The sequence below is a fragment of the Melitaea cinxia genome, chromosome 4 (genome assembly GCF_905220565.1).
Source record: "Melitaea cinxia chromosome 4, ilMelCinx1.1, whole genome shotgun sequence".
Lineage (NCBI taxonomy): Eukaryota > Metazoa > Arthropoda > Insecta > Lepidoptera > Nymphalidae > Melitaea > Melitaea cinxia.
The window spans coordinates 10,108,894-10,253,072 of NC_059397.1; the positions used below are offsets into that span (position 1 = coordinate 10,108,894).

At 35.6% G+C, this 144,179-nt stretch overlaps 8 protein-coding genes and 1 pseudogene across 9 annotated transcripts in view; 4 read left to right on the forward strand and 5 right to left on the reverse strand.

The window, feature by feature from the left end:
• Nucleotides 1–15,292: 15,292 nt before the first annotated feature.
• Nucleotides 15,293–24,657, reverse strand: LOC123670155. The gene is made up of 5 exons (XM_045603664.1): nt 24,619–24,657; nt 19,101–23,061; nt 18,870–18,981; nt 17,017–17,127; nt 15,293–15,969 (listed from the first exon to the last, which is right to left on the reverse strand). Exons 2-5 carry the CDS (start codon nt 23,048–23,050, stop codon nt 15,778–15,780), a joined length of 4,365 nt encoding a protein of 1,454 aa, XP_045459620.1. The 5' UTR covers nt 23,051–23,061; nt 24,619–24,657; the 3' UTR covers nt 15,293–15,777.
• Nucleotides 16,719–16,837, reverse strand: LOC123653354 (annotated as a pseudogene).
• A 9,017-nt stretch (nt 24,658–33,674) lies between the features above and the next one.
• LOC123670371 (THO complex subunit 2) lies at nt 33,675–64,572 on the reverse strand. Its single transcript, XM_045603868.1, has 32 exons — nt 64,396–64,572; nt 63,920–64,085; nt 63,608–63,849; nt 63,396–63,529; nt 62,859–63,115; nt 62,376–62,525; nt 62,123–62,292; nt 61,693–61,858; nt 61,436–61,605; nt 60,737–60,935; nt 60,037–60,284; nt 57,772–57,889; nt 55,851–55,983; nt 55,014–55,177; nt 52,569–52,825; nt 52,255–52,414; nt 51,784–52,032; nt 51,126–51,346; nt 50,336–50,504; nt 49,196–49,420; nt 45,006–45,287; nt 44,650–44,814; nt 42,161–42,242; nt 40,990–41,074; nt 40,317–40,386; nt 39,189–39,258; nt 38,421–38,461; nt 36,822–36,920; nt 36,408–36,465; nt 36,206–36,276; nt 35,320–35,369; nt 33,675–33,832 (listed from the first exon to the last, which is right to left on the reverse strand). Exons 1-32 carry the CDS (start codon nt 64,461–64,463, stop codon nt 33,799–33,801), a joined length of 4,773 nt encoding a protein of 1,590 aa, XP_045459824.1. The 5' UTR covers nt 64,464–64,572; the 3' UTR covers nt 33,675–33,798.
• A 3,788-nt stretch (nt 64,573–68,360) lies between these two features.
• Nucleotides 68,361–69,019, forward strand: LOC123670156 (probable 28S ribosomal protein S6, mitochondrial). Its single transcript, XM_045603665.1, has one exon. It carries the CDS (start codon nt 68,513–68,515, stop codon nt 68,966–68,968), a length of 456 nt encoding a protein of 151 aa, XP_045459621.1. The 5' UTR covers nt 68,361–68,512; the 3' UTR covers nt 68,969–69,019.
• Nucleotides 69,020–72,202: 3,183 nt separating this feature from the next.
• On the reverse strand, nt 72,203–87,952 carry LOC123669870 (Bardet-Biedl syndrome 7 protein homolog). Its single transcript, XM_045603395.1, has 15 exons — nt 87,817–87,952; nt 85,650–85,773; nt 85,406–85,520; nt 82,373–82,502; nt 82,070–82,263; nt 81,616–81,796; nt 81,363–81,535; nt 81,161–81,278; nt 80,959–81,099; nt 80,229–80,461; nt 76,052–76,210; nt 73,663–73,772; nt 73,459–73,561; nt 73,264–73,388; nt 72,203–72,558 (listed from the first exon to the last, which is right to left on the reverse strand). The coding sequence occupies exons 1-15, from the start codon at nt 87,916–87,918 to the stop codon at nt 72,392–72,394; spliced, it is 2,175 nt and encodes a 724-aa protein (XP_045459351.1). The 5' UTR covers nt 87,919–87,952; the 3' UTR covers nt 72,203–72,391.
• A 9,496-nt stretch (nt 87,953–97,448) lies between these two features.
• On the forward strand, nt 97,449–106,345 carry LOC123670158 (translation initiation factor eIF-2B subunit epsilon). Its single transcript, XM_045603668.1, has 10 exons — nt 97,449–97,642; nt 97,714–97,838; nt 97,935–98,126; nt 99,111–99,294; nt 100,846–101,090; nt 101,171–101,290; nt 101,372–101,676; nt 101,935–102,117; nt 105,666–105,946; nt 106,030–106,345. The coding sequence occupies exons 1-10, from the start codon at nt 97,550–97,552 to the stop codon at nt 106,237–106,239; spliced, it is 1,938 nt and encodes a 645-aa protein (XP_045459624.1). The 5' UTR covers nt 97,449–97,549; the 3' UTR covers nt 106,240–106,345.
• LOC123670157 (anaphase-promoting complex subunit 10) lies at nt 106,334–107,638 on the reverse strand. 2 transcript variants are annotated; one of them, XM_045603667.1, is made up of 4 exons: nt 107,605–107,638; nt 107,263–107,456; nt 106,939–107,175; nt 106,334–106,743 (listed from the first exon to the last, which is right to left on the reverse strand). In XM_045603667.1, exons 2-4 carry the CDS (start codon nt 107,357–107,359, stop codon nt 106,532–106,534), a joined length of 546 nt encoding a protein of 181 aa, XP_045459623.1. In that variant the 5' UTR covers nt 107,360–107,456; nt 107,605–107,638; the 3' UTR covers nt 106,334–106,531. The 2 variants fall into 2 exon arrangements, with proteins under 2 accessions (XP_045459623.1, XP_045459622.1); XM_045603666.1 differs by having other exon boundaries at nt 107,263–107,632.
• Nucleotides 107,639–124,293: 16,655 nt separating this feature from the next.
• LOC123670373 lies at nt 124,294–131,130 on the forward strand. The gene is made up of 2 exons (XM_045603869.1): nt 124,294–125,683; nt 130,838–131,130. Exons 1-2 carry the CDS (start codon nt 124,294–124,296, stop codon nt 131,128–131,130), a joined length of 1,683 nt encoding a protein of 560 aa, XP_045459825.1.
• A 2,933-nt stretch (nt 131,131–134,063) lies between these two features.
• LOC123669871 (G1/S-specific cyclin-D2-like) overlaps nt 134,064–144,179 on the forward strand; it is a 13,860-nt gene continuing 3,744 nt past the window's right edge. The window contains exons 1-3 of the mRNA XM_045603396.1: nt 134,064–134,472; nt 136,870–137,085; nt 140,608–140,764. Of these exons, the coding sequence (XP_045459352.1) occupies nt 134,236–134,472; nt 136,870–137,085; nt 140,608–140,764 (610 nt within the window). The 5' untranslated portion in view covers nt 134,064–134,235. The remainder of the gene's footprint in view (nt 134,473–136,869; nt 137,086–140,607; nt 140,765–144,179) is intronic.

Consider the following 144,179-nt stretch of genomic DNA (forward strand, 5'->3'; position numbering starts at 1 on the left):
GTAAATGTAAATTGATCTTGCTGTGGGTCCCAACTAAGTCCTAACGTTTTTGATGACTCGGTGTTTTTAAAGTCATAATTTATTTGTTCTGTATTACTATAGTTATTTGGGAGTATATCTTGATTATTGGCCTTCCATTTTCGTAAATTAAACCCTCCTGACTTTAAAATCGAAACAATGTCGTTTATTAAACGCTTTGCTGATTCGATAGAATGACATCCATAGACTAAATCGTCCATGTAAAATGATGATTCAATAACTTTCGGCGCGGAACTCTCCTGGTAATTCTGTCTCTCATCTTGAGCTAAACGTCGAAGTGTCATCATCGCCAGAAACGGCGCGGCCTTGGTGCCGTATGTCACTGTCTTTAATTGATAAATATTCATTTTATCTAACGGCGATTCTCTCCAAATAATCTTTTGATATTTTTGGTCATCTGGATGTAACCAAACCATTCTAAACATTTTTTCAATATCCGCAGTAAACCCATATCTAAACTGTCTCCACTTGATAAGAAGACTCTGTAGATCTTGTTGTAAATTAGGACCTCTTTCCATCAAGTCATTTAAGCTCAAACCGGAAGTGGAAGGCGCGGAAGCATTAAAAACCACCCGTAACTTAGTTGTGGTTGATTCATCTCGAATAACACAATGGTGCGGTAGGTAAAAACCGGATGAATCGGAATTATTTGAGTGTATCATATGACCTAAGTGCTTGTATTCTTTTATAAATAATTTATACTCTCGTGCTATATTTATATTTTTAACAAACTTTCGTTCTAACTGTTTAAACTGTGCAATGGCCTTTGATTTTGACTGGCCTAATTTATTTTCTATTTCATTTTTAAAGGGGAGGCGCACTTGATACTTGCCATCCGACTGACGTATTGTACTTTTATTATAAAAATCAATGACCTGCTGGTCGGCAAGTGATATAGTAGATGGTTCCGAGATATTTTCTGATTGCCAAAATTGACAGATATCGTCGATGTTATGTACAATTATGTTACATTTAAAACTCTTTTTTACGCAGCCACTCAAAATCCAACCTAAACGCGTTTTTTGAGCCATCGGGAGAGTGGGCCCCGCCTTATAAATTCCGTCTAATAGTAAGTTACTAAAAACATCTACTCCAAGTAAAAGGTCTACCGGTCTTCTCATATTGAAGTAAGGATCCGCTAAAGGCAAATTTTCTAATGCGAGCCACTCTGGTTTAGGAAAGCTGTAGGAGGGCAGATTCTTTATTAAAGTTCTCATGATATACGCATCTGTTTCGAAAGAAAAGTCTTCTTGATTAGACCTACATTTGATTTTAATAATCCCCTTACAATTGCTCTCCTTTTCACCTATTCCAGTTATAGTTCCCTTGCAATGTTTGCGTGGTAAACCTAAAATGTGAGCTATTCTCTCTGATATGAGAGTAGTCTCAGACCCCTGATCTAGTAGGGCTCGAATGTTATGGTATGTACCGTCCCGAGCTTGTACCTGTACCATGGCTGTTGCCAACAGGATTTCAGGGTCTTTGCAATTTACCGAAACATGTGTATTACCCACGTCCGATTTCGAAATCTTCGACTCTGTATTTTTCGACGTATATACTTTATTGCAAAATACGTCATGCAAAATTGTATTATGATTACCATCGCATTCTCGACAACGCGATTCAGAATAACAATTTTTGCCTTCGTGATCATAAAGACAATTTTTGCATAAATTTTTGTCTATAATAAATTTTCGTTTCATATGATTAGGCAACTCTAGAAACTTTGTGCAATAATATAAGCCATGTTCGCGATTTGAACAAAAGTGACACGGTAATTTTGCCGTATGTGCAGGTTTTTGAACTCTGTTACTTGAAACCTTTGATTGTGTAAAGTATGTGGGTTTCTTGTAATTCAAGCGATTTTCAGTTGATGAATTATTATAATATGTATTTCTAAAACTAGACTTCGCTGTCGGGTTTTCTTGCTTTTTCCGTGAAGTCTCAAGAGCCGTAAATTTAGTTTCTAGGTAATTTAGAAAATCTTTTAAAATAGGTAATTCCTTTGGTTGTTTTAACGATGATATGTATTCGTTGTAAGTATCGGAATCTAGTTTTTGGCTTAAAATATGTACTAATAAAGGGTCCCATGAACTTATGTCTACACCCAGGTTTTTTATAGCATTTAGCAACTCCAGTGACGTATCGTGGATTTTCTTGATATGTCCGAACGACGGTTGTTGCGACACTGAAATATTCATTAAAGAATTGATGTGTGACGTAAAAATAAGCTTTTTATTGTTATATCTATTATTGAGTATCTCCCAGCAGGTAACGTAATTATCTGAACTTATTTGTAAATGTTGAACTAAACGCTCGGCTTCTCCTCGGAGCTTACCCTTTAAAAACTGCATCTTTTGCGCGTATGATAGAGATGCGTTTGTGTGGATAGTTTCAGTGAAAAGATCCTTGAACGATGTCCACTGCTGGAAGCTTCCGCTAAAAATAGGCAATTCCATCTGCGGAGTTGATTTCTCCCTATGACACATAGACCTCATTTTCCTATTAATAGCCCTTTTCATGTCTTCGTACAATCTTTCATAATGATAGAAAGCCGCATCGTATTCCTGATTTTTCCCCTCTAGTTCACTATCTATTTCAAGATGTAAAGTATCTATAGCCGACCACCGGGATTGTAACGTTTTTAATAAATCGTCAAACTCCCATTTATCTAACTCCGTATCTAAGTTAATACTAGCTACCTTTCTCTGAAGCGCCCTGAAGTTGCTCGCTTGCTTTCTTAGCAACTCATCTGTCCTGCTATTGACGCCCTGTGCCCTGAAAGTTACCTGATGTGCTTCAGACTCGTGCGCGCTGTCCGTCCTTGCTGCTGTCGACGAGGCGCGCGTGGGCTGCGGCGGCCCAGCGCCAGCCAGTGCAGTCGCTGGCCGCAGCAGCGGAGTGCCCGGTTTGGCGTCACGTGGTTGATAATTCACGATGACGGACCTGACATGCTCGTAGCGCTCCCTAGTTGTGTCCAATTGCTCGGTCACAAAATAATCATGCGACGTCACTATAGCCACATAATTTAAGGTGGTTGTTTTGAAATTCCTCCCAATACTTATCTAGCGTGTCAAGTCTCCTCCTGATGTAATCACCGGTCTTGCGTTCCGGCCCGTCTTTCTTGAAATTGCTGTAGAGCTGTTCAATAGCTCCAATCAACTGCTGCTGTGTTGATAGAAGATCTTCCATGTTTACTTAAATTGATATGCTAAAAATTCTTCGATAAAAAATAGTCCGTAATCTAATGTCCACAGTTCACTTCACGAAATGTCAGTTTTTTTTTTCGAAGGACCATAAAAGGACCATAAAAGCTCGAAGGACCTTAAAAGCTCGAAGGACCATAAAAGGATGTAGCGTCCTTGATTGACTCTACACACTTTTTCTTGTTAATATGAAATAAACCCGAATCACAATTAATTAAATAAATTAATTTATTGATCCTTGATAATGATCAAATGACCCGGAGTGCGAGCACGCGCGATCGCCTTGATAGATCGAAACGTACTGAATAATTATTATATTAATAACCAATTTATTTAATAAATTTGCTGATTCGCAAATGTACGACTTGGTTCGTACACCAAATGTATAATAATAAGTTAATTAAAATTAGAGCACTTTGTCAGTTAATTTTCGTTAAATGCATAATGCATATCTATTAAGTGTTTGGTTAGCCATCCAAAAAATATAATGGCATTTTAGGTTAAATAATTTTTAAAGAATCGCAATATTAAACGATTAATTTTCCATTTTTTTAATGTCTCTAAAATTAGGTGTTTAGGCTACGGGCCTGTTTCACCGGTTGTGGATAAAGTTTATTTTGCAAATAAGTTACGAATAAGCTTTAACAACAGGGGGTAGAAGAAGTCATTAGACTGTTTAGTTTTTTTTGATTTAAAGTAGATCGTTCATAGTTTTTTTCACGATTTCAGCAAAAAATCTTCTCCCTCCCGAACAATTGGTCGCTAATATGCATAGAGCCATATGAAGTGCTATGTCTTAATTGGATTAAATGGTCTTTAAATTTTGTCGCGTCAGCGGGGGTGCTAAACAGGGGTGCCAAATGGTCTGAAAAAAAAATTCTGGATAATTTTTATTTTTATTATAATTTCAGTGAGTTAGTTCAGCCTATTGCAGTTCACTGCTGGACATAGGCCTCCCCAAGTTCGCGTCAGTCATCCCAGTTTTCTGCAATCCTCATCCAGCCTACACCTGCAATCTTACGTAGATCGTTGGTCCGCTGGGCTGGAGGACGTCCCACACTGCGTTCGCCAAGACGCGGTCTCCACTCCAAGACACGTCTGCTCCAACGGCCATCGGTTCTGCGACACAGATGACCAGCCCACTGCCACTACAACTTGTCGCTATGGGCTATGTCGTGTAATTTCGTTCTCTCGCGGATAGTCACATTTCTATCTAATCTTTGAGAGAAACCCCAAGCACAGGCCGTTCCATTGCACGTTGAGCAACTTTAAACTTGTGGACCAGTCTCTTCGTCAGTGTCCACGTCTCGGCTCCATATGTTAACACAGGCAGGACGCATTGCTCAGAGAATTTTGTCTGCAAGCATTGCAGAATCTCGAAGTGACGACTCGACGAAGCCTGCCAAACGATGCCCAGCCGGACCAAATCCGCCTATCAGCCTCCTTTTCGAAGTTGTTGCGGCCTAGTTGGATGATATGGCCTAATCTGAAACAACTTCGAGAAGGATATCACCGACCGATACCTATCTCGGTATGATTTGGTTGTTAAACATAACTTTCGTTTTATTTAAGTTCATACCAAGACCGAGTCATCGAGATGACTCGATTAGGCCAGTCAGCATTTGGCCTAGCTCATCCAACGTCTCCGCAAAAATGACGATATCGTCTGTGAAACGAAGGTGAGAGATGTATTCGCCGTTGACTTTGATGCCTCATTTCCCCCAATCCAAGGTCTTCAAGACATACTCCACCGCAGTGGTAAACAAGTTCGGTACTATTACATCTCCTTGTCTTACCCCACGTCAGAGGAAAATGGGTCTTGTTCTCTGGTCTTGGATGGCGGGTAACTCGCGCCTCCGCCGCATCAGATGTAAGGCTTCGGGAGAAAGTTTGGACTCCGCTTCGAGGAAGTTGATGAGCATCTGCCCCCTACGTTTCCTGTACCCCAATTCATGTGGTCCGATTCTTGATTCGTCGCAGTCTTGTACTCTCACTTTAGCATTCAAGTATCCCATAACAACGTTGTAGAAAGCCGAAGTAGTGCCATGTGTGACCATTGTATATTATAACCCATCACTCACTGTCGATTATTTTGCTTCATTTGAAAACCTTTTGGAAATGTATACACTTCTTTATAGCCATACGGTGGTGATGGGGGATCTTAATACCTGCCTCCTTAAACGCGACGGGAGATCTTCACGTCTTTACTCCCTTGTTAATTCCGTCAATATGCATATCCTACCCTTGCAAGCTACCCACTACCTTCCTAATTGTGCTCCATCCCTTCTAGACCTTATTCTTGTTTCTTCACCTGACCATGTTGAAAAGCATGGTCAATAATGCTCAGCCAACGCATTCTCCTAACATGATCTCATATATCTTTCATATAAATTAAGACCCCCTAGAGTAAAGTCAAGGATCCTTCTGCAGCGTAATTTTGGTGGCATGGATTTGGACAGACTTCGTGAGGATGCTGCCGGGATTGATTGGTCGACGGTATTTAACGCGTCTGGGGTTGATGAAAAAATATCAAATTTCAATTCCCTTCTCATCCAATTATTTGATATTCACGCCCCTATACGCCCTGTTCGTATCAAGCATCTTCCTGCTCCTTGGCTGACCGACGAGATCAAAGCTTTGCAGGACCAGAGAAACAGGGCTAAAGCGAGGTACAAGTCTGATCCGAACTCACATGGAGAGGTCCGTTGTAGAGACGCACAACGACGGCATATCCATAAATCTGTCCTCGAGGAAGTAGACTCTGCCAAGGTATGGAAATTCCTCAAGTCACTCGGAATTGGCAAATTCAAGCAAACCATTCCTACAAATTCTATTGACATTATTGGCCTTAACAGTTACTTTACTAACTTATGTACTATCGATAGTACCACTATATCTAATACTATTACCAAACTTTCAGCCTTACGTACTCCTTTTGAGTTTTCATCTTTTAACTTTAGTCAATTATCTGAGTGTGGTGTTAAAGAGCATGTACTTGCTGTCAGCTCCAATGCCGTGGGCTGTGACTCCATTAGCCGAAAAATGATCATTCCTATCATTGACTATATCGTTCCTGCCTTAACTCATATCTTCAACTATTCCTTCGCATCTAGTACTTTTCCCTCCTGTTGGAAAAACGCCCATATTATTCCTTTACCTAAGAAATCCAATCCATCTGACTATTTCCGCCCAATATCTATCCTACCTTTCTTGTCCAAGGTTCTAGAGCGTCTTGTTCACCAACAGTTAACATCATTTCTTTCCTTAAACAATCTTCTAAATCCATTTCAATCCGGCTTCCGGAGGGGTCATAGCACGGTAACAGCACTTGTCAAAATCTCTGACGACATCAGACACGCAATGGACGATCGAAAACTTACGGTTCTGGCTTTACTTGATTTTAATACTGTGGACTTCGATATATTGTTGTCTGTGTTAGGTTCCTTTAACATATCTCCACCAGTAATTGACTGGTTTCAAAGTTACTTGTACGGGCGTCGGCAGCGTTTGCAAGTTCAAGATACTTTCTCTGACTGGGCTAACGTATTTTCTGGCGTACCGCAAGGTGGCGTGTTGTCTCCTCTTATTTTTTCTTTATTTATAAATTCAGTAACTACCAACTTATCTTCTCTCTATCACCTGTATGCAGACGATCTTCAAATATACACTCACTCTATGCTGGCTGATATACCCACGAGTATTCACCAACTAAATAATGACTTGGACCTTATTTTTAAATGGAGTAACGCGTACGGGTTAAAAGTTAATCCTGCTTAGTCTCAAGTGATTATCGTGAGTAGTCCTAAACTAGTCAGTAGCATTGATTGGTTACTTTTACCACCTGTACTCTTCAACAAAGTTGTTTTGAACGTCAACGATAAAGTGAAAAATCTAGGAATAACTTTCGATCGTCATCTCTCTTAGTCACCTCAATTAACTGAGCTAAGCCGGAAATTATTTGCAGCCGTCGGTTCACTCCGTCGACTCCAGTACTTTCTTCCCTTGCCTACTAAAATTGCGCTGACACAATCACTACTTTTACCAATCCTTGACTATGCAGATACGTGTTTTCTGGATCTCAAAGAGGAGCAACTAAATAAGCTTGAGCGCCTTCAAAATCTCTGTATAAGGTTCATATTTGGTCTTCGCAAATATGACCACGTCTCCGATTTTTGCAGTAAACTCAAGTGGCTCCCAATTCGCCTTCGCAGGAATACCCATGTACTTACTCTACTCTAGTGTGTTCTTTTTAATCCTAATGCCACTCATTACCTTAAAGAACGGTTCACGTTTCTTTGCGATTCCCATGAGCGCTCCCTTAGATCTGAATCCAATTTGCTTCTGAAAATTCCTCCCCATTCTACCTCCTTCTACTCCAATTCATTTACTGTTAATGCTGTCCGTCTGTGGAACTCTCTTCCGCTTTCAATAAAACAAGCTCCAACACAAGCTTGCTTCAAGCAACGCCTTAAAAAGCATTATATGTCGCTCATTAAGTCATAACTGTCGCGATTTGTAGTTTACTTTATGTGTACATATATGTATATGGATTCTGCTTCAAAGTGTCAAGCGGGATAGCTGTTTTTTTCTTTTGGCAAATTTTCAACATTTTATTTTGTTGTTTGTTATAATATTAGTATTTATCTATTTTGTGTTGTGTTTTGTTCGTGTATTGGTAAGTTTTTATTTAATATTATAGTTATTTAAATCATGGATAGAAATAAACCTCCCGATCCGCCGGATATTCATCTACCCCCAAACATTCAATTAACGTCAACGCCTCCATCGGGTTTTTCTTACACACCAATATTAACAGCTTCTTTAAGTGATTTTAATGCAATTGAAAATTTATCACGGAAGCGACCAACTTCAAATGAAGGATCTACAAAAGAAATTCCGAGCAAACAAAAAAGGCAAAACGAATATAGAATAAAATATAATGAATCTGATATTCGCCCTTTTTAGTTCATGTTTCCCGTTTGGAAAGAGATCCCTCATCTGGTACCACATTACACCCTATTAAATTCGGCCAATTTCTAGAACGCATGCGATTCTCAGGCATTCTTCGAGATGGAGTAAAACGAGTAGGTCGCAATAAAGTGTCTATAGAATTTAGCAGCGCAGAAAATGCAAATAATTTTGTTACCTACTAGTCCCTCAGTTACTGAACATGGATATGCTGCTTCTATCCCCACATACAACATTACACGTATGGGTGTCGTGCGAGACATTCCAACGGACTGGTCTCTCGAGGAAATTATTGAAAACCTAAAAGTCCCTTCTGGAATAGGTAAAATTATTAAGGCTCGCAGAATAAACAAAAAAAATATGGTCAACGGGTCCCCTGAATGGCAACCGACTCAATCGGTAATCCCAACATTTGACGGTCAAGTTCTTCCTACTCGAATTTACTGTTGCTACACGGCATTAAATGTAGAATTATATAAATATCGTACCGTGCAATGTTTTAATTGCTGTCGTTTTGGTCATACTAAAATGCAGTGTCGATCCCAACAGCGCTGCTTTAAGTGTGGTCAAAACCACTCGGGCGATAGTTGCTCCGTGTCGGAAGGTGATTCATTTTGTATTTTTTGCTCCGGTAACCATTTCTCAACAAATAAAAAATGCCCTAAATTTATAAGACAAACCGCGATAAAATGCGTCATGGTGGAGAAGAACGTATCTTATGTAGAAGCCGCTAAGAGTTTCCCCACATCTTACAAATCGTACGCAGATGTATCAAAAGCTTCCCCTTCCCCTTCTTTACCATATTTAATTCCCACAAAGCCGGTCACTCATCCAGCTACTACATCCTACAAAAAAACCGTATTCTCCAACCCTAAGTCAAGACCCATTACAACTCCAGGATATGACAAACACGCTCATCGGGCCATCTTAAAAGAATTTAGTATCCCTCAATCCGAAAATGGATACGCTTTACAGACAGACTCGACTAACTCATATGACGATTCTGCTACAATTACGGAACTCCTAATAAACCTACTCGTTAATTTAATAAATAAGAATAATTATTTTATACCTGACCACGTTGCATCTACTTTAATATCAATTTTAAACAACAAAAATGGATCCACTCAAGTTTCTACAATGGAACGCTCGGAGCATCCTCAGTAAGAAACATGAACTAATATATCTCTCTAATAAATTACTCCCTTCCCTTATATCAATCGCAGAAACTTGGCTTAGGCCTCAACAACATTTTAACCTTCAGGGATTCTCTTCGTTTCGAGATGACCGTCTAGACGGCCATGGCGGAGCAATGATTTTAGTCAACAATAAATTATCCTGCTCGCCGCTCTCCATCCCATCTCACAACAGTAACGATATTAATGTTGTTGGTGTTAAGATTAAGAATATTAATGTCCTATCTATTTATGTCCCTCACCCTAATTCCTCTCTTCTCGCATATATACGCAATCTATTTCTTCTTTTTCCTCCTCCCCTTCTAATTTTAGGTGACTTTAATAGTCACAATACAATGTGGGGCTCAGATACAAACGATTCCTTTGGTAATAGGCTCGGTGAGTTGTTAGAGGACTTATATATCTGTGTTTTAAATAATGGATCATCAACTCGTATTACTCCACCTGGTCAGAGAAAAAGCTGTGTTGACCTTTCACTTTGCTCAAATGACCTGTCTACCGTCCTCCAATGGCAACTACTAGACAGCATATATGGAAGTGATCATTTCCCCATAGAAATTGTACATACATCTAGATACACACCTCATTATGATTTACCTCCTTTGCTAAAATACCGAGTCTCTAGTGCCAAATGGGACTTATATAAAGATATTTTAGAAGAAATTACCAAATCTTTACCCGAAATTAACATGACTAATCTAGACACATGTTATAAACAACTCACAAAATCCATATTTGACGCCGCTAATTGTAGTATACCACTGAAAAATTCTGCTAAACATAAACTATCCTCTCCTCCCTGGTGGGATAGCGAATGTACTACAATGATAAAGGCTAGAAAATTAGCTGAAAGAGCTTTTGTCGCCTCTATGACAATTGAAAACCTGGTAGAGTACCGAAAAGCGGTAGCCAAGTCAAAACGATTATTCCGTAAAAAGAAATTTCATAGTTGGCGACAATTTTGTTCATCCTTATCCCCCAACACCAATGCTAGTGTAGTGTGGAGACAGATTAATCGGTTTCGTTGTGGTACTAACCCCTCTCGTACCCGCCTCCCTATACCTCACAACGTGGCCTCGGACTTCTTCGATAAAATCGCTCCTCCTTTCGTTCCCTCTGAGTTAGAAATCCCACACCCTACTTCTCCATCCCCTTCCTCTTCCCATATTACAAACCCCCTTTCAATGTCAGAACTCAAAGCCGTCCTTTCCCACGTAAAAGATTCTGCGCCGGGAGTCGATGGTTTTCCATATTCCTTCCTGGTAAAGGCGGGTCCTGCCTTTTTACAATATTTCTTGAATCTGATTAATAAATTTTTTGACATAGGTTATGTTCCCAATGAATGGAAAACTCAGATTATTATTCCAGTGCTGAAGCCTAGAAAAGCCCCCGACAACGCCAACAATTATCGCCCCATTGCCCTCTCATCTACCTTCTGTAAAGTTTTCGAACACCTTCTAAAAAATCGATTAGAGTGGTTTGTAGAGAGCAATGCTCTTCTACCTTATTGCCAGTTTGGATTTCGTAAGGGCTTCAGTTCTGCAGATAGTCTCAGCCTTTTTATCTCAGATCTCCGTATAGTTTTTTCTAGAGAACAGTCTGTGGTGGCATCATTCCTGGATATCTCCTCAGCGTATGACAATGTCCTTCTTGCGGTGCTCAGGTACACGTTACAACAGCTGAACATTCCCGACAAGATAGTGCAGATCATAGGCAACCTCTTAATGTGTAGGGAGGTAGAACTTCGCACACCTGGAATGCCCCTTGGATCCCGACTAGTATGGAAAGGCCTCCCTCAAGGCTCTGTCCTTAGCCCTTTATTATACAACTTATATACATCATCCCTTCACCAGTCCCTTAACTTAAATTGCCAAATATTACAATATGCTGATGACCTAGTCCTGTATATCCAGGGTCCCTCTATTCCAGAAGCTGCTCAGTCCTTACAAATTTCCTTAGACTCCTTATCTGATTGGCTTAAACAAAGAGGTCTCCACTTGTCTGCTCCAAAAAGCAGTGTGGTGGTATTTTCCAGAAAAAAAATCTCTCCCCAAATTAATGTTGTAATTGATGGCGTCGCTATACCAAAAAATGACAGTGTGAGGTTTTTAGGTACCATTTTAGATGATAAATTATCTGGTAGACAGCACATAGATTATATAATTAAAAAAAGTGAACGAAACTTAAACACAATTAAAGCTCTCTCAGGCGTGTCTTGGGGTACACATCCTTTTACACAAAAATTTTTATACAATGCTATTATCAGAAGCCTTTTTGACTACGGTATCTTTCTCATTGAACCGATTAACAAATCAAATATGAAATATCTTGATTCACTACAGGCAAAAGCTTTGCGCCACATTATGGGGTGCATGAGGTCTTCTCCCATTAACGCTCTCCAGGTAGAATGTGGCGAACCACCTTTATCAATTAGACTTCAATTCCTCGCAGACAGATTTCTAATGAGAGTCAACTCCTTCATTAATCATCCGCTTATCAATAAACTTAGAATATTAGACCACCTGATTAACACTTCTAGTTATTGGCGCACGAAACCCATCCCTTATTTTATCATTAGCTACAGGAAATTAATAAACATTAAACAAGAAGCTCCTATTAATCAATTTCATAAGCTTCCAATTTATGAATATCCTTACGATGTTTTAACTTTCTCTCCTAACGTCTTGCTTAGTATTGGAATTGTAAAAGAATGTCCCAATGCTAATTCTATCTTTGTAGCTGAAGTTGCTAAAAGATGGAATAAAAATCAATATTTTTTTACAGACGCATCTAAACGGACTGCATGTGGGCCCACTGGCGTTGGTGTATACTATCAAAACTCTAAAATAGGGTTGCTATATCAGTGTCCACAACAGTCCTCCGTCTTCACAGGGGAATGTATTGGCATTCTAGAAGCATGTCTCTTTATTGAGAGTCACAATATTAAAGATTCGGTCATTTTCTCGGACTCAAGGAGTGCCTTAGAATCTCTTTCACACAGTTCTCTTTATAACAAACTCTATAGCTCCATAATTTTAGATATCAAATCCTCCCTTCTTAGATGCTTCAATAAAAATTTAAATATAACACTTGCATGGATTCCCGAGCACTCGGGTATTAAAGGCAATGAATGTGCAGATTCACTAGCTAATCATTGCTGTGACAAAAAATACTTTAAAAATCAAATATATGACCTACTATCATCATCATTACAGCCTATACAGTCCACTGCTGGACATAGGCCTCCACAAGTTTACGCCAAAAATAACGTGAACTTATGTGTTTTGCCCATAGTCACCACGCTGGGCAGGCGGGTTGGTGACCGCAGTACTGGCTTTGTCGCACCGAAGACGCTGCTGCCCGTCTTCAGCCTGTGTATTTCAAAGCCAGCAGTTGGATGGTTATCCCGCCATCGGTCGGCTTCTTAAGTTCCAAGGTGGTTGTGGAACCTTGTTATCCTTTAGTCGCCTCTTACGACACCCACGGGATGAGAGGGGGTGGCTAAATTCTTTAGTGCCGTAGCCACACAGCCTACTAAATTATCCCAAAAAAGATATCTATCGAACCTGGCAAAAAAAGTGGGAATTATCTAGCAGAACAAAAGGTAGGTTTTATGCTTCAATTCAACCAGAAATACCTAGGAAGCCATGGTTCTGTAAATTCAAAAAATTATCTAAAACTACTGTATCGATTTTATGTAGAGTTCGTATAGGTCACTGCTGTTCCTCTGTTTTTCTTCATAAACTTAGAATAAAAGATTCCTCTCTCTGTGAATGTGGATTAGATGATGGAACTCTCGATCATATCTTTTTCTCTTGTCCAATTAATAATTCTTTTTGCCTCCTTGATAATTTATCCCAACTTAATATCCCACTTCCTATTAATTTTACTTCGCTTTTACACTTCTTTAAAGATCCAAAGGTGGTCCTTACCCTTGCAAAATTTATTAACGCTAACAACATTAAAATTTTATGTATCTATATTCTATAACTATTGTCTTCGTGAATTAGAAGTCTATGTATATTATTATACTCCTTAGTTGTTCTAACACCACAAATATGTGCATTTTTTATATGTTTTTACGCCTTATGTATTTTCCGGATAACAAAATAATTCAAAATTAAAATTTCAAGTGCGTTTTTTAGTTTTATAATAATTTATACTTGACACTGGCAGAATGTCGCTAATAGCGATCGTATGCCAAAAATAAAAGAAGAAGAAGAAGAAGAATATATGTATATATTTATGTTTGTGTGTGTATATATGTATATATTTTTATATGTGTATGTATGTATGTATGTATGTTTATGTGTGTGTATATGTATATTATATAGTATACACTAAAATATTTACTTATTTATATGTTTTTTTTAAATAATTATGTAAGTCTATAATATCGTAGTTTTTATCTATTTATTATTGATTTTTCATCCTTAATGTGTGCACACTTCTAACCGGCGCTACTGTATCGTGTCCAGTACCCAAAGGTTATCTGGAAGAAATCGCTATTTAGCGATAAAATCGCCTTTGTACACCTGTATTGTATCTTTCTTTATATGTGTCTGTATTTTGGTGTACATTAAGAATAAATTAATAAATAAATAGTAGATATATATTGACTTATAACACCGACCGACTAAAACTTTAAACCTTTAATTAAGGATGTGTGTATTGTATACAATGAAACAATTTAAAAATTAGACAGTTATGTATTTCTATAAGAATTGTATTTTAACACTGCTTGAACAATTTTGATACATAAATTAACCAATGCTTAACCTTTCTTTCACTTAATCACTACTGATTATTACTTAGAAAAACAATATTTGTCTAAAGCAATAACTATAATGGAAGTTAAAAACTAATAGTCTTAAGTCATATCACAGATTTATTTCCTGCTACAAAAACGAAATTTCAAAAAGTAATTAACCATTGTTATTATTTATCAGATGTCATAAACATAATTTTAAAGCAGGTATTTATTTGGCCATAAAGTAATATATTCCAGTTGATATTTTCCTATACGTTAATTTCGATATACCTACTCTCTATCCAAAACTATTTATATCAAATATCTAACCACTTACCTAACATGTATTATTATGTAATTTAAAAATTATCAAATGTATGTGAAACGAATTCTGTTGTAAGAGATAACAATATGAAAGTATCAGAAAGGTTATATGGCCACAATCTAAAGATATTATATATTGTTGATATATATCGCAAACCTAAAACGCGGTTAGCGAAGTAGGTAGGTCGCCGTTATCGACAAGGATATTGAGCGCTGACCTTCAGTATACGAAGAAATATATTTTGGGTCTTTTTGTGTTTAAAGTAACATAAGGCACAAGGGGGGTTAGTCGCACTTCGCGCCAAAACTGCTCTTTTTACTTTTGTAATTATTTTTACTTTGGTTAAGAATAAACTGTTTTATTAACTTTACGACTTATCCTACTACGAGATCGCAATCAGAACTAATATGATTCGTAATTTTGTTCATATGAATATTTCAGGAGTATTAAATAGTTACATTTTACTTTTGTTTCATCTGAATTAAACTCTATTCTGTATGAGATCTCAGCACGATGCGCAAAGCAATCCCCACTCTGTTGCCGAGCACTTAATACCGTGCCGATACCAATACTTATACTTATTAAAATTAAAAATGTAGCAGTTACACTAAATAATAGTTATATAACAATAGTAGATGTCACATATATAATATATTCTTTAAATTTATGTGATAACAACATCGTTTGGGATACTTAAATCAACCTTGTAAACCATTGTACAAAAATGAAAATCAAGTAATTTGACATCACTTTGATAAAAAAAATAAAAACTTTCTGTTTACTAGATACCAAAAAAAAATGAAATCAATTTTTAATTTTCAAAAGTGGTGATCTCCAAATTTAAATTTATTGAATAACATTTTTTTAGACGGTTCTACTGAGGATTGGAAACAATTTTATTCCTTCTCAGCCAAGTTTAATATAACGAAAATTTCTTAAAAATAATTCGTAGTTTATTCCTATTTAAAAATAGCCTTTAATACACGAGTGTTGTTTAATTATAGTCGTAGGTAAAATTGTTATAGTATTGAGTAGTATTGAAAATTACATCCAAAGAAATAATATCCAAAATTAAAAACAATTATGGACTGTAAATTATAGAAACTCTAATAAAATTAAAGAACATTATAGTTCCACAAAACAAACAGTTAATGGAAAACTCCTGAAAGTTATAAGTTTATTAATTGGCGATAACAGACAAAAATAGACGTAGTCTATGGTCTGAGTTTTGCTGATATTGAAAAACTACATAAAATGTCATATGGATATGTATATATGTTACACGTGATTTTGTTAGTCGGATTCTTCTGTACTATTTTGCATGATATTTAGCTGCTCAGACAATTCTTTACGTAGATCTTCAGACGCTTTAGAAAGTGACGTTAAAATTTCATCTTTTTTCGACCGTGTCATCTTCCAAAGGAATACTCCCTCTTCCTCTAAAGTTTCACTAGTTTCTTCTAAATCACGAAACAAAGCATATTTCTGAAATTGTAAAACAATTATTTATTTATTGTTATGAACATACAACAAGACAATAAACAAACAGAGCATTGGTAATCTAAAAGTAAACTTGACTTGTAAATTAAACAACACTTGACAATTAACAACACTTGTAAATTATCATAGTACCATTGGTAGGTATCATTTTTAACAACTTGTTTGTTCTTTCTCTTTTTAAATTAAATCATGAACGTACGATGAGTTCAGTATACAGTCAGTTTTCACCCACAAGTATTTCTCAATTATCTTCCTTAATTGGATTAGGACAATTATTTAGAATTAGAACAATTTATTTGCAGGTATAGTAATAGGTAAACGTGACATGAACTAATAAGTCTTCTTAATATAGGCCTGTACGAGATTTGTGATAGCAATGTATCAGTGTTTACACTTGCAATTTAAGTTATTTATGTCATAATTGAATACTTATAGCTCCAAAACAGATCAAACATTATATAGAAAATGTATATTTGTCTAAATGTTAGACGAAATGTTTTAGCAATCATTAAAATTTTCTCTATTTTGGTCTTGTAAGACATCACTATTAGTGATAAGGCACCACCATTGCACTTTTTTAAGTTATAATATTGTTATTTTCCTTATGTAATTTCAAATGTGCTAAAAGCCTTACAAGCGTGTACAAAGTACATATGTCACAAGTGAAACTTCTTTGGCAAACTAATTGTAAAAGTAGGCAGTATCATAATTAAAAAAAAAACGAATTGGAAAAAAAACAACGGCACGCGGTGTTCCCAGGCGGTCGCCCATCCAAGTACTAACCGCGCCCGACGTTGTCTAAATTCGGTGATCGGACGAGAACCGGTGTATTCAACGTGGTATGGACGTTTAAAATTCGTGATGTCCTGACGCGTTTGATCCGTAAAAAATTACCCCTCATGCGCCTAAAGTTTCAGTTCAATAATAAATAAATACATCAGTTAGTCCACAGAGTCAGTACAAGTAAAATCATGTCATATTATAAAACAAAATTTAGGATAAAAAAATCTTCTTTTCAGTCGCGATAATTACCTTATCTGTTGGGTCAGAATTACAGGCTCCTGTAGCATTATTCGAATTGGTAACTGATTTTAACTTCTTTAATAACTCGGACTTATGTTGTAAACCTTTTTTAGTTAACACCTGTTAAATTTAATACATATTAAGTAAAATTATAACAAGTAAAACATAACAATATAACTTATGATTGTTAAATAAATACTAAATATTATAAGTACACTAATACATTTTTGGAGTTTACTCGTTAAAAAACGATATAAGGCACGTGGTGTGAAAAAAATATGGGGAGTGAAATTGTTTAAAACATTGCAAAGAGTGATATTGATATATGCAAGATATACTCTGGTTCATACCTGTTATTTATTTAAAGAAATTTAATATATATCTATCTCCTTCTCAATTTGGGTTTAGACAAAGGAAATCAACAGAAGATGCAATAACAGCCCTCACTGCGATGGTCACAATGAACTAGACCAAAGAAATTTGTACAATACCAAAAGATTTTTGGATGTCTAAAAAGCTTTTGGTATTGTCTTTTTCCCATTCTTATACATAAGCTGGAACAAGCTGGAATAAGGGCAAAAGAGATCTCCTTGTTTCAGGATTCTTTCAGAGAGAAAAAAATAGGCGAATTTATAAGAGAAAATGCCAATGTAACCTATGGCGTTCCTCGAGAAAGTATTTTGGGTCCTACATTATTTCTTTTTTATATACATTATCTGTGATATTTGCTGATACACCATACAAAGGTATTCTCTTATGCAGACGACACTGCAATCGATCTCACTGGCAATTCTTTGACAAATGTTAAAGAAAGTACTGAGCAGGGTATGGTAAGCAGGGTATGGTAAGGATATAATGGCTCTAGTAACCAAATGGATAAAAACAATCTTTTGACACTAAATATAGCTGTCAAAATTACGTCCGTTTTTCAATAAATAATAAAACACAGCCAGATCAGCGAGCAGAGCTGAGAGTTATATATGAGATACAGGCATGCGGATTCATGCAAAATAAAAACTATAATAATTCAATATCAAGCAATATTCTTACGGAAATATACATCGCTTAGCTCATTCAGTTCTAATCTACTTTATTCCTATTTGGAGAGGAGCTCAACGCTATCACAACGAACTCAAGTTATGTATTTTCAATAATAATGTTTTCCACTAACTATTACATAAACTGAGTCGTTTACTAACTGTTAGAAAGCTTTATCTAATGCACATTATTTTGAGATTCTAGAACTAAATGGGTAGAGATTTGTATTTTTGAAAAAATACAAATCTCTACCCATTTACTTCTAGAAAATAAATGAAGAAAATATATAACAGCACAAGAAATAGAACTTTGCATGCATGCATTCAGCCTGTATCATCCCACTGTTGGGTATTGGCTTCTTTCTCCTCGTAGGAGAAGAATTGGAGCTTTATCCACCACGCTACTCTACTGCGGGTTGGCGGATATGTTACCTACTATGACTAACGATCGCTATCAGGTATTTATGATAACAACCGGGACCGAAACGTGCTCTCCATTTTCGGCGCCAACTTAGGGAAGCCTATGTCCTGCAGTGGACTGCGATAAGCTGAAGTGATGTTTTTATTTTAGTGGGATATAAAGAAAGAAAAAAGAAAAAGAAAGCTGAAGAAAAAAAACAACACAAAAATATAAATAATAAATTATAGTGACTTGAAATTGTGTCATAAAAACAAATACCGAACACGCGTAATACACGAATATGGACAGGAAGTATAACGTATATGTTCTTTCATATTATAACCAATCATTTATTCTATAATAAGCATTTTTATTAGTTTTACTTATTGAGTAGGTACTACTGGATGGGGAAAATCAAAACTTACGTAGTCATTGGACAATTCTTTTACTTCCAGTTTCTTTTTTTCAGGCAATGTATCAAGTGCATGCCACTCCAAAGTAATATGTCTCGGAATGTAAATTTTTCTCGATAAAACTCTAAAAATTTTTAGTAACTATATTATACTTTTAATATTTCGATAGTTTTATTACAAATAAAGTTAATGAATTATTTAATGTAGATATACTAAAAGAATGTAATCGATTTTTGTACTTACTGATTAATTTTATTAAACGCTTCAATTTCATTGTAGAATTCGCTGTATTTAAAACCAGGAAATTCGAAACTTAAGTTATCTACAGAATTTCGTCTCCCAGGAATCCAACCTAAGTTTTCAATATTCTTACAAACAATCCAAACATCTTTTAAAATATCATCTTTTGCGGTTTGATTGCTTACATTGTCGTCATCATCATCCGAAATAACATAGCATTCATGTTGTGGGGGTGAACAAATTACTGACGACTCAAGAAAGTTTTCGATGTCCATATTGGCAAATGAATTATCTTCAGCAGGCTCTTGAGTTTGTTGTTGTTGTTGAGATAATAATTGTTTTTCAAACGATCTTTTATTTATCTCTTCTGGTTTAAGCACAAACATACTTCCTTCTATTTTTTTTCCCCGTATATTATTAGAAACACTACCACTATTGGAAACTTTTTTCTGCGGTGCAATTTCTGCTACAGGTTTTTGACATCGAAATAATATTTTCTGATTTGTTTGTACGGCATGCTTGCCTATATTCGGACAGACTACTAACTTTGAATTTAATTTTACAGGTGTGCCGGAGCCGCTAATATTTTTATTAATTAATATGGAGTTCTTTTTTACAAACATGGGATATTTCATGTAAAAAGAATTAGTCCTTGGAATTTTTATTGGTTTAACAATTTTACCAGTGACTCCCTTCGTAGGTAACTGTTGACCAACACCTGTATTTAAACAGCTATCGTCTTTACTGCTGTAATCATTTTCTAAAGCAACTATTTGTTGATTATTAGAGTCTCTTAGTGGTATATACATTAAAGGGTTATCAATAACTTTTAAATTATCAACTTTATTTATTGTAATCCATGATCCTCTTGTTCTACTGTCTTTTTTTATGTCATGTATAGTTTTTATAGTCTCTATGCCTAAAGCTTCATCTTTGTCATAAGGACCTATGAATACATAATGATTTATATCACTTGGTATAGCATATATACCAAAAGTCGGAAAAGTTTGAACAGATTTGCAGTTTTGTGATGAAAGTTTAACAGTTTTTCCTGACAACTTTGCAACATTGATTGCGTTCATGATGCTTTCATACTTTACAAAAAATCCTTTTTTGTAAAACCTAATTTCAGCGAAATCTTCTTCAACGGTCATTATGAACCATTTAGATTGTTCAGTATTTTTTTTGGAGGCTTCTTTATTGTCAAGTATTAAGACGTCGGAACTATTTAAATCTTCCGAGTTTGGTGATAAAACTGGTGAAAATTCTAAATCAGACCAGCATTCATTTTGCGGTTCAACTCCTTGTTCAATAGATTTATCCAGTTCACCTTCCTGTGTTGGATTTCTTGTAACGTTGCTTACTTTTGAAACTGATCCTACTAACTCCCAACACTGTAATAATCCGGATAATATACAGAAATTATCTTTTAGATCAGTCGCATTTGTAAGTAAATTTTTTACTGTTACTGGATATTTATGAAGATCAGACAAGGCAATATCATTTATATTAATACAATTATCAAACAAGCTGTTCTTGATATCCACTGCCATGAAAATACGAAATGGTTGTTGTTTAGAAATAAGAAAAAGATTTTTTCTTTCTCGATATCTACTTAATATGAAGTCCCATGGATATAACGCAATCGAACCCAGTCTCGGTGGTTGCAAATAATGTTTTTTCAAACTTTGACTAGATTTTTCTTTATACTGTTTGTAATTAGATTCAAGCCACGTTACAAGCTTTTTATTAGATAGCTTTTTTACATTTTTATAGTCAACTGGAATTTCCTCAACAGCATTGTTTATTAAGTCATTCAAATTTGGAGGTGAATCAGTAACTTGGGGAACATCTATGTTATAAAAAAGATTATTATCATGAGTATCATCCTTATTAATTATACTTAATAATCTTTTACGTAAGGTTTTATCGTTTTGCTCCATCTCCAAGATCTTTTTATTTGTACTAATGTAATATTCATCATCGTATTTTCTCTTATACGATAAGGTTCTTGAACATCTATTATTTTCACGAACTACAGAATTTATCGATGACTCAATACTATCGTTAACGCAACGTTTTCTAGCGCTATAGCTGTCTAGATATAATTTATTATCGGGATTATTAATGTTACCTACACCAGTATTGTCCTCTATAGTTAAGTCGATATCATCAACAGGTTTTTTGTATTTTTCCGACGCTTTATTATTAAGTAATTCATCAACTTCCGCAGAACGTGAACAACTTACTGTAAATTTACCTTTACAAAAACACTTGTAAAGATTGTGAACAAGGCACCAGGGCTCGACATTTTTCAAATTCAGTTTGGTACAAACTATTTTTATCGTTTTCTTTGGGACTGAATCTGCTTTTAAGAGCATATTACTATAAAAATCTGCATATCTTTTTGATGCTTTCCAATTTCTTTTCCGTGACTTAACCAATATACTTTTTTCATCTGTTACAATTACAGTTTGATGAAATTTTTGTTCCTCTTTAGACAACGTTTGTCCTAATTTATTGTCTAGATTTACTAATCCGGGAATTATTTCAGGACAATTGGTATCAAGCGAATCCGATAGTTTATATTTCGAAAAATCACATTTACATTGGAACATACATTCAATTCGACCACAATGTGCTTTGAAGCCGTAAGAATATTTTAAAGAATCACAAACACACCCTAGATTACAATAAGCATTATGACAAATGTCTTTTTTGTTTAATTCAGGAACTTCGGAAATTCTAATAACAGTAACATCGAGTCTATCAAGTTCACCGTACTTCCGTTTGCCTTTATCTTTTACGATATTATTTGAATTTAAGTTGTCTTCAGATGTTACTTCTCTAACTTCATCTTCTCCAAAAAACATTTCATTTTGTTGTAAACTTATTTCAACCGAATCAATTATTTTTTTTAAAATATTATTAACTTCTGTTTCAATTATTGATTCGTCTTCTTTTATATGTAACGACATATCATTTACCTTTTCAAGACTAATTTTTTCACTATCTTTACGCATAAGTATTCTACGTTGATAACATTTATAGTCCATGTCAAAAGTTACATTACAATTCTCTTTTAATTGAGTTGGAATCCCATTTTTATTAGTCCCTAAAACAGAAACTGCAAAATCTGCCCACTTTTGTGATATAGCTCCATCAGAATTGAGCAAAAAGGCATTTTGAATAAACGTATTAATGGCAGGTGACAAAGGTTTACCGTAAGACGGTGTTATGTCTAGACCAGGCTTTGGTAAAGTAACTAATTCCGTATCTCCGAATTGATATTTTTGGTATGAAGTGTCAAGATTTTTTTTCTTTGTCAGCGGCCCAGGTTTGAATTTTACATTTAAAGAATTTTGTAGTAATCCTTTCTTTCTTCTTAAATTATTTCTACGAACTGTTGAAATATTTAATTGTGTTTCTTTGATTTTACCTATATCATATTTATGCAAAAATTTACAATTCCCCCCCTTACTTCCATTTACTTGAATATAATGTCCATTCCAAAGAACATACTGGCGAGAAAACTTATGTCCTTCTGGGTTAATATTCATTAACATTTGCCACGCCGATTTTGAAATAGGTGTATGTGACTTTAACATATTTTTAGCTGTTTCTTTTGTTTTTTCATTGCTTGAAGATCCAAGTCTAATTTTACGCAATAACCAATTGTTTTGTTTTTCTAATTCAACTGTCAAGTAACTATATACATCTAATTCAAAAAGCTGTCTAATATCTCGAACAGTTTTTACTTTCAAACCATTTTTTTTCTTTGGTATATAATATTTGTCACATTTGGGAACGAAGTTACATTCAGGGGTCGTGTCTGGTTTATAGGATGCAGGTGAAATAGGCGCTTTATTTAATATGTCGAGCAAATTGTTCTTTAAATTACTTTGTGTTCTTATTATATTTGAAGTAAATACTTTCCTTTCACATACCTCCATTGCGAGTCACACTGAAAAGGTCATTTATATACAATTTACTTTTGATTTAAAGCCATTTCCAAAAGTAGCTTAAAAGCCTAGAAGCCGTGTGTGTACATAAATTCTTCGATTTATTTTTTTACATAAGTTGCAATTTTAATTATTACACAAAAACCCAACCTAACCTAACCAAAAATGTCACTAATAGCTTTAACGTTTAGAATACGATACGTTGAGAATGTAATGTTTTAAATTTTATTCAAACTTTCATCTAGTAACTTTTAAATGACGTTAATTTTTAAATTAAAGACTTATTCAACTATTTAACTGAGGTAGGGCACAGGAGATTTCCTGCTCAAAATTTGGAGCAGCCTGACTGGGGGAGTACCTCAACCAAACAAAAAATCACAACTAAATACTGATTTCAAGCAGTGTTGTGTTTCTGTTGGTAAGCTGATCACAGCTCCTAGGCTCCAGCTAATTGGGGACGGGTACGCGCAACGCGCTTGCGATGCTTTTGGTGTTGCAGACGTCTTTATAGCGGGCTACGATTATCGTTCACCATCAGGTGAGTCATATGCTTATTTGCAGACTTCGTTATATACATTTAAAAAAAAATAAGGAATTGTGCATTAATATTAAGATAATTAAATAAAAACTGATTGTTTATGTAATAATGAAGATAATTTATCTGAAACAACATTTAAAAAAGTAGGCGACTTAAATTTTTAGGGTGGTATCGAAATAATCCAATTTTTCATAATCGTTTTAAACTCAATTAATGTTTATTATATGCCTAATACTTTTAAAAATTACTTCCGTTTATTGAAACGATTGTTACTTTCTAGACTTTATATGTTTAGATTCTGATATGTCACGACTGCTTTAACGAACAAACATATAAATCAATATTATTTATGACGAAAGGGAAACAGGCGTCGTATTTATATTTTCGTCTAGTCGCAAATTACAACTTATATTTTAATACATTATATTCTGTTATAAGTCATAAGACAGGGTTAAAATTCAATAATCAAATATTGATTAATATATTATGTGGATCTCAAATATAACCTAAAATATATCGTCGTTATTTGGTTACACTTAACAAAATTGCCAGCCTGCAATACAAGGTAGACTTTAAACACAAATTTATTAAACTACTATGAAAATTACAAATCTGCTACAGTTTTCTTCATTAAACTACTGCTCTACTATTTCTCCTTATATAAAACAATAACTTCGTTGGAGAAATATAAATAAAATGAGTGAAGATACGTTTATGGTTTATCTATATTCACAACGTAGTAAAAGCATTGCAATAATTTTAAATAAACATAAGAATTCTGAATGTACAACTAATAAATAATTGATGTGGGGTTAATATTTTAAAAACTTTTTGAATACTATTTAATAAGCACTCGAACAAACTATCTTCCATTTACGTTCAATTTCTGTTAACAGGACAAAAAATCACGTGATCATACGCTAAACCTAAAATGGCCGCTTGATATTTGAGTCATCCTAAGTAACAATCGGTTTCAATCTCTTTGACTAATAGTAAAAACACAAATCTCAATAAACCTTACCTGTTTAAAACTTTAATATTAATTGATAATCCTAATATTTCTAGTATATTTTAAATTTTTTGCATTACTAATTATTTTCAGTTTTGTCGTACCACACACACACAGATTAGATAGTAAATTTGATCATAGACTTTTACTAACTTTTCACAGACAAAAAATACATGTTTGATTAATGAGCTTGTAAAAAAATCTATCGTTAAAAATAAATTAAAGCCATCAACAATTTGTATTTGGTTCAAAATTCTTACTGACTATATTAATTTAGTTTTGATTTTATTTGTTCACATGAAAATAAATGTATGATACCGACAACGCTTCTTTATAACCATGACAAAGATGTCATTACCATAGATGCCTTATCCCATTGAGGTAAGAAACCTTATTCTTATACATTTTTTTATTAGGTAAAATCCTTTCTTTTTTTTTGATATAGAGTGAGCATTGATATAAACTCTATACATAGAGATTTAGGAACTATACCAACTACAGTGTAGTTAGAAAATAAAATCCCAATTAATCTCCTTCGTTTCTTTTCTATTCTACGTAACATTGTCAAAATTAGTCGTGCAGTCATTATTTGAAAGCATTAATTTAAAAAAAAAATAATGAATAGGTAACGAAGTTTTATTGGCTTCGGTGCTTATGTTTACATTTTACCTTGCTACGTAGTAACTGCATGAGCAGCGACAACATGAAAACCTATGTTTGTCAAAATTATCAAAATTATAAGTTGTTTAATGCTCAGACGACTTGCATAATATTATTCACGAATCAAAATTAGTAATAGCAGTAGTAATACTACTTCACGAAAACAAACAGGCTGTGAAATTTCAATGTATAAATAGTATTAAGTACTAGATATTGTAAAATAGTATAGGATACTGTACTAGATATTGTACTTATTGTTGATTTATTGTGAGTACTAGATATTGTAAAATAGTATGGATAGTGTAAAATAGTATTTAAGTACTAGATATTACCCCTTTTCCGGCCGTCACCCTAATATTTCGTGTTTTTATGTTAATATTTGTGGCAATAATCCCGTAATTATATTAAAATCTATTTTCTCAATGGCCAATTCTTGAATACATGAATAAAATATGAAGAAATTTGATATTATAACTAATACTTCAGGATGTGTAGCAGAGATAAGCTAATCATTCTGATTCATATAAATTAAATCTAAATGAATTCTGCATTCAAATGACGTGCTTTTATAACTATGACTCACAGTGCCGAACCCTTTATTTTACGTGAGTTAGTGATGCGCTAGTATAAATAATAGGAAAAAAGTGGTTTTGAATTACTAAATATATTGTGAATACATTCTTAGACTATAAATTTAATCTTTAATGTTTTTTAAACTGCTCACTGAATAATGAACAACAATTATTGAAAATATCGAAAGAAAATTATGAAATCACTAATACCGTTTAAAACATATTCGTATGATGTCACAGAAAAGAGCTAGCATATAATATCGATAACAATTTGAAATTATTCAGATTTCCCAACACTGTTTGAAATTATACCTAAAGCTCTCTGGCGCTGTTGGCACGATCACTGTGATACAATCCGGCCGAGAAAGGATTAAAACGCCTATTCCCTTATAATTATTTATATTTTTTATCTACAGGAAATTGCTTATTTACGAATGACCCAAGTTAAACCATAATAGAGGGTTGCACTATTTCCGGCAAAACATCTTAATTCTTTGGTTACGTAAGCAAAACCTGTATAAAAAATCTATGATGATTTCATTTAACAATATATGTCAACGACACTTTTCTATTCTGTGCTAAAAATTACTATTAGGAAATTTAACTATGATTTATTGTATATGTGCCGCTTCCTAGCAATTATTGTTGGCAAAAATAATAAAAAAATAATCGAATAGGAATAACAATAAGTAGAGAAACTTCGGGTAATATGGCACATCATAAGCTTTTTTGGAAATAAATGACGAGATTTATGAGATCAAACAGTCTTTATTGCTTAAATCAGTTCTTTGTACTTAATAGTAATCAACAATTATAAATTTAAAATAATTAACATCGAAACATATGTTTAATTAAGGTTTTTTTTTTTAAATCTTAAATAATCATTAAAATTTAAACATGGTAGGTCAATATGGCCTAGGGCCATATTGGCCACAATTGAAGAGAGCCATATAGGCCACCATAATAAATGAAATCAAAACTAAAGAAATATACTTTGCTTTACTTTGCAGAACAAAATTCGCAGAAAAAAACGTCTGTTTCCACTCCTGAGCATTCTTCGTGAGCCCATAATTTACAACATAGGCATTGAATCCATGATTCGCCTCTGTTATCCATAGAATAAAGACCCTCACAATACAAACATTTTGCATCAGAAACATTGCTCCTATCTGGACTTTCGTCAGAACTGTCGTTGTACAGAGGTTCATTTTCTTCCTCCGAGCTAGACATTTGTACGTCCTTATATTTTGACTTTGTCTTTTTACCTTTACCCTTTCCTTGTTTGGCTTTATTCATGTGTTTTTCGATTTGGTCTTGTTTCTTTTTTAACGACTCCAGTAATTCATTTTTGTACGGGGATGATGTAAGCAATGTCGACTTCGTAGCCCTTCTGCCTCGGTTAGTAGCTTTCCTAGGTGTTATTTCTGGTATCGGAGATAATTGGAATGGCGTTATAAAGTTATCATCTCTTGAAGTTGATGGCTGTGGCGAAGTCGCAACGGGAACTAAAACTTGTTCGAAACACGCAGGTGGAGTATTGTTCTGGTGTCTTAACACTGAGGTTGCATCGTTAGCCGTCGCATTACTTAAATCAGATTCGTTTATGGAAGGTGTCATGTCAAAAGATTTATTTTCGATTACGGGAGTAGAGTACGAAGCAGCTGGTTCTGGTGTGATATTTTCTTGACTGGTGATTCTATTTTCTTGGTCATCCATATCAATAAACTCGTGATCTTTAAAAACATTTCTGTCTACTGGATATAGCCCTGTTGTACGAAAAGCACTGACAGCTATCTCACCGGTTTAGTGCGTAGGTACGCTCGTCCAAATACTGTCATCATATCATATTGGATAAGGGGGCGTGAACTGTTCCTGATCCATGATCTTATTTCATCAGAAATATAATTTTTTTTGCGGTCCCATGATTGACCTATCTATAGGTTGTATTTTGTGGCTGGAATGTGGAGGAATTGATAGTAAGTGGGCATGATTTTTTCTGGCGAGATCAATCAATTCAAGGTTTCTGGTGTGACTGGTATGGCCATCTAAAATAAGCAATACCGGAGATTCTTCAGTGGGTTTCACGTGCTGAATAAAATGTTGAAACCATTTTGTAAATAGGTTGGTTTGAATCCAACCAGAAGGATGACATTCGTGTATGGCACCAGGAGGTGCACCTTTCATTAAAAGCGGGTGACTTCTCTTTCTGGGGAATATAATCATGGGTGGAACAAAAGAGCCTCCAGCGCTCATACTTATCACGCAAGATATAAAAGAACCCCTTTCAGCAGATGTCAAAGCACCAACTTGCCGTTTTCCCTTTTGACTTAGACTTGGGGCAGTTGGGATGGAACAACACTAATGCCAGTCTCGTCCACATTGAAAATTTTTCCGGAGGGGAACTTGTATTCATCCATCAATTTCTCGTAAATATCAAAGAAATGGTTCACTCTTTATTGAATCCCTTTGCTCTGGCAAATGATGTTCCTGTTGGACGGCGAAAAGAAAGTTCTGGATATCTTTCTAAAAAAGATTTCATTCAATCTTACCAGCACTTTCATTTTTTGCCGAGAAGGTATGAGTGATATTATTTTTTATAGCCAACTGATAGGCTAAGCTCATGACGTCCTTGCGTACTAAGCCGAACAACTTAGCTTCCATTGCTAACACATACTTAACTAATTGTTTCTCTAGTTCTTGTGGTAATGTTGGTCTTCTTCCTAGTTTCGCACAAGCCGCTTCCTCTGCTGGTACGTCTACTTTAGCAGCCAAACGTCTTAAGAGTTGTTCGGGGTACTTTGTACAGTTTGGAAGCTTTTTAAGAGCCCATTTTCTTACTTCGAACATCTTCGATAGCTTATTTCATTGACTCTTTGCACCAAGTTTGCCGTTGTCTTTGCGAAATTGGTTTTCGTGGAGCCATTGTCCTAAAAGAAATAAATAAAAAAAACGTAGAAAATAACTTTACGGTAGGCCAATATGGCCTGGTAGTCCATATTAGCCAACTGCCTAGTGAGCCATAATGGCCGCAGGGATGTTTTTGATTAATAAAACATTTAACCTAAAAAGTGCTAATAAGGTGCTTCAAAAATTTCACCACATTATAGACTAAAAGTATACCTTCAAAACTATGCACTACTTATATAAAAACGACGATTATTTGACGAAATATAATGAGTAAAACTTACCAAAAAATAACATCAAATTCGATAATTTTTGATCGTCGCACGCACAGAACCCACGCGCACTCGCCGCAACGCAGCGATCAACTGAGGGGGTCGAGGGAAGAACCACGACTATTCAACAGATACATACGTCGCTAGTGTTGTTTAGTTTTAGAAAAAGCAAGGCAGGCCATATTGGCCGGCTAGGCCATAATACCCAAAACTACTCTACTTATTTTGCTAACATTCTGTCGTTGAGGTAGCGCGCTACGGATAATATATTTCTCAAAATCTGGATCAGCCCCACCACATGAAGTAGTATTGTGTTCCTAATATAAATAAGGAAGCCTGAGCCTCTAGTGGTTACGCCGTTTTGACAGCGAGAATAGAATCTGCAACGTGCTTGCGTTCTTGTGTAATGTTGCATGGCTATATAGCTAGTTACTAGTAGTAGTAGTAAAAAAATGCAATTTTGGACACAGCTAATACGAAGAGTGTGAAATAAAAACGACAATGTGGTTCCAAGAGAGCATATGATACCATTGATCAAGATTCGCCCCGAAAGAAGTAGAACACTTTACAAAGCAATAATAATTGTTGTGTGTGTTCTTTTTTGTTACTTAACAGCATGTCTAAAGAGAGTTTAAATAAACACAACTGAATAACAGTGATGTCAAAAGCGAGAAAATATTAAATATTTACTGGCCTATGTCCATGTCCTATAGAAGTCCACTGCTGAAATGATGTGTTTTTCCTATAGTCACCACGCTAGGCAGGCGGATTGGTGACTACAGGGCTGGCTTCATCGCACCGAAGACGTTGCTGCCCGTCTTCGGCCTGTGTATTTCAAAGCCAGCAGTTGGATGGTTATCCCGCCATCGGTCGGCTTTATAAATTCCAAGGGTGTAGTAGAACTGTATTATTCCTTAGTCGCCTCTTACGATACCCACTGGAAGAGAGGGGGTGGCTATATTCTTTACTGCCGTAATCACACAACAATCTTTACTAACTAGCGACCCGCTCCGGCTTCGCACGGGTGCAACGCTGATACTGAATATAAAAAATAAATATTTGCAATGTAAGCGCAAAAAATGTGTTAATTTTCGACATCACATTAGAAACCTCTAAAACTTGATAGTTTGATGATCAACGCTGATGTGTTCCTATACTATATTATGAATGTATTAAACATAGTAAATACAGCGATTCCAGAGGAAAGTTTATAAGGAAAAGCATCAAAATCCGCCCATTGTACTTCACAGTCTGTAATTTTTTTTAAATGTGTTTATTGTTTAAAATGTAGTTGTGGTGTACAATAAAGTATAAATAAATAAATAATGGGCGAAACTTATTTATCTAGTTCATAATAATTATGAGAAAAAAATCAAATTATTTGACTTCATTCGTAATTAGTTCTCTATACCAAGGTAAGTTTCACGTGTCATACATGCTAGCCTCAAAAACATTACTTCTCTCAAGTAAATGTGAGCTCCTGTATTGAGTAAGGCGATCAGAGCTCCTGGGAAGGGTTAGAGGAGTGCATCAACGTGCATCTGGTGTTACAGGTGTCTATAGGTTACGGTAGTTATTTACCATCAGAAGGGCCGTATGCTTGTTTGACGTATAAAAAAAAAAACTTACAATATTTTAATGCAAAAAGATTGTTGTTGTTTGAGAATAATTAGGATAAAGCTTAAAATACCGTTAGAAATTCGGTAACGTTAATTTGTATCGCCACACAAACAATTATTTATGAAATAATGATCGCGTAGCTTAACGCGATGCGGAGATTACCACGCGTCCAGTTAAACAATTTTTTAAATTTAAATCTGAACCTTACCAATTTGAACTACTAATAGTACGGCTGCCCAATTTTAAAAAACAGTAACATTTTTTTTAATGTATATGTTCAACACGATCCATTGGACCGAAAAATGCTAAATAATCGCTTTCGAAAAATTGAAATGGGGCAGCCGAGTAATACTGATAGGTATTTATAGATAATCCAACCCATATTGCGTTTTAAACACAAAAGCTCCACAAAAGTCTAACAAATTTAGCATTAAAAGGCATACCCTTTCAGTAAACAATACCATTCAAGTAGACGCTACATTTATAGCGGATCTCTATGACATTTAGACCGTTAACATCTTGTAAGCATCTTCTAATTGGCATTGTCGAAAACAAAACTAAGTTTGCCCCATCTATAGACCTAAAAATGCACAGATTGGCTTCTGTCATGTTTGCTATTTAAATTAAAATTTTTGTTCTGTATATAGTTCGTCACATCTAAATTTAGATTCACGCTTCAAACACTCGCTTTCATTGGCGTCCGATATATACGAACAGCTATGTCTTAGTCACTATATTCCACGAGGTTAATATGTTCTTTTCATAAAATATATTATATGCTTTATCACTGACATACGCTATTTTGAAAAAAAAAAAAAGTTTTTGTAAAACAATGCATGATGGGAAAGTTTTTTCGTATTTTATATAGAAATTGAAGGTAACATTTTACAAAAAAAATTACATTATATTTAACTAAAGTAGGGCAAAGCAGGGAATTTCCTGCTCAAACAGAAAATCACAGCTAGATGATACACTGTTCTCAAGCAATGTTATGTTCCTCTGGGCGAGTAAGGTGACCAGACCTCCTTGGGGAAATTGGGGATAGGGCGGCAACGCGCTTAGGTTGCTTCTGGTGTTGCAGATACCTATAGCTACGGTAATCGCTTATCATCAGGTGTGCCGTACGCTTTTTTGTCGACCTAGTTATATAAAAAAAAATATGTTTTATTTTGTTCGATAACTTGCCGCCGTCTCGTAGGTAGTGACAGGATTCCGTTGCTGTAGAAACTTTTAAACTTCTCATTAAAAAACCGCAACAAGTAGTCCTGGATTAGCCAATAAGCTATTTAAGCAATTGCTTAGGCCCATCTAGGGAGCACCAGAGACGACCGAGAAAAAAAAAACGAGCACACGAAAGTTAAAGCAATTTCAATTAATTCTTTATACTTCACATAAGGATAAGGGGACGATTGTTTAGGACATCAAGTTATCTTAATTCGGCACTGGCAACAAGTAGTATTAATATTGACAGTCCTCTCTTGATGTTAATTTTACACTACCTATAGAATTCTGGAGATAGAAACGTGAAAATCTGAGGGTGCAAGATCGGGGCTATATGGTGAAGGCGTTAAGACTCCCCACCATTCAAACTGTCTAAATTTTTGTTGAGTGGCTACCAAAGACGTATTTGGTCGGGTGTTGTCATGATGAAAGACCACTTCTTTTCTGTTGATCAATTCTGACTGCTTATTCTCAGTTTCTTGCTTAGCTGTCATCAGCTGTTGACAGTAGAGATCCGAATCGATGGTTTTGCCCGGCGGTAAAAGCTCATAATGAATGATACCCTTCCAATCCCACCATGTACTCAATATCACCTTGTCGCATGACAAACCGGATTTCGCGATAGTCTGTGCAGCTTGACCGACCTTTGACTACGATCTCTTTCATACATTCTTATCGCAGGTGATCCATTTTTGGACACCATTGATCAATCTCTTCAAAAATGGTTCGATATCATTACCCCTTAAGAGAAAATCGCCAAATCACTCAGTTCATGTGGCATCAAGTCTTTTGTATAACCAGCCTTTTTTAAATGGGTGAAAATTATTTAAATAATCGCATCAGATCTTAAGCTATATCGCAATTACTCAAATGTCGATCTAGCTCCACTTTTTCAAAAATGTCGTCACTTTTATCCGTAACTGGGCGACCAGAGCAAAATACATCTTTATCATCAAAATTTCCTGACTGACAATGCTTAAACCAATTTTCTACTGCTCTTATTGATACTGCATTAGGTCCATAAACGTCACAATTTTTTTTCGCGGTTTAAGTAGTATTTTTCCTTTAAAAGTAAAACTTAAAATGTATCGCATGTCTTCGTTGGATTAACTCGCATTTTGGCGGGCAGAAAACAAATAATGAAAATGGCGGGAAATTATTTTTAACTCTGATTTTTAAAAGTCACACCTTTTCACGGTATCAAAACCAGCCAGTTACAAACAATACAAAAAAAAAAAGATTTTATTGCACCTTTTTACTAGAATATACCAAGAGACTTTTCCCCGACCCATTATTAACTATTATGACAATAGAATGATTTAAGTGAATACTTTCTTGTTAGAAATATACAGCACTCATACACATTCGCCTCTTCATGTGGGAACAAGGTCCGCATTGTTAACTGCGTTTCTGTGGGTAATGAAGTAAATCTTTAAATGAAGTAGCGCTTTCCCAGAAAGTACATTCTCCCTAGAATTAGACTTTGTATGTTCTCCCTTTGGTCTCGCCAACCTTTCATGTTTCGTGTCTCAATAATTATATCGCCCCTTTCATCTTGTGTCGCTGTCAAGTGTAGTCGATTACACAATGAGTTTCGTAGACGGAGAAAATAGTAAAGATAACAAGAGTGTAACCTGAAGAGAACAAACGAAACTCTATTGGTTGAAAAATGTAATAGGGGAGAAACTTTGAGATGTTATGTCCTCAATAATAAAAATGTTTTTTTTAGTGGAGATATTTATAAGATGTTGCAGTTACAAGGCATCATCTTCTCCAATAGCTTTGGTAACTCAAGTAATAGAAAAATGAGACGACACAGTCCAAGTACGACTTTATTACAGTACTATAAACACATACTGTTTGTCAATCTCGGTTGAGATTTATAATGTTATCATTAGACAAAATTTATTTTCTTCGCTTTATTAGTCTTCTTAAAAACCTTCTTATCTTCTAATTTTCGACTCGTTTGACCGTCTAGTATTGTACTGTTAAGAAAATCATATAAACGATTACATACATATAGCAGTATATTAATACAGTCTTAAGAGCCATTTCACAATTTTACGCTCTGCAAGTTTAGGTAAATTTGGTCGCATCGCGCGAGTCGTACGAGCCGCACCATCTTTGTGCTAGTAAATATAGTGTGACAACCAAAAGACCATCATGATCATTTTCTAATGTATAATAAAAATTAATAACTATGGTATAAAATGTTTTTTACATAATTAATTTGTTAAAAATTTCAAGTATGTTATATAACAACAGTTAATAAATTTAAAATAAAAATAAAAAATCAATTTTATGAAACAATTTTTTTTTAATTGATTTAGTTTTTTCAGTTTACGAATGAATCTAATATTTACGATATGAATAAAATAGCATTTTATGACATCGACACCGACAAACATATTAATTAACAAATAACAAGACAAACAGATTGAAATGCCTATTTGTATTGATAGTGTGAGAAAAGAAAATTAAATTATACATTTGTTTACAGAAATTATCATTATATTAATTTACAGTCATTTTCGTAATATGTTTATTTTATTTATATTTTATTATGAAAGTATCAAATGCGTTTTATCCGCTATAACAACAGGCGCTTGGCGCGTGTGAGCGAAAGAGACGGCTGCGCAGAATTTGGCGTGGACCTTACCTCTAAGAGCGCTAGCGCTCGACTGATTTACCGGGCTTGATGCGTGGTAATATATCTTTTTATTATTTAATATAAAATGTATTAAAAATAATTACATCTTTTAATTATTTTTTTTTGTTGTATTCCTTAATGATGTAAGTTTACTTTGATGAAGATAGTTCGTTAAAGTTTCTTAGCTTTCTAAGAGAAATATCGCTTTTAAAATTGTACTTATTAGGAAAATATTCGTAACTTTAAAATTTTTTTATCGTTTAATAGAGATACAAATGGAATAAAAATCTATGATAGTGAGCAACAAAATTATATTCCACATATTATGATATTTTTTTAAAATGGTTTCAACGTAGAGGTTATTGAAAAGTAGGACTTCAAAGTATACATTGCGACCGTTTACCTAGGGAGGAGGCTGATGAAAAGGTTAATAATTTTATACACATAATATAAATCAAAATTCTGATCCGACTATGGACTAAAACAAAGGTTGCTTTATTATATTTCAAGAATATAAATTACATTATTGCATCCAACACTGAGATTAACGACGTCTTAATATTACAATTTCGCGGATTGTTACCGATTTTTGTGAAATGGCTCTTAAAATAAACATAACTAACACAAACAAAATGAAATTTTTGTCCATCTTACTAGGGATAACAAATATGCCTAATGAATATTAAACAAAAAATAACAACCATATTTAAAATATTAAATCATATGGAATTAGATCATCGCAATAGTAGAATGTCTACATCTTATTAAAAAGAAACTTTAACCAATTTAATAGTATTTTAATAGAAAAGGATATTGTTTGTCTCTTGGTTCTTCATGTGAACGATCTCTGAAGGGTGATTTCTCCTGTTATAAAATTATGTAAACATGAATTTCATGAAATGTTAATATCAAATAATTAGGTATAGTTCGCGTCATGTAAAAAGAACGCTGGCCTTGAAGCTGCGCAGAAGCGATTTATCGGTCTATTTGGTGGTACGGGGTAGGGGACGGGAGTATCACGTGTCGCATGCTTGCCGGTGTGCTATTGGTTGGACAGTTCGACGTCGACTCAAAATATTATCGCGCACAAAAGTTTTAAATTACAAAATTCTCCATTAACTATTTATTTCACTAAAAAACAAATATCAATTTATCATTTTAAACACATAAAAACTATTAAGATACGAATATCGAGAGTACAGAAAATTAATATTTTTGATAATTATTATACTTATTTAGTCCGAATTTTTCGCACTTGTATTTCTAGTGTTTTTTAATGTACCTACCAATAACCATTATACGAAGCCGCGAGTGAAACCCTAATTAAAAAATAAAACCGTAGTACTTGTGCGCGAGTATACCCATGCGCAAACGCACCCCCTCCAGTTTCTTTCAGCGTTCTTTTTACATGACGCGAACTATATTAAATCTATATAAATAAAAATGAATGTTATTAAGCGCATAACTCGAGAATAGCTCGACCAATTCGGCTAATTTATTTTTTTGTATGTTCAAGGCTCAAGGTTTTAATAGTAAATAAAAATAAAAATAAAATTAGAAAAACAATTATGTAAATAAAAATCTATTAACTTTTGACAAAACAAAGTCTGTCCGGGCAGTAAGTAATAAGAATTAACATTAAAAAACACCGTCAGTTCATAAATGACTAAAAAGAATAAAATAAATACATCAATAATTACCCTTTTATGGTATTTCTCATAGTGATGATCTTCCTGGGAACCGTTTTGATGACTGCTCATCTTGGCTACAGCTAAAAAATTATTAAGATTAAATTAGAAAGAGATTTATTATCTTTTAAGAGGAACGTTTCTATAAAACTTCAAGTACACTTAAGTACAGGCATAATATTAGTATTAAAAACTGAAAATAATTAAGTCATACCTTTTTGTTCGTCACGACGTCTTTTTTGTTCTAAAACAGCGGAATCTTCGGCTCGATCCTTTAAAAAAAACAAAAAAAAAAAAGTGTTATAATCTAAGTTTTAAGTTAAATTCATTCAGCAGATAAAAACGACTAAAATATTATTTTGTTCCATAAGCATTAAAAGTATTTACAATTGTCAATTAAGTTTTGGTTTGACTGTTATTTTACAAACAAATTAACAATTTTATTTTGTTTTTTTTTTTGTATAAAGAACGTCTACATAACCATTTTTATATGATTTATTAGTCATCGTTTTCACCCAGTAAAGTAGTCTGATATTCCAAAAAAAAAAAAAATCAAATATAGGATGTCCACAAAAAATATAATAACAATGTTCTATTTATAAAATAGTGTATAAATTAATGAACTCACCCGCTTGCGACTCATCTTACGTTCTTTCCTGTCATCGCTTCTCAGTTTAGCCTTTCTCTTTTCCTTCTCCGGTGACCGCTCCTCTATTTCTTTGCTACCCTGCTCATGCAGAAATTAAATTAATTTTGAATTATAACCAAACAAGCAATATCAAAAGAAACTATATACTTTCTTTTAACTACTTATTTAAAAAAGACAAAGCAAAAGGTACATTTAATTAAGACAATAATGTATACGACGGCCACGATGCTCTTCATCATTTTCACTTCATAACAGCCATCTTGAATTTTATTTTTCAATTTTCTTAGATGATTTGTTTTACGTGAAGACATTTACAATTCACCAACTAGAGTTTGAAGAAATCTTCATCTTCGAATTATTCGTATACTTTATAACGCTAGGTGAGCATGTTGACATTTATAATAGTTTCCTGTTTTTTCTGAAGTACAAAACAGTAATAAGTTGGTATTTTTATAATTTTAACGCTGGTGTTTCTATTTGTTGTTGTCTTATTTTGTCGGCTTAATTTTCGGACATTCTTCTTTTGTTGTTTGATGTACCTTTGCCTCCAAATCTTCAAATGAAATTGAAACAATAATTATAAATTTTTAACTGTTGATGATAATATAAATTTGTTTCCTTTTGTTGTAAATCTTGTTACACATCTTCCTATGTTTTGCTTGCTATAAGCGTGGAGTCTTGTGATTGTATTAATTACATTTTCTTTGTGATCAATTAAACTCTCTTACTGGTTGGTGTCTGGTCACAGAACTATATGTTGCTGCTGCCCTGTTGCTGCTTGACTTTCCTGGTTCCATCGCATTTTTTGTTTTCTTTCTTCTGCGTATTATTACCTTAATACAATGTACCTTTTAACTAAGCTATGTGCGTTTATATACATGAAACCTTACCGGTTCTCGACTGGCCTGGGCTGACGGAACTTACGACACGAAATTTGATTCCTTTGTAGTTTTTAAGTAATTATTTAATTAATGTCATAAATTTATTTATCTTTCGTATTAATTTTAGTCTTCCAATCTTGAGAAACTTCAGTATTACATGTTTAACCTTCTCCACTTCTTCCCATAAGAAATTGTACAACAAGCTTCAAGATTATTCTGATCTTTTTTCCATTTTCTGATATTTCGAGATTTTATAAGATTTCGTTGTATTAGTTATTTGTGATCTTGTTTCTTCGATACAATAGAGACATTTATTCCGACAGTGGTTAAATTAAATAAAGACATACTATTTTACATTTGGATATGTGTAAATATATTAGTTTCACTTTCTATTTATCCGTACATGACTTCTTCTAAAATCTTCTTAATACTGGTAAATTCATGACCAATCGCCAACTATATCTTCGATTATATTTTTTATTTAACTTTGTATAGGTTCATTTATTATTTTTGGTTAAAAAATGCTTTATTTTTTATCATTATATTTAGCATCACATTTATAATTTAGGCACTGGAGTCTTATAGTTTTTCACAGTTCATAGTTCACTGGGGGTGACGTCACAATATTTTGCAGGTGTTCAGCCCGTCAGTCCGGCGCGAGAGCGATGCAAGGCCGACTTAGTATTACGTTACTCACCTTGCCATTTCCGCTGCTCTCTATTTTACGACGTTTCACATCTGTAACATGAACATTTTATATTATCAAAGGGGCCTCCTTCATAAGTTGTCGCTCGCTTTAGCCTGTTATATCCCACTGCAGGGCATAGGCCTGTTTCCCCGTGTAGGAGAAGGATCAGAGCTTAATCCACCACGCTGCTCCAATGCGGGTTAGCGGATATATTCTCTATTATAAGTGACGATCGCTATCATGTGTACATCGATATACATGATAACAACCGAGACCGACATCTTAACGTGCTCTCCAAGGCACGGTGGGGAGACCCACAAGGAATAACAACCAGACCGAAAAAAAAATCTTCATAACACAAATATCCACTTAAACCAAAAGAGACATTAAGACCTTTTTCTCCTCAATTAATAAACTACAATTTTATAACTACTATGCTAATAAATATAGTGAAATTCAATTATAAAAAATAATAATACACTAAAAACTATTATTTGTTGGATACCGTCATCCGTCAAATAGCGTTATCCACAACCGGTGAAACAGGCCCGAATTGTACAATCATAAATAACTATTTTTATCTCGATTAGATTCAGATTTGTCTCATTTAAATTCATCACTGAATGAACGTTTTCTAAAATATTTCGTTTACAAATATAGAATAACAAATAAAGTAGTATGCATATATTATTTCACAAAATTAATTAATTAAAAATGACAACATGTTTAACAACAGTGAATTATTTAAAAATATATATAAATATCAAATATTCTTACCACGGTCTAAGTCATCAGATGGGTGACGGTGGTCGTGAGGTGGTGATACTGATTCCAAATAACGTTCCTCCTAAAATTTTCAATATAAATCAACATCGAAAATAATTTTATATCAATGGATAAAATTAATTTATCTTAACATTTTAATATGGTCTTTTATAATATGAATATTTTAGTTTATCACAATATATAGGTTAACATAGACAGTCATAGTATAAACTGTGATATGCCTGCATCTTCTATTCTTATTGTTAGATCCAAGAAAAACTTGTCTTCTCAAACTGTCACTAAATATATTAAAAAAGTATATTAAAAAAAAAATGAAAAAGAAAGTACAACATAAACGATTCTTATATTATTCATATTTATATGTTACCTAGCACAAGCACACGTCATAATATCAATAAACTCGCGTTCACAACTAATTCATGTCCATATAAATATTTCACAAAAGACAAAAACTCCACACCTAATATAATTTCGATGGACCTGTAACATTATAAGCATGAATAACATAACTTACGAAAGCCCAAAATATAAATCTTATATATAATAATAATATTCTTTATTGCACACCATTAAAAGATACAAACAAAAGTAGTATAATTAGAGGAAGATGTACAAAGGCGGTCTTATCGCTAAAAGAGCGATTTCTTCCAGACAACCTTTGGGTATAGGACAGCGCATAGAAAAGAGGTTAGGAAGTGTACAAATAATTGTTATAAACATTAGAATACGTCACAATAGATTATAAAATTATACATACATACATATGCTTACACACTTACATACATTCACATATACTCATATATAAATATAAACAATTCATACATATTTATGTCATCCAAAGGTGAAAAGACAATTATGGCGAATTTAGTGACAGATAGTGAGCCTTAAGATACTTTTTGAAGCTAAAGACTGATTGAGCTTGTCTTATAGGGAACGATGAAGTGTGATGTGGAATCTTAAGAACCAGATTTGAGTCAGATAGAAGAGACCGATCATGGGTGTCGCAGAGAAACGCAAAGCGTTCTTTGAGGTAGTGAGGTGTGTCACGATGGAATAATACACAATATAATAACGAGATATATATACCTACTATTTAATAATTTTTGACGGAATACTTACTCTGTGTGACCTTTCTCTAGGTGATCTATCTTTACTTCTTATCTCTTCCTTGTTTCTTTCCTTCAAAGACCTAAAAAAAATATTATTAATTACAAAATAGATAGACATAATAAAATTAAATCTGGTCCACATGAGTGATGGGGCGTTTGAAAGCAAAAAACAATAATTTTAGAATTTTATTTTGTATGTTTATTCGACCATCATCACGCAAAACTTGATGCACGAAATTAGATGTAGTTCTTACTGTTTTTATAGAAAACAAGATGGCAAGAGGTCGAAAATAAAGATTTATTTTCCACCAGATGGTGGTATTTTAATAATTGTAGTAAAATCTTTAAACAAACATATTCTTTATTGCACTTTAAAAAAAATGTACAGTTATTTATATACAAATTGAGTTAGCAACGGTAGACTTATCTCTAAAACAGATCTCTTCCAGCGAGCCTGTGATAGTGAGAACTAATGTTATATAGCCAACGATTTAAATTATATAGCAAACTAAGAGAGTGCAGTAATATAGACAATATACAGATTCTTGAAAATAAAAAGCTAATTAAATAATATTCATAACATCATACAATATGCCTATATAATAAATCTTTTTGCTGCAACCAATGCAGACAAAGCCGCGGGTATATCACGTAGTTTATTATAAAAATGTTATATAACTCACGATCTCGATTCACGTTTAGTTTCCTTCTCACGGTCTGAATCATCGCGACGTCTATCACTGGTCCTTGTTTCTCTTTTTTCCGTTTCTGTTGGACATTATATTATTAGGATTAGAATTACTATAGTTTTCATATGTAATATTGTTGAGCTTGAAATTAGCAAAGCTTATAAAATCGAATATTTCAATTAGATTCACAGGCAATACTATTGATTAATACCTTCTGATTAAAATTTTTTTTTTCTTAGTTAGGTGCATCATTGAAACATCTCTAATTCGATTCGGAATTTTTCGAAATCGATAAAAATATAAACTATTCAACAATAATTTTAAAAAGTATGTTCAAATCAGGTAATATTTACGGACTTTGACCATCTTTGTCAGGTACTTAATAATTTTTTTAATTGGACAGATAAAAGTGTAAAGGTAAAAACATTCATTTTTTATTTATATTTAGTTAAGAAATAAAAAAGTGTGTGGGCGCGTATCTTTATCATATTCATACATTTATATCTATTACGTTATATATTCATACAGTACACAATACTAGTCTTGCTCTAAATATTGTTACAAAGATAAACACGTTTTTTTTTTCTATTGCACGTAACATATAACACAAACATTTGATTAATATTAAGCATATGCAAAGTTTTAAAAATTTTATTTGGCTCTATACATACTCTGTGTAATGCAATCACAGTGATTCGGTTCCCTTTATCACCTCACTTCATTTTAATGTATTGGCGCGAAAATGAGAAAATATTTTGTTTATTTTTAATTTAACAGTATGTATGGCCTGTATACTTTTGCATTTATAAAATATATAACATAATATACACATAAAATGTTATGTTACCGGCGGGTGGTCGGCCTTTTATAACAAAATTGGATGGGGCACTATTCACTCAACATAACACCTATTTACGCTTCAGCCTGTAATATCCTACCACTGGGCATAAGTGTAAATAAAATTGTATATAGGTGGTCAAGAGACGCTTATAAACAGTGCAGCCCTAAAAGTGAATCATTCTTCCTTCGCGGCCGGCTTGCCTAAGTGCCCGGCCCCTCTCACCGGTGACGCTGTAAAGGCCGCTAGGGCCAACAGTACTCTACAATTCAAAAAAAAAAAAAAAAAAAAAGTGAATCAACATAGGCGCGGAGGCCGCGGGCTCACCGGCGGGCGGCGGCTCGTCGTCGCGCTCGCGCCGCGGCTCCTCCCGCGCGCCGCTGGCGCCGCTCGCCGGCACCGGCACCATCTGCGCACAGCGGGCCGTTAGCCTTGGTCTCGGGTAGCACATGTACGATGTACTAAAAGGTTACGTTACTTAGTAAGGTACGAAATGTACTAGTACCAAACGTCAATCGCTATTCGGACCTAATCGGACTAATCGTACACTATGACAGTACTATCAACTATCACAGTTCACCGCGGTCCGAGGAGTTACACTGTCCGACTATCCGATTTTCGGAGATAATGTTATTCGTACGGCGTTCGTTAGCTCTAAAATGAAACACAGCTATACAGCAGAACGGTACGAACGAACGATTAATGTTGAATTTGTTAAGACCGTACGAGTTGCATCGCGTAACGCATTCTATTCATTTCGCGTTTTAATATCCCCTTTTTAATCTAAGTTTTATGAACATACATAAACTAATTCCTTGGTCGTAAAAAGTAATTTTTTTTTGTTATATTTTATGTTTAGCGTAGGTAAGTAAGAGTTGCGAATTTTAGTTATTTAAAAACCTTTTAAATACACTTTTACGTAAAAGGAATTTGTTTACATTATATTTATGGAAATCCAATAATGTGTATAATGAGGTTTGTTATTTCACAATCGTATCTTTGGTGCTAGAAGACAAAAAAATATCAAAATAATGAAAAAAAAAGTATTTCGACCTGTACATTGTTTTGTAGCCAGGTACTATAAGTACTAATAAGGTGTACTAGTACATTTTTCGAATTGTACGAATAGAGTGCGCACCTGACAACGTCCGATTAAGCTCAAGCCTAGTTAGCGTCTCACGGATAGCGAGCGTTTGGCGACAGGGGGGGGGGTCGCTTTTCGCATCGTGCAGGAGTCGAAAACATTTTAGATGGTGATTCATGTACGTTACACATATTTTTTTATGTATGATGGTAAAATAATTTAGCTCGCCCCTATGCCACCAGAGATACACAAACATTCGTTTCTGCGTAGGTTTAAAATCAGTGCTATCCGTGCCGATAATATACCATTGTGTTACTGTTAATTACCCGATTTTTTACCTATCAATTTACAATTGTTTCTTGCTCTGACTACAATTTTATAGTATACTAACTGACCCCACAAACGTTGTTTTGCCATATATGGCATTAACCCTCTTAATCCCGCCCCTTCCTTATAACTTAAGAGTATGAAAAGTAGATGTTGGCCGATTCTCAGATCTACCCGATATGCATACAAAATTTCATAAAAATCGGTCCAGCCGTTTTCGTTGTTAGGTACCATACTCCTCGTATGGTACCTAACATTGTGACACGAGAATCTATACTAATATTATAAAGAGGTAAAGTTTATAACTTTGTTTGTATGTACGGGCTAATCTTCGCAAATACTAATCCGATCATGACAATTCTTTCACTAACAGAAAGCTACACTATTCAGGAGTGACATAGGCTATATTTTATTGTAATTGAACAAAAAATTCAGTAAATAAGAAAAAGATTAAAATATAATATCAAAATGGTAAATAAACTAGTACCATCTATCGCTAAGAGAAAACAATTTATTAGTCTTTCGACATTATTAATTTAGTCTTATTTTAGTCTATCGACGCCGTTTTCTCGATTTTTGATAGATGGCGTTGGAGCAACATATTATTTATTTAAGTGCTATAAAATTTGTTCTTTAAAGTATGTTATTTGGTTCTGTAATTTAAAATAATAAATATACGGGAGCAACATATTATTTATTTAAGTGCTATAAAATTTGTTTTTTAATAGTAGTTTATGCAACTGTCATATAATGAAGGGTATTAAAACACGAGTGTGAGTTTATGAAACGAGCGCAGCGAGTTTCATAATAGTAACGAGTGTTTTAATACCCGTGTTATATGCAGTTGCATACACTATGTATCTATATCTTCACTAATGCAATTAATCAAACAACAAGAGTAAAAGCTGACAATAGTTTATTTATAATAATTGTTCAAATTTTGGATGGTACAATTCTGAAAGTTAATGTTAATTATTGATCCAGCAGCTGTAGCGGTCGCGGGGCAAGCAGTAGAGCTCGTAGACGGAGTCGGAATATTTATAATTACTTCATTCGTCTTGTTTTCTATACTGTTCAAGATCGTATTTGAGACTTGAATTTTATTCATTAAAGACTCATCAATGTAGCTTTCAGCCACAGTAGAAGACTTCCACCCTCCGTGTCGTTTCAGTGCGGTCAAATCACCACCGCTATCTATGAGAAGGGTCGCCGAGGTGCGCCGGAAGCAATGCCCCGTGTACAACGCTGGGTTAGGCAGATTCAGAAAACTTGCCATAGTTTTTCCCAGAGCACCAAATTTATTAATACCAGTTCTTTGATCGACGCACTTACCCGATCTATAGCTCAAGAAAAAGGCAGGGTTTCGACAGGGGGTTGGTCGAAGTTCCATGTATTTTTTACATACGGCATAGCAGTTGCCCGTCACAACAAAAGAACGATCTATTTTCGTTTTTGTTTTCGAAACTTTCACCATGATTGTACTGTCATCTATGTTAGAGACTTCATCGAACTGGATGTTGTATAGCTCTTGCCTTCGGCATGCCCCCATTATGCCGAAAATTAGTGCAACCTGTAATAATAAACGATATAATAAGCTTGAGGTACATAGCCAAGGCAAAAACTATGATTTATGAAGTAGTAAAGTGTAGGTACCTACTACCAAATTTATACACAAAGCGCTTAAACGGAGTGTCTAGATAACTTGCGTGTGTAGTACGTAAGTACTAGGTAGATTAAATAACAGAACTAAAATACACTTACCTTTTCAAAAAGATACAAAATATCTGGTGAATCTTCCAGGAACATCTTTATTTGACCTGATGTAAATGTCAAGGACTTTTGTTCCTTGTGTCCTTCTGAACTGCGTTTCAGGAACGCTATGACTTTTGAATACTTCGTGATATCAATATTGTTGTAGATACTTAGTGTGGACTTGAGCATAGAATATTTAGCCCACATAGAAGATGGCATGAATTTGTCGGAGAGGTCTTTGAGATACGCAAGAATGACATTTTCAGAAAATGATGTAGTTTTCTTTTCGATCTTCCATGCCAAAAAGTTATTATATTCTTTTTCATATAATTTTCTAGATTTTTCTGGCAAAAGATTGTGAGTTAATTTTGTTGCCAATTCTAGAATATCCGGAGGCGTACAAATATCATCGTCGCTATCCATTTTTAACTTTTAATTTATTAAATTAAATTCACGCGTACGTGTATTGTCACAGTGATTTTGCCGCCATTAAAATCTAACCAATGAGAGCGCAGCTGCGCGCATGCGCGCGATGTTATAATGAGATTTTACGATATCGATGTGGATATTATACCATCATGTGAAATTGCTTAAATTGAGTGTTTTGTTGTCTGCGCTATAACAGTAGTAATTATAAGTCAAGTATTGGAAACATAAGACCGTTTGGTCAAAAGTACTTCTGACTGATTTTGCTAGTCAATAGTGCTTTTGACTGGTTAAGAGTTTTGACTGCAACATATATATATATAATAAGAGGCTGTTTCACCACTTGCCAATGAAAGCTATGATTTGTTACCCGAATCATTGTAGTGTCCAAAAGATAACATTTTATTTCGGTTTCACCATCGAACTTTTCATAAAATTAATAGGTGGATAGTTATAACCTGTCTAGTAAATTTTACAGAGCGGCAACAGAGTTCATTTCTGATTTGAAATTCAATAAAAATAAATTGCGATTATTTTTTTTTTTGATTTAACTAACAATTATGTATTTTATTTAGAGCAGTACCTATAATTGTATTTAGGTAGTATTTAATTTACTATAATAGTATGGAATTTTAATGTATACAATTTTATTAAAGGTTTGCTTTCGAAATGTAAAGAGGGTTAAAAAACGAAGATCGATCCCTTTTTCTTCACTGATACATAGATGGCAGCATGTTTCAAAAACCAATTCCTTTTATTCATAAAGAAATTATAAATGGTGCTTTTTCCCACAAAAATTGTAAACTCCATCCAAAAATAAAAGTCTTATTTTTAACCGACTTCAAAAAAAGGAGGAGGTTCTCAATTCGACTGTATTTTTTTTTTTTTTTTATGTATGTTACATCAGAACTTTTGACCAGGTAGACCGATTTCGACAAATTTTGTTTTAATCGAAAGGTGGTGTGTGCCGATTGGTCCCATTTAAATTTATTTGAGATCTAACAACTACTTTTCGAATTATATCTAATAATGCGTTTTTACTTGACGCTTTTTTCGTCGACCTACGTTGTATTATACGTTATATCTTTTTACTGGGTGCACTGATTTTGATCTTTTTTGTATAAATCAAAAGCTAATACTTGTCATGTCGTCCGTTTTAAATATGATTGAGATATAATGAGCAATTTTTGAGTAATCTTTGATGACACGTATTTACATGACGATGTTAAGACGACTGTGGTCATGTTCAATACTTTGCCACAACGCCATCTATCAAAATGTTATGAAATTACTTCGTTCACTATCGATCAAATTACAATATTCCACTAGAGTAGAGAGTAGCAGTTTATTCGTTATAAATATATTTGAGCTTTTAATTTTTGAGTTATTGCTAATACTGGGTATTTACTTGGCTATTTTACGTCGACCAAAGTTATATTAACCTCATTACTATTTTACTGGGTGGACCGATATCGATGATTCTTTTTTTAATCGATAGGTGGTGCTTGTCATGTGGTCCCATTTAAATATAATTAAGATTTGACTCGAACTTTTTGAGCTATATCTGATATGGCGTATTTACTTGACTGTTTTTGGAGTTTTCTCCTTAAGAATCGATTTTCATTTAAGGCCCCGGAATGAAAAAATTGAACAGTAAAATCTACTGAACGAGTGACCTTGTTAGAGATGGCGTTCAGACGTTTTCTAATAACGCAATTAGGTTCCGATAGATGGCGATATTGCATTCATTTATTTACAATTTGATATAGTAATAATATATTTCTTAGACTAGTAAGCCTTTTTGTGCCTATTTAGACAGTTGATCTGAAGGGGTAAACTCCAGTCGTGCATCGGAGCTGTGTGAAAACATGAACATTACATATTTTTAATAAAAAAGACATAAACCGTAATTCAATATAAATCCGCTTCAACTAAAAAACCCGCCGTAATAAGCGATGTCAGCGCTTCGCGCGAATCGCTAACAAAATGTTAGAAATAACAGTAGAACATTATATAATTCTACAATTTTATAATGTCGCGTTATATGGAATACGAACAAAGTATTACTATTTTTTCGTCGATCTACGTTGTATTACTCTGCGATGTAATTGAAGTCGGTTTTTTTTTCGTTTGCGAGCAAACACAATTATGTACATAAATATGGCGGAATGGGTAACCATAAACTACTATAGTGCTGCGATGTCGGTAATTTTTATATACAAATAGTTTTTTGATAAACTGAACGATATAAGACTAGCAACATTAGCAGGGTGCAGTCGGCATGCGCGTTTGAAATTAGATTTCCAAAAATACTTTTCGGTATTTGAGGTTACTCTGTGTTGTGACAAATTTCACTCTTGTGTTGTAACAGCCTTTTCATGCATCGCCATTTCGTTCGTGTTGTAATTAATATCTAATTAAAACATTTCTACTTAGAAACTAATGAAAGTAAAGGGAAATGTTAATCAATATTTAAAGTTTATTTGTATTTGCACATTGCCTTGCTAGCTGGGGCTCCACACTATCGTGTAACAACTCCTTTAAAAAAAGTATTTGCAATTTGACGACAAAGAAAAAAAGAAAAGTTATTTATCGGCCTCATTATAAACAAGTAGATCCTGCACAGTAAAACAAAGTAATAAATTAAAAGAAAAATAAAGAGAAAAACGAATACAGTGGCAAGATTAGATATTTAAAAACATAAAACAAGTTCCAGAAGGCCAACCAGTAGGCTTACTCTTGACTTTAATCCCAATCTTACAAAAACACGGATTCAATACAGTTCCAGTTCCAATCTGTAATATTTTGGTACTCTTGACCAAATCGACCTTTCAATTGAATTGAATCTTTCATATTGTAATTCCTTAAATTAAACCTAAAACTGATTTTTTTAAGCATAAAAACGCAAGATATGTTATACATTCTGGCATAATCTGTGTTGCTGTTAAAAAAAAGCTCACGACAGGCGCTTTTGAGACTTCTAAATTTCATATTATCTCAATTACGTATTTTCTTAATTTATAGTTAAAAGATTACTCCAAACATTGTAATCAGATCTCAATGAAATTTAAATGTGACCACATGATAAACACCGGCTTTCGAATAAATTAAAAATCATTAAAATTGGTACACCCAGTAAAAAGTTAGCGGATTTTGGTGAGTTTCCCTCGAGTGCTCTGGGATCCCATCATTAGGTCCTGGTTTCCTTATCATGGTACCGAACTAGGGATATCTCCTTTCCAACAAAAAAAGAATTATCAAAATCGGTTCATAAACGACGAAGTTATCCCCGAACATACATTAAAATATATATACAGTCGAATTGAGTAACCTCCTCCTTTTTTTGAAGTCGGTTAAAAATGTGCAAAGTAGAAAATTTTATTATATATGTAATGATGATAAATATTTTACAAATACTTCTTTTTTAACAATTTAACCACATAATTTTAAGAAATATAGATGTGTGTTTGTAGGATATAAATACACATTTACTAGGCAACTGTAAATTAAATTAAAAAAACACATAGTTTAACGTTGACATAGCTACATGTGCGCCACGCGCTTTCAACCGCGTAATTTTGGATCCCATGGTGATTCCGGGAAAAAAGTAGCTTATGTATTGGTCTAGACCTCCAGCAATCTATATACCAAGTTTCATTAATATCAGTCCAGTAGTTTTTGCGTTTAAGAGTAACAAACTAACAACCATACATACATATATTCATCCACACAAACTTTCGCATTTATAATATTAATAAGATTTGAGACAATTATAAAATAAGGTCAAAGGTACAGAGCACTTTGTTGTGAACCTGTGTACTTAATTTGTTTAACGTTGTCTTTACACACTGCAAATAAACGTCTTTATGTCTGTAAGTACGTACCTGGTGAAAATCACTCTCTTTCATCATATGTGGCACTTTGTTTCGCAACTGGCCGCTGTAACCCGTCGCGAGAACGTAAAGATCTTGTCTTTGTAATTTCTCTTCTTCTTTGACCTAGAGTAAAATTTTGTACTGTAAATGAAAACCTCTATATGTATTTTTTATACAACGTGTTATTAAACTTGCGTCCTTCCGTTTAGCGTCATATAGAGATACGTGGACAATACCATAGCAAAAAATATACGCGAAAAAAAATTAAGCAGTAGTAAGTACAGCTCATAACTTTAAAATCAACAAATATGGGAGAAGAGATATGGGACAATTGACTATAACTAACTTAACTGTAAAACTCATGTGACTCCGTCATTGGCACGACATTAACGTACACGCGTAACACGATGGTATTTTTATAAATAATAATTATTTAATTATTAATTTTATTATTTTAATTATGGCGTGAGACCAAGCAAGTTGCATATTTAGGTTATGATATCGATTCTGATATCACAGTCAAATGGAAGGACTGCTTAATAACACATTATACAATAACTTATTACTTCCTGAGAAGTGTAAAATATTATATTTAGAGAAGGGCCTTGAAATTTTCTTATAGGGCACTCTATGACACTAAACTTTAACGACAAACTTGTGATGATAAATAGAAGAAAAATCTCGGATGTACAATATTGTAAGGTGTCAGTAACTTCCATTAAAAGCAATTCAACTCTTTAGAGATACTAGCCTGAAAAAATCATGTTTGGTCAGACAAAAACTAAAGATAAATAAACCCCTCACTCAACGGCCGCTAGAATTTATTCCTGTGTCGGGAGTCCGGAAACACCAAAATACAAAATCACAAAGGCTTAGACCACGGCAAACATCTGTATGGTCAATACAAATGCCATGTGTGGGGATCGAACCCGCAACGAGTCAGCGCAACAGCCATGAGCCAGTGCTGTTACTAGGCTAACACGTCTTTAAATTTTTATCAGTTAAATGTCCTTCGTTCCTTGAAAAGGCATCCTCTACCTTCTCGACTTTCCTTTCGATGATCTGCGCCAGCTTTGCCAGAACTGGGAAGTGCGGCAGGATGCGGATGAGCACGATGAGCGCATTCCGGATCTGCACGTAGTCACCCGAATCCAGGCACACCACCATCGCCTTCGTGATCTTGTAGTGCCACTTGTGGCACACGTGCCTGTGGAGTACATAAATACTATGTTATATGTCCAAGGATTGTTTAAGTAAATCAAATCAAATCTATTCGTATTACACAGAGAAATACCGCGGAGTGCATACATTCTTATTTTATGTCCGAAGATTCCGAAGATACGAAACAGAGTACCAAAGACTTAGCAGCGAGACAGATATCACATGCTTCTGTCAACTGTTTTTGTTCTGTGAACTATTGTTTACACAACAGAACAAGAACAGTTTTGAAGAAGAAGAAGAAGAAGAAGAAGAAGAATAACACATCCTCAAATATTGATAGTAATTCACCAGTCACCCTGTATATAGAATAAATTGACTTTATTTATACAAAATATTATACATATTTACAATTCACAACTTAAGAACTAAATATTTACAGATAGTTTTGGTATAAATCATGTCCGCGTGGAATTGTGCCAAGAATGCTGGCAGCATTTCCCCGTTGAATCGCTATGCCGATTCTCTGGGCAAAAAATGCACCAGCCCTCTTGTCACCAGTGGAGGCAATAAGGCGAGGTGTTATCTCATTTAAAAATTTTTTAGCACTGCTACTCCAATTCTATATTTATATATAGACGATAAGTTAACGAGTCGTGGGGCAAAGTACCTGTAGTTCTCGTAGCCGACGTGGTCGTTGGCCTCGGTGAACTGATTGGAGACGCGGTACTTGGTGACGAAGCCGGGGTAGTGCGCGCACTCGGCGTGGAAGGCGGCGCGGTCGGCGTGCCAGCGCATGGCGGTGCGCAGCACGCGGCACAGGAACTGCCCGTAGCGCGCCGCCTCGCCCTCCGTGCACGACATCACCGAGTACGTGATGTCGCAGAACAGCTGCAACACGCGTCCTACTTATACCGCTCGTTTATTGCGCCGTCATCGGCTTACCAACTAAATACATATTAAAGTAGTTTTACTGTTTAACAATAGCATTTAATCATATATATCTACTATATTTTATAATTATTATAGGTATTCACAACATATAATGATACGTGAAAACCACCACAAATCACAAAAAATCTTTACAGAAATTTGTGGAAATATTTACAGCTAGGAGTCAAACAAAAACCGTGAATATAAAAACTTGAGAATCTTGATAGAGTAAACCGCATGTACGTGCAGGAAATCCTTGCACATGACATTCTGTTGCATTGGCCATACAGATGTTTGCTGCGGTCTGGGCGTTTATGCTCGTGTATTGTGTTTGCACCCTCCGCCGGGCCGTTGAGTGTGTGGCGTTTATTACTAAACGGCTGGGTAGTACGTACGCGGTCGTAGCACAGCAGCGTTGAGAAGTTGGGAGTCTTAAGCGCGTGTACGGTGTGAACAAACTCGGCGCAATAGAGCGCGTCGGGCTGAGTGAAGACGCAGCGTGGGAACAAGCAGAGCTGCATGAGGCGGGTCACGGTCTCGTTCTTGGCGGACTTGGCGGCGCGCGCGGGAAACCATCCGACGCACTCGCGTTGTAAACGCGCCCGCACGCGAGACACGTGCTCCGCTTGACGACGTTTCTCTTCCTGCAAACAAACACACACAATTTCAGGATGTTTGACATTATTGGTCCCCTTCGTAGATCTTTCTACTTGAATAATTCAGCCTCATTCCACCGCTATGATTGACTGGACTGGGAGCGACTGCTTAGAGTGCTCTCTGAGGCACAGTAAGGAAAGCCACAAGGGCAAACAATTGGGTTATTAACAGGCGAACCATACTCATTTGCCACTTTTAGAATCTCTTACCTGCAATTTTTCGATTAGAGTATTGAAGCGTTCCTGCTCCTTCTTTCCTTTCGTTCCTTGCGAGGTATCCTTTACGGCATTCGATGCGGCAGTTTTTAGCCGATCAATTTCTCTCTCGTAACTCTCTACCGGTACTCGAAGATCATACATCGATAAGGACCTATGAAAAATTTTATAATTTGAGTTATACCCTATTTATATTTATATTATATACTCTTAATATGACCTACTTTCACGGTATGGGTATTCTATACATTTGTCCAAAATATATCAAATTTGAATTAAACAGTAACAAAGCAATTTGTAATACTTACCAAAATGTAACATAAAATTCTGGTGATATGTCCTCCCATACTTTAGATGGTAAAAGTGGAGTTATTGAAACTACGACAGGTTCCAAAGCTTCTTTCGATGCAACATTGTATCTCTCGATACTCTTTTCTAGTGAGTCACTTTTACTATCAGAACTTTTTCTCAGTGCTTCCGCTTTCGCTGCAATTTTCTGAGCCAATACTGGACGATGGAGAAAGAATGCCACATCTGCATCGACATGATAATCCCGTAACAGTTCCTAAAATAATTTATTAGTTTAATGTTTTAAAAACAAAGTGTAAAACAATAATACGAGTCATAGCAGAGGCAAGCTCAAAAACCTGTGTAAGATATACAAGATTATACACCAAGAGTACAGGATCTTTTAAAATAGTGATGTTCCAGATATCCGTATCCGCGGATATCCGCGGGAAAAATGAGATCCGTATCCATATCTGTCACTTTTCTAGCGGATCTTTTATTAATTTTCAAATTCATAACTTAGATTATGTGATTAAGTAGTATAATTTAAAAAAAAAAATCCCATTCAAAGTATTTTTTTCTTTCTTAAAATCAAATATTTTGCACCTTTAATACCAAACATATATTTTAGTAAGCTACCATACTGATAGTATAGAACTCAAAGATACTAAATCAACTATCTTATAAGATCACTATTACACGTGGAAAGAAATAACTTTATTTTTATAAATATAAGAAAAAGAAAAACAAATAACTTTTTTATTGAAACAACTTTTTCGGATTTTATCGCAGTTCCTGGAGCTGGTTGCTAAATAATTGTTTCTCGCAAACGAAAATAAAACCTACCAATTATAAAAGTAGTCATCAGATCTCGATCAAATTTAAACGGAGCTACAAGACTTTCGATTAAAACCAGAATCATCAAAATTATTTGTAAACAATAAAACTGCCACTGCCCTCTAGTGGATAACATAACTCAGTACGTTATACGATAGTTCAAACCGCAGTAGTTTTTAATAAAGTTAAAGAGAAAATAAGTGACGACAACGACGCGTACGCACCGTTACATAAATACGCGTCATCAATTAGCGATTACCATAGAGCAACACGGAGGGCCAGCCATGTACAGGTATTCCCCTCTGTCCAGGTATAAGTCCAAATGGTCCTACGCATACAATAAAACTAGTTGCAGCCGCACTGATCACTAGACTAAATCTAGTTGCGCGATTGAATCAACGTGCTTCAAAAAATGCCGAATTGTTCTGTTTTTTTGCTGCAAAAAAGAGATCTGCCACGTCAAATTTACTAAAAGATGTCGTTATCTTTCATATGTAAGTATTTTTTAATTACATTATTATTGTATAATCAGAGTAAGGTAATACTTTAAAACAACAAATAAACAAGATGGTCTTGTTGTAGTTGCCAGGATGTGGTTTTTTAAATATGCCGCGTTTTCCCAGTATCTACTTTCATTAGCCAGACTATAGTGTCATTTACTCAAATCACTTCAATACCTCTGACTTTCAAGTGCGGAACTGGCAAGATTAATAATGAAAACTATACCGGCATAAGCCTTCTTCCTTAATGAAAAAAGAAAACCCACGAAAATGTATTCGTCGTATTTATAGAAAACTAATCCATTTTAAAAACCAGTAATAGATACAACTATCACTGGTTTTTAAAATAATATAAACATTTAGTTTATTTTTGACATGATAATTATTGTCGTACATAATAAATAAAGTCTATCTTTATAATAACACCTTATCTTTGTATCACTTTAAAAACCCAATTTGTCCCTAACCGAGTACTTGAATTTATCGATAATGCGTATCGACAGTTGTTACAACCATGGCTGTAAGCAATTTGTCAGTGTAGTTGCGGCACGTCATTATGCTGTAATGACACAGAATGTATCTATGCGTGTGTGAAAAATGTAAGTGTGTATTTAATTTAGTATGTGTATTTCGTAGTGATAGACGATTATTTTTGTGTGGGAATTAGAGTGCGTGTCAGTGATTTCCCCCCGCAAAAAAATGACAGACAGTTTTGTATCGGCAAAAAACGCTATGGCGACTCCCCTCCGTGTTGCTCTTTGGCGATTACTCATTATATCTCGATCAAATTTAAATTAAACTACAAGACAAGCACCAGCCTTCGATTAAGACAAGAATTATTAAAATCGGTAAACCCAGATAAAAAATAGTTCAGTAAATACGTATTATAAGATAGATAGTGACGTCAACTATCGTTTTCAGATCACGCGCCGACACCGATTGCGCGAGTAAAAAAAGATCCGTATCCGCGGATCTTGACACTAAATATCCGTTTCCAGATCCGTATCTGCGGATATACATTTTTACGATCCCGCACATCACTATTTTAAAATATGGAACTCAAGAAACAAAATGGATTTTTTTTTATTTGTTTTATAGTACCGGGAAAGTTTTTATCACTTTACATACTTGTAGAGGAGGCAACCTGGCCGCATACTCATCAGGTGCATGTGAGGAAGCTAAAAAAGTCCCCAATTGAACTAATGCATCTTGACATTGATCTGCAAGGCGGCCAACTACTTTGAGCTGTGAACCTGGAGGCTCGCCTGTATTAGGACTATCTTCTGCATATTCTAGAAAAAATAAATATATTTTTTGACTACACTGCTTTTCATAATTAAATTTCAATTTTAAAAATTTAATACAACCATCAGTATTTTAATAATTAACATAAAAATCGATTCTTAAGGAGTAAACTCCAAAACGAAGCAGTTTTTGGCTTTTTGTCCATATGAAGATAATGATTAAAAAAAATTGTTTGATATAATAAAAAGATATTCTCATTGTATTAAAAAAATTAAAAACATATTTAGTTTGTCTCGATTTTACACTGTGGAACAACTCTGATATAAAATGTTAAGTTCCATTGGGGAGGATCCCCAGATCTATTTGGATCGAAAAACGACCAGATAAAAATTGTATTTAAACGTATCTGAATAAAGTATTTGAAATCCCTGTTTCAAAATCACAATAGTTTACAATAATTTCCCATCAATCATCGTTTTTTATTTGGATCTATTTGGAACTTTCAGCAGGGTAATGACGATCAATGTCAAACGACTAATGCTAAATGGAATAACTTAGGATAATTTCACAATAAGAATTTAGGAGACACGCGAAATTATGAAATTAAATAATCATTTACTGACTATTGGATGAACGAAGTTACAGATAGCAACTAGTAGCAGCTAACAAAAGTTCAGGTTTTACCAGATTTCAATTTATAGACAAAATCCAAAAAGTTACCTTTCCAAACACAACAATGCCTTTGCTGAGCGGATAATATGCAGAGAGAAATATCGAGATTATTGCCCACAACTGCTTCCTTCAACCTAGCGGATGATCGCCTGGTGTTACGAACTTGAGAAAAGTAGCCTGCCTAAAAAGAAAACAATTGAATTATTTGGATGTAATATATTAATAGCTTTTATTACTCATTTAAACTTTATCGGAGCCCGAAAAATACATAGAGTTGTAGTTTAAACAGGCAGTAATCATTAATTTCAATGGTACAGGTATACTAGTAGTACGACGCACTAGTCACGTGAAACGCCTATTTTAAAATATTTATCTACGCCCATGCTTTAAATTCGCTATAAAAGATCCTGAAATAGTTAGCTTATTGCCATTATAGTTAAAATAAGGTAGGGCACAGCAGGAATTTCCGGCCCAAAATACGGAGCAGCCCAACCTTACAGAAAATCACAGCTAAATAATCTGTTTTCAAGCAGTGTTGTGTTCCTGTTGGTGAGTAAGATGACTAGAGCTCCTGGGGGGAATTGGGGATAAGGTCGGTAACGCGCTTGCAATGCTTCTGATGTTGAAAATGTCTATAAGCTACGGTAATGGCTTACCATCAGGTGAGCCGTAAGTTTGTTTGCCGACCTTGTTGTATAAAAAAGAAGGTTATTGTTGTCGATTGTTTCTTTTGCTGTATTTCATAATAACACTCCTTCATTATTATTTTTTCGATCCCTTCTATGCAAGCTTTACTCAACAGACAGCCACATTCGTACTACTCGATGTATTGTATCTGTATGAATTTCAAAAAAAAAGAGCATGTGTATGAATTACAAAAAATAACCGGTCAAGTGCGAGTTGAACTCGCGCACCGAGTTTTATTAACAAAATTATTTAAAGTGTTTTATTATATAATGTAACTAAAAAATTATGCTTTTCGCAATTCTTCCTTTATCAGTGCTTGAAGACGTTGTTTCGTACCAAATTTCAAGATTCTGAGTTCACGGGAGTACCCTGTAAGCTTTGGTTCCCTTGGAAGTGTCGAAAATTTACACCATAAACGGCTGTATCTTTTGATTGCGTTGGCTTAGAAGTTTAATTTTTTCACAGCTCCACAGGACAGTAGACCTGAGTATTCGATATAAATTTCAGCTTGATACCTCCACGCATTCCTGAGAAAAAGGGCTCTTGACAGACAGATGGAAAACACAGTGATCCTATAAGGGTTCCGTCTTTTTCTTTTGAGGTAGGGAACGCTAAAAAGAACAATGTCATTCATGCGCGTTTCACTACCATAACACTTGAATAACACTGAACCATATTCAAGTGAATCTATATAAGTCGCCGCGGATGCTAATTGGACTTCAATAGACAGACAATCTTAGATTAAAATTATAAAATTATGTTTTTAATTTATTATATTAAGATTTTATGTTAAATGTTTTTAATTAATGAACGATATCTTAGTGAATTGATTATCTGTTTTGTAACTTCTTGAAGTAAGTACCTGTTAAGTTACTATTTATTTTTATGTAATGCTTTCGCTGTTTAAATTGCTGGTTAACGTTAAATTATTATTGTAATTTTAGAAATCAATTCTATGCATTTCTACTTTGATTTATTTGTTTAACAATTTAATTTAATATTGCAACGATCCTAATGCGTGTACTCTCTCGACCAATAGGAATGCAGTTCATTAATACTTAGTTTATTTGTAGATAGTAATGGATGATATTAGATTACTAGGACTATCTGTTTTAATGTTAAAATTAAGCTAACTGTTTTAGAATCTTTTATAGAAGCTTCATTATGGGTGTAGATGAAGTCTTTGTATTATATAATTAGGCACTAAAACACTCATGTGATACTATTATTACACTCTGCTGTGCCTCGTGTGATATACGTTATATGCATAAATAACTATTACCTCTCCCTTTAACAGTTCTCCCCCAGCCATAGCGTCTAACTGCTCTGGTGTCATTTCTTCAGCAGCTTCTATACCAGCCATCTTCTGCACTATTTCTTTAAGGATCAGCAAATCATGACTGTATAAAAAATAATTTGTTATACATTAACAATGAAACATTAATAAAAAGTTAAAATTTTTATCAATTGCTTACCAATTAACTTAAAATTATTATTTAATATATAAATATTTAATAGTGATCATCGGTCAATCTCGTAACGTTAAACTAATGCAAGCAAACCTATTTACGATTCAGCCTGTAACATACCAATGTGGTGATGGATAGTTGGATACATTCTCTACTATGCGTAACGATCGCTATCAAGTATTTATGATAACGAACGGGAACGACTGCCTAACGTGCTCTTCAAAGCATGGTGGGCAGATCCACAACAGATACCCAAACCAGAAGGAAATATTAACAAATATAAATATCCATCCCGAGCAGGTATCGAACCCGCAAGCCGCCGTTTGGTAGGTACGTATATAGCACATACCACTACACCAGAGCAGTTGTTAGCAAGCCTATTTTAAAAAAATATAACTAGTAATATGTAATGTACTAAAAAAAAATCTTCTCTGTACAATTCTAAATGATTTTTAGTTATATTTCTATTATTATATTAATTTTGGCACTGTAACAAAACACTAATCAATACAATCAAAACCAAAATTACAATATAATACATATTTCTAAATTCAATATTTCAAAATTGTGTTTCAATGACAATGGAAGCACAACATTGATATTATTAATTACTAACTGTGCCCGCGACTTCGTCCACATGGAATTAAAAAAAAAATTATTGTTCAGTTTACGCAGTTACAAAATAAATAAATTTATAAAATATAAGTAGCCTAACTCTTCCTTATTACATCAGCTATCTGCTAGGGAGTGAAAATTAGTGCAGTCGTTTCAGAGATTAGCCAGAACAAACAGACAGAGAGACAAAAATTTAAAAAAATGTTATTAATGGGTTATGTACCGTATCATATGCATTTAGTAAAAAGCGGTTATTTTAATATTACAAACAAACACTTCAATTTTATTTATTTGTATAGATAGGTATTATAATACTATTTTACATATATATAATTATATATATGTGTGTATGTATATATATGTATAACTAGCTGTTGTCCGCGACGTCGTATCCGTGAACGCTATATAGCACAAAAATATCTATGATTATACCTTTTAAAATAACATTTATCTAACCGTTTCTTCTTTACATTTCATATCTACAGAAAGTGCAGTAACAGAGGGAGACCGTCTTTTGTAAAATTGACCTTCGAAAAGTGCTTACTTTCAGCCTGCTTTGAATAAATGACTTTATGGTGATTCTGCTGAATTAAGTCATAAGTTGTGACTGAATAAGATGAAGAAAATAATATAAATGGCTAAAAAAAAACAGTAAATGGCGCTGCTTAAAAATTGTCTTGATACTACTTTATATTCATTTAAGTATGTTTATCGGCCTAAGTTACTTATATTTCGTGATTTTTATATTGTGAAGCTAGCTTAAAGCATGGTTATTAAAATAATAACAACAACATTCAAATATGCGTCGTTAGATTACACGTTGTTACAGAATGTGTTGAAGAAATAAAGGTTCACTGCTCGTTCCCCGTAGGTAATAGCGTGATAATACGTAGCCTATATGTTGATCCGACTTCTTAATAATATTCGTGCCAACTTTGAAGAAAATCTATGCAGTTCTTTTTGAGTTTATCCCAGACATACATACAGACAAACAGAAAAACATACAAACAGACAAAAATTCTAAAAACTATATTTTTGGCTTCGTTTTCGATTGTAGATCACACCTCAGGTATTCTTTTAAAAAAATATTCCATGTATGTAAGGTTTTGACTTTCCTACCATTTTATTATATGTATCTTATAATATAAAAATGAGTCGCTGAATGTGTTGCTAAGCGCAAAACTCGAGAACGGTTGGACCGATTTCGCTAATTCTTTTTTTAAAATATTCCTTGAAGTACGAGGATGGTTCTTACGGAGAGAAAAATTCAAAAAAAAAAATTTTTTAAATTTCCTGAAAAAGTCTAAAAACAACACTTTTCTATACTCCCATACAAAAGATTTGTGATAATACATAAAAGTCAATTTGAACTTTAATACCATACGATAAAGTTTGTGTTAGGCGATACGAAGTTCGCCGGGTCAGCTAGTATATATATAGATACGTAGTGATAAGGATCTCACCTCTGCTGCGCTTTCAGCCTATTCGCTACGAACTGCAGCAGCGCTGTAAGCTCGATGTTGTGCTTCTTAAAGGCGGCGGCGGCGAAGGCTGCAAGCGCTTGAAGCGCTGGCGGGTGGGCGGCGCCGGGCGAGCCGCGACGAGACGCTAACGCCTCTACTAGGCAATAGCCAAGCACGTCCAGCGATAGTGATGTTAGGTACTTCAGAGACTCAACTACTGGACCGATCAGGTTGTCGTACGTCTGGATCTGATTTGGGTAGAGAGGACATTTAACGATAACATTTTAAGGCGTCGTGACAAAAATGCATACTTACAAATGCACACCCTATTATTATTAATGACGACGCTTTAGTGCATTGGTCACAGCACTGGATTGCGGCTGTTGCGCTGGCGGTTACGGGTTCGATCCCCGTACATGGAGGATACATTTGTATTGGCCATACAGTTTACTGTGGGCTGGGCGTTTGTGTTTGTGTATTGTGTGTTTCCAGACCCCAGACATAGGAGTAAAACCTAGTGGCTGTTGAGTGTGAAATATTTCATATTATTTAATAAATATGGCACTCTTATAATTTTGATAATTTTTGTTTTTAATTGTTTTGAATTGTAAATTGAAATTTTTAATAAGAAACAGGCCACATGTCCACCCATTATCTCTTTAATTCCATTAATAACTTACATAAGATACTTGAATAGTACCTGCAGTAGCATGTAATCGAACAAAAATGTAGAGGCTGCATGAGAAAGTTTCCCAATGAGCCGACCCTGAGGCTTAATATTTTCCTTAGACACTCGTTTCATAATGTGTTTGATGCGTTGCAATGAGTTTCCACGTACACGCATCAAAGATGGTATCTTGTCACCAGATTCATTCTTCCAGCGAGCATATAAACAATATCTGTACAAAAAAAAAAAAAATAAGCATAAGTATTATCTCTATATAAATAATTAATATTTTTAATCATTCCTGTTTCTAGAAAAATGTTCTTATGTATGGCTTTAATGAAAAAAAAAAATTATAGGCTTTAAAACATCACACTAAGGAGGTAAGGAAAGTAAAGTGTGCAAATCATTGTCTAATATTTGATTAGATAATGATTTGTGCACTGTATGAAGTATTTACTTGTATATGCATTTTAAGTTTAGTTCTATACATGCACTATAATTTTTATACAATAGTAGCTGACCCCGCAAATGTTGTTTTGCCATATATGTTATTAACTTCTTCAACCCCCCCCCCCCCCCCCGTTATAACTTAGGAGGATGAAAAATAGATGTTGTTCGATTCTCAGACCTACCCAATATGCACACAAAATTTCATAAGAATCGGTCAAGCCGTTTGGGAGGAGTTTAACTACAAACACCGCAACACAAGAATTTTATATATTAGATAATTACCTGCATTGGTATGGATATAACTTGAGCAATGTGTAGACCTCCTCAGCCATACAACAATTACCTTCCATTAAGGTTAGTGCCGGCAGTATGGCTGTGTCCAGCACAGTTAATGCCTCATGATGTAGTGGATCATCTTCTAATGATTTTGCAGTCCTTAGAATACGAATTATCTAAAAAGAATAGAATTATATAATATTTCAAATAACATTACGAATTTAATAACGATTAATTAGCATAAACCTTGATATTTCACTTACTTTGTACATTAATATAGGATCATAATGAAGGGAAGGGCCCAGTAATACAAGTGCTGGTATAACTGTTTCTTTCATATCTTCAAAAGTTTTGCAAGCTGCTGGAGCCAAATTTGATTTTAGAGGTGGAATCGGTTTGCCTATTATCTTTGGTGCAATGCGACAATGCCTGTAAAAAATTATTTAATTAATTCACTATTAATTTTAAAGTATATAGCTACTTTACTGCACTAAAAAAGAATATTAAATGTATGGTTGGTGGCAAAGGTGGACTTATCCCTAGAAGAAATCTCTCATATAGCAGGGTAGATAGTGCAGAAATTAGTCTGAAAATAGCTATTTAACTGTAACATATTACTTATGTACAAATATGTATACATACACTTACATACATAGATATTATAATAACATAAATTTATATGGTTTTTCTTACTTTCTGTAAAGTGGTTCCACTAAAGCATGTAACATATTACACAATGCAACAGCTGGGCGTTGAGCAACGCTTGTAGTTGGCAGTCGAGCTGATAGAGCAGCAAATTCTTTCCAGGCTGTTACATTTAAAAGTGCCTCACAAAGCACTAGTTTTTGATTATTCCAGTATTCCTAAAATATAAATAATTCAATGGTATTTTAAATTGACTTTTTAACTCTACTTATTACTGTATTTATATTTTACACAATCTCACCTGTGGGTCAGTTTTTTCTTCAATAAATTCGGCTGGAGCATTACTTTGAGGTCCTTTAGTAGAAACAATACTGAGTTTTCTAATATAATCTTGAATGGCTTTTAATTCTTTTTCAGCTTCTTTGGCCATAATAGAGTCATCTGGACGTAACTAGATTAAAAAAAGAATTATTGATACTTTACATATATATATATATTCACGCATAATGGACCACCTTTGCATCTAAATGCGGAAAATCGAGCCAAATACAAATACATATATATATATCAAGAACTAAATTATTTAATATATCTTACATTCATCAAATAATTTTATAATAAAATCAATCTTCTACTGAAATATAAACATTCATAATATTATTAATTGTATTATAATATTATTAATTTACTACATCCAATATAGGTATAAATAATTTCATAACACAAAGTGTTACTTATTACCATGTAACAATTAAAACAAATAAAATTTTCAAAATCAACATACCCAAGGGTAAATGTCATCTAATGATATAACATGATGTTGTAAAAGTAAAGCTATCACAGTCATCAATGCAGGTGGTTCTTTATAATTCTCTAAGACTTCCATGTTACCTAGCTTAAAACCTAAAACTTCAGAAATCACTTGCGGATCCCCCATGTAATTCTTAATGAGAGAAATGAATAATTTATCTAAATTTGGTCTTGCCTCAAAAGATTCTAAGATAATATCAAGGACTCTATTTGGATCCAAGTTAAAACAACCTGAAAATAAAATATAGTGAACATTTAGAAATAAATAGGAAATAGATTTAAAACTTAGACAAATATTATATCTTATATGGCAAAACTAATACAACAATGCCAACCAACTACCAAACAAACAAGCATAATTATTGCAAACGGACAAGAACAAGTATTGTAAAATACTACTAAAATTAAAAATTTAATCTAATTAATCTAATATTTATTTTTATAGTATGTCTACACAATGTAATAATAAAAATTATAAATATATCAATAGAATTAAAGAGTCAAAGCTCACCTATAAGAGACTGAATAATTTCAAGTATACTTTTCCAATCTGTATCTTCAGCAATTTCTTGATTTAATTCCACAATTAATTTTGAATATCCCTCACTTTCTTCACGGAATAAATTAAACTTACGTTGTTTATAACTAAAATTAAAATATGCATGATTGTTTCATTTGGTAAATGAACTTTGATAGTTCATGTAATAAAATAAAGGTACTTACTACAACTTTGTTTTTATTTTAATAAATTTTGTATAAAAGTTTTTATTTTTCAAGGTGCCAACATCTTGTAAGGTGTCAATTTCTAGTCGTTCCTTTAGTAATTTGTCAGATAAAAATGCTTCTAATTCTCTTACCAAGTAACAAAAATTATTTCGCTCTTCACAGTGAATATCCAAAGATGTTTCTGAATCAAGTATACATACTACATCTAATAATATGGATGGTATATCTGGATGTAACAGCTGTCAAAATAATATAGTTTTTAATGGTAATAAAAATATACTAACAAAATGTTTAATGTAGAATACATACCGATATATCTTTTAATACAGAAATAACTGAGTCCTTTTTCAAAAAGCCACGGAGACCACAAGAAAATAAATCATAAATGTTTTGAGATAATCCAGATAGCTTTCCAGATTTAGAAAACAAGGGAGTTTTTCCTTCATCTTTGATGTATTGTGTCACTGATTTAACACTGCAATTAAAAAACAGTTTCATTTTGTAAATATCTGAAGCCTGATTTCCTGATACATCTATTTTTGTTATAATGTTCTCGATACTACAAGTTTTCAAATCAATTTTTAGCTCATCAACTGATAGGACATGTATACATCAGCAAGTTGTAAGTATTCTATAAGTCCGACTTTAAAATACGTATTATTATAGAAAAGCATACAGTGTTTTTAATGATAATATTATAATTAACGGTTTAATAAAGGTTACATTCAAATCAACATGTGGTAAAAAGGAAAAACAGACAATTAGTATATAGTTACAAAACTTACAATTGTTCTCGTCCAGACTTTTCCCAAGTCTTACAATAATCAGATATAAATTTTGTTGATGTACCCATTTTAGAAGATGGGCTATATGATTTATTATTCACAACAATCTATTGACCATTTGAAGGATAACATAGGTACGCCGCAGCCATGTCCGATTCCTAAAAAACAGCACAGATAAGAGATAAATACCTAGTGCTTAATACCAACTTAATAGTTTAAAGTTTAAATTTTTTTTACAGTTTTTTAAAATCATTAATGTATAATAATAATTAATATTAATAAAATACTATATATATATAGTATTTTATTAATATTAATGTAAAGGTAAGGGCCTAGAAAACTCAAAATGTGTTCGTTGATTTCGTTGCAAAGTATTTCTATGCCCTGTATTTCGTTGTATTCACTATTACAGTACAGATATAGGTACATTTTATATTATTCGAAAATTTTAAATTGATACTTTGGCTTTAAAATGTCAATTAAAAAAAAATACGTATCGTAATTGTACGTGTAACAAATGTTGGATTTATCACATTTGCGAATGCGATATTCGACCCAAGACAGGTTGAATGACCATTTCGGTGTATAATGATGGATTTTTTTTTATTTATTACTTCTTGCATAAATATATTCAAACACTTTTACGTAGTTAAAAAAAAGGGAAAAAACAGCAATACAGAAATAAAATTAGGCTATTATGTACAATATAGGTAGATTTTTTATCGGAGGTTAAATTTTTGTTATTTCTGACTTTATCTTAATTCCGGTGCTGCGGTAAGTGTACTCATGCTCCGTACTGCGACTATCACGCGTTATTTTCGAACAAATTTACGTAAAAACGATCTTTACTGCAAGATCAAAATACGATACGAACTGACCTTTAACGACTGACAAATCGACACTTTTAAACAAAATAACGCGTCAGACATAATATTCTAATAAAATTAGTAACATTGCGTGCTAGAATATGGGTTTAGAAATTCGAAAAATACCCAAAACCGAATCGGAGCACCCCACTGTCCATGTGGTCTTGGTCTGCCCTACCCCTAGAGTGTTTTTTTAAGCCACGGAGGCGCGAAGGCTGTGTACATAATAACCAGTAACAATTTATTGCAAATATTTGCAAATTTAGAAGAGCCGCGAGTGAGTCATCGGCACTTCAAGAAAATATTTCTCATGGAAAGCCTCAAAAAGAAGGAAAATATTTCTCATGGGAACCACAGAAAGAGCCAGAAGATCTAATTGGTATGGATGATATCTAGTCCTGTGGCGAAGGATGCGATTTTAAAAAACGTGACAATGGTTCCATACCGAAGAATTTTTCAAAACACTCCCCATTATACAGTCGGTAAAAAACATACAGAGAGACAACGTCTAGGGTCGAGTTATCAGAATGTAGCCACCCCATCTCTTCCCGTGGGTGTCGTAAGAGGCGACTAAGGGATAACAAGTAAGCATTTTTTTTAAGTTCCGCTACCAGCTTGGAACTTAAAAAAAATGCTTACATTAAATTAAAATAATTTTTTATTGACTATAAGTTACTTCCACACTTCCTCCTAGAAATTGAGCTAGTCAAACAATTCAAATTAAATATGCACTTTTCTTGCCTTTTTTTTCGGCAAAGATGATTTATTAAATCATCTAATAGTTGAAGACGATTTCAGTTTTTCTAAAATTTCTGTCTCTATAGACAATAGTGACAAGTCTGATAGCTGTTCCTGTCTCATCGAAGTCCTTAGGTAATTTTTCATTAGTTTTAGTTTCGAAAAAACTTCTTTCAGCGATTGCGATTGTAACTGGAAGGGTCAAGAATAGGTAGCATGCTGTTTTACCTCCGGAAAACTGGATGCAAGGCTATTGAATTTAATCAGCAATAGATGGAACTTCTTTGTAACTAATTATTATAAGATAGGGATGCATTAATATACTGCTGTGAGTTTTCATGGTCAAATAAACATTGCGTAAAATTGCTTCTAACGGAAACACCATTAACCCATGCAGAGGAGTACGATTTGCTTCGACGATCTGTTAATAACCAACAGAAGTATGGGTTGTTTAAAATATTAGAATAACAGAGCCATTGTCTTGGAATTTTTATGACAGCATTATTTGAATATGAATAATGATATGCCGAAAAACATCGTTTTGTTTCTGAATTTTTTGGAAACGGCCCTTGAGGTTTAAATGAACCCAATTTAAAAATAATTTTTTGTTCGCATTCAGTTGGACTGTTACCAAAATATCCTGTATCTGACGAAATTATATTATGAAATTCTTCAGACTTATTAGAATCATCGATTTGGATTTCTTTATTTCACCCAGATAGGATAGACACCTAATGAACAATGTGCTTCAAAAGAATCTAAAAATATAATTGAATAAAATTAATGCAGTGAAGATTACTTTTAATTATTCGAAACTAGAGGACTATAAATTATGTTTAGATAATAAATTAATAATATATATGTTAAATAACGTGTGGCGACTATCTATCGTGCGAAATACGAACGACTACGAAGTACGTAATTAGAGAAAGCTGACGTATGCTACATCGCGCTATCAGAATTTTCAAAGTTATTGAGTATATATACAACCCGACAGCAATTAAGTTGATTACTAGGATGTTGCCAACTTTTGGGCGGAAGCTTAACTCGGGAAAAAAGAGATTGCTTTTTTTACTTTTGTCATTTTTGAAGTGAACTTGATAACCCAGCTGAACACTTTGATTTTATTATAAATAGATATGAAAGTAATTTAAATATTATGAGATGTCTTGCAGGTGTATGGTGGGGTGCCCATCCTTTTTAGTTAAAATTGATATATAATGCTTTAATACGTAGCGTATTAGAATATGACACCTTCTTTCGAGAACCTGGGTCTATGTCGGAATTTAAAGCATTGGACAAAATTCAAAGTAAATGTCTTAGGATCATCTGTGGGTCCATGAAAACTAGCCCTATTAATGCTTTACAGGTTGAATGCTGTGACCCTTCGCTGCCTTCAACTGACTGATCATCCAATTATTACAAAGCTTCAACAACTTGCTTACTTTGTTTCTAATAGTTCCTATTGGACAAATAAACCAAGCCCATGTTTAGTTACAAGTTTTTTTTTTATTAAATTTAAATCTCTTTCCGCTCCAGTTCAAAGCTCTTGTAATTTACCGATTTTCTCTTGTTCATACAATGCCCTTACTTCTATTTCTAATGTTGTAAACTTTGACATAGAAAAAACAAATTCTTTTAGGGCTGATAAAAAATTTAAAAGAATAATTGAAACACGATTTAGCGATTATCATTATATTTTCACACATGCGTCAAAACACTTTGCCAATAGTAACGTCGGAGTAGGAGTTTTTCACTTTCAATATAATATTGTTCAAAAAATTTAACTCCCTCCTGAATGTACAGTATTCTCTAGGGAATGCTAGGTATTTTTAAAGCTTTAGAATAATTCAGGTTAGCTGAACTTAAAAAATTCATAGTTTTCACAGATTCATTAAGTTCTATTCAAGCTCTTGTCAAGAATATTTTTAAAATTAAACAACAGCATGCTTATATATTTGGTATTAGACTATTATTAACTGAGTGCACTGAGAAAGGTCTCTTAATAACGCTTGCTTGGATCCCTAGCCATTGTGGAATAGATGTTAGAGCAGATACTCTAGCTAGAGAAGCTACAATAAGTGGTGACCTTTTTCCATATAAAATTTCCTACTTAGATTTATTAACTTTGCATAGGTAGACATTTAATATATTGTATATGTTTTTTATTTATTTTTTATTTTCCTTTTCATCATAAAATACATTATTTTGTTTCTTCCTATCCTGTTCTGAATCCTGTCATAAATTCCTCTTGTCCGTTATCCACAATTTTTTACCATTTTCCTTAATTCCTGCTCGTCATTGGCAATGCACTAAGTGCAGACCAAAGATTAATATAAGCATACAGGAAGTGCAGACCATATAGAAACAAATTTTGACATTGACGTAATATTTTAGACTTCTGTTTGACTTCTGTAATCGGTTCTGGCTGATCGGAAATCGGAATCGCGTTTTTATTTTTCAAATTTATTTTCGTATTGAATTTAACGTGGTTTTTCTTTTGCTGTATAAAAATGCCTTCTTATGAGTTAGCGCTAATGCTACGGGCAATGCCAAAAGGAGAACTAAAGAAAACCTTAACTCGAATATCACATGCTATTTTCAATCGAGGTGGAATTATTAGAAATATCGAAAATTTAGGATTTAGAGAAATGCCATACAAAACAAGTTCACATGGCCTAGTACACAGAGAAGCAAATTATTTTGTATTTAAAATAGACACTGCGACAGAGGCAGTAGCTGACTTAAAAGAAGAAAATAGTAGAGATGTTGACATAATAAGACAACGAGTGTTCAAGATGCAAGCAGACAAGCAGCAATCATCGTGTACGTTACCAGAAGAATTGCTTCCTCCAGCATACAGAGAAGAGGTTCAGAAGATGATTGAAGTTGGAAAGACACAAGTAAATCGCTTCACATATAAATTTAAGTATAACTCTGGTCTTGATTATTATCCTTTCCAGAAGTAAATGTCTTTTTTTACTTAGTTGTACATATAGTCTAATAAATGGATCTAGCTATATTTGTCTTTCACTTTGTATCAAAAAACTTATTAACACGTTGAACGCCAGACCAAAAACCATGTTTAATCCAGTGGGCCGCGACGGACACCATGTGACTGCCATTATATTGGGTCCAAGAGGCCGTGTCGGACACCATGTGTCCGCATGCCCTCGATCACTTCAGAAGCCTCTAGGGAGCCGACAGACAGTGTTTCGACTGTTTTTATTAAGGCAAGTGACCCGCGCCGCCTCACAGTGCAATAAGGCCACATAGCAAAAAAAAAAAATCGAAAACACTTTGAATTTATAGGCTTTTTAACAAATTGTTTCCAAAAATGTTATAGCTGGTGTCTGCCACTTGAGATCTTGGAAAATAATGGGTAAATAACTGTTTCCGTCAGTCGCCCATTATTTTTGAGGTTTTCGCTGACAATATTTGCAGAAAAACACCTTAACAATTTTTTGACGATTCTCGATTTATTGGTGTGGCCCCAGGCGAAAGTATGCTGTCGGACATACGGTGTCCGTCATGGCGTCCAACGTGTTAATAAATAAAGATAATATAAAACTTTGTAAATTTATAAAACTTTTGACCGCTCATGTCATAGTTATGTGATACACATTTCCGTATCTGTTTGTTCTATTTTTGTCTATATTTACTGTATGGTATACTAAAACCATTATTGGACTTTTTTGGTGTTTATTTTGCGCGCCTCACATAATTATGATTATGGGGATGGGATATAAATTTGATCTAATACGTAATCAAAACTTATTAGTTATTTTATAGATACTGAGAAATAAGTGTAAATTAATGTGATGTTAAGAATTAGTAACTAGTCAGCAAAAAGAAAATAATTGCAATTTATAAATTTATTCTAGGCTGTTTTATAAGAAAAGAAAAAAGTAAGTAGTCGATTAAGAGATTATTGTGATGTAACAAATTAAATTTAGTAAGTTTAAACAATTATAACATGAAGAATTAGAACTGGTATAAACATCCTGTATCTGTCAGCCCAACTACAACCACTCCGTCTGACTAAGAAGAAGAAGAATAAACTTTTACTTGTTAGCTTAAAGAACGATTGTGATATGAAAGAAGTGATTAGGATGGTTAATTTAGGGCTGATTTAAAATTAAAATAAAAAGTGTGTCTGTCAGCTTTGATGCACAACTGGAGTCACTCCTTCAGATCAACTGTCTAAATAACAATGGCTTGCTAGTCTAAAAAAAAGATTAATAACCATATCAAATGGTAAATAAACGAATCAAATAACGCCATCTATCTACTTCTAGTGGCCTTATTAGAAAACGTAAATTTTTAATCTTTAGTATTCAGTAGATTTTATTTTTCATATTTTTTTTTTGTACTGGTTGCCTTATATGAAAATCGATTCTTAAGGAGCAAACTCTAAAAAGCTTTTTGACTATTTTTAATCAATACAACGATTACGTTTTAGCCTGTACTATAGTAGTAGGAGAAGGATCAAAGCTTAATCCATCTTGATACTCCAATGCGGGCGGATATATTCCCTGCAATGAGTAACGATTGCTATCAGGTGTACATGATAACAACCCCACAAGGACTATATAATATATTTTATCCTACAAATAAGTCACAAATATACTTTAACGACAGAAGGTAGAATATACTATTAGGACCTTTTTCTCCTCAATTAATAAATTACTACTACTTTCGAATGAAAATAACTCCACCGACACGGCACACGGCGGCGCCCAAATACGCTATTAACGATTGCTTCTTATTTATTGTAGATATTATTTTATCAATTTGTAGCCGCGCGCTAAGGACACGGCAATTGATATTTAGTCAAGCGCTTAAAAGGTTAACCAACTTCTTTTATGTCACTATTTATTTTACCCAGGTAGCATATCTCAAAAACTACCGAACCGATTTTAATAAAACCAAAACTGCTGACCGAACCGAAGTTGGAAAATACCAAAAGGGTCATCTTTACTTTAGATTTTCCAGGAAATTTGTGGACAAATAAACAAACATACAAACACTTACAAAGCTGTTATGGTATAGGTATTTGTACCTACATATAAATAAAAATTATGCCTGTCTGTGGTTTCACAATAACTGTGTTTTATCAACTGCATGTAGCTGCATTTACACGATCCTAAAACAAACAAACGATTCAAAAAATGATGTTTGTCTGTCTTTCTGTTCGTCCGGGTTAATCTGCAGAACGGCAGGCGGAAAAACCGTGTTTACCGCGCGAGTAGGTACCTTATTGCTACGCGGTTACGGCAGCAAAAGAATATAACCACCCCCTCTCTTCCCCTGGGTGTCGTAAGAGCCGACTGATGGCGGGATAACCATCCAACTGCTGGCTTTCAAATACACAGGCCGAAGACGGGCAACAGCGTCTTCGTTACGACAAAGCCAGGCCTGTGTGTCCAGCGTTGTGATATGGGCAACACATGAGTTCACGGCATTTTTGCCGCGAACTTGTGAAGACCTATGTCCAGCAGTGGACTGCCCTATGGAAAAAATCTCATAAAACCTATCATATCTTATAGACTCTCATAACCCTGTATGAGAATTTGGTCTGCATTTGTCCATGTTTTATGAGATTCTTTCCATAGGGTGCGATAGGCTGAAGTGATGAGGATGATAACTATTAAATACGACAATTTATCCGAACAAATCTATACATCTTTACTAGTATTATAAACCTGAAAAGTTTGTTAGTTTAACCGAGCTAATCTCAGGAATCTCGTTTATTATAGTACTAGCCGACCCGTGCCCACTTCGCTGGGCGTTAATTATTATTATATTAACCAAATAACATACTCTTAAGAACAAATTTTATAGCACTTAAATAAATAATATGTTGCTCCCGTATATTTATTATTTTAAATTTCAGAACCAAATAACATACTTTAAAAAACAAATTTTATAGCACTTAAATAAATAATAAGTTGCTCCAACGCCATCTATCAAAAATCGATTTTAATCGAAATTTACTGAATTTTTTGTTCAATTACAATAAAATATAGCCTATGTCACTCCTGAATAGTGTAGCTTTCTGTTAGTAGAAGAATTTTCATGATCGGATCAGTATTTGCGAAGATTACCCCCTACATACAAACAAAGTTATAAACTTTACCTCTTTATAATATTAGTATAGATATACATTTTATTATTTTACTAAAAATCAAGTAATATAAAAATTCGCTTAAACATTTATTTAGATACATAATTTTAAAATAATATTCTATGTTACTTAATTTAAACAATACGTTCTTATATAAGTACTTTAAGAGTTTTACAATTTACAATCATGACGCGACTTGCTTCAGTTGTTGCCAAAAAGAAATTCTGTAAAATAAAATATCGCTGCAAAGTTTCAATGGTAGTTATTAATTAACTGTGTTCTGTAAAGAGTTTTGTTTGAAGTCTAAAATTTTCTTAATTTCATCAAGTTGACAATCCTTTAGAGCAGTTTGTAAATTTGTAAACTGATTATTGCTATGAATTCCATTTATTGATAATTTAAACCAATCTTTATACCAGTTTTCTACTGTCTCTGAAAATAAATATCTTCATGTTAACTTATTGTTAAAAATATTAGCTTATTGTTATTGTCGGCAAACAAGTATACGGCCTACCTGACCGTAAGTGATTACCTACCGTAGCTTATTGACGACTGCAACACCAGAAGCATCGCAAGCGCATTGCCCACCCTACCGCCAATTCCCCCCAGGAGCTCTGGTCACCTTACTCACCAACAGGAACAAAATACTGCTTGAAAACAGTATTATTTGGCTGTGATCTTCTGTAAGGTCGTGGTACTACCCCAGTTGGCCTGCTCCATTTTTTGAGCAGGAAATTTCCTGCTGTGCCTCAGTTAATTATTATAAATTATACTAACAGACCTGATAAACTTTGATTTCTTTTGTGAATTGATTTGCTTTTTTGTTTTTTTCTTATACATACCTTGTCCTGATAATAACAGACACAAAAATAATATCTAATTTTATGCTGTCGTTTGGAAGTTGTGCATACATACACTTTACAATTCATTTTTTTATAAATAGTAAACTGATCGTGTTGTATGTAGATAATATACCTATTTCGGTAATAGAAATATTATCTTTTAACATGATAAAAATTAAAAGTCCTGTGTCTAGTCAATGCACATTTCAAAATATAATTTTTGAGAAGGTAAGTTCTTTAAAAATAAAATTACTTTTAGCTACTAAATCTTGACCAAAACCCTATCTACTCTTACCTACGAGTTGGTCGTAATTTGTCTCTGTGCTGTTATCGTCAGATATTTTCCATATACGGAGGTACTCCTCACATAATACTGGCGTTGTTGCATCATTTAGAGCGTAAGCGTCCAAATCTAGAGAACTAGAAGAATTTCTGGTTTACAATTTATTCATAATAGAACTAATATGCAATCTAAATATAAGATGTGTACCTTATTGCTTTTTTTATGTCAATATCTTTTTTTCTGTGATATTCAGATTTAAATTTATTTTTAATCAATTGAAACGAAGTCAGGCAAATATCTTCTGGAACTTCTATAAAGTTTATGTTTATTATTATATGTCACTTTAAAATATCTAATTATAATTACGAAATCATATTTAAATAAATTTAATTTTTCATATAAAATACAAACCGTAAACAATATCTTCACGAATATTTCTTTTTATACAACAATTTGAAATGAAATTTTTGAATGTCAATACTGTTGATATATTGTCCGACTTAAAAAGTGCTGACCCACGCCTGTAAATCAATGTTGTCCTTACTTATACCTATATTGCAAATGTTGAAATATTTTATACTAGCTTACTAGCGAACCCGGCAGATGTTGTCTTGCCCGGAATAGCTACCAGTTTTGATTGATGAAATAGCGATATCAGTGCCACCTACCGGGGCCAATTGTGTTTTCAAACCATTCACGAACCCATAAAAATATACGCACAAAATTTTAACCAAATCGGTCCAGCCGTTTGAGAGGGCTTCAGTGACAAACACACGCACAGAAGAAATGTACTTAGGTAGGGTAAGGTTGCTCAAGTCGTACCCCCTAAGGAAATAATGTTGTAGTATTTAATGCATTTCAAATAAAACAAAATCTTTTGCATGAACATAATCTTCATTTAGTTACCTTTTAATCAATATTCATAGAAATTTAAAAGCCACTTAGCAACATAGATATTTTAACGATTTTCACAAATGTACCTTCGGTACGATTAAGGCACCTAGTCGCCTAATTCGTACCACCTATAGCCTAAATCGTACTTAGAATAAGTCTTTATTTAAGACATTATAAACGATATAGAAAAATACTTAAGTAATAACAAGAGATCACATTAAAATAAACAAAATTTACAAACAAATTAGTTTGAATTTCTAACATCAACTTAAAATATCTTTCTTTAGTTAATAGTCACAAAATCAGTCATAGTGACCTACAAACTAAACTAAAAATAAAAAACAAAATTCAGCTCAGCCTATTTCAGTCCGCTGCTGGACATAGGCCTCCCCAAGTTCGTGACAGACAAAACAAAAGCAAAAAGCCAAGAAGCAAAATTATAACTTGTTAATCATACAAAGTTAAGCTTAGACAATTATTGTGGTTGAACACAGATATCACAAACGTAATTTTTTTATTTTACTTTCGATGCCAGCACATCGGTCATGTACCCAACCTTTACATTTTAGACACTGCATTATATTTTCTTGATAATCTTCCTTACATAGTTGACATAGCCACGATTCTTTTCCTTTTATTTATTTGTTCTTCTTAGATGTTCCCTCCGCCTTTCTTCTCTTTGTGGGTTTATTTTCTGTTTTGATTTTTTTATTATCCAAAACAGGCTTCTTTCTTTTATTTATGTTTTCCTTGGTTTCTAATTCATTTTTGTGGGGACTGGAAGTTAATTACATTGCTGATTTAGTACCTTTACTAATTTTTTTTAATAAATGTTGTTATGCAAGGAACAGGAGATAATATGTTTAAGTGAGTTAGCCTGCTATTCTCTTTTCATTGTTAAAATGATGGGGCAATTGAAATTTTTCGGCAAGCTCAAACGCAAGTTTTCTAAATTCAGTCGTACTTAGTTAACCCGAAAAAACAAGACTCCAAATTTATTTTGTGCCAACATCTCTATATCTGATGACATATCATTAGGTCTTCCAAATTTTGTTGTCTTATTCAATCCTTTCAAATGTCTCCGTTATGTAGTTTTTGGTATATTATGTCTTCTACAAGCTTCATTAAATCCAATTTCACCATGCCGATGCTTCTCTAATGTTTCGTTCATATCTTCCCGCTTTCAACTATTATAGAGGTTAAAAAAATTAAGTAAATTAAACACACAGTTTTCTGAATGCCTAAGTCGTACCGGTACGAGTAAAGAATTCTGCACAGGTACGACTTATGCAGTGAGGTATTATAAGTTTCAAAACAAAATTATTGTGATAACCTAAAAAAAATCTACTGTTTAGGTGTACCTAAACGACTGCCAAATTATTATTAAAAATAGACGTAAACAAAAAAATAAGTTGAAAATTACATTCCTTTTATAAAAAACTTACGAATGAGTTGAAAATTTAATTGAAAACTGTTGAAAAAACTTACTTTTTGATTATTTTTGCTCCGCAACACGGCTGGCCGTCCGATTGTTTTCACGTGCTTGTTTGGCTATTTAGTTCAGATCTACCTCATCACATGATAATTTTTATACGCAACAGCTGAGATATCACCGGGGTACGACTTAGGCGGTAGTATGACTTGAGCAACCTTACCCTATATAAAGATTAGCTGACCCCGCTAACGTTGTTTTGCTATATATGTTATTAACCCCCTTAATCCCCCCCCGCCTCCTTTAACTTAAGGGTATGGAAAATAGATTTCGGCCGATTCTCAGGCCTACCCGATATGCACACAAAATTTCATAAAAATCGGTCCAGCCGTTTCGGAGAAGTATGGTAACTAACATTGTGACACGAGAATTTTATATATAAGAAGATAAAATATAGGTACCAAATGAACTTACTGATATTTGCATATGAGGTAAGTTTCGAGGAAAGAATGGGATCGAGCAAAGGTAACGTTATTAGCTGGTCTCGGTAGTTCGCCAGGGAGTAGTTCCGTCAACCACGACGTCATTTCAGCGACTGAGAAAGCTCCCGTAACTCTGATTTCACACCAAGACCTTGATAAATAAAGAAGGTATTAAATGTCTTAAAATCGACCTGCTTAAAGTTTTAACATCTTAGCGTGAATTAAGTACTTTCAATAGTGTATTGTAATAAACTGTAAAAGATTTCCACAAGACTTCTCATCAAAAGAACGGTTGAAGTATAGTCAAACAAAGGTTTTAGGCCGCTAACTCGCATTTTGCGGGCATCGGTGCGGCGGCGGTGGTGGCCCGGGAGCGGCAGGATCTTATGCGTAGAATCAAATGGACCGGCCTTCGAAAACAGCAGCGTGGCAGCGGCGCGGTGGCGGGCAACGGGCGGTGCATTCCAGGCAAGCGGTGACCGTCAGCATTGCAATGTTGTGCAATTTATTTTTCTTATATTATTATTATTATTTTCTTATATTATTATAATATTATATTTCTTATATTATTATAATTTATTTTATTATTAATTATTATTATATTAAATATTCCAGACTCTAAATCGTCCTTGATAGCTTCAAGGATATAGTCAAAAGTTTCTACACACATTCTGGTGTAGTTGTAGAATTTGTCGGGACGTTGTCTCTGTTCTTCATAATTTCGATAAAACTCGTCTTTTATTTTCCTTTCCGTATAGTAGGCAGGGCTGTAGCGGAAGTAAAAAAAAATATCATAATTGATCTGTTCTGAAGCACGGGCTCTTAAATCAATCACCATATAATATATCACTGACCTCTAGGTCAGTGATGTACATTCAATAGCTATTCGTAGACAAATAATTTCTGTGATTTAATCCTCAATGATGAAGAACAAGCGAACACGATGGTTGAACTTCCATATTTGTATGTAGAGATCCATGTCTGAGTGAGAGTGAGGTAGGTAATAATTAATTGTTGGGTGGGGTGATACGAGTAAATAGATACGACCGAAATACCATTTAGAATTTCAGATCATATTGTTTCTGCAAACTTATTATAATAATTAACATAGTAATAAAAATATAAAACAGCTGAATTCTACGATTCGCCATGTTATGCCGCATATATATCGCCATATCAACTGATTTTGTCCTTTTTTTCAAACGCCAGAAATAATATAGCCATTCTCTCGTGGCCCATTGACAATCTTTGAGTTTGAGGTCTATTTATTACAGTTAAAGTTGAAAACTTAGATTCTCACACTGTAGTGCTATATCCCATAGTCGCCACAGATGCAGAAAGTTCATACGTATCTTTGAACACCTCTCGTTGCCTGTAAAAACTTAATTGTTTTGTCCATTTTATCCTCATTACGACTCAAGTAAGCTTTAACCACACTAGCCTCTTGTCTTGAGGAATTTTCAGACTTGCAAAATTAGTTAAAATTTTAAATTAAACATGAAAATTTATTTTCATTTTAAACAAACACTTATAACGCTTGAAACAATCTAAGCAAAGGCCCGCTGTTATGTTGTTTTGGATATGTGTCTAAAACAACTTGTTTCATTGGTTCTCCGATTTGAGCGATATCAGAAGGAATACCATGCTTAAGATTACCAACATGTTTTAACCAACCTCTTGCCATGGAACTAGGAGTAGTGATTGTATTTTGCGCTTCCACTTGTTTTAGTGTTGCCCAAATGCAAGAACAAGACGAGACTTAGCCAGTCTTGGTCTTGGTCTTGCGCCAATACACCTGGTCTTGGTCTTGGTCTTGGTCTTGCGCTCCCAGTCTTGGTCTTGGTCTTGGTCTTGCAGCAAGAGTCTTGCAAGTCTTGCAATTACCTATTAGTCTATTACTATTTATTAAAGTTTACTTTAAATCTTAGAAAAACGTATTAGAATTGGAACATTGTGAGCTTGAATTAACATAGCCATAGTAAAGATCAAGCAGATTAATAAATAACTGAAGATTTGATAATAAATTCGAAAAATCAATTGACCTATATGTCGTTTTCCATGGAAGTAACTGTTTCTTAATAAACATTTATGATTTATAAGCTTACATTTGCTAAAACATGTAAAAAAACAAATTAATTACAATAACTTGACTGTATTTTAAAGAACAATACTTATCTGTCTAGAAAGAGATTGAACCCTCAACTTATAAGAAATTTAATAAAAGAGTTTTACGATTTATCATTTATTTGAATAAAAAATAAAATACAACACAAATCAACAGCTTTATCATTAGGTTATGATACTTTATATCAATTTTTTTGACCATGAATTAATATGACATCTACTACCTATCCTTACCATTTTATCCTAATCATAATACTACTTGCGTGATCAGTATAATGTATTCATTTTCATTCTAAGCACTCTGAAACTTATTTATTCTTTGGAACACCTGTAGGTACTCTTAAAATTCGAAATTATTTTGCATGAGTATACCTACGCCCTATGGCGGCAATCAAATAGTGTCAAATGTTATGATTTCGGCGTGGCGGCAACGATTGTTTTAGATTTCAAAAGAAGCCGCCGGCGCGTGTATCATAACCATGTACTTCCGAAAAGCGGCAAATTTCTTTGAGAAGTAAGTACAAAACCTTTGATGCCGCATTATCAAAGTGCCGATGGTTAAAACATAACTATGCATGCACTCAGTTTGATTTTAATAGATATTTTTTTATTCGCTATGTTTATGGTATTAGTCGTAATGCGCATAGGTCCAGTTTTTCATATTCTTTGATACAGTTTTTTGCGTCTCATAGAATTCCTAAGCGTACCTACCTATACATCGAACTGTTACACCTAACTACTCAGTGAAATAGCGCTAAGTCCTAGCTGCAAGACGCAAGAGTCTTGCAGGCTATGTCTTGTTCTTGCTCAAGTCTTGCACGGTCAGTCTTGGTCTTGGTCTTGCTAAAAATACGCGGTCTTGTTCTTGGTCTTGGTCTTGCAAAAACGCAAGAACAAGACCAAGACTGCAAGACCAAGACTGAATTTGGGCAACACTAACTTGTTTTGAGCGATGAGGTTCTTCGTCGTCAATTTTCTCTTCAACTTCGTTTTTTTCTAAACAGAGCCCGTATGTATATCCATAGCAAAATCAATTAATCTTTAATATTGCAATAAAAATAAAAATTATATCAATTTTTACCTATCCTACCTACCTACTTACCTATATATTTTTATTTTATTGTTTTTTACAAACAATCATAACCAATCTCTATGTTTATTTTGGCTACAATTTTATTTATCTCAACATTAAAAATTTAATTTTTATCATTTATTTTAGTTTTTGGTATTTTTAAGGTAGGTTATTGTGATTTGAAGATAGGGTATTGTCCCACAATGCCCTTCCCCCTACATCCCTATGGCCGTGATATTCACTTCTAGTTTTGCCCACAATAAATCGAGCGTTAGGAATAAATTTGAATCATAAATATATAGTCGCCGTCGTTCAGAGATTTTTTTCGCGAACAAAAACAAATATCTCGACGATACAACCACGAACACAACAATACGCAACTATAATGCCACGCGACCTACGACCACGTTGGTTTCGAGCTGCCCCCAAAATTTGAGGCAGCGGCTTAGCGGTTGCAGTATACTTACTTATTAAAAAAAAATCCTGACACTCCCGTTCTAACAATATTTTGCGCGACTGAGTTCAAGATAGATTCCAATTGGATTTAAAAATCACCATCAGTGCCATAGTTAAATTTGTTGCCAATTTATTTATACATGTACCTACCTATATCCAATTTACAGGGGACTTATAAAATTAGCCGATTAAAAACAAACGTTCACCTTCGTATATTTCATTCTTTTCGAACAAAATTAAGAAATACACAGGCCGAAGACGGGCAGCAGCGTCTTCGATGCGATAAAGCCAGCCCTGCAGTCGCCAACCCGCCTGCCCGGCGTGACCATGGGCAAGACACATGAGTTCACATCATTTTTGGCGCGAACTTGTGGAGGCCTATGTCCAACAGTGGACTGTAATAGGCTGAAATGATGATGATGAAATGGTGATTCAGTTAACGTGAAAATTCAGTACTTATACCTAATTAATACAAAAATGATATTTAATATTCCAAACAGGTTTTCTAAGTACCTACCTTTTATTGTCTTCTATTTCCAAGGGTTCATGTTTCGAATAATGAGGCAAAATCGGTAAATGAAATTTGATTAGTCTAGCAACTCGGGGAACTCCCGCTGGTAAAATGTACACGAGTACACGTGTTCCTTCCATCTTCGTATCTTCAAAGACTAGGTTGCGCATACGCAACCAAAGTCGCCTTGTACCGGCTTGACATCTAATAGCGGTCAGCAATTCTGTGTCGTTTGATGTCTGTCAACAGGAGATGAGGACATTTTAATCAAATAAATGTATTTAATGCGCAGCGGTCACAGCTTTGGATGCACTGGCGGTCATAGGCTAGACACCGTTCATAACAAACATTTGGATAAGAAGTTGGTCTTTGCATTTTGGGTGTTTCCGGATCCTCGACGCTCCTGTGTTAAACATAATTGCGTAAATCTACTTAAAGTTTAGGCGTGAGGTGTTAATATAAATTAAGTAGTGCTACTTAATTATAATTACTTAATTTATAATAACACCTCACATTTCCTTTTCACAAGTCCTTTACATATTAAACCTAACTATATATGTATACCACATACCATGTATATACAACTTGCGGCAACAAAATTCACGGTCGCTACCAAAACAATGACAAACTCTGTGCCTTTAGTTTTGACTTTTTATTTCTAAGAGTTAAGACGGTTAAATCTACGAAAAAAAAAATCATTAAGTTTAAGAATCAAAAATAAATGAACGCCTCCAACCTGAGGTGCACATGTGCTTAGTACAGCGGCATTATCAGTCTGAATTTCCAGTTTGCTCTCGCAATACACAAAAATCATATCCAGTGGTACGGCGGAAGTGATTTTAGCTTCTTGCCAACCATCATGACTTGCTCCCGAGAGCTAAAAAACAATAAGTTAAATAAACTCGTTGAGGTTTCGAAATGAAAATTATGAAACCGACCTCATGTTCTATATCCAAAAGTGGCGGGGCCGATATTCCACCGTATACGGAACGAGTGTTTTTTTGATATTTCTCACGTTCGTTTGCAGTTTGTTTCTCTAACCGGGCAACCTCAGCTCTGAACGGAAAAACAATGTTATTAATTGAATTTTTTGTTTAGTTAAAAAAATTTAATTATAAAAAAATTGCTATAGGTACACACACGAGCTTAGAACGTCGTGTAGCTAGGGCGTCCCCAGAAATAGCATTTACGGAAGAAATAAGTCTGCTTGATCTCAAACCGAAAATCCTTCCCGAAAATGTAGCTACAAGCAATTCTGGTTCATTTGTACTAATACAGCCACCACACACTGACGTTACGGGTTCACCGGAAAACTAAATTGTTATGATTACTTCTTGAGTTTATATGAACAAACAATAAATGTTAGCGTATGAGAATCTCAATAAAACCTTACATATGTAAACTTCAGTCTCGGTTTTTCTTTTAAATTCTCAGGGTTGACAAGATATAGTTGAATTGAGCCGTCGTGTCTTCCTACCGCTAAATGCGTACCTGAATTGTTTGTTAACCATCCAACACACGTTACTGAACCCAATCCACATCCTTCTACCAAACACTTAGCGGAGAGCTCTGATCTGTTTAATTTATTAAATTGTAATTGACACTTACAAGTTTCAGTAAATTTCAGAAGGATTATTAATCAAATTGAATGTTTAACTCTGTTTATTAATTTTGAGATTTAGAACTTAAAAGTTGCGAAAAGTACAATTATTTAGGTATTTTCCTATTCATAACAGTGCTTGTATATTACCACAATACCATAATATAATCTTACCAATATTATCTTACCTCCAGATCGCATGGTCTAGGTACGTATAGAACCTAATTATTCATTTAAAATAACTTACTCCTCATAAAAAATTATCCCAATGGACCCGTCCACTGCACCATAAAGAGCGCATACTTCAGCTGGATGTAAAGACTGCGGTATTGTAAATCGAGTTGGCCCAGCAGAAATATGGGTATGTTTTTGTATTTTTCCATTTTCAATAATTAGCGCCTCTTTATTTGCTATTAGCACTAGTATTCTTATACGACTTTTCTATTAATTCAGTGACGAAAATGAAATAAAAAAAAATATACATATAATTATATCATATCATCATCTTCAACTGTAACTGTTTGGTAACATGCTAAAAACTTATACATACATTTGGCATAGCAAAAGCGACAGCATCGAGAACCCTATCATCACATACAAAGCTATACTGTTCCTGAAGCTCTCTGTAAAAGGTAACCGTTTTTCCACTACAAATGATGAGATCATTGCCTAATACACACCTGGTAATAAAAATTCTTTTTAAGAGTAAATAAGTAACATTTGAAATAGGTAGCCCACAACCAAAATCATGTTTCAATTTTTTATTTTTATAATTACTAATCCTAGACAACCGTTAGATATACATAGTTAAAAGTAACTTTGGAGGTGCGAGGAACAGGGTGTAAAGTTCCTCGTCCGCCATCGCAAAGGGAAGATCCTCCGACCAGACGTTCGGGGAGTACGAGAGCCGCGCTTTATGGTTTTAGAAGTTGTAGAAATAGAATAATAAACTAATTTTAAAGTTATAAAATTTTAGTAGCACGCGGTCAGAAAAGGGGGTAGGTTCGGAACCAGGCGCGCCAGGCACCTGATTTTCAGCCTTTATTTCCTTAGCTGGCCCACGCCGCGACAACGTACCTTAGAAGTAAAATGGAAGGACACTGGCCTGACTAATTCCCGGCGATGATGGTCTTCAGTTCCGTCTTCGTCCGATGACCGGCGGAGATCTCCACCGGTGTAAATGCCGGTAATCAGTCAGCCCGTTATTAATCGAGGGCAGTGACTCGATTTGTAGCAAAGTACAATTAAAGATATAAATCTTAAAATAAAATCCTGGAACGAAGAAAGTTCCGAGTCAGGAAAAGAACAATTCAGAAACCAGTGTCACAATTAGCAAAATAATAAATAATTACAATTTTCTCGTTAAGTTAAGAACACCAGCAATATGTAATTATAATAGATATCATGAGAACTTACCCCAGCGGGATTTAAGCCGAGTTAGGGTCGAGGTTAGGTCTCGAGGTTCGGCGGCAACGAAGTGCAAAGAAAAAGAAGCAAAGACACGCGAGCAAAGCGCTCCTTCCCGCGCTCGGGAATATTGACAAGCAAAAGTCTATGCGTTAAGCATAGTCTGTATTTTTATAAATTATTAAGTTTAAATTTAGATATTAAATTATTTTATAATTTAAGGAGTAGACAGGAATATTAAATTTAGAATTTCTAATTACAATTAAATTGATTTTATTAAAGAAAGATCAATAATCACCAAAAAACATCAGCGGCATCTATAATCAATATCAAGTCTGTTAGAGAAAAAACGCCGATATGAAACACAAATAGTCACGAAGTGTTGAAAAATGCCGATAGATGGCGCTACAAGTAGAAGCATGATAAAAATAAAGTGAAAAAACTTAAGAGCCATTTCACAATTTTACGCTCTGCAAGTTTAGGTAAATTTGGTCGCATCGCGCGAGTCGTACGAGCCGCGCGATCTTTGTGCTAGTACGTATAGTGTGACAACCAAAAGACCATCGTGATCATTTTCTGATGTATAATAAAAATTATAACTATGGTATAAAATGTTTTTTACATAATTAATTTGTTAAAAATTTCAAGTATGTTATATAACAACAGTCAATAAATTTAAAATAAAATTAAAAAAATCAATTTTATGAAATAATTTTTTTAAATTGATTTAGTTTTTTCAGTTTACGAATGAATCTAATATTTACGATATGAATAAAAAAGCATTTAATGACATCGACACCGACAAACATATTAATTAACAAATAACAAGACAAACAGATTGAAATGCCTATTTGTATTGATAGTGTGAGAAAAGAAAATTAAATTATCCATTTGTTTACAGACATTATCATTATATTATTTTACAGTCATTTTCGTAATATGTTTATTTTATTTATATTTTATTATGAAAGTATCAAATGCGTTTTATCCGCTATAACAACAGGCGCTTGGCGCGTGTGAGCGAAAGAGACGGCTGCGCAGAATTTGGCGTGGACCTTACCTCTAAGAGCGCTAGCGCTCGACTGATTTACCGGGCTTGATGCGTGGCAATATATACTATCTTTTTATTATTTAATATAAAATGTATCAAAAATAATTACATCTTTTAATTATTTTTTTTGTATTCCTTAATGATGTAAGTTTACTTTGATGAAGATAGTTCGTTAAAATTTCTTAGTTTTCTAAGAGAAATATCGCTTTTAAAATTGTACTTATTTGGAAAATATTCGTAACTTTAAATTTTTTTTATCGTTTAATAGAGATACAAATGGAATAAAAATCTATGATAGTGGACAACAAAATTATATTCCACATATTATGATATTTTTTTAAAATGGTTTCAACGTAGAGGTTATTGAAAAGTAGGACTTCAAAGTATACATTGCGACCGTTTGCCCAGGGAGGAGGCTGATGAAAAGGTTAATAATTTTATACACATAATATAAATCAAAATTCTGATCCGACTATGGACTACAACAAAGGTTGCTTTATTATATTTCAAGAATATATATTACATTATTGCATCCAACACTGAGATTAACGACGTCAAAATATTACAATTTCGCGGATTGTTACCGATTTTTGTGAAATGGCTCTTAACCTTTACTACAAGATCTTATTTATTAGAGTAACGTTCCAGCACAACGTTACACGAGGAATAGCCAATAGGTTGTGATCATGTCGGGGTCACCAGTTTGGGGGTGTGAGAAACGGGGTGTTGGATTCCTCGTCCGCCATCGAAAAGGGAGGATCCTCCGACCAGACGGGGGTTGTGTCTAGTGGGCTACTGCCCCGACGTTCCTTGTCGAGTTCTTGTATATTGCGTGATATATGTCGCCCCATAACTATACATAACTACATATTAATACTTACTATGAATAGGTACGTACAAAGATTTCAACTTTTACTGTAAATGCATGTTTTAGGTATATATTCAGTATCGTAAAGTGAGTTCTGTTGTGATAAAAGTATTTTTTAAAAAAAGCTACTGAAATTATTAACGTTGAGCATAGGTTCGACGAATTAGGTAATAAGGTTTTTGCGTCAAAACTGTGACTAAGTATTAAGAATTTTGGTCGTGAGCTTTAAAATCGAGGCCTGATAAAAATATAATTACATGGATGTGATTGTTTCTGAAACTGAAGTTTCAATACTGAGGAACACTTTGCCTTTCTTTGTGTAACCCTTGACTTCGTTTCCCGACGCAGCAAAAATTTTGTCAGTATTGTTCCCTAAAAATATAAATAAGAAATGTATGTGGCTAAAAGGAATCCCATATCCAAAAACAAAGATAAATTCAGAGCGGGAATCGAACCTACAGAACAGAATTAAATAATAATAATAAAAAAAATATTTCCTACCTACTGACGAAGCAAGTTGTACAGAAGTTATGGGCTTCCCTGGTAATGTTTTAAAATGTACAACAGGTTCTTCATCGATAACACTTAAACACTGTAATACTCCATTTTTGTCGCCTATTATAAACTGCCAACAAAATATACCTACTTACTGCGGTCAGTAATAAAAATCCTACTAATATTATAAACGTTAAAATTTTTATTTATAGATGTATGGATGTTTGTTCCTCTTTCACGCAAAAACTACCAAATGGATTTTAATGAAAGTTTACAATAATATAGCTTATACATTAAAATAATACATAGGCTATAATTTTTAAAGAAAGTTTGTGAATTGTTCAAAATATAACAATAATTGTCAAGTAAGTCGGAAAAAATTTGCCATCAGCGAGCTATTCAGGCGTACGCTGTAAAAACTGTGGAGTTTAGACGTATATACATAATGTACAAGACAAATGTTTATCTTAATTAATCCTACAAATACAATAATTGTGTTTGCTGGCAAACGAAAAAAAAACCGACTTCAATTACATCGACAAGTAATACAACGTAGATCGACGAAAAAATAGTCAAGTAAATACGCATTATCAAAGATTACTCCAAAAGCTGTAATCAGATCTCGATAAAATTTAAATATGACCACATGATAAACATCGGCTTTCGATTAAATTAAAAATCATCAAAATCGGTACACCCAGTAAAAAGTTATGTGGATTTTCGAGGGTTTTCTCTGGTATCCCATCATCAGATCCTAGTTTTCGTATCATGGTACCTTAAGATATTGTATTTCCAACAAAAAAAGAATTATCAAAATCGGTTCATAAACGACGAAGTTATCCCCGGACATACATAAAATAATTGTGTTTGCTCGCAAACGAAAAAAAAAACGACTTCAATTACATCGACGAGTAATACAACGTAGATCGACGAAATAGTCAAGTAACTACGCGTTATCAAAGATTACTCAAAAAGTAGTTATCAGATCTCAATAAAATTTATATGACCACATGACAAACATCAGCGTTCGATTAAATTAAAAATTATTAAAATCGGTACACCCAGTAAAAAGTTACTGCGGATTTTCAAGAAGTTCCCTCGATTTCTCTGGGATCCCATCATTAGATCCTGGTTTTCTTATCATGGTACTAAGCTAGAGATATCTTCTTTCCAACAAAAAAAGAATTATCAAAATCGGTACACCCAGTAAAAAGTTATTGCGGATTTTCAAGAGTTTCCTCCAATTTCTCTGGGATCTCATCATCAGATCCTGGTTTTATTATTATGGTACTAAACTAGGGATATCTTCTTTCCAACAAAAAAAGAATTATCAAAATCGGTACATCCAGTAAAAAGTTATGTCGTCTAATACAACGTAGGTCGACGAAAAAAGCGTCAAGTAAAAACGCATTATTAGATATAACTCGAAAAGTAGTTGTTAGATCTCAAATAAATTTAAATGGGACCAATTGGCACACAACACCTTTCGATTAAAAAAAAATTGTCGAAATCGGTCCACACGGTCAAAAGTTCTGATGTAACATACATAAAAAAAAGATACAGTCGAATTGAGAACCTCCTCCTTTTTTGGAAGTCGGTTAAAAAGTATGTCGAATTGAGTAACCTCCTCCTTTTTTGAAGTCGGTTAAAAGAGTCTGCGCCAGCAGATCAATTTTGATGAATTTTGGTATAATGATAGATATTGAGAAAAAACACGCTGTGTACCTACAGCAGTAAAGAATATAGTCACCCCCTCTCTCTCCGTGGGTTTCGTAAGGGGCGATTAAGGGATAACACAGTTCCACTACCACCTTGGAATTTATAAATCCGATCGATGTTGGCATAACTATCCAACTGCTGGATTTGAAATATACAGGCGGCAGGTCGACGACGGGCAGCAGCGTCTTCGGTGTGACTAAGCCAGCGCTGCGGTCACCAACCCGCCTGCCCAGCGTGGTGACTATGGGTAACACACATGAGTTCACGCCATTTTTGGCGCGAGCTTGTGGAGGCTTATGTCAAGTATTGAATTGCGATAGGCTGAAGTGATTGAGACAATAATAAGCGACTCGAAGTACATAATAATCCTGCGCAGACGAAGTCGCAGGTACCAGCTAGTAATAATATATTTTTAAAAACTTATCAATTGAGTCAAAGTATACTAAATTCTCACCTTCTGATGTATCTTTTGGTCTGTAGACGATAATATCTTTAATGCATGTGGATATGTTATTCCACAAAGTGTGTAGTCAATTCGTGCTAAATCATAATCCATTTTGTTTTATTTTTGACTTAAAACAGAAGATATGAAAATATTACAAAAATAACGCAAAGAATCAAGTGTAAGTGTTGTGTGTTATATGTATCTTAGCAACAAGAAATCGACATTTTGATGATCGACAGTAAAATTACTTATTTTTATAGAATAGTATTCGTTTCGCAGCGTGTTAAACCTTAAATAATAAATAAATTTAAAAATATTAATAATAAAAATTGTTCCTTAAAATACCGCCTATAAAAATGGTCTGATATTATTTTTTTGTAAAATAATTTAAAAAAAAAAGGTTTGACAAATAGATTTTCTTCTCTAAAATTTGTATGGATTTTCACTAATATCTTTGTTATTTATGATTCTGAGACTAAAAGTTACTGAACAAAAGTTGTAGATAATTTTATTCGCAACAAAAAATGTCATTTTTTTTTGTGAAACATAGTTTGGCAGATAAACCATAAAAACCATTTGAACCATGATTTGAACCTCTTTTTCCAAGATGGCGGCAGTTGGACAAGCACTGCAACACCACAAATTTGGATTTAACTTTACAATAATCCCCCCTTCGTATCTAGAAAATAAAATTGCGTCCTCTTACAAACGCAACCCCAAATGTAACTTTTCAATGGACTAAGTATGTGTCTAAAATATGATTGTCTTTTATCGTAGAATTAAATAATTATGTTTGTTTGCAAACGAAAAAAAATCGACTACAATTACATCGACAAGTAACACAACGTAGGTACACGAAAAAATAGTCAAGTAAATACCTACACGTTACCATTACTCAAAAAGTATCATAATATATCTCATTATATCATCATCTTCTTCTTCTTTAAAGACTATTTATTAGACTTGGGTAACTCATGAGTGAGTGATACAAATGAAACATAACTTTTCAAGTGAGCTAGTCTCTCATCAGCTCACTTACGTTTCAAATATATCGCACCTTCGGTGGAACAAGGGCTCAACTCCACTTTTTGTAATTTTACAGGAGAGCCATTTTAAAGTTTTTTTTACATTCCGAGTCGTATTATTCGTCTTTGTACTGCTTCAAAGTGTTTGTTCTTTGTATGAAATACGACCTATTTATTTGTGAATATGGTCATGTAGTTTGCAAGTGCCAAATATTTTTTGTTAATTACTATTAATATTTTTTTCAAAATAAGGTGTACATTTATGCCTTTGTTCCACCAACATTTAAATCGTTTTGTAATTATGACCATATTTATCGTTCGTGTTTTAAAGATTTTGAAAAATAGAAACTAGTTTATTTGTTTCAAAAAATGTTTTATTTTATAATTAAACATCTTTTTTAGGAACTTCTGTTGAAAAATCTTAAAAAACTCTAGCGAAACTCTTTGGAACTTGCCTTTAAAATTAGCGTCAATATTAACGTTATAAAATCTTTGTCCATAGTAATCAGTCCGTTTTTACTTTACTCTTACAAATCAAACTCACTTACTAACTCCACTTAAATAAATCAAAACTAACAAACATAAAACTACAAACAATCTTCATAGTTATTGTTGTACAGACCACTTTGGCATTTTACAGTAAATATTTAACAAAAAAAAAAAAACGATAAAAAGAAAACGTATGTAAGAAACTAAAATAATAATAGCAACTATGCTTTCATAGAAAACAAATGAATAACGTAGCACGAGATCTATCCCTTAAAAAGGCATCTGTAATTTCACCCCATCTCATCCCGTGGGTATCGTAAGAGGCGATAGAGGAAAAACCACTAGAGGGTGGGCAGCAGCGCCTTCTAAGCACAGCCTAGCAAGCGTGGCGATTACGCCAAATCCCCCTAAATGGCAGACACGACAAAAAATTGTCCCCCAGTCCCCGGCGGCCCCGCTAGTCCTGGCTACGGTGGAGGCCTAGATAACGGCGGGGCAGGAGGCTATAATCTCCGGCAGAAGCCAGGCCACCACACCCAACGACGAGACTTGGCCCTGGCAACATATAACGCTAGGACGCTGCGGACCGACGCGAAGCTCATTGAGTTGAAAGAAGCTCTCAGCAGGTTGAGCTGGGATATTATAGGCTTATCTGAGGTCCGGAGAGAGGGAAAGGACTCGATGTCTCAAGTCTGGCAACCTGCTGTACTATCGGGAGGGCGACCAACAGTCCCAGGGTGGTGTCAGGTTCCTCGTCCGCAAGGTTCTCGTCAACAACATCGACGTCGTCAGGAGAGTGTCGAGCAGGGTGGCGTACCTTATACTCAGAATATCCAAGCGGTATTCGCTAAAGGTCATACAGGTTTACGCACCGACCTGGACACATCCATATAACGAAGTGGAAGCTATGTATGAGGAAATCTCTACAGTCATACATAGCTCTACATGCCACTACACTACTGTGATGGGGGACTTCAATGCGAAGCTAAGCAGACGATGCGGTGATAAGTTGTGAGTGGAGCAATTTGGATACGAGCAACGGAACTCCCGGGACTGGTTACTGACTGACTTCATGGAGAAGGAGGGACTCTTTATAATGAACTCCTTCTTCAGGAAGCCGGAACGGCGTAAAAGGACCTGGTTGAGTCCCGACGGCACCGTCAGGAACGAGATAGATTTTATCATGTCGACGAATAAGCACATATTTAGTGATGTCTCAATGAAGGAAGTGATCACCGACTTGTCCGAGGCACATTGAATATCGATGTCAAGTTTGAGAGGGGTCGGCTTATAGGGTCTGCGCTCCGACCTACGCCTGCTCAGATTCAAAACCCCGAGAGCTTTCAACTCGAACTCCAAAATCGGTTTGGCCTGTCGCCTGGCCGACTGCGTAGATGTGGACGAGCTCCACGACGGGCTGGTGGAAATTGCCCGTGCGGTGGTGTCTAAGTTCTTCAAGACCCGCTGCCAAAAAAAAAGAACCAACGCAGGACCGATCGTCGTCGAAAGCATTAGGGGAGGCTTATGCTCAGCAGTGGGCGTCCATGAGCTGGTATGATGATGATGATGATGATTTTTTTATTTTGGTGGTCTTCAATGATGGCTGGGATGCTATCAATTTGAGGCACATGCATTTCTTCGATATTCTGAATGTCTTTGTCATCATTTAACATCATCAAAACTTTTCGACTTCGGGATCCCATTTTTCCCTGAAAATTTAACTGTATAACTTAGAATAAAGCTTCAGAGTTTAAACAGCAACACCATTTTAAAATTAAAAAAAAATTATTTGTCAACTATTATGTGTAACTACTCAGAGTTAGAAAGGAATTCGGTATGAGAAAGTATAAATTGTTTTTATGCCTATTTTATAAAACATGTATTGGAATAACAACGCCACATTTGTTCATAACACTATAAAATAATAAAAATGTTGGAAGTACAAAGTCACAAATGTTGCAATGGCTTTGTCTCTCCAAACATTTGCTCACGAAAAAGGCATAAGTGTGCTAAATATGACTTTGTCTCTCCAGGAATATCAAATATCAAAAGGCATATTTACCTTCGCGGCTTTGGCGCTCCAAGATAAAAACATTGCGCGCGGGGGCAACGGCGCAACTGACCAATAAGACGATGTCGCGCCAAAACGCCCACCAATTCGATCCAAAATGACAAAGACATTATTGCCGTGTAGGGACTTTTAAAGTGAATCTAATGGGAGTCTTTGTCCCAGTGTGTCCAGAAGTGTTTTTTGGGCATTTCTGCATATTTAACTCATTTTACGATTTTTTGTAAGATACGCCCTTGTTCCACCGAAGGTGCGATATCTCCAGCTCACTAGTCTTATGATTCATTTTCGAGAGACTGACGTACTGAGCGGGAGTAAACGAGACTGAGCTAGTGAGCCACTCGATCGGACGATGGCGTTTATCATGCGAAAGAGAGAGATAGTTAGCTATGGCTCTGTATCTTTTCGTTTCATATTTCACAAGGTTATAGACTCAATCATCTTGCTTTGAACAATCAAAAAAGTATTTTTTTACGACCACATAAGGTTGCATTTTGGTTGCATTATAAAATTATTTCACTGAGCTAAATGAGCTGCAGAGCTAAATGAGTGATATATATCCTAAGAGCAAAATGAAATATATCTCTCTTTTCTTTTCAGTGATATAATCTTTGCATGGCTACTATATATGGCTCCATCATTTTTTTGCCGATGATTTTGCCAATGACAAGTGCTGAAAGTGGATTAAAGCAGTGTTGCCGTTAGGACAATCTAGTTTGTGGCTACATCAAAGAAAAAAGTTGCCAGTTTTGTAAATAAATTACTTTTGAAATTCCGCTAGAAGTGGCTAAAGTGTGCGTTTTCCAATTACATAGCATAATGTGACTCAGTGGAGCACAATGCTAAATTGTGCTGATGCTTAATTGGAACTTGAATTACTTTTGAAAAACACCTAAAAAAACTACGACGACTTTACTTTACTTTGGATTACTAACTATAATAAACTAGCGCGGTTTCACACGCTTTAATTAAAAAAAAATGCGTATTGCATATGCATAAACATTAACAATATTGCGCTCCGTTTGACATTTTGACATAAGAAGCATTGACGTTATACAAAACAAACTAAGCTCAACAGCAATAGCAATACGGTCTATTTTCATTCGATCGAACCTAAATTACGTTAAAGATAAACATTCATTCGGGAATCCTCCTGCCATAATGCGGACATTATTTGTGTTGCCTAAAATTAACTATGTATTTTAGTTTGGTAGTATTGGTACCGTATGGTGGTATGTATTAGTCGGTAGACTTTTTAACTGACTTCCAAAAAAGGAGGAGGTACTCAATTCGACTGAATTTTTTTTTTTTTTTATGTATGTTACATCAGAACTTTTGACTGGGTGGAGCGATTTCGACAAATTTTCTTTTAATCGAAAGGTGGTGTGTGCCAATTGGTCCCATTTAAATTTATTTGAGATCTAACAATTACTTTTCGAGCTATATCTAATAATGCGTTTTTACTTGACGCTTTTTTCGTCGACCTACGTTGTATTTATACCACATAACTTTCTACTGGATCTACCGATTTTGATAATTATTTTTTGTTGGAAAGGAGATATCCCAAGTTTAGTACCATGATAAGGAAACCAGGATCTGATGATGGGATCCCAGAGAAATCGAGGGAAACTCTCGAAAATCCGCAATAACTTTTTACTGGGTGTACCGATTTTGATAATTTTTAATTTAGTCGAAAGCTGATGTTTGTCATGTGGTCACATATAAATTTTATCGAGATCTGGTAACTACTTTTTGAGTAATCTTTAATAACGCGTAATTACTTGACTATTTTTTCGTCGATCTACGATGTATTACTCTTCGATATAATTGAAGTCGATTTTTTTTTCGTTTGCGAGCAAACACAATTATTATAGTAATAAAAATATGTATGTAGTAACAATCTAAAAAGCAGCCAGAAGTAGCTAGATTTATTTTGGGGGCTAAAATGGATTGTTTTTTGGCTAAAACCGTCGAAAATCCGCTAAATAGATCTAGCCGCAAAATGGCTAAAACGGCAACACTGGATTAAAGTCCGGAGACAGGGAAGGATTTTGACAGTACAACAGTGGGTTAAGCCGCTTAAGCTGCGGTTAGTTGAAAATATTTGAAATGATTATTTAATTTTATTATTTGGTAAATTATAGTTTTATATCATTGTTTTAATAAACTTAGCTAAGACAACACAAAAAGAAGTTGGCACTAAAGTTAGAAGAGTTATAATGTTAAAGAGTTATATTATTATAAATGTAAAGAAGAAACGGGTAAATGAATGTTATTTTAAAAGGTCTAATCGTAGGTATTTTTGTGCTGTAAAGCGTTCACGCAGACGACGTCGCGGGCAGTAGCTAGTTTTCTCAAATATTAACCTAAAAATATTTGAACTATCATAAAATTTGCAGTAATGTGAAGTAATACTGGATAATTTTTTATCGAACAAATCAGTCCGTGAAGTTTTGCAACATATTTATAAACTAACATTTTTACATCCATTTTCGTCATGGGGCTGCCATAATCTGCTGAAGTTAACAACACGTTTGCCAATTTTTCTTCCTCTTCGTCAGTGAGCTTGGTTTGTCCTCCAAGTGATTTTAAGTGAATTTTTTTAACTTTATTTAATATCATTCGTCGAGGGATCCCGAATCTCTTTGCTGCCTCCCGACTTGATCTTGTTATTTTCTACCATGTCAATTATGCTAATGCTATGTGGCTACGGCACTAAAGAATTTAGCCACCCCCCCTCTTCCCGTGGGTGTCGTATGGGGCGACTAAGGGATAACAAGGTTCCACAACCACCTTGGAACTTAAGAAGCCGACCGATGGCGGGATAACCATCCAACTGCTGGCTTTGAAATACACAGGCCGAAGACGGGCAGCAGCGTCTTCGGTGCGATAAAGCCAGTACTGCGGTCACCAACCCGCCTGCCCAGCGTGGTGACTATGGGCAGAAAACATGAGTTCACGTTGTTTTTGGCGTGAACTTGTGGAGGCCTATGTCCAGCAGTGGACTGTATAGGCTGTAATGATGAATTATGTTAAATCAACTTCTTTTCCATTTTAAAGTTAATGGAATTTTTCACAGTGAACAATATGGTTTCACTAGAGGTCGCTCTACGACAGATGCTGGTGTGGCACTTCTCAAACATATACTTGACGCCTGGGAAAGATAACAAAATGCTATTGGTATATTTTGTGACCTATCAAAGGCATTCTATTGCGTGGACCACGGGATCTTATTAAGTAAACTTGAGTATTACGGCGTTAATAGTAAAGCTCTTAATCTAATTGCGTCATATCTATCTAATGGAATTCAACACGTATCAATAAACGAAACGAAGTCTTCTGGATCTGTGCTAAAAATGGGCGTTCCACAGGGGTCGATTCTGGGTCCATTTCTTTTTTTAATATATATAAATGATCTGCCATTTTATGTTAAATATATTTGTGATATAGTGCTATTTGCAGATGACACTTCTCTAATATTTAAAGTTGATAGGAAAAACTTAAATTATGATGACGTGAACGCTTCTTTGTCGCAAGTTCAAGATTGGTTTAAAATAAACAACTTGGTTTTGAACGCCAAAAAAACCAAGTGCGTTGTGTTTTCGTTACCTAATGTTAAGCATCCAAATTATAATTTTATAATAAATAACGAGAGGCTTATTGTCAAGGATACTGCAGTTTTCCTAGGGATAGATTTGGACTCAAAACTTCAGTGGAATTCCCATTTGTCATCCTTGAATGGTAGACTCAGCTCCGCGGCATTCACAGTTAGAAAAGTACGACAACTGACCGACGTTGCAACTGCACGCTTAATATATTTTAGCTATTTCCATAGTGTTATGTCTTACGGCCTGTTACTGTGGGGTAATGCTGCAGATATTGAGACTATATTTATCTTGCAAAAAAGGGCTATTCGCGGCATTTACGATCTTGAAGCTCGATTCTCCCTACGGGATGTTTTCCAAAAGGTGGACATATTAACGATCGCGTCGCAGTATATTTATAACAATATTATTTATATCCACCAAAATATTCATTGTTTTGAAATAAATAGTAATAATCGCATTGTAAACACGAGAAGGAATAACAAAATTGTAACTCCAAGTTTCCGACTGCGCAAAGTAAACGTTTCCTTTCTGGGTCATGGTATTCGCATGTATATTAAAATACCACAAACGATTTTGGAATTGTCTCAACATAAATTTAAAGTTTTTATTAAATAATTGTGTTTGCTCGCAAACGAAAAAAAAAACCGACTTCAATTACATCAAATACAACGTAGATCGACGAAAAAATAGTCAAGTAATTACGCGTTATTAAAGATTACTCAAAAAGTAGTTATCAGATCTCGATAAAATTTATATGTGACCACATGACAAACATCAGCGTTCGATTAAATTAAAAATGATTAAAATCGGTACACCCAGTAAAAAGTTATTGCGGATTTTCAAGAAGTTCCCTCGATTTCTCTGAGATCCCATCATCAGATCCTAGTTTCCTTATCATGGTACTAAATTTAGGATATCTTCTTTCAAACAAAAAAAGAATTATCAAAATCGGTAGATCCAGTAGAAAGTTATGCGGTATAATACAACGTAGGTCGACGAAAAAAGCCTCAAGTGAAAACGCATTATTAGATATAACTCGAAAAGTAATTGTTAGATCTCAAATAAATTTAAATGGAAACAATTGACACACACCACCTTTCGATTAAAAAAAAATTGTAGAAATCGGTCCACACGGTCAAAAGTTCTGATATAACATACATAAAAAAAAGATACAGTCGAATTGAGAACCTCCTCCTTTTTTGGAAGTCGGTTAAAAAAATTAATTGATAAAGCTTATCACTCGGTGCAGGATTACATAGTTGATAAAGATGTGTGGACTTAGTGACGCTGTATTACATGCAACATGTTTCTAATTTTGTTCTAAAACACAGTTTATATATTATTTTCAAAAGAGTAACTGCGGAGTTTCTTGCCGATTCTTCTCTGCAGAATCTACATTCCGAATCGGTGGTAGTTTCACTTTTACAAAAATAATAATTAATTTTTAAAGTTTTAATTTGTAAAATGACGATTCTAAAGTGCTCTTGGAGCCTATTTGAATAAAGCTATTTTTGATTTTGATTTTGTCAACTGCAAAATCTAGCATTTCTTCTGATATTTTCGGTATGCCCTCGATCCTAATACTCTTTTTTTTCTGTCTTGTATTTTAGGCTTAGTATTAAGCAGTATGAAATAAATTTAAAAATAAATTAATTCAGCAAAATTAACAAATACTCTTAACCAAAATCACCCTAATTATGTTGCAAATACATTCAGTTTACTTTTCCAACAAAATTTTCATTTTTACCTTATGTATTGATTACAAAATTAATGAAAACAAAGGATTATAAAATCACTATTTAGGTATGTACTTAGGTAGTTTTGAAATTAATGTAAATAAAATAAGTATCTGCTTATCTCTAATCCAATTTAACATTGAGGTGACAACCCTAACGATAATATTTTGGTGGGCAAAGTTGTAACAACTACTTTAGAAAAACTAATTTAACATTGCCCACCATCATATTAGAGAGATTTCGCGTCAGATATTCGATCTTTCTTGTATATTTATCACAAACTAACAATAGTCAAAAACTTGCCCACCTGGGATCACAAATCGAGTTTTAAAGAAAGTTTTTCCCCACGGATTTTGGCCCACAAAATATACCACATACTTCAAAGTATTACTATACTCTGTATAGCCAACTGCAAAGAGTAAAATAACTTGCTTATAATACAAGCCAACTGAATGAACCTGAAGTGACGTCAGGAAAAATCAGTTACCTACTTAGTACAAAGCTTAGTATTGCAGGAGACATGTTCAAATTTCTTCTATAGTTTAAAAATTAAGCACAGCAATAAAAATATTGCCGGTTTTTTAAATATATGTGAAAAGTACCTTACTCACTTGCTGGTCAAACTCAGATAAGCTGGGCAATCTTATAACCATCTTAAATTATACCTATATATTATACTCTTTGACATAACCTTTCTGTAAGTATTACTATACTCTGTGACATAACCTTAAAAAAATAGCAATTGCCAACTGTTTTTAATTTTTGTAGATATTATACTACGTTGGAAGAAATTTTAATTGCTTAAATTAAATAAAAATGGAGAACAACAAAGAAAATATCATTCAAGCAGTCGTAATTATGGACCTCTTCAATAACAATTTCGAGCCAATATCTAACAAGAAACCTATGGTAGGTTTTCTTACAGTACTTTATTTAATAAAAGTGTTGTTCTTTTAATAACAAATATCTCTATCCTTTAGGGACTTCTTCCTGTTGCAGGAGTTCCTATTATTGACTATGTATTGGAGTCATTAGTGTCAGGAGGAGTAGGGGAAGCTATTTTATTTTGCTGTCAGGATAGTTTACAAATTAAGGATCATGTAAAGTAAGAACTTACAATCATTAAGCTTTATTTATACTAGTTTGCTAATTTGACCATGTAAACCATATGTTTGCTTCTGAATTATCTTTAATTTAACAGAAAATGTGTCAAAAACAAAGTGCCATGGAGCGTAACACTGGATGTGCAAATCATATCATCAGACACTTGTCAGACTATGGGTGATGTAATGAGAGAAATAGATGCAGCTGGTTTAGTCCGAGGATATTTTGTACTGTTGGGAATAAATAGTATAACTAACATCAATTTTGCTGCCCTTTTGGAACAACACAAGTAATTTATACTTTTGTATTTAATTTTAATATAAAGTCAATTTCTAATTTTGATATAATTAAATTAACTGATAAGTATATACTGAAAGTTATTGATATAATATACACCATTGTAGTCTATATGAGATAATATTTTCAATATTTATTGAATAATAGCATAGGTGCTATACTTAGAAATAGTGTTTAAAATTCTTGGTAAAGCTTTAGATTAGGTAAAACCGAATTTCGGGACCGTGGGGGGAAGGGGGGGGGAGGGTGGGGAACGCTACCCCTGGTACCACTGTCACACCTCAGAACCCCATGGTTATGGAGATATCCAAGGTTAAAGTTTTGAGGTTAGAAGAAGAATTTCAAAAGTTAGAGGAACGCTTGGCTCCGGCGCTGCGGGAAGTGCAGCCCTTCCGCCCTTGCGTGCGAAAGCACGCTCACTCATGCTCCGTTCCGCAGCGGAGGCTGGTCACCGAAGGCGACCTCACACCGCTCCTCTACGCATTCGTTCGCGCGCTTTCGCACGGCGGGCGATGACTGCACTCCCTCCGCGCCTCCGCGGCACAAAAAAAACACTCTAGGGGTAGGACAGACCAAGACCACGTGGACAGTGGGGTGCTCCGATTCGGTTTTGGGTATTTTTCGAATTTCTAAACCTATATTCTAGCACGCAATGTTACTAATTTTATTAGAATATTATGTCTGACGCGTTATTTTGTTTAAGTGTCGATTTGTCACACAATGCATACAGTACGAGCTCAAAGGTATTATAATAGCTTTAAATTCTTCTTCTAACCTCAAAACTTTAGCCATGGATATCTCCATAACCATGGGATTTTGAGGTGTGACAGTGTTACCTTGTATAGATTCCCCTACACCCTCCACCCTCCACACCCAAAAACCCCATAATTCGGTTTTTCTAATTCGGTTTTACCTAGTTTAGATCTTAGCCAAATTCTTTATTAATAATAGTTTGTATTTTTTTGTTAATGACTAGGCAAACATGCAAGAAAGATAAAGGTGCAGCAATGACACTAGTGTATAAAGAGGTGGCTTGGGAACATCCACTGCTGAGTAATGACAAAACACTATTATTAGCAGCTGATGGCAGAACTAATAAAATTCTAATACATCAGAAATATAAGCCAAAATCAAAAGAAACTTCAGTATCCTTGCCATTAGTATGTAGTTTCATAAATACTAAATGTTTTTAGTTATTTTTTTACTTTCTATAAATTCTATATAGATTGAAAATTAACACAGGAGGGCGGGACACTCCATAATGTAACACAGACTGTCGCTACTGGGTCAAAATACCACAACGGATTTATTGCCACAGTGGAGGTTGCTAATATACCTATACCAACCTTCACTTTTCATTATTTCATAACACATTTTTTTAATCTTTTAATGTGTGGATAAAGTATTTATTTACTAATGTAATGTAATATTATTTTTAAAGCAACCTAGCATAGCATCCAATTAAGTACTTTTTGCATATCTTATAAAGAAACATATATTTGACTTTAAAGATGAGAATATATATAATAATCACTGAATACATATGTCTTCGGTGCGACAAAGCTAGCCCGAAGGTCATCAGTTTGTCTGCCCAGAGTGGTGAATATGGGCAACACACATGAGTTCACGCCATTTTTGGCGCGAACTTGTGGAGTCCTATGTCCAGCAGTGGCAGAAGTGATGATGAAAATATAAAAAAAACAAGTTCAACACCAAAATCTACATTCTTACTTATGATAATAACTGTAATATGTATTAATTTAGCATAAAAAAAAACATACGAAATATAACATAGAAAACACATGATAATGATTTATATGACTTTACATTTTGAGTACATTCATCAGAAATGGGAATGGTATATCTTTATTTATTTTTTTATGGGAAAAATTGCACTTAATTTTAGTTTTATCAATCCTTTTTCCAAGGACACACTGCATATCATGATGCAGACATTTGCGAATGTGGATGCAGGTCTTTTTCTTGCTAAACCCGACTTCAATTGTAATATTTTCTATATAATATGTTAGATTTTTAGTTAATAATTTTTTTAATAAAAAAGTACCATAATAGCACAACTATAACTTTCATGAATTGGACATAATGGTAATAATATGCGATCACAATAAAATATTCTGTGGGGGTTCTAAAATTTTCCACTAACTAGTTTTATCACTTTAGGTAAATTTATCAGGTTTTACAAAGCTGAGGAACTATATCCTATTTATAAGATGTTGAAATATGTGAGGACACTGGTATATCTGGACCTTCGTGCTCTGAATTATTAAATGCTGACTATATTCGTTATAGTCATCAATTTCGGAATTAAGAGGGAAATAAGCCACTTTTTAAGTCTAAACTTCTAAAGCAACAAAAACGAAAAGTTGAATACTAAAAATAGTAAAGACTAATTGTCACTATCTGGTAAAAAATACCCATATATGTCTAAAAGCTCTATTGGTAGTCAGTCATTCAAATTGGTGGACCATTGCACATTTCTTGAAAGGTACTTCAAAGTGGTGTGGCATAAAATTAAGCAGAAACCGTAAATATTTTTTTAATGTATGCTCTACGTGGTAAATGTTACCCTGTAGTGCCTCCTGCCAGGCTAAAAATCTATTCTATATATAATGTAACCCATGATTAAGTTATTTAAATAAATTTACCACCACATTTACCACCTGTTGTGTAATATATATTGTATATTTTAGGAGTGTGTATTGCAGCATTCTGAGGTCAAATTGCATAATAATTTAGTGGATGCAAATATAGCAATATGTTCTCCTTCAGTGCCTCCTCTTTTTTCTGACAACTTTGACTTTCAAAATAGAGGTGATTTCATACATGGAATTTTGATAAATGAAGATATATTGGCTAGTTCTTTATATTATACAATGTTGAAGGAAACACAGTATGCAGCAGCCATAACAAACTGGAAGACTTACCAAACAGTTTGGTTGGTTTTAAATAAATTTATACAATATGTATGATGTTATTTACTTTTGCTAATATTTAAAAGAAACATTTAATTTTTAGTTGGGATATATTACATAACTGGGTTTATCCACTATCAATTGAAACCGATTCCTTTTATAAAAATACATACCTGTACATGGGCCATCATATATTCAGAAAAACAAATTCTTCATTAAGCAGGTATAATTTTAAACATATTTTAATTTAATTTTTGTTATGACTTTCTTTTTTACATATGTGTTTGTATATTGTATGTTACAGATCTTGCACTTTAGTCGAGGATGTGTTAGTAGGTGCTAAAACTCACATTAGTGACATGTCTAGGGTTTCAAAATCCATGATTGGTAATAATTGTAGAATAGGGAAAAATGTCGTTATTCACGGTAGCCATATCATGAATAACGTTGTCATTGAAGACAACTCTCAGATTATAAATAGTTTTATTGATGATAATTGTATAGTTGAAATGAACTCAACTTTGGAGGGTGTTGTAGCTTCAGATAGCGTTTGTATTAAAGAAGGAAGCAACCTAAAAGGAAACATTTTGGAAAAAACTGATAAGAATGGTAATGAGATATTCAGACAGCTTTTTAAAAGAGTAACTGCAGAGTTTCTCGCCATTTTTCTTTGCAAAATCTACATTCTAAATCAGAGGAAGCTTCACTTTTACTATAATTAATAAAACAATATAATTATAATTTCTAAAATGACATTTAAAAAGTGCTTTTGAAGCCTACTTGAATCAATTAATTTTTGATTTTATTTCAGCTAATCAATGGTAGAACTAAATGAAAGTTTTAGTAAAAAATATTTTTTTTTTACAGATAAAATTCTCAAAAATGTGTCATTAGAAGGTGGAACTGAATGGGAGAATGAGTCTTCAGGCAAGGAAGATGATGAATATGTAGGTTTTAATGAAGAGTGGAGTAACAGCGAGTCATACTATTCTTCAAATAGCAGTGCTGAATCCTCTTTACCTGATTCTCCAATTCCAGAAGACACTAATAGTAAGTCAGCTTTTGTAAAAATATACTGTAGAAACTCCAGTTAACCTAGCAACAAGTTTTTACAACATCACATACAAGAAATATTGTCTAATTAATTTGTAACCCTAGGAATCTGCCTTATTTAGTCTCGAGTTATAAGTATTACATCATCATCATCTTCCTGCCCTTATCCCACTTATGTAGGGTCGGCACAACATGATACTCTAATTCCCAAGCTCATGTTGTAATGTGATTTGGCTTGTATATTTTACGACCGGCCGCCTGCCTGACATCAACCCTCCTTGGGAAATTTGAGGTAAGAAGAAGGATAGGTGAGAAGGATTTATGTGAGAGAAGGATCTGGGGTTACGGATACCAGTGCCACGGATCACGGGGAGGGGTGTGTGACACTAGCAGCTAGAGTAGTCCGGGGTCGCGTACCCGTAGCGGTTCCAACCAGTTATCGGATAGATATCTAGTGGCCCCACCCTCTGGACTGGAGATATAAGTATTACAGATATACACAAATAAATAACTAAGTACAACATATGGTATGAAGTTAAAAAGTACTTTTCTTGTTACTAGTTTAAAAAGTGAATATTGTTTGTTTGTTTGTTGTGGGCTCGGTTTTCCGCATTTAGACTCAAAGATGGTCCGTTATGCGTGAAAAGAGGGCTGACTAGTTCAGCCAGCCCAGCTCTTTCCAGAAGTTCAGAAGCCTCCTGGGGCATTCACAGGCTTCTCGGAGCGTCCTTATTTTCCTAAAGATGTTTGTCCAGTGTGTGGCCACTCCTTCGCATTCCAGGATCACGTGGACGGTGTTTCTTCAGCAGCCAGATATCCCCTACAAAGAGAACTGTCCGTTGCATTCATAACAAATAGTTGGTGATTGAGTGCTATGTGGCCAGTAATCATACCAACAATTATTCTGATGTCCAAACGGTTTAGACTAAGCGATAGATGCGGCGATACTTCTGTGAGTATCATTTTGGACTGTCTACAGCCAGTTTGGTTTGCCCAAAAGGCATTGTGAGTTGCATGTGTACGTTGCCGTACCCACAAGTGCAATTGTCCAAATGGTAGTGGCATTAAGATGGTTGGGCCAGCAACCTTTGTATTGGACCCCTGTCTTGCAAGCTCATCGGCGGCATCGTTTCCATATGATTCGCTATGTCCTTTTATCCACTGGAGGATTACCTCATTATGTGGGGCCAATACTTCCAGGGTTTGGTCGCATTCGTATATAAGGCTAGAGTTGATTAAATTGCTCCCTAGTGTTTTAAGTACAGCCATGCTGTCCGACAATCCGAATGTTGCAATCCTTAATGCCTTTTGACAGGACGGCGGTGGCTGCATGGGTTATCGTAACACACTCGCATTAGAAGATGGAGCTGTGTTGGCCCAGCGTTAGTGATAATTTGATATTGTTACGTGTTAGGGTTCGAAGGATTTGGAGAGAAAAACCTGCTGACTCTTTTCAAGACTTTATTCACTAGCACTACGTCCAACACAAAGCACTAGGTTCAAACACTAAGCACTAACGATGTCCTAAGTCGTAACCAATGTCGTAGGTTTCGCTGGTACCACTCTTGATCACTAGTTTTCACTTTGAAGTCGCCTCGAAGATCGCTCAAACTGAACTGAACTCGCTCGCCTACCTGCGGCTATTTATATAAGCCGACACGAGGCCCAGACCATTCTGGAAAGTTCGCGCATGTACCCGGTTTTCGAGACTATACTTCTATATAGTTCCACAGTAGTTCCTCTAACGCCATCTAGTATTGAGTAGAGAGTTTCATGCGGTCTCTGTCTTTGTGTGGTTTCAATGGTTGCCGCTAGATGGCGCTAGTTTCTTTGTGTGTTCGTAACAATATTAAGGTCTTGTGAGTATACTCTGGCACCGGTGCCAGACCCCATTTTTGAGCCATCCGTATAAATGCGGCCTTCACGTATGCCGACAGCCTCAAATAGCTGTATGTGGTATTTCCTTTCGAAAATATGTTGTTTAGGAATTCTATCACATGGAGCAGCAAGTAGTGGCTCATAGCTCACTAGGCTACTCCAGAGTTTGTTGTGTGGACCCTCCTAGTTAGACCACAAGCCCAAGTGTTTCAGCCTGATAGCTGACATAACCGCTTCCTGTTGTACTCGTATGAACAGATCAAGTGGTGCCAGGTCAAGCATAACCTCAAGAGCTGCCGTGGGGGCGGTACGCAATACCGCACCGTAGGTGATTATAGACCTGACGATGGTTTTGTAAAGCCATAGAGTAATTTTAGGTGATATGCCCCCAGCATTTGCCTCGGATCCGTTTGCATTGGCAGAGGATTATGCTGGCTTTGTTGATTTTTGAGTCTAAGTGCCTGTTCCAAAGAAGTTTACTATCTAGGATTACTCCGAGATATTTGACCTCCTTGGTTAGAGCAAGACTGATACCAAATAATTTAGGGAGTTTAAGGTTCCCTAAATTCCGTTTATTTGTGAACATCACAAGTTCCGTCTTTGCGGGGTTCACTGTTAGTTAATGGTCCGTACACCATTGTTCGACGACTTTTAATGCGGCCCTCATTTGGTCACAAATTGTTCTCTCAGAAGGTCCACTGATGAGTAGTACAGTTAAGTCGTCTCCATAGCCCACTGTGAGGATTCTGCGGTCGTTGAGCAGGATGATCAGTTCATCGATCACTATGTTCCACAGAAGTGGGGATAAGACCCCCCCTACGGACATCCTCTCGCTACAGCGCCTCTGGTTGTTCCACTTACAGCGAATTGGATGACCCTGTACTTTAGCATGCTGTCAATCCAACCGGCAATCGCGTTATTGACTCCATGCTTAGTAAGGGCCCGGCTTAAGCTGGGAAACTTAGTTTTGTCAAAGGCCCCTTCGATATCTATAAAGGCGCCTAGGGTTGATGTTTTGTGGTGGAGATTGCACTCTATCTAGGATATAACTTTATGGAGGGCAGAGTCTGTTGATTTGCCTGTCGAGTAGGTGTGGTGGTTGGGATTCAGAGGTTGTTCAACTAGAGTTATGCTTCTCAGTTCCCGATCTATTAGCCTTTCCAGAACTTTTAATAGAAAGGAGGTGAGGCTAAAATGTCTAAATGATTTTTGGTTGCAAGTAGTCTTCTTTGCCGGGTTTGGGTATGAAGACTACCTTGACTTCCCTCCATGCTTTAGGTGTGAGGCAGTAAGCTAGGCAACTCCTATATATGGAGACAAGGTGGTCAATTAGTTTCCTATCACTCCATCTTAGCAGGCCTGGAAACACCTTATCCAGTCCTGCCGACTTGTATGGTAGGAAACTGTTGATGGCCAATCTAGTCCACCATTACAGGTGTCTTCTTTGGTTCTTCTTTCCAAAGCGAATATTGCTAGCAAGTTTATTTGTTAATTTTTCAGTTCTTATTGATTGAATTATTTAAATATAAAACAAGCAATTCAAATAAATAGTAAGGTCATAATGATTTTTTTTATCATATGGTAAAAACTAATTAATTACAAGTAATATACTATAAGTTTATATTTAGGTAATAAAGAATTTGCTTTTTCATAAAAACTTTTTTTAGTATTCCTTCAAGAAGTAATAGACAGTTTGGCAAGAGGGTATGAAGAGAATTTGAAATGTGACTATTTAATACTGGAGATTAATTCTTCGCGATATGCATACAACATTCAACTACATGAAGTTAACTTTTTCGTTGTGAGAGCACTTCTGAGCATGCCAATTTTGGAGAATACCAAAAGTGTACTTGTAACTATAAAAGATATTTTGAAATTCTTTCGTCCAGTTATAAGTAATTATATAAAAACAAAGTCGTCAATAATGGACTGTTTAAAAGCTGTTGAAGTAAGTATAAAATTGGAAAGTTTCATGACTGTTTACCATAATTGTTATACTAAAAATAATACTTCCAATTTTTGTTTATTTAGGATAGTTGCTTAAAAAATGCATGGCTGGATGGCAGAGCTGGTCAAATTGTTGATTTGTTGTATGAAGCAGATATTGTGGACGAGGATTCCTTGTTGGAATGGTATGAGGATCTTAAGGAAAATGAAAGCCCACTCAAAGATCAAACTTCAATTGTTAAGTTCTTTGAGTGGCTTCAGGAGGCAAGTGAAGAAAGTGATGAGACAGACTAAAAACAATATATGTAAAAATAATTTGTACATCTGTACCGAATGTATTGTAACAAATGTACAATGAAATATTGTAAGAAACCTAAATAAATAACAATTTTTATTACTACATTTCTATATTTATTCTCCTTAATGCACAATAAGTGTAATGCTACAGTAGAAACATGAAAATATTTTTTCAAATTCATATTAAGGTTTTTGTCAATTTACCACAACATAAAGAAAGGAACTAAAGAAAATAATGAATCACTATAATCAAAAAGAGATTAAAATTAATATTTATTACAAATAGGTATTATCGAATAGTTGTATATTGTTGAAATTGTACAGTAGAAAAATTTCTGAACTTATTAATATCGAACGATGTTAGTTCACAAGGGGAATGAATTTTTATTTGTCTCATGTGTGTGTCTCTTCCATTTTGATGATTGCTCAATACAGCTATTTGAATCATGTATGTTCTAATAGGTCGATCATGAATATCTTTGATTGGTATCATTTCCCATCCTGAAATAAAACAAATATGTTGCACATAGTTCATTCATTTTTTAAAACTGTTTATTTTCATACACAATTGCCATTCCAGTGTGATTTTTATCTTCTATGTAACATTCAATAAAGAAAATGAATGTCCCAAACTATATTCCACTGTCAAGAAGTTCCAAGTTTATTTTTATACAGATATTATGACTATTTACTTACCACTGGGTTCAATCAATTCGATCACTTCTATTTCTTGCAAATCATTAAAGTGAGTTCCAGCTCTAATGGATATTCTACTTGGTGTGTAACTTTCATCAAGTTTATAGTCTGTATATATGTAAATGTGAGATACCATTGTTTTCCTTTGAAACTGTATGTTCACTAAGTGAGGCAATTGACCATCTGACTGCCAATATGTATCCATACAATCATCCCTTAACTGATCAATTCCAAAACCTAAAATAAATTAACAAACAAATTATATTAATAACGGCTTAATGAGATTATCAACTATATCAGAGAAATTATAGTAAAAAGTAGGACCTGGTTTACAAGAGGATAAACTCCATATTGCATGATTACCGACTTCTCGCACAGTTCCGGATCTTTCGCTTACAAGCGGGTCTTTTTCCGATGTCATTGTTTACGTGAAATTTAGGTTTAGATATCAATTTTGAAGAAAACCATATATACACACACAAAGTACAAAAAAAATTTGTCTCGTTTTTGTATCTATTCTTCTACCCAAATATTCAAGCATGAACGTTATAAGTATACATATTATTCATAATTTGACGCAATATCAACTTTATTACAAAACTAAGAAATATTTACAGAACAACAGTATAAATAAAATTCTACGTTTGTATGTCAGCTGTATAATACGTTTGAAACCACCAATCAAACGAAACGGAAGAATGACAATTCGCCAAGTGTTGTCATATAAAAATTTAAGACAAAGTATTATTTTATGTGAAACTAGCGACCCGCCCCGGCTTCGCACGGGTGCAATGCTGATACTAAATATACTACAGAATGTCTTTATTTATAGTGTGAAGCTAACTTATAGCATGGTTATAAACATAATAACAACAACATTCAAATATGCGTCGTTAGATTACACGTTGTTATAGAATGCATTGAAGAAATAAAGGTTTACTGCTCGTTCCTCGTAGGTGATAGCGTGATAATATGTATCCTATATGTTGTCGGGTCAACACCCGACTTCTTAATAATATTTGTGCCAAATTTGAAGTAAATCCATGCATATATTTCATCATCTATACATATAATAAAATGGTAGGAAAGTCATAACTGTACATTGAATATTTTTTTAAAAGAATACTTGGGGTGTGATCTACAATCGATACCGAAGCCAAAAATATAGTTTTTAGAATTTTTGTCTTTATGTATGTCTGGGATAAACTCAAAAAGTACTGCAATTGTAACTTCAAATAAAAGATACTACTTAATAACTACGTAATAATAAAACTTAACTGAAAATATTAAAACTTTAAATAAAAGTTTTAATATTTTCAGTTAAGTTTTATTTTTTATTCCTTTTCATACATTTACATATTCGTAAAAGTAGAAAGTTATAATTATAAATATTCTTTGTTCTGGGTTTCTGATTCCAAATGGGTAACTAGTACCTGAATATTCTTAAATTGTCGTTATTCTGTAAAAATTGGTTCAGATGCTCCATTCTCATTATTATTATTAGAAGTTTCGTTATCGTTATTAACAGAATTTGTCGAATAGGATGTCTGTTGAGATGCAGAAAGGTATCCATAACTTTGAGGTTGGCTCGAATTAGATCCCCTTTCGTATCCTACATAGTTGTATTTTCCCATCTTAATAAGATACTCCTCTAATAAGATATTATTAATGAAGTACTTCGCCTGCAGCACAGCATGTTCATTTTTTATATTTCTTAGTTCAGTAGATACATACTCGGCATAAACTTGAAATTCATCTTTTGGTTGTTCCATCTTTGTTTTTGCGCTCTTCATTATTTCATATATCTCACTCAGATCATCCTTTTTTCTTTTATTTTGTGTAAGCGGTATTGGTTTCGGTTGCGTTGGCAATGGCGGTGACTTTGGTGCTTCTGGTATCTGCGTCAATACTTCCGATGCCATCGCTGGTATTTCTTCGTGTGCCGACTTTTCAAATGTCTGTGAAAATAAAAAATAGTTTAAAAAGATCTTTGAAAAGAAACACATTAAACATCTCAAAACTTTAACCATGGATATCTCCATAACCATGGGGTTTTGAAGTGTGGCAGTGTTACCTTTTTAGGGACTATTGTAGTGTCGCAATGAAAGTCTTCTCAGAAGGTGTCGATCGAATGTATTTGAATAAAAAATGGTAATATTTGTATAAAATAATAAACAATAAAAAGTAAGTATAACAATAGTTGATTAGTTTTTATGACCAATCGCAGATGTTTATTGTCGAGGCATTGCGTCTCTTTCTCGCGAGTAGCTCTCTTTTTCCGCACGTGCCGCTGTCGATTACTCATGCGCTTCGTCGCGAGTCGGAGGCACGGTAGCGCAGAGCGATAGCTATAAATAGATCATACGTTCCCGCGTCTCGCCCTTTTCGGCGGCGATCGGCGCGGCGAACGGATCTCTGACGTGTACTTCACTCGGCGGTGGCGTGATTGTACTTCGTGAAGATGTCCATGAAGAATAGTGCAAGTTAGCTTGAAGACTTGTGCGTGTGATTGCTGGTGCATCCGCTTGCATGGTGTGCTGTGCTATTTTCCAACAGTTCTTTTCAGAGCTAACAATCTTGTTTCACGAACATAAAAACAGCTCTTTTCAGAGCTACGTAGTTTCTGTTTCACGAACACGTCAATGCTTCTTGGTAATGGTAATGGTTAAGGTTATAAACGGTAAAGGTATCGGTATGGTTAAATGGTAAAGGTATCAGGTAAGTTATCTTGAAGCCTCATTGAATTACTATTACTACTTACGTAATAATAGTTCGATGTGATAGGTAGCCACAGTGCTCCCCCTCAAGTGAAACGTACTGGAAGCTTGACGGAGCGGCCGGCTCGCGTAGTGACTTTATTATTATTCGCGGTCGGTTGTGACGTCACGCTGCCGTGCGGCTTGTCGGAAGTATTCTGTGGCGAGGTACTATTTTGTAGTGACGTGTCGTTAGGTATGTTTTCTTGTAATAAATAAGCGGGCTTGAGACGATCTATTGATATGTTAGTTTCGCGATTTTGTAGTTGTATCGTATATACTTTCTCTGTTCTTCTTATTACTCGATACGGTCCTTCGTAGGGTGGTTGTAAAGGTTTTTTAATTGCGTCGACTCTAACGAATACGTGGCTGCAGTTTCGTAGGTCTTTATGTATAAAAATAGATTGCTTGCTATTATGATGCGTCGTCGCTGCTTGCGGTCTGTTTTGTTCTATTGCCGTTCTTATCTTGTTTACGTAAGTATAGTCGTCCGTAGTTGTAGGTATCGATGTAGTGAAAAAATCACCCGGTAGACGTAGGTTATAGCCGTATGTAAGTTCGGCTGGGCTAACTTCGGCGTCTGTGCGTAGGGTGGCTCGTAATCCTAGTAATACAGTAGGTAGCTCGTCGATCCATGACCTTGTACTTGAGAGTTTCGTGCGTAGCGCGGCTTTTAATGTGCGATGCCAGCGTTCGACTATACCGTTGCTATGCGGATGATACGGAGTTGTACGATTTTTTGTTATTCCCATAGTTTTCATTAAGTTATTAAATAGTTGACTTTCGAATTGACGGCCTTGATCGCTAGTTAGTGTTGATGGACATCCGAATCTTACAATCCAGTGTTTGTAGATAGCTTCGGCGACGGTCTCAGCTGTTATATCGTCGGTAGGTATCGCTTCGGGCCATTTTGTTTCTCTGTCGATCATTGTTATGAGATAGCGGTAACCTTGCGTTGTAGTAGGTAAAGGTCCTACGATATCGACGTGAATATGTTGAAAACGTTCTGTAGGCGGGAATTTTGATGTAGCACTGTGTGTATGTCGTTGAATCTTATTTTTTTGACAATCGATGCAGCTTCTAGTCCATATTGATATGTCGCTATTCATTGACGGCCAAAAATATTTTTGTGATATCATCTTTCGTGTCGTACGCGTTCCAGGGTGGCTTATGTTATGTACGCTTCTAAATACATGTTGTCGATGTTGTTCGGGTATGTATGGTCGTATATGCGATGATGAAGTTTCACAATATAGTTCGATATCGGTGTTCGGGATAGTTATTTTCTTTAGATTAATATTTTCTTGCAGTAATAATTGTTTAATAGTAGGATCTTGTTGCTGTGCGGTTGCTATTTCTTCGTAATTGATTGTAGAAGGACATGTAATTGTTTCTATGCGACTTAGAGCGTCGGCAACGATGTTTTGTTTGCCGCTTACATGTCTTATGTCGGTTGTAAATTCACTAATAAATAATAATTGTCTCGTGCGTCTCGGTGTTTCTGTAGTCGAATTAACCTTATGCATTGCGAATGTGAGTGGCTTGTGATCGGTGAATATAATGAGTGGTCGTCCTTCGAACATCTTGCGGAAGTGTTTCATAGCCATGTATATTGCTTGAAGTTCTCTGTCGTATGTTGAGTATCTTGATTGCGCATCGGAGAATTTTTTCGAATAATAGCCGAGAGGTTGCCATGATTTATTTACGTATTGTTGTAAGACGGCGCCAGCTGACTTGTCGGACGCGTCGCAGAATAACGCATACGTAGCTTTATGTGACGGATGAGCAAGCAAAGCAGCGTTGCTGATGCTGTTTTTGCATGCTTCGAATGCTTGTGTTGACTCTTCGGTCCATTGTATGACAGTCTTGTCTCGCTTCTTAACGTTGTGTAGGTATGCATTGAGTGGCGCTTGAATAGATGCGGCGTTAGGTATGTGGTCGCGATAAAAATTTAACATACCGAGGAAACGACGTAGCTCTTCGATGTTCGTAGGTTTCGGATACTTCATGATGATGTCGATCTTCTGTGCTGGAGGTTTGATACCGTCTTTTGAGACGTGGTATCCTAAGAATTGAACTTCTGTTTGACCGAAGTGACATTTCGATGGATTTATTGTGATGCCGTGTTCTTCAAGTCTTCGTAGCACGGTTCTGAGGTGTTCTCGGTGAAGATCTTCGTTTTCAGATGCAAGAAGTACGTCGTCGATGAAAGGAAATACGTAAGGCAGTCCGCTTAATACTTGATGTATGAATCGCTGGAATGTCTGCCCTGCGTTTTTTAAGCCTGGACACATTCTCGGGAATTCGAATAGTCCCATTGGCGTTATTATAGCAGTCTTTTCAATATCCTCTTCGCGAACGCAGAGTTGTTGATATGCTCTGTTGAGGTCTATCGTTGAAAATATTGTTTTCCCAGCGAGTTGATATGTGAAGTCCTTGACGCGTGGTACCGGATATCGATCGGCCTTGGTGATAGCGTTTAGACGGCGATAGTCACCACAGACGCGTATGTCTCCGTTCTTCTTAGGTACGACGTGAAGGGGTGACGCCCATGGGCTCTTGCTGGGGCGACATAGACCTTGTTCCATCATGTTTTGAAATTCTTTCCTGACTTGTTCATAGCGATGCGGTGGTATAGGACGTGCACGACAATGTACGGGTGGTCCTTCGGTTTCGATATAGTGCTGAACGTTGATCTTGCTGTTGTTTATGTTCATTGCAGTCAGTCTTGTTATGCCGGGGAATTCTGAGAGGATATCGTGGTAAATATTATTGCTGTCTATGCTTCGTACTGTAGGTATAGTTGTAGCTCGAACGGGTGCTTTGACTGTTAAATTAGTAATGTTATCGATAAGCTTCTTGTTTTTTAGATCGACGATGAGTTGATGATGCTTTAGGAAATCGGCTCCTAGTATCGGCTTTGACACGTCAGCGACTATGAACTTCCACTTGTATGGACGGCGAAGGCTGAGGTCTAGTTCGAGTGTTTTTTCACCGTACGTCGATATAGTGGTGTTGTTAGCGGCGTAGAGTTTGAATGGCAGCGGTGTAGTGAAGTGAGTTTTTTTCCTAGGTAGGACGGATATGTTAGCTCCCGTGTCTACCAAGAAAGATGTTCCTGTTTTCTTGTCTGTGACAAATAGGCGGTAGGAGTATTCTTGAGCGCCGGATTCCGCCTCTGCCAGCGTTCTCTCTAGTTTTCCGATTGCTTTCCTTTAGACGCGAAGGAACACGGTGACCTGCAGTTTCTTGCCTGGGCACCGTAACGTAGGTGGTAATAGCACGCTGACGATGGTGTGTTGTCTCTCGATCGCGATTTATATCGAGGGTTGTAGGAGCGGCTTCGAGAACGGTTTCTTCTGAAATTATGTTGCGGTTGTCTTGATTTTAATTTAGCGATTTCTATGGACAGTTTTCTTAATTCGTTTAATAGGTTCATGTTGATGGCGATATCTGATGGCTGGTCGATGGTGGCGGCTACGGCGGCGGGCAGGGATTCGGTGGTTCTTGATTGATCCATTTTTCACGAGCAGGGATTCTTCTTCTTTACTAGCAGGGATTCTTCGTGTTCTTCGTCGGGTCACCACTTTAGGGACTATTGTAGTGTCGCAATGAAAGTCTTCTCAGAAGGTGTCGATCGAATGTATTTGAATAAAAAATGGTAATATTTGTATAAAATAATAAACAATAAAAAGTAAGTATAACAATAGTTGATTAGTTTTTATGACCAATCGCAGATGTTTATTGTCGAGGCATTGCGTCTCTTTCTCGCGAGTAGCTCTCTTTTTCCGCACGTGCCGCTGTCGATTACTCATGCGCTTCGTCGCGAGTCGGAGGCACGGTAGCGCAGAGCGATAGCTATAAATAGATCATACGTTCCCGCGTCTCGCCCTTTTCGGCGGCGATCGGCGCGGCGAACGGATCTCTGACGTGTACTTCACTCGGCGGTGGCGTGATTGTACTTCGTGAAGATGTCCATGAAGAATAGTGCAAGTTAGCTTGAAGACTTGTGCGTGTGATTGCTGGTGCATCCGCTTGCATGGTGTGCTGTGCTATTTTCCAACAGTTCTTTTCAGAGCTAACAATCTTGTTTCACGAACATAAAAACAGCTCTTTTCAGAGCTACGTAGTTTCTGTTTCACGAACACGTCAATGCTTCTTGGTAATGGTAATGGTTAAGGTTATAAACGGTAAAGGTATCGGTATGGTTAAATGGTAAAGGTATCAGGTAAGTTATCTTGAAGCCTCATTGAATTACTATTACTACTTACGTAATAATAGTTCGATGTGATAGGTAGCCACACCTTGTATAGCTTCCCTTACACCCTCCGCCCTCCACCCCCAAAACCCCATAATTCGGTTTTTCCTAGTCTAAAGCTTACGGTACTAAAGAATATAGCCACCCCCTCTCTTCCCGTGGCTGTCGTAAGAGGCGACTAAGGGATAACACAGTTCCGCTACCACCTTGGAACTTAAAAAGCCGACCGGTGGCGGGATAACCATCCAACTGCTGGCTTTGAAATACATAGACCGAAGATGCAGTCACCAACCCGCCTGCCCAGCGTGGTGACTATGGGCAAAACACATGAGTTCACGTTATTTTTGGCGTAAACTTGTGGAGGCCTACGTCCAGCAGTGGACTGTATAGGCTGTAATAATAGTCTAAAGCTTAGCCTAATTGTGTTCGTAAACAAAAAAAAACCGACTTCAATTACATTGACAAGTAACACATCGTAGGTAGACGAAAAATCAGTCACGTAAATACGCATTATTAGATATAATCCAAAAACTACTTATTAGATCGCAATTACATTTAAATGGCAACTCACGACACACAACACCTTTTGATTAAAACCAAAATCATGAAAATTGTCCACCCAGTCAAAAGTTCTAAGGTTCTGAATCGAATTGAGAACCTCCTCTTTTTTTGGAAGTCAGTTAAAATTGGCGGCTCGCAGCTCGCAGTGCTGCCACACGCACGAGCGGAGGCGGGTTACGTGCAAAATTTCAAACTTGTCGGATTGCCAACGAACTTACTCGGCGGTTTTAAAGTACGCGTACTTAGGGTGACACACTGGCGAAAAAGGTCGTCGAGCCACAAGTACGCGAACTTACTCGCACGTCTATCACCCCCTTTACACTGCAAATTGAAGTCAATTTTGATCGTTGTACATTCAATTAACGTCTTTAATCATTTTTAAATATAAATAATGTTTTTTTTTTAGTTTATAATGAAATTAAAGCTCAAAATCACATTTACACAAAATTATACCTACTGAATATATTGTCCTACCTAATGAATATATTGTCAATATTTTCTTTCTTTCTTTGATATGTATTATTTCTGTTTTTGGTGTACAATAAAGTGTATTATTATTATTATTAATTATACACTGCAGTTTTGAGCACTAATAATTAAAAACTGTTTGAACAATTTGATCTTTGGTGAGCTTTTTAATATCGCGTGTTTCCTCCTCTAGCCCTTATGACCGCCTGCATTCGGTCTGGCATGCTTTGGATGACATTTATGATGTCCACTTGCGACAAGTTGCGCCACGCAATCAATGCAGCATCTTGAAGCTGGCTAAGAGTTTGTGGTGGGTTCGATGCTGTTTTAATTGTCCTTTTTAGCTTATCTCAAATATGCTATATTGGGTTTAAGTCGGGGCTGCGAGCTGGCCACTGTAATTTTTGAATACCAACCTCTTGAAGGTACTCATTTACCATATGAGCGACGCGAGGACGTGCATTATCATGCATTAAAATGAATTGGTCATATCCAATAAACCCTCCAAAGGGTAAAACATGTTCTTGAAGGATATCCTCGACGTATCGTGTTGCAGTTAGAGCGTTATTGACGATGACCAATTTTGTACGTGCATCAGAACTTACGCCACCCCATACCATTATAGAGCTTGCACCAAAACTCACTGTTGGAGTGGTAGTAATCGCCAGATATCGTTCACCTTTCCTTCTCCACGCACATTATCGACCATCAGATACATTAAAAGCGATCATGCACTCGTCTGTAAACAAAACCCCTGCCCATTGTTCATGAGACCAGTTAGTATGTTCGCGGGCAAATTGAAGTCGAGCTGCTCTAGCTAGTCTTCTTGCCCTTAAATTAACTTCTTCCATATATTTTCTCACCGTACGCTCACTAACATTTACATTCCAGGAGATTTGAAGCCGCTGCTGGATCTCGACAGCAGTAAGGAAGCAATTTATTAAAATCTGTAACACAATGAAGCGATCGTCATGAGCTGAGGTGCAACGTACACTACCACTACCTGGTCTGCGTGTGCAGAGGCTTGAGTCTTGGTACCGTTTTAGTGCATATTGCATCGAAGATCGCGATACATTATGGATAGTAGCCACTTCACGATGGGTCATCCCTTGTTCGACTAATGCCATTGTTTGTGCTATCTGACTTGGTGAAAAAGGCATTTTTATGGATTTTTAGGTGCCTTTAGATGTCTATTTATCACAATAAAACCAAAGAACTTCGATAACTTAACACTTGCAAATTCCAGAACACAATTCAAAACGTAGAGTTCGTCGGATAAATGACACGATTCAACTAAACTTCACAATTCAAACCGAAATGCACTTCAACTCAGTTAATTATCCTCTTAGGAATAACGTAAACATTATATCTACCCAATTAAACAATAAGAACAAAGTTAGACACACTTAAAAATTTGTTATCGCATGTTATTAGTTTGGCCAAGATTCCGTGCCGCTAGGTGTAATAGCAACAAAATAATATATTTAAAAGAATTTCAAAAACCACCTTAGTTTATTTAGTTTCTACCATAAAAAAAAATCAATGTTAGCTTTATGGCTATGGTTTAAATACGACAAGTCTGATATTTGAAAACTTAAGTTTAAAAATGTTAACTAGAAGTATGACTTTGAAAACAGATAAAAAACACTTCCTATCTGAATCTTTTGTATTCTAAGCAATAGTTAAACGGTATAATAGCCCCGCCAGTTGTTCGGAAAGTGACAAATAGAATTAACTAGTGTTAGAGTGAGATAGGGGAATCTTTTGTATTCTACACAATAGCTAAACGATATGATAGCCACAGAAAGCCATTCGGTAAGTTCGGAAAGTGTTGGCGCAACGGTCACAGCCATGGATTGTACCTGTTGCGCTGGCGGTTGCGGGTTCGATCCCCGCACATGACAAACATTTGTATTGACCATACAGGTGTTTGCCGTGGTCTGGGTGTTTGTGCAGTCCTTGTGGGTCACCCCACCGTGCTCCGGAGAGCACGTTAAGCTGTCGGTCCCGGTTTTTATCATGTACACTTGATAGCGATCGTTACTCATAGTAGGGAATATAACCGCTAACCCGCATTGGAGTAGCGTGGTAGATTAAGCTCTGATCCTTTTCCTACATGGGGAAAGAGCCCTATGCCCAGTAGTGGGATATTATAGACTGAAGCTACGCGGCCATACAGATGTTTGTCGTCGTCTGGGTGTTTGTACGGTTTTTGTTGGTCTCCCCACCGTGCCTCGGAGAGCACGTTAAGCCGTCGGCCCCGGTTGTTATCCTATACACCTGATAGCGATCGCTACTCATAGTAGGGAATATATCTGCCAACCCGCATTAGAGCAGCTTGGTGGATTAAGCTCTGATCCTTCTCCTATATGGGGAAAGAGGCCTATGCCCAGCAGTAGGATATTACAGGCTGATGCGATAATATCTTAAGCGTATATCAGCTTGCTGTATCTTAGTGGAAAGTTTGTCAGCTGGTATCTCGAAAGATGAAGTTTTTTTGAAGTTTGTTATGATGTCCAGAGTAATCGAGACTGCTGTCTTGACATACCTACTGTAATTTTATAACAACAACGATAACAATTTTAAATACATAACTAACAAAACACATGCAGCTTAAACCACTGGAAATGAAAATACGTAGGTAATAAGTAGGACAAATTTCTTTATTAATAAATTACAATCGCGATGGCTAGGTAGTAATATAAAAACGAGGTTCACCTAGTACATATTTGTGGGATAAAATAAGCATGCATGTGACTTAAAATAATTTGCATGGATGTCCCAATACTGTAACCACAATATAATGTGGAAACCTAGAAAGAAGCCGCAAAAATTGGCTCTGAACAATTTATGAGTTCATAATTATTGTGGTTTATTAATTAACAATTACATGTATTGGGTAATATAGGTACATATTTTAGAAGTTAGGATATTAAAAAGTTAGCATCATGAAATATAAGCAATTTAATAACTCTAGTTAAAAGTCTAGTGCCTAACGCTAACCTAGTAAATTTATTAAAAAGTTGTGCTAACAAAGTGTAAAGGATATTTGTATTATTTCTGTCTAATACAGAGCTTTTAAACAATTAAACACATACAAATTGTTATAATTTCGACAATCTATAGACATATAAATAACATGTTGTATGTATTTTACGGTACGTCAGTGTGTACCTAATAATAAACGTTATTTTGATATGAATTTAAGTAAAAATAATATTAGAAGCAATGAACAGAAGTTAAGAGACGTAGGCACCCTCCGATTTCCACAATTCATAACTTTTCATAATTTTATTTGCAAAATAACTCACAGCTCTATAACACATAATTTTAAATCATTTTGAATAAATAAATGCTTGCAAAACTACCCAGTTGATGTGATAATATCGCTATGCTATCATAATCTGTATAATCATATAACAATAATCCACAATCCAAAAATACACAATCCGTCCTTACCTACTCACTACCGTCCCATATATATATTACCTTTTTTATCCAAGATTATTGAATCCGTTGTCCACCGTCAATTATCCTCATTTCTAACTGAGCACGATCTTTTTGATCCACTGCAATCGGGTTTTCGAGCGGGCCGCAGTACATCGACAGCTCTTTTAAAGATCACTGAAGATATTAGAGAGGGTATGGAGAACAAATGTATAACGGTATTAGTCCTAATAGATTTCAGTAATGCATTTAATGCGGTCGACCACGATCTGCTTCTAGCACTCCTGACTCGTTATTCTATCTCGGTTGCCGCTATTAAGTGGTTTTCTTCATATAGTCGCGGGCGTAGGCAAGCTATTCGTACTGACGAGGGAAATTCTGATTTGTGCGAAATGGCTGCTGGTGTTCCTCAACGCGGCATATTATCTCCTTTATTATTTTCTCTTTTTATTAATTCAATTACTTCTTATTTAAAATGCCAGTACAACGTTTATGTCGATGGCCTGCAGCTATATACAGACAAAGGTTAGCGATCTACATTAATAATAATAATAATAAACCACTTTATTGCAACTAAAGATAGTATAACATAGCAAACCTTAATTCTAGATACATATAGTGCAATGGGCGATCTTATCACTAAATAGCGATCTCTTCCAGATTACCCAACAGAAAAAAGCTAGCAGTGTAACGGGCTTGCGCAAGAGTAATAAAGTTTAATCAAAATACATATATAAATGTCTACAAACATACATACATATATACACATGCAACTAAAATACAATAATTAAATAAATCATATAAATTTATATATATTTATATACACACATTCATACATATATACAAACACGGGTACACAAATACATACATACACATACACATATACATACACATACATATACACACATATATACATATGTATATACATATACACAAAAACAAACATGTAAATACACATACATAAGCCAATGAATAAACGTACGCGTTAGAGAGATGGGTACAAACAGTGAAAATAAGTGTGCATAGACATGCTATTCAAGTCATAGTGAGGTAGAAATGCTTTACGCGGTTTTTAAAGACAAATATAGAAGGAGACTGACGAATTACTGATGGTAGTGCATTCCACAATTCAACAGCCTTTAACGTAAAAGATTTAGAATACGAACTCGAGTTATGAATTGGCACACTCAATTTGTTGTCGTTTTGAGAGCGAAGGCATAGATGAAGGGAAGGGTTGCCAAGGAAAGAAAATCGTTCTTTGAGGTATAGCGGTGAAGTAGGATAGAAAAGGGTTGTGTAGAGGAGAGACAGAATATGTAAGTTACGTCGATGTTTTATTGGCAGCCATCCAAGCCTAGAGCGATACTGTGATATGTGGTCAAACTTCTTTAAACTGAATATATATCTTATACAAAGGTTTTGCAGGCGGTCGAGTTTATTAATCAGTTCCTCCGACAAGTCTGGATAGCATGCATCCGCATAGTCCAAGATTGGCATCATAAGACTGTTGACTAGCGATATTTTAGTCTTAATAGGTAGGAAATTTTTCCATCTTTTCAGAGAATGAAAAGTTGCGAAAATTTTGCGACTAATTTCAGCAATTTGTGGACGCCAAGAGAGAGAGCTGTCAACAATAACCCCGAGATTTTTTATCACGTTGGAGTAACATACCACGGAGCCATCGAATATAACGTCAGGAAGGTTATAGCGAGCAATCTTTGCTAGTTGTTTAGAAGTACCTAAAATAGAGAACTGTGACTTGCTGGAATTTACAGACAATCCAAACGACCGACTCCAGTTGGTGATAGTGCTCAGGTTAGAATTTAGGGTGTTTATAGCTTCTACAATATTCTCAACAGGCGCTGTCAAATAAACCTGCAAGTCATCAGCGTAAAGATGAAAGGAGATGGAGAGAAGTTCAGTAACAGTGTTTATAAAGATAGAGAATAGTAGTGGAGAGAGCACGCTACCCTGGGGAACCCCAGCACTGAGACGGCAATACGAGGAATCGCGACCTCCGGCACAGATACGCTGTTGACGCCCGAACAGATAAGAATGGAACCATTCTATGACTTCAGCGGATACATTAATGGACTCTAAAATAGCTAGGAGTATGTCGTAGTCAACGGTGTTAAATGCATTGCTGAAATCCAGTAATGCTAGTATGGTTACTTGCTTGTTATCTATTCCAAACCGAATGTCGTCGAAAACCTTCGCAAGTGCCGTCACAGTGCTATGGCCGGGTCGGAAACCGGACTGGAAAGGGCTCAAGATATTGTGTTTAGTTAAGAACAAGGTAAGTTGGAAGTGAATGATTCGTTCAAGGATTTTAGATAAGAAAGGAAGTATAGATATAGGTCGATAGTGTGAGGGTAATGAAGGATTGGAGAGTTTAGGGATTGGTATGACATTAGCAAGACGCCAAACACTAGGGAAAGTTCTACATTCTAACTATTCATCTTATAAATCAAGATTTAATGCGTATACACAACTGGTCATTTAATCATGGTATAGCTCTCAATGTCGCCAAGTCCTAAGCGATTATTGTGGGCAGTTCTCGGCAACTGGCCTTGATTGATACAAATTCTTTACCGAACCTGATTTTTGATAGATACTCAATACCACTTGCCTCAAAGATTAAGGATCTGGGCATAATTATTGATAAATCCCTTTCTGATCAAGTAAATGAAGTTTCACGTAAATTCTACTCAACATTGCATCCTTTACTACACTTTAAGCATTTTCTTACCGACTAAGGCCAAGCTCCACTTGGTGAATACCTTACTTTTGCCCATAATCGACTACGGTCATGTCTGTTGTCTGGACTTCAATTAGATCCATTTGAACAAACTTGATTGATTGCTCAATACCTGCATTCGTTTCATTTTCGGGTTGCGGAAGTATGATCATATTTCCCATTACAGATCTCTCCTTAAATGGCTACCAATCCGTGAGCATAGGAACTTGAAAATTTTTTGTTTACTCTTCACTATTCTATCCCATCCTACTACCCCTTCTTACCTTAACTGTAAGTTCACTTTCCTTTCCGAATCTCATGAAAGATCTCTCCGCTATTCAAATAATCTCTTTCTACTCCTATTCATCGGTCTGGGTTTTTGTCTTATTCATCTGGTATTCGTTAGCTGAGTCCATCCGTATGTATGTATTTATGTATGTATGTGTGTATGTATGTATGTGTGTATGTATGTATGTGTGTATGTATGTATGTGTGTATGTATGTATGTATATATGTATGTATGTTTTTTTTTTTTTTTTTTTTTTTTTTTTTTCTTGCGTGAGGAGGAAAAAATCTTTCAAAGACTACGCCGTGAAAGATGGTGGTCGGTAGTGTGGGATTTCCACCCACTAAAAAAACCCCCTCGCTCTCCAGCCTCTGATCCCTACGGTACCGCCGTTAGGCATTACTTCGCAGGGGGAGGAACCAGCTGCCGCTCTTCCTTCAGGTACGTAAGATATTATATCTCTTTTTAGCTTCTGTCTTTTGCTCTCTCTCTTTCTATGGAACGCAAGTCAGTGAGGACCTCTGTAACAAACGCACTGATAGCGTTCCAAGCAGCCTCGGTGGACACCATTGCCTCCACCACAGTCTCTGGTTGGATTCTCCGGCCGAGGATGCTCTCCAGTTTATCACGCTGAGGGTTGTACCGTGGACACACAAAGAAAACGTGCTCCGCATCCTCAATGACTCCCAGGCAAGACGGGTACTCCGGAGAATCATCGTGTTTGAAGCGATGGAGGTAAGCCCGAAAGCAGCCATGTCCCGATAACATCTGTGTAAGGTAGTAGTTGACCTCGCCATGACTCCGGTTCAGCCAAATGTCGATCCTCGGTATGAGACGGTGCGTCCACCTACCCTTCACCGCGGCGTCCCACTGTTGTTGCCATCGGGCTATGCTGTTCCGCCGCTCTTCAGTTCTGAGCTCCTCAGCGCTCAGTGTGGTTGACCTCTTCTGTTGGTATAGGGTTCGTCTTTCCTCGACTAGAACTTTAAGGGGTAAAGTTCCGGAGATGACAAACACTGCTTCCTCTGAAACTGTGCGGAAGGCACTGGCCACTCGTAAGGTGCCCCGACGATACACCGGTCCAGCCTTTCTCCATGACTTCTGGGTGTCTAGTGCGTCCGCCCAAATGGATACCCCATATGTTAGCACTGATGTGACCACTGAAGACAGTAGTCGTCTCCTACTCTGCTTTGGGCCTCCGATGTTAGGCATCAGCCGTGCCAGGCTAGCAACCAGTGTTGATGCTTTGGCACTCACGTGTTCGACTTGTTGCTTAAAGTTGAGTCGGGCATCAACCATCACTCCCAGATATATATGTATGTATGTCTGTATGTATGTATGTTTTTTTTTCTTGCGTGAGGAGGAAAAAATCTTTCAAAGACTACGCCGTGAAAGATGGTGGTCGGTAGTGTGGGATTTTCACCCACTAAAAAAACCCCCTCGCTCTCCAGCCTCTGATCCCTACGGTACCGCCGTTAGGCATTACTTCGCAGGGGGAGGAACCAGCTGCCGCTCTTCCTTCAGGTACGTAAGATATTATATCTCTTTCTAGCTACTGTCTTTTGCTCTCTCTCTTTCTATGGAACGCAAGTCGGTGAGGACATCTGTAACAAACGCACTGATAGCGTTCCAAGCAGCCTCGGTGTATGTATGTATGTGTATGTGTATGTATGCAAGGTTGTATCTGTTTACTTATGTTTATATTTTTATGGTATATATATATGAATTAGCGTCTTAGGTGCGACAAAGCCAGCCCTGCGGTCACCAACCCGCCTGCCCAGCGTGGTGACTATGGGCGGCACGCACGAGTTCACGCATTTTTGGCGCGAACTTGTGGAGGCCTATGCCCAGCAGTGGACTGCAATAGGCTGGAATGATGATTTATATGAATTTATTTGCTCATGTATATACTAAGCCACTAACTTTACTTTATATTTCCTCCCTTTATTTTTCTTCTTTATCTGAATTTTTCTGAATCGTTGGAGTAGACGGGTCCTGGACGTTGGAATAGACGAGTCCTGGAGTGAAGGCCGCGTCTTGGCAAACGCAGTGTGGGACTTTAATTATATAATTTGAGGTGGGCAATTTAAAAGGGCAACGTAGTTGAATTGAGCTATTCAAAATCTATCAATTAGTATTTTTTTAATTACAAATATCATTATTTTGCAGGCTGGGGTGGGGTATGTAAAAAACTATTTGGAGATACGACATAGACTACAGGCAATTTTTTTTCTAATATGTAGATAGAATTGTTTGATTGATTTTTGGGGACTGAGTCGCCCTCGTCCGTAGGTGTATACCCCGTTGTGAAACCCTACACGTGGTCCCTGGGTGGTGCTAATCAGGTGACATACTGGTGGTAGGCTCTGGCCGACGGCTCGCGACCACCCACCGAACAAAGTCGTACCGTCAAGCGGTTTCGTGTTTCGGTACGTTGATCGGTGTAGCCGACTGAGAATTTGGGTCGAAAAAGTTGTTCCGCGCGAATTGGCCAGTCTGACTGGCACTGGTACCGCTGCGCTGTGGTGATTGGTTCTGGAGGGTAGCGGGATCCGAGGCACGGTGCACCGCTGGCCGACCGCAGGTAGTTGGGGGCCCAATTAATGTGCCAGCCACACACGAAAGGCTGCCCCGCCAACTGTCGAAAAATCCCGGGATGCGCCATCGTGCCGGTTGGCGACCGGATGAGAGGGCCCGGTGGACATCTCCGGGGGGGCTCGGGCGTCCCCGCAGTCTCCAGTCCAATCCCCTTTTCCATCGTAGTGATTCGGTGAAAGTCTGAGGGTTAGTAGTGTGGAGCCTCGTTTCACTTCCTTTTTCTCACCTTCCTTCACTCGCCTTTATGAAAAAGAGTAACAGTATTAACAAGACAGCACAGCGGTTGCACTCCCTCTCACTCTCAGTGCACCTCTCTAACATTCGAGGTTTGCACTCCAATCTCGTTGCAGTCCACCACCATCTTGAGACTGAGAAACCGGCCCTACTGTTCCTCTCGGAGACGCAGATCGGCAGCCCGTCTGACACAGCATACTTGTGTTACCCGGGTTATACCTTGGAGCATAATTTTAAACCACACGCGGGTGTTTGCTTATATGCCCGCGACGACATATGCTGCCGGCGTCTTCGTAATCTTGAAGATCCCAGCTTCTCTAACTTATGGGTTTTGGTGGACACAGGAGTGGAGAAAATTCTTTATGTCTGTGTTTACCGTTCGCACAGCGGAGATCTGGAGACAACCAGGCTTATTCAACACCTTAGTGAGGCGGCTGATGCGGCTCAGCACCGGTATCCTACTGCTCAATTGGTAATGCTGGGGGACTTTAACGCCCACCACCAAGAGTGGCTATTCCCATACCAGCACACTGACCACGCTGGTAGAGAGATTCGCAATCTCGCTTTAGCGCTCAATCTCACCCAGCTGGTCCAGGAAGCAACAAGGGTACCCGATGTTGACTCGCATACTGCCAACTGTTTGGACCTTTTCCTGACAACAGATCCTGACCGCTATTCGGTTTCGGTCTCATCGCCTTTAGGCAGCTCTGACCACTGTCTGGTGAAGTCCATATCCGTCCATTCACCGCCCTTACCCTGCCCCAAAGGCACCCGTAGAATATGGCGATACAAGTCAGCAAACTGGGATGAGATGCGTTCTTTCTTTGCATCGTACCCATGGCGACAGATTTGCTTCTCCTCCGATGATCCCTCATCTTGTGCGAATGCTGTGGCTGATGTTCTGCGTCAGGGAATGGAGTATTACATACCATTCACTGACGCATCAGCATCCGTGGCAGCTCGACCCTGGTTTAATTCTGACTGTTCTCGTGCTGAAGCAGAAAAGAACACTGCTTACTTGGCCTGGGTCGACGCTCGTAACCACAAGACAACAGACGTGGGTCAGAGGAAGAAAGCCTATAACAGAGCCACTAAGTCCTGCAAGAAGGCTCTGCAGAAGGCTCGATTTGACCACATTGGCAGAATTGGGACTAGACTTGCGTCATACCCACCTGGTAGTAAAGCCTTTTGGTCCCTGGCTAAAGCGGCCGAATCGAACTTCTGTCGCCCCTCACTACCTCCACTGATAAAACCCGATGGATCACTAGCCCACACCGCTGAGGAGAAGGCAAACTTGTTTGCTAATCTCTTTGCGGAATCCTCGCGTCTTGATTTAGGCAGCGCCACACCTCCAACTTCTTCGATTCGATGCGAGACGTCTATGTCTGAAGTCCGAATCCGTCAAAAAGAGGTCCTTAAAACCTTGCGCAATCTGGACGTAAATAAAGCTAGTGGTCCTGACGGAATACCTGCCATAGTACTCAAAACTTGTGCGCCTGAGTTGTCTCCAATCCTGACACGTCTGTTTCGTCTCTCTCTAGCGACAGGACAAGTGCCGAAAGCCTGGAAGCAAGCTAACGTGCAGCCTGTGCCCAAAAAGGGCAGTCGAGCTGACCCTGTCAATTACAGACCTATTTCCATAACGTCCATACTCTGTAAGAGTATGGAACGTATACTGAATAACCGGCTCCTGGCACACCTTGAGAAGAACGATCTCCTTAGCGACCGACAGTTTGGTTTTCGCCGTAATCGGTCCACGGGTGATCTTCTGGCGTATGCCACACACATTTGGAGTGAGGCTATCGAGAAACACGGGGAAGCCATTGCGGTCTCGCTCGATATCTCGAAGGCATTTGACAGGGTCTGGCATGACGGCCTTATTAGCAAACTTCCTTCATACGGCCTACCCACTTCTCTCTGTGTTTGGATATCTGACTTCCTGAGGGATCGATCGATCCGCGTTGTCATAGACGGTTGCGATTCCGATCGTTTGGCCATCAATGCCGGGGTTCCTCAGGGGTCTGTACTCTCGGCAACGCTATTCTTGCTGCACATCAACGACCTGCTCAAACCCGGAACTTTTGGGTATGCAGATGACAGCACCGTTGTCGAGCGTTACGTGTCCAACGCACGAGCGAGTGGGTCTGAGATCCAATCGCTGAGGGAAGCTATGATTCAGCGTCTGAACTTGTCCCTTAAAGCTGTCTCCGATTGGGGTGACGCAAACCTGGTCAAGTTCAACGCCTCTAAGACCCAGGCGTGTCTTTTTTCGGCAAAGCGGAGTCCTTTCCATCTGACTCCCTCTTTCCGCGGTGTGCCCGTGCCCATAACCGACCGCCTAGAGCTTCTTGGCGTTACTTTGTCATCCACCCTCAATTTCGGCTCATACATAGAGACAAAGGCTCAAACAGCTGCCAGAAAACTGGGCGTCCTCTCGAAGGTGAGACAGTACTTCACTTCGGAACAGCTTCTAAATTTATATCAAGCGCAAGTTCGATCATGCATGGAGTACTGCTCTCATCTTTGGGATGGCTCAGCCAAGTACCAGCTGGAGCTTCTCGAGTCGATTGAGAGACGAGCCAGGAGGCTCATCGGTGATGATGCACTGGTCGCTGCAAAGCTGCAAAGCTTGCATCATCGACGGAGGGTGGCCGGCCTATCGGTTTTTTATCGGATACACTTCGGAGAGTGTGCGCAGGAACTCCATAACTTGATTCCCCCTTCGCCCTTCCATCATCGTACAACCAGACGCTCTGCGTTACGCCACCCTTATATGGTTGACATTCCCCTTATACGCACTAAGCGATTCGCTAGTACATTCTTGATCCGTACAGCCAAAGAATGGAACTCTCTACCAGCGTCTGTGTTTCCAGAAAATTATAACCTGGGGATCTTTAAGTCGCGAGTGAATAGGTTACTTCTAGGTAAGCGTGCTCCATCTTAGACCGCATTTTAACTTATCATCAGGTGAAATAGTGGTCAAACGCAAGCCTATCATTGTATAAAAAAAAAAAAAAAAAAAAAATTGTAAAAAAAATTCATTTAACAATATTTTTCAAACTCCTATATCTTTTGATGCATACAATATTCTAAATTGTTCAAAGTGTGAAAGAACTGCTCAAGTTGCATTTATAATTGCTCAACTACAGTTTGGAACAGCTCCACTTTCCTTAATTTTTAACATATATACTATATTCCATATTTTTCAATGACTTTTTTGATTTTTAATGAAATAATTTAAGGTGAGCAATTCAAAGGGACAACGTAGTTGAATTGAGTTATTGAAAATCTATCGATTAGTATTTTTTTTATTACAAATATCATTATTTTGCAGGCTGGGGTGGGGTAGGTGTCAAGCGTGCTTTAAAAAAATTTGCTTCAAAAAAAGACCCAGATTAAATGCATTTTTACTTTAGGGATGCCATAATAAACAGATTATAAAATAAAAAGTATAAAACCTTACAGAATAAAAAAAATAACGTAATGACATTTGACATTTGAATAATTTAAACAATAGATACATAGATCCATTGATAATTTTATACTTACTATACAAAATGGTACTCGGTAAAAAACAGTTTGAACAACTATCAGGTTTTATGACATCGATCTTATGTTTCAACCTAGCTGGTTTTGTGAGTATAGTGTATTGCACAGATTGGAAAGTGATCTGCTCCTATATTCCGTTTTATAAAAGAAAATTTTCTGATGATACTACGAAAGAATAAAATTTGTCAACAATGTAATAATTTAAAAGCTATATGTATAGAGAACATCAACATTCATGACATTATTATTGTAACTGGATTCAACAGCACGCGTTATATAGGGGCCACGTGCTTACTTGTTCTTGATATCATTTGAATCTCGAAAGGGAGTTTAATGACTAGTTTAAGAGATCAGGTGGGTTGGGATTTTTGTAGTAAAATGTCAACCGGCTCGCGTGCACCCGGCTCATGCATAAGCGCACCCGCAGCTGCCTTTTGCCCTCGGCCCTCCTCCGACGTGTGCACTCACCCTCTGAATAAATAACACCTCTTTCATTTTATTGTAATGTTCATGTTTTTTAATATAATAGAGCATAAAAATAAAAAGTGCTTAAAACTTGCTTGTCCCGTTATTTTAATTACATATAAGTATAAAAACACAAAAGCTACAATAACAATAGGCTTGTAGGTTTTATAAAAAGAGTTATTGAAATAAATAAAATTTTGAATACAGTAAAACAAATAACAAAAAAAAAAACTCATCTCACGGCCATACCTATACTTATAATCAAAAATGTCGCCAAGAAAACATCGTCAAGATTTTATGATTTATGTATAAATACTAGCTGACCCCACAAACGTACTTATATAGTCCGTCTATTACAAACGATTTAGACAATGTCAGACAGGCACTGTGTCGCCTTGGAAAAAATCAAAATCAAAATCAAAAATAGCTTTATTCAAATAGGCTCCAAGAGCACTTTCGAATCGTCATTTTACAAATTAAAACTTTAAAAATTAATTATTATTTTTGTAAAAGTGAAGCTACCACCGATACGGAATGTAGATTCTGCAGAGAAGAATCGGCAAGAAACTCCGCAGTTACTCTTTTGAAAATAATATATAAACTGTGTTTTATAACAAAATTAGAAACATGTTGCATGAAATACAGCGTCACTAAGTCCACACATCTTTACCAACTATGTAATCCTGCACCGAGTAATAAGCTTTATCTATTAATACACTTCAGGAAGACGCAGAGTTGCCTAAGCTCTGCACCACCCTTTCGACCTCACTGGCTAGGCCCACAGGAATAACGAGTCGATACGTGTAGAGCCAGTTCGGCTGCAGGAGTCCTTCGCGTTTTAGAGCTATGTCACGAATGCTTGACGAAGACCCCATTCTGGGTTTCAAATGAAGTTTTCCTTCTCCAGGACCCTGACCCTGTTGAGTTGTCTGGAAGAAATGGCTAAATAGCCATAAGTCCGCCCATTGTACTTCACAGTCTGTAAATATTTTTTAAATGTGTTTATTGTTTAAAATGTAGTTGGGGTGTACAATAAAGTATAAATTAATAAATAAATAAATAAGAAAGGGGGTGGTGCTATTCTACACGGCCGACACCACACGGCATACTATTCCGGATCTCCTACTATTACGTTATAAATTAAAATGCTGCTAAACTTGAATAATGACAAGATTCGAATAACTACTAGAGAAGTGCCCTAGTGTTGTAATAATAATATAATTATGTTTGCTCGCAAACGAAAAAAAAACCGACTTCAATTACATCGACGAGTAATACAAAGTGGATTGACGAAGAAATAGTCAAGTAACTACACGTTATCAAAGATTACTCAAAAAGTAGTTATCAGATCTCAATAAAATTTATATATGACCCCATGACAAACATCAGCTTTCGATTAAATTAAAAATTATTAAAATCGGTACACCCAGTAAAAAGTTATTGCGGATTTTCTAGACTTTCCCTCGATTTCTCTGGGATCCCATCATCAGATCCTAGTTTCCTTATCATGGTACTAAATTAAGGATATCTTCTTTCAAACAAAAAAAGAATTATCAAAATCGGTAGATCCAGTAGAAAGTTATGCGGTATAATACAACGTAGGTCGACGAAAAAAGCGTCAAGTAAAAACGCATTATTAGATATAACTCGAAAAGTAGTTGTACGATTTTATTTTTGTGTTACCCACACATTAGGAACTCTAAACATTTTTGAATATCATATCAAAAATTGACCGCTCCAGCGGGGTTCGAACCCGCGTCTCCGACTGACCGTGTCGGCGCTCTAGCCAATTAAGCTATGGAACGATGTACCCGCTAGAGCGAAATTTTTGATATGATGATTTTTATTTTCGGTTTAAGCGAACCGTGGCGCCGTCTATAGTGAGTTCTTTACAGAGACCCGTAACTATTCAAAGTTTCATATTACAATGAAAATCTTTGACAGGAGACGACACCATGCTATTTTTAATATGTACGATTTTATTTTTGTGTTACCCACACATTAGGAACTCTAATCATTTTTGAATATCATATCAAAAATTGACTAGAGCTAGAGCGCCGACACGGTCAGTCGGAGACGCGGGTTCGAACCCCGCTGGAGCGGTCAATTTTTGATATGATATTCAAAAATGTTTCGAAAAGTAGTTGTTAGATCTCAAATAAATTTAAATGAGACCAATTGAAACACACCACCTTTCGATTAAAAAAAAATGTCGAAATCGGTCCACACGGTCAAAAGTTCTGATGTAACATACATTTAAAAAAAAAAATACAGTCGAATTGAGAACCTCCTCCTTTTTTGGAAGTCGGTTAAAAATGTACAAATGATAATGAAAGCTTTGAATTTCTAACCAGTGACATAGAACCTAAAAGAGAACGCAAAATAATAGAAAAACTAACTTTTTTTTTCAAATAAAATACTTTTAATATTAATGTTGTCGCGGTGTTGCTGGACCACATCGCGAACGCCTTCAACAGCCTCCCACATGCAGTGATTCCGGAGGCACTGAAATTCCCCGGAGTGCCCCTGTATCTGAGGAGGACCGATTTTCGAGGCCTACTTTGCGATCTTTCTGATCGAAAATCACACATCGGGTCGGACATCGGGTACAACTGGATGGGTGTCATCTGTTACGCGGATGGGTATCATCTGCTACGTGGATGACATCCTCGTTTACTCCCGAGGACGAGACTACAAGAAGGCGGCGCGGCTGACCAAGGTCGGACTCGACCTCGTGATCAGCCACATAAAGAGTTTGGGGCTTCAGGGAATTGACGAGACCGAAGCCCTCCTCTTACGCGGGACTGGACCCCTACCGGGGGCTACCCTGTAGATCGGAGAAGGGAGAGTCAGGATACCCCCCAAGTGAAATATCTGGGGCTCATTCTTGACGGAGGGTGGACCTTCGGCCCACACTTTGCTATGGTGGGACCGAAGCTCGTGAAGGTGGCGAGTGCACTAGGCAGACTTAGGAGGCGATGACCTGATGTCACGACTGTGGCGCGGCGGTGGACTCGACCCAGCACACCTTCGAGGTGTACCCGAGATGGGCGGCGTTGCGTTGCAATTTGATGACAGTCCTCGGAGGGGATTTGTACTCCCGAGCGTCATCACCACGATGCTCGGCGATGATGAGTCCTGGAAGGCGATGGGGACTTCTTCTGCGAGACGGTAATGTCCCAGAAGAATGACGAGCGGGTGAGAGAGAAGGCCGCCGACGAGGCCTCCCTTCGCAGGCGACGTACGGGGGTGCGTAGAAGGCGCTACTTAAAGTGCTTTCAGTAACGCCTCTGTGCCAGGGTCGGGTTGGGATGGGAATTCCGTCCTGCTAGACACGGCGTCATCGGGATTGTTCAAAGGTGAGCCGAACAATCCGTATGAAGAAGAAGTCCGGCCTTTTCGCCTAGACCAGTCTGTCGCTGGAGGGATCCTGTTGCCTGCAGATCCGAGACCCTACAATTAAAGCGGCTGAAAGCTCCCGCAGGGGTTTGGTCGGTATTGGTCCCCCAAGTGCTGAGGCTGACATACGGCCTAGGGCTTCCTACCCGGGCGTCCTGGATATCACCCCTAAATGTGTCCCCCTGCGATACAATATATACTTTTCATCAAAAAAATCGAAACACCTTGCAAATTTATGTTTTGTAACGATTATCAGTTTTTTTATTATTTACGAATAAATATCAACTGTCGCTTATTAGTGAGTTTTATGAGGTTTTCAAATTCTAATGTTATTGTTCTAAATTCAAATTAAATTTTCATAGATTTCGTGTTTTCTTTAATGAGTCATTTTTATTTTGTATGGAGAACGAAGGCAATGAATGAAACAACACATGTAGGTAAAAAAAAAAAACTGAAAAACTTTTAATAAATAATGTTTAACTAGTGTTCCCTCCTCAAGCTCTTATCACAGCTTCCATCCGGTTTTTCATCGATCGGTTGAGAGTTACGATGACATGCTGTGAGATGTTATCCCATTCTTCCTGAATGGCACTTTTCAGCTGGTCAAGTGAGTCTGGGGTAGGATCTTTTGCTCGGATTTGCCTCTTTAGTTGATCCCAGAGATGTTCAAATGGATTCTTGTCCGGGCTCCTTGCTGGCCATTCCATTATAGAGATACCGACTTCGGTAAAGTAATTACGTACGACGCTCGCGGTGTGGGCTCTGGCGTTATCGTGCATAAATGTGAACTCGTTGCCGATAAAGTCTGCATAGGGCATCACGTGAGGCTCTAGGCACTGTTCCACGTACCGATGACAGTTCAAAGCAGGTAGGCGCGGCTCATACACGAAGGCAAGCTCTGTCTTACCGTCAGCGCTGATTCCTCCCCAAACGAACCACCACCATAACTGACCCTTCCTTCAATTCAGCATTGTGCAAAGCGTTCTCCATCTCTTCTGTAGACCTTGTTCCTTCCGTCGTTACCATAGAGCATGATTTTACATTCATCAGAGAAGAAAACTTTGCTCCATTGGAGGTATGACCAATTTAGGTGCTCGCGTGCAAAGTCAAGGCGCGCTCTTCGATGGTCTGCAATTAATTTCGGTCCATTTGCTGGCTTGTGTGCTACCAGTCTACGTTTCTTCAACCTTCTTCTAGTTGTAGAGTCACTTACAGCAACCCTTCGTACAACTTGAAGCGGCGCCAGTTTCGTAAAGAAGTTGATACAATAAATCGATAATCTCTCTCAGAAGTGCCCCGATTTCTGCCAGATCCAGAACGGCGCGTGAACATATCAGTCTCTCGATAGCGCTTATTAATAATAATAAGTAATGTAAATAAACGTAAAAATCTAAAAGATAGGAATCTTTAAAGAACTTATATTTAGAAGAGTTGTAATGAAAATATTTAAGATATAAATGTATTTTTTTACTTTTAAATAAATTTACGCATGTATGTAAAATAAAAATTATGTGGACTCATGGGACACCAGGTAGGAACGAAGTTCCTTCAAATAGTATAGAAGCAACACAATTTGAAAAAAAAAAATGTTGAATTTTATATACATATATTTCCTAGTTCTTAATTTTATTTTTTATTTTGTTGATTGGTTTTTAATTAAGTACATAAAAATATTTAGGAAATTTAGTATTTTATAAAATAACATACCGTAAAATTAAAATAAATCAAACAAAATAATAATAATAATAATAAAACAAATTATTAAGTGAAATTAAAAAAAAAACATGTGTCTTTATTTATTTTTGTCGACAGTATAAAATTACATAAATAATTTTAAAAAAGTTTACTAGTAATATTTTAGTTTTACAAACGTCATACCTATACACGGCGTGTCAGTCGTGTGACTGATATTACGTCACTTCCGTTATATATTTTTCTTACGGTTTTAGTATCACATTTTTTTTCAGTTCGGTCGCTCAGCCAAATGTCATGGAACTTCGTTCCAATAGTATATATAATGTAATACTAAAGTATAAATTCCCGTACTAAGTATATACCTACATAAAGCTGGAAAAACTTTTCTTTATATGCAAGAAAAATAGTATATTAATCTATATCTATAAAAATGTCCTACCGAAATTTACGACCAACTATATATTTTTTTTAATTTCGTATATTAATGAGTTCTTTGTTTTTAAAAATAGATAATCTAAATTTTACGGTCATTTTTCTTTAAAAAATTTGAGTTCTTTCAAACGTAGGCATACTAAACAACGTGACACTGGAGAGGGGAGAAACGAAGGGCTTCTGCGTTTTTTATACATGCCACTTTGACAGAACGCACACGGCAAAATACACAATAGTCTGTTTTTGGCCGCCTGCCGACCGGCTGTGTGAGCGGCGACAGCGTTTGTGTATATACTCGTTATAAACATAAACACTGTACGAACTTACTAAAGTTTAAACCACGAATAAAGTACCTTTGGGACTAGGTACTTTATATTACTGCGGTGTCGTCGAGTGATTATTTGTGATTATAATGGATTTGTCTTGTGGAGAAAACCTACAAAATTCTGGAAATAACAGCAACACCAGTGGAAGGACAATGGATATGTGTGTTGCAGGACCTGATCGTGCATTGGATCGTGATCCCAGACTGTTGCTGAACCTTTTGACTCTGGAAAGAGTTCATGCAATACATACAGATTATTTTCAACATGTTCAAATTGATATACAACCTTTTATGCGAAAAGTTGTTACTACTTGGATGCTAGAGGTACATTTTTTATTTATATATTTTTGGAATACGTAAAATATACGCCGTATATCTTAATCCTTGGAATGTCTATTACACGCCCTTCTCATTAAAAGTAAACTATCGCCTACAACTTCCGACAACAGCTGATTAAAATTAGAGTGAATGACCTTAAATTTCTGAGAGCGTAAGTGAGCTTAAGTTTTCCGTAGGCTACTACTACGTCGAAATTTATTTTTAATTATTATGTGTGTTTGTTACCAAATCTAAATGCATTACTAAATAAAGTATAGACTCAATTGAAATTAAGGAAGTTTTTAAAACTACCTGCACATTTTATCTTTATTTACGTCTGCCTTGAAAAAAATTGATTACGCATTTCTGATAACTAATAAACGTGTGTAGTTGTAAAAGTTGAAAACAAAAAAAAAATGCATTGTTTACGCCATCATATTATCTAAACAATAAAATATTTAGTAACTAAGGTACCAAACGAAAGATAATATGCGCATAGCATGCGCGATGCACGTGTATTTACGTAAGGTAGGTACAAACCCTTAGAATCGACGGATGCGAACGGAAACCTTTTTATTACAGGTTTTTACGAAGGCTCTGTTCGAGTTCAATGAGCAACGGAATCTTTATAACGTAGTGTATCAGGGACTGCAAAAAACGTCTTATACTTTATGTATTCAACTGCTCTCCTGTCTATATATTTATGGACGTAACATTTAATGCTCGATCGAGTATTTTATTTATTTCGAGTCATTAATTTGTAATATTGCTGTAGTATTTCTTTTGTATAGAAAATATTTTGTATATCGTCCAGTAGTATGTCACGTCTACTCGCAGGATATAGATACAAGAATTTGGTATATCCTATCCTAATAATTGTGTTTGCTCGCAAACGAAAAAAAAAACCGACTTCAATTACATCGACGAGTAATACAACGTAGATCGACGAAAAAATAGTCAAGTAACTACGCGTTATCAAAGATTACTCAAAAAGTAGTTATCAGATCTCGATAAAGTTTATACGTGACCACATGATAAACATCAGCTTTCGATTAAATTAAAAATTATCAAAATCGGTACACCCAGTAAAAAGTTATTGCGGATTTTCGAGAGTTTCCCTCGATTTCTCTGGGATCCAATCATCAGATCCTGGTTTCCTTATCATGGTACTAAACTAGGGATATCCCCTTTCCAACAAAAAAAGAATTATCAAAATCGGTACATCCAGTAGAAAGTTATGCGGTATAATACAACGTAGGTCGACGAAAAAAGCGTCAAGTAAAAACGCATTATTAGATATAACTCGAAAAGTAGTTGTTAGATATCAAATAAATTGAAATGGGACCAATTGACACACACCACCTTTCTATTAAAAAAAAATTGTCGAAATCGGTCTACCCGGTCAAAAGTTCTGATGTAACATACATAAAAAAAAAACAAAAAAAAAAATACTGTCGAATTGAGAGCCTCCTCCTTTTTTGGAAGTCGGTTAAAAAGATAATTCCTTACTTTATTTCACACTCAAGATATAGGTACTTAAGAAAAATCTGAAAGGGGGAGGTTCTTAATTCGGTTGTATTTTTTATTATGTGTGTTATCTCAGATGTTATGACTGGGTGAACTTATTTCGATGATTTTTGTAAATCGAAAGGTGGTGCGGCGAGTCGCAATGTCCCATTTAAATTTAATTGAAATCTGATACTTGATTTTTCGTCGACCTACGTTGTATTATACCTACCGCATAACTTTTCATAGGGTATACTGATTTTGATGGTTTTTGTTTTAATCGAAAGATGATGCTTGTTATGGTTGGTCCTATTTAAATTTGATTTAAATTGAGATCTCATAACTACTTTATGAGTAATCTTTGATAATGCGTATTTACTTGACTATGTTATTGTCTACTTACGTTTTATAAATTCGTCGTAATTGAAGTCGGTTTTATTTTCGTTTGCGAGCAAACATAATTATTTTAATTAAAAATCAGCGACGTCATGTTATGATACAATATCAGACGAATACATTCGTAGACTTATTCTTAGTTACAATAAAATCACTTAATACTATGTATACTCTAAAAAAAAAAAAAAAAACTGGAAAACTACTTGCAGTTACTACGTCAAATACATAATTTATTCATTATATATAAACGAATCCCTATTTCCCTTAGTCACGCCATAACTTTTGAACGAATACTGATTTCCCTTATTTTTTTCTAATAAGTACTTTGTAAATTTTTATACAATTGCGCATAAAATTGGAAAATTATGAAAAAGTTAACGACTATTTAAACTTCGCGTTGATGACAATTCTTGCGTTTGGTAGGACAGTGTCTGTCGAGTCAGCTAGTAATTAATAAGTTTAAAAATATCACAATTACAATCAAATAAATTACATTACCAGGTTTGCGAGGAGCAGCAATGCGAGGAGCAGGTGTTTCCGCTGGCCGTGAGCTACATGGATAGGTTCCTGGCACAGCGAGCCATCTCGAGACAGCAGCTTCAACTGTTGGCTGTGACTGCCCTCCTCCTGGCCTCAAAGTTCCGCCAGTGTCATCCACTTTCGGTCGAACTACTCTGCGCCTACACCGATAATTCTGTTTTTCCTCACGAAGTCCGGGTAAGATATATACAATGTTCTATACATAGTTATAATTACTAGTGGTCGCTCAGAGATCGAAATTCGACCGTAATCAAAGATTTAAATTAAAGAAAACAAAAAAAAGGAATTTAAGAACATTTTTTAAAATTCAATTTGACTACAGAGTTTGACAATCAACAAAAGAGTATGATATGCGTGTGTGTGTGTCAAATACATGGTAGTGTTAATATAATAGTGTGTAATATACAATAGTGTGTAATGTTCAATAGTGTGTAATGTTTTTTTTTTTTTTTTTGATTTAATATATGTATTTTATGCATATTACATTATACACGAAATTTTATACTCCTCCGTCCTCGCAAATTTTCGTAAAAAGGGGTACAAAGTTTTTGCTTCACGTGTTAATGTATAGATTAATCCTACTAATATTATAAACTCAAAAGTGTGTATGTATGGTTGTTTGTTCCTCTTTCACGCAAAAACTACCGAATGAATTTTAATGAATTTTGTCAAGTAAGTCCGAAAAAATCTGCCATCTGCGAGCTATTCTGGCGTACGCTACAAAAGCTGTAGACTTTACACGTATATAATGTATAAGAGAAATGTTTATCTTAATTCGTCCTACAAGAAAGTCCTCATCTGCATCTGTCTTTTATGAGTAATCCATTATGGCAAAAACAGTGAACCATAAACACAATAAAAATTGACAATATATTTATAATGCAAATTTGGTAGTAACAAATTGATTTTTATGCCGTATAATCAATTTTGATGAATTTTGGTATAAAGATATTGAGAAGATAATAAGCTACTCAAAGTATTTACTAGATCACTAAAAGAACATTTATTGAAATTATTAAGCGTTTATTAGTCACAAAATTTTGGTAATTACCTTAGTTTAGATTTAATTGCTATATATTATAGTAGTAGAAGGAGTTGTAGTAAACACATAACATAACATAACATAACAATACACTTTATTGTACAACAATACAGCAATAATACATATCAGATTGATTTTAACAGAGTACAAAGTAACAAAAAACAACAAACAAGGTACAAAGGTCGCCCTTATCGCTGAAAAGCGATCGCTGAAAAGCGATCGCTTCCAGGCAACCTAGGGGCAAAGGAGATGGTATTGTATAGGTGTACAAATTGAGACATAAACGTTAGAATATATTTACTTAAACACATATACATATAGGTAGGTACATACATACACACATACATACATACATACATACATACATCATCATTACAGCCTATCACAGTCCACTGCTGGACATAGGCCTCCATAAGTTTACGCCAAAAATAGCGTGAACTCATGTGTTTTGCCCATAGTCACCACGCTGGGCAGGCGGGTTGGTGACCGCAGTGCTGGCTTTGTCGCACCGAAGACGCTGCTGCCCGTCTTCGGCCTGTGTATTTCAAAGCTAGCAGTTGGATGGTTATCCCGCCATCGGTCGGCTTCTTAAGTCCCAAGGTGGTTGTGGAACCTTGTTATCCCTTAGTCGCCTCTTACGACACCCACGGGAAGAGAGGGGGTGGCTAAATTCTTTAGTACCGTAGCCACACAGTAACACATACATACATACAAATATATAATTTTATTCACGTGGAATATCAAGAAAATGCTTCCTGACAGCTTTTTAAAAATAGAAAGCGATTGTTCACGTCTAATATGCATACACATACATAAATTATTCTTAATATTTGTCAGCATTCGTTTTACTAACCCTTCTTATAAATAAATAAAAAACAAGTAACTTAATATATTGTTAAAAACTGGTAGGTATAAATGGTTACTGAGAGAAAAAACAAGCGTGCTTTAGACTACACGACTGAAGTAAAACTTACGAAACGTAACTCTCGCTCTCTTTCTATTCACTAACTTATATTTCCCTCTCAACGTCCGTTCAATTCGCCCGATCACACTTTTCGTAACGCTCTCGTCACAGATTCTCCCCAAGTCAAGCGTGCGTAAAGAAGTTTTATTTCAATAAACTTCTATATTACTGGAAGTAATAATTGTCGAAAAGGAAACTACTATCCACGTCTTTAATACCTACGTTATCAGTTTAAATAGATCAAAATCTTAATAAAGGTTAATTGTAAAGTAACGCGTCGCAAAGCAGCCATACACCTTATATCCTGCGAAGACCGCAAGGTGCTGCTTTGTTTTGATTTCGTCGTATGTGTACTCGATTAGCCAAGTCAAATGTCACTCCTTCACCCTAAACGACTACATTATATTACCCGTTTCCTTAAACTTCTACTTGCGAGCTTCCGGTGATTACTTCTTCCGCGACTAACTCATTCTACGGGCAAAGAATATAATGTCACTTTCTTACAAGTACTGAGTTGCAACGTGTGACGAAGTATTGAGTTAGTAGCTACTTCCGACGGAAATGTGGGTAGCGAGACGTTGTGATACATTGATAAGGCGATTCTTCTTACATCCGTATCACTTGATAACTAGTGCTGTTCATTCATTACGTTCAAGCTAACACGTACTATTGTGTTAGAATTTTCACACAGTGTCATTAGGAATATTGTCATATAAGTATAATTGTAATATTGTGTGAGCAGGTAGGCAGGTGTGATTCGATATACATATTAGTTTACTGACACTCGCGAGTTTTGACTCGTAGCTTTCACACGCTACTGTCGCCCTTGTCCACCAAATGTTATGATGCAATAATGATACCGCCTAAATGTATACACTATTTCTGTTTGTGAAATGAAGGAAATTCTATTCCTACACCCCTTAAAAGCATCTAAACATAATTTAATATCTATAATGTATGCTAATTTTCCTGACATTTGGTAACATGTGCCGTAACCGTGAGAAAGTGTTCACGTTCTTTGATGAATAGGAACCGTATGGTGTAGTACCTACCATTTACTTCCTTGCAATTAATTCGAACGATGATCCTGATAAGTCTACAATGTTTATGTTAATGAAGTTGGAAGGTACGGCATAGTAAGTTCTCATACTTTAGCTCATTACTTCGCATTAAATGTTGATAACTACATAGGAAATCTATTATGTTCGTAATGGAAGTTTTTGTAAACAAAGTAACAAATTATTTGATTTGTTATTTATTGTTATCAATAGTAACTAATTAATTAATGATAAAATTATTTTATTATTTAATCTTACTCTAATTATGTGACATTAGTAAACAGTGTCTGAGAGGCTTCATATCGTACTTTTACTAGATAATTAAGCTCACCCTTATTATTTTAAGCTCCTGAGCTTCCCTATGTGAACATCCCTAGACACGGGTTCACTGTATTGCCCTTTTCTTTAATAATTGTAATGCGATTCGCTATTTTTTGCGGTTTCCGCCTGAACCACCCCGTATGACGGTTACGACTACGTAAAGATATCCTTCATTTCTTTTGCCTCTTCAAAGAACGTAATTGCAGTGTACGAATTGAAATAATCGATGGACATTCTGAAGAAATAAATGACTTTAGGGTTGAAACCCATACTATAAAGACTATCAAAATACTTATACTACTTTTTTATTATAGCAATGGGAAGTAATGCTGCTGCAACGAATAAATTGGCAACTTTCAATAGCCACCGCCTTTGACTTCGTAGAACCTCTTCTAGCGAGAGTGCCGTGGGGCCGTTCGAATCCTCTCGTACGAACACACGCGCTGACGCTTACCTCGGTCTGTTATACAGGTAATAAATACTTTAGATAACTATATTATTTAGTTTAAAAAAATAATTACTTTACGAATAAGTTCTGTGTTAAATATGCGGGTTAAATAAAGTTTAGTTTTCCTTGACTCCATGTTAATTTTAATCGATACTCTAAATATAGTGTCAATTGCGAAAAATAATATGTTTAATTGGAATTATAATCATTTGTCGGTTTTTCTGCATTCCGAAATAATATAATAAATAAAATACGATTAGAATGCGTGCAACGGAGTGGTCAAAAGTATTTAGGGAGTAAGGGAGGGTTTGATGTATCGGAACGCACATGCCGCTCGTGCCGTGATATCGTACACCTTGTGTCTCCACCCCACATACTGACCCTTTCGGAAAGTCTCTTTGTTAAAATACACACAAATTATTGCAATTATATTTTAGTAATTGTCGAGTCTACTACATTAACCAAGCACTTTTTTAATGAGGCAACTTCTGTAAGACAATGGTTTTTTTAAGAATAAAAAAAAAAAACAATGAATTAACTTTTTAAAAACTTTTTACCGTTTTAAATTTATTTTATTTAATATTAGAGTTTTTATAAATTTAATTAAATAATTTATGTTATCTTTTTTACCTAAATTCTGATTCGTCTGTTTGCTGATAATACAAGTAAAGCGATCGCATTGTGTTGTTCAACTCTACTATAGCCATTACCTTATCTGAACTCAATCTGATTTATGGTATACCGCGCCATGTGCTCGATACGGTCCTCCACTAGTGAATAAACATGCTCGTAAAGTCACGTCAACGTACATGTATTTATTTTGATTACAAAAATACGTTGTGTTATATTTTTAAGAAAAGTATATTATTTTTAACCGACTTCAAAAAAGGAGGAGGTTACTCAATTCGACTGTATATATATATATATATATATATATATATATATATATATATATATATATATATATATATATATATATTTTAGGTATGTTCGAGGATAACTCCGTCGTTTATGAACAGATTTTGAAATGATAAGGAAACCAGGATCTGATGATGGGATCTCAGAGAAATCGAGGGAAACTCTCGAAAAGCCGCATAGCTTTTTACTGGGTGTACCGATTTTGATAATTCTTTTTTTTTAGAAAGAAGATATCCTTAGTTTAGTACCATGATAAGGAAACCAGGATCTGATAATGGGATCCCAGAGAAATCGAGGGAACTTCTTGAAAATCCGCAATAACTTTTTACTGGGTGTACCGATTTTAATAACATCTAACATCTTCAAAATCTACTCAATGGTCTAACATCTTCAAAATCTACTAAAAGTTGGGCACCCTTTCATACGCTGGGTGATTTAACTGTGCGCGTTTTGTCTTATAATAGGTTATTATTTTAAAAGTATAAAAATTATATATTGTTAGTATTACGTTAAGTCTTAATTTAAATGCCATTTAAAATCTATAAATTTTAATATATTCATTTATACTAGCTATACCTGTGCGAATAATCCGCACTAAATAAGTATAATAATTATCTAATAAGCGAGTTGATTTGAAATTGAACCAAAAAATTACCGAGTGTCAATCATGTTGACGTTTTTCAGAATTAAAACCGTCATATATATAATTTTAATAATTAATTTAAATAAACAAAGGCAATAATATTTTTTTTTGTTGTTGATGCCCGTAGAGCAAGCAATTATCTATAGAAATATATATTATTTATGTGGAATAATTGTGAGATTTTTCTAAAAAGGGAGGCAAACAACCTTAGCGTATTAATATATTCATTTATATACAAACAAAAATTTACAGTAAAGTTTTTTTTTTTCGAATAGATAATATCAACTCATGACAGTTACCTTACTTAGGTAAACGTGTGTGTTTATTAATATATATTATTATTATTTTTATTTAGTTAACACTTATTTAACACTACATGCTTTTACAAATGCACATGTTCATATGGTTAATGGTTATGTAGGTAATGGTCATTGACTTCGTTTTAAGTTCAAATGGGGGTTGGACAGTACCATGTAATAACTTCGTACTATGACCGACTTAATTCCGTGTAATTAATAAAGTTTCAATTTAAAAATGTGAAGTTGTACGTTCTTTAAAAATTTAAGGATGTTTGTTATGTTTAACCCTGTTGGCCCCCATGGACCATCGCGTCTCGATAAAAGTTTATTTATAGCTGTCAGGCGGTTATCCTCTATTGGCTCGATAGTTTTAAAAGCTGATTATTTGTATTAACATATTATAGATTGCTAGACAAAATTTGTTATTTGGTGAATGGTCTCGTGCTTTGTTTTAATGTGAATCGTATTATTTAAATTGTATCTCATTGAGATAAGGTTCAAATTAGAAATATTTTATCTTGTAAACGATTTTAACCCCTTTGCGCAATGTCCTTTACTGAACACGATAGTAAAATCAAATAATGATTGAATCTTAGTTCACTGGTAGCTTTGCTCTTAAAAGAATAATCTTTGTAACAGTCCTGATTAGACAAAAGCGTAAAAAATTATTACATTTTTATTGTTTAAGCATTCCTGTACTTGCAATCGATAACAATTTGTTTTGGTATAGACGAATTAAATTGGAAATTAATACACTTAACATATTATATTTATTGTGCCTATAATAAAATTCTTGATATTTGAAATAATAATTATAGTAATAGACACCTTATGACCTCTCACTCAAAATTCAAAATTTATTGTCGTGGTAAAAGTTTTCACCTGTCAAATGTATGTATTCTATTATTATTCTGTATTCTAGGACCGGATGCATCCATAATTGCTAATATCTGATCGTGCATTACCCCAGGTGTTAACAGGTTAATACTGCTACTTGCCCCTTAAACTTAAACTTACGTTGTCTTATATTAATAAAAAAAAAAAAATAAAAAAAAAATTAGGTACTATAATTGTAATAAGTAAACAAAATCAAAAGCAACCTTATTCAAATAGGCTTTAAAATCACTTTCTAATCGTCAGTTTACAAATTAAAATTTTAAAGTAATTATTATTTTTAAAAGTAAAGCTACCAACGATTTAAAATGTAGATTCTGAAGGAGAAGACCGACTTTTTAGTTTATACATATGTTGCGTATAAATATAGAAAACTAATTATACTATTTATGTTAAAGATATCTTCTAACAAAGAACGCCATACTTCAAGCATCGAAACGGTCACAAGACGCTGACGAATTTTTAAGTTAGTGTAGTAGACGATAGCAATCAACTGATAGTTATTGTAGTAATTCAAGTAACCGTGTCACGGTCGCGGTGACTTATGAGACGATTTGTCGCGAGGGGAGCGACCGCGCCAGCTGAGTTGGCCACAATACGCGAAGACGTCCCGCGGCCATTGTCGTTACCCAAGCACCACGGCTTGCTCCGGTCTTCAACAAAGGGCCCCCGACAAAGACCGTC

Excerpts from the sequence above, each read along its gene's own strand:
- LOC123670155 (XM_045603664.1), bottom strand. The coding sequence starts at position 23,050 with ATGGAGGTATGTGAAAGGAAAGTATTTACTTCAAATATAATAAGAACA. Across the intron at positions 18,982-19,100 it reads GCGTTTAATAAAATTAATCA|AGTTTTATCGAGAAAAATTT; the intron begins GTAAGTACAAAA and ends AAAAATTTTTAG. Across the intron at positions 17,128-18,869 it reads AAGAATTGTCCAATGACTAC|GTGTTAACTAAAAAAGGTTT; the intron begins GTAAGTTTTGAT and ends TAAATTTAACAG.
- LOC123670157 (XM_045603667.1), bottom strand. The coding sequence starts at position 107,359 with ATGACATCGGAAAAAGACCCGCTTGTAAGCGAAAGATCCGGAACTGTG. Across the intron at positions 107,176-107,262 it reads TTTATCCTCTTGTAAACCAG|GTTTTGGAATTGATCAGTTA; the intron begins GTCCTACTTTTT and ends AATTTATTTTAG. Across the intron at positions 106,744-106,938 it reads CGAATTGATTGAACCCAGTG|GATGGGAAATGATACCAATC; the intron begins GTAAGTAAATAG and ends GTTTTATTTCAG.
- LOC123670156 (XM_045603665.1), top strand. The coding sequence starts at position 68,513 with ATGCCTTCTTATGAGTTAGCGCTAATGCTACGGGCAATGCCAAAAGGA.
- LOC123670158 (XM_045603668.1), top strand. The coding sequence starts at position 97,550 with ATGGAGAACAACAAAGAAAATATCATTCAAGCAGTCGTAATTATGGAC. Across the intron at positions 101,091-101,170 it reads AAGACTTACCAAACAGTTTG|TTGGGATATATTACATAACT; the intron begins GTTGGTTTTAAA and ends TTTAATTTTTAG. Across the intron at positions 101,677-101,934 it reads GGAAAAAACTGATAAGAATG|ATAAAATTCTCAAAAATGTG; the intron begins GTAATGAGATAT and ends TTTTTTTTACAG.
- LOC123670373 (XM_045603869.1), top strand. The coding sequence starts at position 124,294 with ATGAAAAAGAGTAACAGTATTAACAAGACAGCACAGCGGTTGCACTCC. Across the intron at positions 125,684-130,837 it reads TATGTCTGAAGTCCGAATCC|GACCGATTTTCGAGGCCTAC; the intron begins GTCAAAAAGAGG and ends GTATCTGAGGAG.
- LOC123669870 (XM_045603395.1), bottom strand. The coding sequence starts at position 87,918 with ATGGATTATGATTTAGCACGAATTGACTACACACTTTGTGGAATAACA. Across the intron at positions 81,797-82,069 it reads GGGATAATTTTTTATGAGGA|ATCAGAGCTCTCCGCTAAGT; the intron begins GTAAGTTATTTT and ends TAAATTAAACAG. Across the intron at positions 73,562-73,662 it reads TCGTGAAGATATTGTTTACG|AAGTTCCAGAAGATATTTGC; the intron begins GTTTGTATTTTA and ends TAAACTTTATAG.
- LOC123670371 (XM_045603868.1), bottom strand. The coding sequence starts at position 64,463 with ATGGGTACATCAACAAAATTTATATCTGATTATTGTAAGACTTGGGAA. Across the intron at positions 61,606-61,692 it reads ATCCTATATTAATGTACAAA|ATAATTCGTATTCTAAGGAC; the intron begins GTAAGTGAAATA and ends TATTCTTTTTAG. Across the intron at positions 40,387-40,989 it reads ACTAAACGTGAATCGAGATC|GTCTTTGAAGGAAAGAAACA; the intron begins GTGAGTTATATA and ends TATTTTTTTTAG.